The sequence below is a fragment of the Tenrec ecaudatus genome, chromosome 18 (genome assembly GCF_050624435.1).
Source record: "Tenrec ecaudatus isolate mTenEca1 chromosome 18, mTenEca1.hap1, whole genome shotgun sequence".
NCBI lineage: Eukaryota > Metazoa > Chordata > Mammalia > Afrosoricida > Tenrecidae > Tenrec > Tenrec ecaudatus.
Genome location: NC_134547.1, coordinates 7303266 through 7444129, shown reverse-complemented (window position 1 = coordinate 7444129; position 140864 = coordinate 7303266). Strand labels below are relative to the sequence as shown.

The 140864-nt window shown below is 55.0% G+C and overlaps 3 protein-coding genes and 1 pseudogene across 3 annotated transcripts; 1 reads left to right on the top strand and 3 right to left on the bottom strand.

Annotated features, from left to right (window-relative positions):
- Nucleotides 1-15627: 15627 nt before the first annotated feature.
- On the bottom strand, nt 15628-34432 carry SYT3 (synaptotagmin 3). The gene is made up of 8 exons (XM_075537055.1): nt 34285-34432; nt 31191-31731; nt 27118-27502; nt 26428-26646; nt 21012-21132; nt 20404-20575; nt 20178-20310; nt 15628-15690 (listed from the first exon to the last, which is right to left on the bottom strand). Exons 1-8 carry the CDS (start codon nt 34430-34432, stop codon nt 15628-15630), a joined length of 1782 nt encoding a protein of 593 aa, XP_075393170.1.
- Nucleotides 34433-49582: 15150 nt separating this feature from the next.
- On the top strand, nt 49583-62304 carry C18H19orf81 (chromosome 18 C19orf81 homolog). Its single transcript, XM_075537888.1, has 5 exons — nt 49583-49649; nt 58277-58349; nt 58468-58588; nt 60769-60908; nt 62109-62304. The coding sequence occupies exons 1-5, from the start codon at nt 49583-49585 to the stop codon at nt 62302-62304; spliced, it is 597 nt and encodes a 198-aa protein (XP_075394003.1).
- Nucleotides 62305-64992: 2688 nt separating this feature from the next.
- Nucleotides 64993-138715, bottom strand: SHANK1 (SH3 and multiple ankyrin repeat domains 1). The gene is made up of 23 exons (XM_075537233.1): nt 138643-138715; nt 135886-136180; nt 135522-135725; nt 135023-135094; nt 132749-132857; nt 132468-132619; nt 127871-128038; nt 127392-127508; nt 113726-113803; nt 113471-113537; nt 111193-111523; nt 110211-110404; nt 102765-102878; nt 102526-102601; nt 89024-89106; nt 88686-88810; nt 86613-86748; nt 86181-86261; nt 85239-85307; nt 84837-84955; nt 78760-78856; nt 70343-73397; nt 64993-66014 (listed from the first exon to the last, which is right to left on the bottom strand). The coding sequence occupies exons 2-23, from the start codon at nt 136135-136137 to the stop codon at nt 65303-65305; spliced, it is 6411 nt and encodes a 2136-aa protein (XP_075393348.1). The 5' UTR covers nt 136138-136180; nt 138643-138715; the 3' UTR covers nt 64993-65302.
- Nucleotides 105235-105349, bottom strand: LOC142432799 (U2 spliceosomal RNA; annotated as a pseudogene).
- Nucleotides 138716-140864: the final 2149 nt, after the last annotated feature.

Below are 140864 nucleotides of genomic sequence, written 5' to 3'. Positions count from 1 at the left end.
AGCAGTTGCCTACACTTGATCTTGGATGATAAGCTAGAGTACAAAAGTTTTCTATTGCCAGGGGGACGCTGAGCAATTTCTCTTCTGAAAAGGGTGAAGGTCAAGTAAGTGTGGGAGCTGGTAGACTCATTCTTGCCTCTCATGGGGTCTCAAGTGACTCTGACTCCCTCATGTCTGCTCGCCTTGCTCTTCTCTTTACACCTGTGTGACTCGGTATTTGTCTCTTTGTCACGACATTCTCTTATGCATGGTCTCCCTCTGTCTCTTGTCCTCTCCTATCAGATAAAATTCCAACTAGTTCTGACTGCCTGCACCTCCCTCGCTAGCTTTATTTTCAAGGTGTCTGCCAAGTCAACCTTTTTTCTTGACCACGCCCTCTCAATATGCAATGTGTGTCTCCTTTCTTGCATATCCAGGAGCCCTCGTGGTATAGTGGTTACAAGTTGGACTGCTTACCACAAGGTCAGGAGTTTGAAACCACATGGGAGAAAGTTGAGGCTTTCTACTCCTGTAAAGAGTTACAGTCTCAGAAACACAGAGGGACAATTCTACCCTGACCTGTTGGGTTGCCATGAGTCAGAATTGACTCAATGGCAGTGAGTTTGGTTTTAATTTACACACACACACAACACAGAGTTTTTTCTTTTATCAAATGCTTTTATTGGGGGCTCTTGCATTTCTTATCATAATCCATACATTGATCCATGTGTCGAGCTTCCATCATCATCTTCAAAACACATTCTTTCTATTTGAGCCCTTGATATCAGCTGCTCATTTTTTCCCTCTCCCTCCCAATCCTCCCTCCCTCATGAACCCTTGATAAGTTATAGATTATTATTTTTATATCTTACATCATCCTCTGTCACCCCTCACCCACTTTTCTATTGTTTGTCCCCTTGGGAGGGGGCTACATGCTAATCCCTGTGATCAGTTCCCCCCTTCTCCCTCCACCCTCTCACAATCCTCACACACACACAGTTTAATAGGAGTAGCTCTGGTTGGCATAGTGGTTACACATTGGGCTGCTAACCGAAAGGTCAATAGTTCACAACCCCTATTCCATGGGAAATGTTGCAGCTTTTTACTCCTGTAGCGTTAGTCTCAGAAACCCACAGGAACCGTTCCACCCTGTCCTACAGAGTCACTATGAGTTGGAAACAACTCAATGGCAGTGGGATATATTTCATGTTTCTACACTGTTTCTGTCTCATCTGCCTTTGCTACTGTCCCCTCTGTCTGCCACCATCATCCCTGCCCCTATCTTTTCATCTAGCTGTGTTCCTGAAAACGCTAGGTTACTCCCCCCTGTGGAATTCTCACCACTGTTTTGCTCCATTCTGAGTTTGCCCATCCCTTGCCGAGTCTGTCTCTTTAGTCTCTAAGTCTGCTGTCTTCATCTACTCTGAATCTACCAGCTCTCTCTCTCAATCGGCTTCTGTTTTCATTCTCTCATGGTCCGCTCTATAACTGTCCCTGTCCCCTCTACTTCCCTTCACCACTCTCTTCTTCTTCCCATCCTCTCTCTGTCCCCTCTGTATATCAGTCCACTCCTTAGCTAATATAGACTCAATGATATGAACTGGCACAGTGGTTCCAACAATGAGATGAAATGTATCCATTGGGAGGGTGGCCCAAGACTGAGCAGCGTTTCGTTGTCTCCCACACAGGGCCGCTGTGGAGCGGAACAGACTTGGTGACCCCTAGCCACAACAGACTAACATTGTCAACCTTTTCTCTGCCTGTCCCCTCTGAACGTGTCCGTTTTGCCTCTGTCACATGATCTATTTTGCTACTTTCTCCTCCATTAGCCCTGCTATCTCTGTCCTCTGTATTTTGCTGTCACTGCCCCCTCTAGCTCTGCCACTATTCTATTTGCCTCACCTCTATCTCTGTCTCTAGGACTTCTGTCTCCTCTACATTTGTCAGTGTCTGCTTTATCTCTCGCCTCTCGATTTATCACTGTCTTCTTGGTTTCTGTCCCTTCTTTTCGCACCTCTGGGTCTCAGCCCCAGGCCCCTTGGCTCCTCCCCCCAGTCCGCTCACTCTCTGACACAGTCCTCTCTGCTTCTATCTCTGAACCACTTCCAACCTTATTTTTTTCCCTCTCTCTCACTGAGCACCCTCAGTCTATTTTCTAGTCTCTCAGCCCCCTATCTCCTCAGGAACGTTCGTGCCCGATCTGACTCACCCGGTTCTATCACTTTCCTCTTTGCCACCCGTATTAGTCCCGGTTGACTAGAGAAACAAATTAATGGACACACACATGTGTATAAAAAAGAGCTTTACAAACAAGAGCAACTGAATATTGAGAAAACATCCCAGCCCAGGCCAGATCAAGTCCATAAATCCGATATTAGCCCATATGTCCGATACCAATCTACAAAGTCCTCTTCATATTCACAAAACACATTCAATGATGCTGAATGCAGGAAGATCACAGGCCGGTGAGTGGAAACTCTTGTGGATCCAGTGGCAATGGAAGCAACTTAGGGTTGGCATGGGTCTCCACGTGGCTCCTCCAGCTCTAGGGCTATGGCTGCCATCAGTGTAGCTCCATGTGTCTCGTCTGCAGAAATGTCTGGCAGGGAGTAACCCTTCGTCCTGCCTCCAGCGAGCTATTTATCTCCTTCGCGTCTCCAAATGAGGTCATCAAGCTGCCAGCTGATTGACAGGCCAAGCTCCACCCTTTCACTCTGAATCCTCTCAAGTTGACAGCAGATTGGATCACTACCACACCACCTGACTAGGTGGTCATTGTGGGCTCCCTCGTGAGACCCAGGCCTCTGGGTGGTCTCCCCAAACTCTGTCCTATCTCAGTGTCTGGGCCCTCCACTGAGGACTGTCCCCTTCATCTCTACGCCTCTTCCTTCGCCTCCCCTCATTAGCTGATCGGGAACTCCCATGTCTGCCCTCCACCTCAGAATCTTCGCGTTTGTGCCATGTGGGGGTCTCGGTCAGCCGGAGAGCTCTGTCTCTGGACATCTATCTCTTTGAGAGCGCTAGGGCCGTGTTTCCGCGACAAAATCCTCATGGGGTCACAGACTTCTGGGCGGGGGCTGCCCCTCATGCTTCACACCTCACCTCGCGCCCTTTCCCGCCTTTTATCCCTCCTTCAGCGCAAAAGGAAAACAGCGCATGCGCACCAACCGCCAACTCGGGAACAAATGGGAGGGGCGAGGTGGGCGGGGCGGGGGCCGCAGCTGTCAAGGGAACGAATGCTCTAACTCACGCGCCTCCACGTTCTTCCCGGCAACCAGTGACGTCATGGAGGCCTCTTTCCACCCTATTGGCTGTCTTCCAATCAGCGTGGTTAGCGTGAGCGGGGTGGCTGTTGGTTGCCGAGCGCCAGGTGGCGCTAGGCCCTTGAGCTCCTACACCTTGGAAACCCTGAGGAGGCTTGTGTCGCCATGGCAACCCGCCTCCAGTTAATTGAATACCGGCGTTGTTGGATTGGATGCACTCGTCGGGTTGAGTGGCTGGCGAATGAATGACTATCTGATTGGATGCCAGGGAATTTTAATCTTCCTCTTGCCGTACTTCTGTCCTAAGCAAGCGTGGACAATGTGGATCTGGAAAGTGACTTGTGTGCCCAGGGGGCGTGAAAGGTCTTGCGCTTGCCACTTGCTTGGCTTTCTTTCGCCCGCGCCAGAGGGCGCCCCAGAGTGACCTTCAGAAGCCTTGGTGACTGGTGATGTCACTGCTGTCCAGGCTCCTGATTGGCTATGTCTCTCCCGGCCCTAGCCAGTTGGGTCCTGTTCTCCTAAAGACTGCTCAAATCCACCCTGCGGTGCTGCGGAAGAAAGGCTTGGAGGTCAAGATTAAAGCACCATCACCACCACCAAAGAAATCAAACTCGCTTGCCACCAAGTTGGTTCTGACTCTTAGCGGGCCCATAGGACAGAGAAGAGCCGCTCCCCAGAGTTTTTGAGGGTGTGCATCTTTCCCCAAACGCTGCCTCATCTTTCTGGTGGGTTCAGACTATGAACAGCCGGATGTTAACCCACCGCACTTCCAGAACTCTTCCATTAAGGCCGCAGTGAGGATTACCCTACCTGGTGTCACCTGGAGCCTCCATGAGTTGGAGTCTGAAGGGAAGGCTTTGCGGGCCAGATTAGAGGGACAAAGAGGGGATCTGTGGGCTCAGGAAGAGTGACCTCATTCCAAATTACTTCAAACACGTGCTCAGTGTGAACCATTATCAGAGTGGGCAGCTCCTGCCACGGTGGACCCAAGTAAGAATGGACTGTGGAGTGACGTGTGTGTGTGTGTGTGTGTGTGTGTGTGTGAGAGAGAGAGAGAGAGAGAGAGAGAGAGAGAGAGAGAGAGAGAGAGAGAGAGAGAGAGAGAGAGAGAGAGAGAGAGATAGAGAAAACACCAAAATGACTCCAGAGTCCGAAGAGGTGGTAGCAGCTGCGGTCCTTCTGGGGGACCACTACCACGACCCAGTTCTACCTTCCAAATCTGGCTAGACCGGAGAACACACATTGCTACAGAGAAGAGCTCTCCACACATGGAATTCAGGACCGAGGAAAGCCCTCAGGAACAGTAGTGGGAGTAGCGATATCATGAGGGTAGGGGGATTGTCGGGGAGGGACAAGGGGGAGAAAGGGGCAGCCCATCATAAGGTTGGATATATAGCCGCCCCCCCCCCTAGGGAATAAATAACAGACATGTAGGTGAAAGGAGCCAATGGATAGTGTAAGATACAAAATAATGACAATGTATAATCCATCAAGGATTCGCAAAGTTGGGAGGGTGGGGGAGGGAGGGAAGGAGGGAGGGAAAAAGAGCTTTTACCAAGGGCTCAAGTAGAAAATGTTTTGGAAATGATGATGGCAACAAATGTGCAGATATGCTTGATACAACTGATGTATGGCATGTTATAAGAGCTGTAAGCGCCCCCAATAAAATGATTTTCTTTTTAAAAGAGTATCTCAGAAACCCACTGGGGCAGTTCTACCCTGTCCTCTAGGGTCACTAGGCATTGGCAGGGAATCTATGGCAGTGAGGGAAGTGTTCTGTTCGTGGGGAGGTTGGTGGTTTGAACCCATCCCACATCTGATGGTCTGCTTCAGGAAAGATTACAGTCCAGTGGGAGAAGGTCCAGCAGTGGGGTCCACAGGGGCCAGCAACCTCTGGCTCTCCAGCCAGGTGAGGCTCTTTTCACAGGTACCTGCGGCTCTGAAGTCAAACTGAAGGTAAACATGAGACAATCCTAACTTCATGTTATAGGAGCCCTTGTGGCCCAGTGATCCTGCGATCCACAAGGTCAGTAGGTCGGGACCACCAGCAGCCTCTCAGGAGAAAGACAGTGTTTTCTACTCCCGTTAACAGTCGCTGTCTTGAAACCCACCTGGACAGTCTACGTGAGAGGAAGAACTTTACTTATAGAAACCTTCAAGGAGAAGATTCAGACCATTGCGATCTCTTCGGTTGATAAAAATACATTCATGGTGAAAATAATTAACAATCTATAATCTATCAGGTGCCACAAAGGTTGGGAGTGGGGAGGAGGGAGGGAAAAAAGAGGAGCTGATCCCAAAGGCTCAATGGAAAGTAAATGTCTAGAAAAGGATGATGGAATAGATGTCTGAATATGTCAGATACAACTGATGTATGTTGTAAGAGCCCCCAATAAAATGATTAGAAAGAAAAACTTTTGTCAATCAAAAAATGAAAACATTAAAAAATACATGTATGAGAGCAAATGCTTTGAGAGTGATTGGAGCAGGGAATGTGCAGATGTGCTTTATACAACTGATGTATGTATAGGTATGGATTGTGGTAAGAGTTGTACGAGCCCCTAATAAAATGTTTAAAAAAATACATGTAAGTGATTTTCATTGAAAAAATACATTCATGTTCTCAAATAATTTTTCAAATTGTTGTGAGGGACAGGATTGGCTCTTCCAGCTCAAAAGTCTGCCGTCCTCTGGGCTGGAGGGTAACCTGGAAAACACTTCTATCGAGTTTATTCCGACCCAGATTGACCAGGGAAGATGCGTGGAACAGCGCCTGCAGTTTTCTGAGACTGGAAATCTTTCACAGGAGCAGAAAGCCTCCTCTTTTCTTCCTCAGAGAGGCGGGTGGTTTGAACTGCTGATCTGGTGGTAAGCAGCCTAACATGTAACCAGCAGCGCTCCTGAGGCTGGAGGGTAGATGTCCCGACGTTAACTTGGATGAAGGGGGAATGTAGTCTCCTACAAGAAAGAGACGAAAAATCAAAGGGGGAGGGCAGGGCAGACTCTTGGGAGGTTTGACAAATCCTGTGAGTTGTGGAATACAAAACGGTTGATTTGAAATGTAAACCCTCAGCTACTTCGCGATAAAAAGGTTTGGTTTTGTTTTGAAAAAATCACAGCCAAGAAAACGGTAATGAGGGTGGGGTGGGGACTCTCTGAGGAAAGTTCTACTCCGTCACATGGGGTCACAGTGGGATCCACGTGACGTCACCCAACACGAACAGGATTCCCTGTATGTTCACATGATAGGTTTGCCTTGAGGAGAAACAGAGCCACTGCTTTTCAAGGTGGTTGTATTGGGTCAACTGGTGCCTTCGAAAAGAGAGGCCCATGTCCTGGCCCCCGAGACTTGTGCCTACGGCCTTATTTGGAAAACGGGTCTTAGCAAAGGTAGGTATTGCTGCTTGTGTTTGCTGTTGACCTGAAACTTAAGGATCTGTTGTGGCAAGGAGCCCTGGTGCTGTAGGGGTTACCTGTTGGGCTGCTCTCCACAAGGTCAGAAGTTCAAACCCACCAGCCTCTCTGCAGGAAGAAGATGAAGCTTTCTCCTCCCGACCACCGTTCCAGTCTTGGACCCCCGGGAGCAGTTCTAGTTTGACCCTCAGGGTCATGGTGCGTTGGATAGACTTGATGCTAGTGAGTTTGAGTTTTGTGGTGCCGTGGTTAAGGGTATGGCGACGAACCAAAAGGTTTGTGGTTCAAACTCACCAGGCACTCAGCAGGTGAAAGAGGAATCCGTCTGCTCCAGTAAAAGTCACAGCTCTGATGCAGGAAATAAACCTCCGATGAACTCCCTCTCGCCGCGATTGAGGGAAACGAGGAAAGTGGTCGCCAAACGGAGTTCATTAGTGAGTTTAGAAGGTCAAAGACAGACATCTGACTCGAACCCTTACAAGTCGTCAGCAGATTCCCCGCCCCCTGCCCCTAGGATGCATGCTAGACCTGATCTGGTTTCCAAAATCTTATGTATTTGGGGGATTGTATTGCTTGATTTGGGTTTTGATTGTACATATTTTAGGGTTTTCTTAGAACTGTTATGTCATTGGGGGGGCAGTCACCCTATTGAAGGTGTGGCATATGTTTTTTCGTTTCTCGGGCTATGAGAACCAGGACTCATGAACCCATAGAGTCAGCAAGTGAAATAAGGTTTTTGGAGAAGGGGACACAGGGGGTGACGAGATGATGATGTCAAGGGCAGGGGTCCGTATAGAAAAGGCATGCTTGGAAACGGATAGTGCAAATGTTCAATTCTGCCTGTGACTGAATTATGGATTGATTTGATATAAGTATTCATCCCAATTAATCAAGAAATCAATCATCTTAAAACCACAGCTTTGGTAGTCCTACAGGGGAGTTCTATTCTGCCCTACAGGATTGTTTTGAGGAGGAATCGACTCGGTGGCAAGGGGTCAGTTGGGATTTAGGGGACTCTGTGTGCTGCAAGGCAGAGCTGCTGCTCCCTAAGGTCTTCTTGGCTTGTGATCTTTATGGAAGCAGGTCGTTGCTGGGCCTGTGTCTTTCCAGGTGCTGTTGAGTGGGTTTGAACCAACAACCTTTGGGTTTACAACCAAGGTGAAGCCACTTACACCACCTAGGACGTTACAGGGGCTCTGATGGAATAGTGGTTACACACTGCACTTTGACCCTCAAGGTCTGCAGTTCAAAACCACCAGCTACTCTGCGGAAGATGCCCTGGACTTTCTACTCCTGTCTACAGTTTCAGCCTTGGAAACTCGAATGAGGCAGTTTATCGACTCTGTCCTGGAGGGTTGCTATGAGTCGGCATGGACTCCGTGGCTGTTAGTTTTTCAATTTGAGGGACCTTTTACTACCTCTTGTGTGTCAGTTTATCATACTGCGGTGGTGTATGTGTTGTTGTCATGCTGGAAGGTAGGTCACAGGTGTTTTCGAGTACCAGCAGGGTCACCCAGAGTGAACAGGTTTCAGTGGAGCTTCCAGACTAGGAAAAGATGACGAGCCTTTGGGATCTTCATCCTTTGTTGATGGGGCAGGACTCCAGGTGAGAAGGAACAGCTGCAGAATTCTACTAATAATTGGAACTTGGAACGTACACAGTATGAATCTAGGAACATTGGAAGTTATCAATCTCGGAACATTGGACGTTATCAAAAATGAAATTGGAACTCATAAAAAACAATACCCTATTTTTTTTAATTTTTAAAAACTGAAAAACAAACCCAAAAATCTATGGAAAAAAATAAAATGAAAAGGCAATGAAAAAAAGAAGATGGATACCTGTGGCAGTTACATAATCTGGTGTCAACTTGAGACTATTAAGAGGGAAAGGGTGGAGTTTAGCCTGTCAATCAGGTTGCAGCTTGATGACCCCATTAAGAGGCACTAACGAGATAAATAGCTCGCTGGAGTTCAGACACAGATTCTCCAGAAAGACATTCCTGTTGACAAGACACATGGAGCTCTGCTCATGGCAGCCAGAGCCTTGCAGCCAGAAGAGCCACGCTGAGATGCTTCCACCACCACTGGATCCACAAGACTTTCCACCCCCTGCCCTGTGAGCTTCCTGCGCTTGGTGTCATTGTTGCATGAGTCTGAAGAAGAATTTCCAGATTGGTATCAGACATACGGGCTAATATTGGACTTATGGACTTGATCTGGAATGTTTTCTTAAGATATAATTACTCTTTTACATAAAGTTCTTTCTTTAACACAAATGAGTGTCTCGGGATTTGTTTCTCTAGTCAACCCGGACTACCACAATGACCCTGCACCAAGCTTCATGTCCTTGTCTAGAGACTGGTCCCTACTAATTGCATAATACTGCAACACCATTCCTCCTGATTGTGTCATCCATGGCACAGTAAACCATAGGATGTTCTGATTCAAAATGACCACTACCAGTCCATGCCGGCTCAATACGTCTAGGGTATTGTGTTAGTCTGGGTAGACTAGAGAAACAAATCCAGAGACATTCATATGTGTATAAGAAAGAGCTTTAAATACAGAAGCAATTGAATATTGAGAAAACATCCCAGCCCAGTCCAGATCAAGCCAATAAGTCCAATAGTAGCCCATATGTCTGATACCAGTCTATAAAGTCCTCCTCAGACTCACAAAACACATACAATGACGCCGAATGCAGGAAGATCACAGGCCAGTGGGTGGAAAGTCTTGTGGATCCAGTGGTGGTGGAAGCATCTCAGTGCTGGCAAGGGTCTCCACATGGCTCCTCCAGCTCAGGACATTAGCATAATTCCATGTGTCTTGTCAGCTGCAATGTCTCCCAGGGAGTCAGCAGAGAGAGTGTGTCTCCCACCTCCAAGGAGGAAGACAGGAGTTCCCAGAATCCTCAGGAGAAGGCAATGCCTACACAGGGGCCTCATTGGCTATGACCTGATTGACAGGCTAGACTCCACCCCTTCACTCTGAATCCTCTCAAATTGACCATAGATTATATCACTACCGCGGTCATTAAAAACGAGGAAGACCCCTACAATGGATTGACACAGTGGCAGCAGCCACGGGCTTAACCCAACCATCACAAGGGTGGTACAGGGCCAGGCATTGCTTCCTTCTGATGGCACTTAATGGCCATCTTTCTGCGAGCAGGTGATCATGTCTTCCTCCCACAGAGCCACTGGGGTGGGCTTGAGCCTGCCGACTTTTCAGTCCCAAGTCGAGCACTTCCCTGTTGCACCGCAGGGGGAGCCCAGGCTCAGAACAGGATAAAATGAGGTTCTAGGTTGGAGTCAATCATAGTTCTTTTGGATTTGGGTAACCAAGTCCCACCAGCTGGGTGGCTCCCAACAAGAGAAGTCTCACCACTGGGGGATCCAGGAGCTCAGATCAGGCTATTGATCACATCCATTCCATTTGAGGGCTCTGAGAAACTAAGCAGCTCTATTGCCCCTCGCCAAGCTTTTGGGGCATCCTGGCCATTTTGAGGGTCCCTGGGTGGTGCAGAGGGTTTAGTGCTCAACTACCGGGTGGAAGGTTGGTGGTTCAAACTCAGCCAGGGGTGCCTTGGAAGATGGACCTGGCCATCTATTTCCGAAAGGTCTCACTCCCTGCCATCCAGGCGATGGTGACCCTATAGGGCAGAGAAGAGCCGTTTCTGTGGGTTACTGAGACTGTAACTGTTTACAGGAGCAGAGCGCCTCATCTTTCTCCCAAGGAGCGGCTGGTGGTTTTGAACAGCTAACCTTGTGGTGACCTTGACAATAAATACAAAACCCACGACACCTCAAGGTTTTTTGGTGAAACCCGAATTTTCACATTTGGATGGTCAGGAGCTATAACCAGAACAGGATGAGTTGTGGGTCAAAGTCTTGGGATGGGAGACTCAGAAGCAGCATCGTGGGCCCTTCCAGGAGGCTGATTCCGGAGTTGGATTCATGGGAAACAGAGCTCAGGGGGCGGTGTCAGGTAAGCATTGGACTACAGACCACAAGATCAACCCCACCTGCAGCTTCAAGGGAGAAAGATGAGGCTACGTGCACACCTTGACAATCTTGGGAACCCCACATAGGGTCATCATGAGCTGGATAAAAACAACCAGCTTGTGGTTGATTTTTGGTTGGATGGAGACCGACACACACTCAAGGCAGCACAGCCGGCCGCCATCCTTGAGCCAGGCACCGTTGTCTCTCACTCAGCTGGCAAGAGATTTAGTTGCTAGGCAACTGATGCCCTGAAAAATTAAAAACACTCTAAGAACTTTAACTCACTGCCAAAGAGTTGATTCCGGCTCACAGAGACCTTCCAGGACAGAGCAGAGCAGCTCCCTAGGGTGTCTGAGACTGTAGATCTGGAGGGGAAGAGCCTGCCTCATCTTCCTAAGTGGGTTGAGCCGCTGACCTTACCCCACGGTGCCACCAGGATGCCTTTTGCTGCTCCAAGAGGAAGCTTGCGTTTCCAGCAGGGCTGCAACCCATCATTTTCCATGTCCGACTTATTTTTTCAGTTCATCTTTTTTTTTAAAACCACTTAGACCTATCCTGGCCTGGAGGAACCCCAGTGATTACTAATCGGGCCGATGACTGAGCAGCTGGGAGAAAAATGAGATTTTCTGTTCTCTTAACAGATGTACCGTCTCAACCCCCCCTTGGGGCAATTCCACTCTGTCCTACAGGGTCGCCGTGGCAGTGACATCATCTCCTGTCAACTTGAGCAAAGGGGTGGAGTCCTGCCTGTCCATCAGTGAGGCCTCTGAGTGGGCATGGCCTTCTCCTGAGGATTCTAGGAACTCCCGGCAGGCAGGACAAACACTTTCTTCGCCTTCCCTTTTCTGCTGTGGAGAAGCTCAGAGAGCTGGAGGAGCCACGTGGGGACCCGCGCCAGTGATGAGATGCTACCACTGCCACTGGATCCACAAGACCTCCTACCCACTGGCCTGTGATCTTCCTGCACTCGGCGTCATGGTATGCACTGTGTGAGTCTAAAGAGGAATGTATGGACTAGTATCATACATATGGGCTACTATCGGACTTATGGACTCGATCTGGACCGGCCTGGGATGTTTTCTCAATAGATGATTGTTCTTTGATATAAAACTCTGTCTTATACACATACGAGTGTCCTTGCTTTTGTTTCTCTAGTCAACCTGGACTAACACAGTCGCTATGCAACGGCATCTACTCTGTGACTGCGAGTTTGGATTTTCCCTTCTCAGCTGCTTCCTCGGCCAAGACTGAACCTGGCTGGACCGGCTCGGCTCAAAACCCTGGTTCCGACACAGCGTCTGGGTCTCATGAAGGACACGGGCTGCGGATGGAGTGTGCTTATGCTGGCATCAAGAGGAGCAGCGATGTGTACGCGCGTGCATGCATGCGCACGCGAGAAGAACGCACTCACTGTCAGCCAGACGAGGTCTGTGCTGGAGCAATTCCACTCTACAACACACGGGCATGCCACCAGTAGAAATCTTCAGCACCCCCGGGCACATGGATGGGGAGGCACAGAGGAACTTGACCTCGCTCCCTTGGAATGGACCCACTCTTGGAGAAAGCAGCTCCTGCTTTGGTGCAGTTCCATCAATTCCAGCCCAGCGACCCTGTCCTCAGCAGGACACATGGCCCCGTCCGGTGCCACCCTCACCACTGTCCCTATCTCAGAACCCATCAGGGGCAGCCACTTTGTCAGTCCAAGGGCCTTCCTCTGTATCTTTTGTGGGGCCTCTACCAAGCATGACGTCCTTCCCCAAGGACTGGGCCCGACTGAAAGAGCCCAGGTGGCGGAGTGGGTGGCTGTGTTGGGCTGCTAACCTCAAAGCCAACAGATCGAAACCCGTAGGCACTCTGCTGGAGAAAGATGAGGCTGTCTACTCCCATAAAGACTGCACAGTGACCTATAGATCCCTGCGATTCAGAACCGGCTAGATGGTGCTGAGCCTGCTCCCGGCGCTGCCCCACCCCCTCTCTCCTGATAACATGTCCAAAGTGTGTGGGGTGATTTCCAGCACTCCCCTCCCTGTTTGTTGGAGTTGTGGTTCACACCCCCATGATAAAGGCTAGGAATGGCAGGTGCTCCTGTTTCTGAGAGCCAGTTCTGGCAAATGAAGGGGGGGGGGGGGCGCGCTTCTGCTCCCTTTGGATGTGAGCAGACGGGGAAGACAGCCTGGCGTGAGAACATCATGTAGACAATTTGTACTCTCTGGAGGGAGGCAAAACACACCTCATAGGCACTCGAGCCAGTGCCCACCATGGCTGAGAAGCTGAGCCAAATGTCTGTCTTTGAAAGATCTGTCGTGGGAGGGGGAGTGGGGATCTCTAGCATGTAAGCTCTTTTGGCTACGGATGCTGTTATTTGTAGCGGAAGGCTACAGATGCTGCATGATAAGCCAGGGTCCCAAGGGCTCATCTTGTTACCATTGCAGACTTGCCTGAGAACAAAGTCGGAGGGAGGGAAGCAGGAAGGAGAGCATCTCTTGAACACCTTGATCCAGCCATGCCTGAGGTCCACCATGCTCACACAGACTCTCTACTGCTTGTGGCTGGCGGCCACCTGGGTTGAGTTTGGGTCTCCCATGGACTCAGAAATTGTATCAGTGCATCTAATTTATAGGAGCTGTGGGGGGCAAGGTGGTGGATGCATTCGGCTGCTACCTTGGAGGTTAGCAGTTAAAATCTACCAGCCGCTCCAAAGGAGAAGAATGAGGCTCCCTGCTCCCTGGAAGATGTACAGTCCTCACAAGCAAACGGCATACACACACATATGTGTATATATACATATATATGTTAAATTCTAGAGGGGGGGGTCCAGATTTCTTCCCCATCAGACCTAAAGGGAAGAAAAGTAAAAGTCAAAAAGACTTGGATTCTTTGACGGCACACAAGTTGCTTTAAAAAGGGGGTGGGCGTTGGGGGAGGGAGCTCTAGAATTAATTGTGCTTGCACAACTCGTTTTAAAGGCACTTTAACCATGGGGGAGGGGGATGTTCTAAAAGTGATGTATTGATGACCCTACAGTTCTCCTTGATATGACTGAGCGATTGAACGATTGAATTGTATGATACGTTCACTACGTGCCAACATAACTGTTGGGGAAAGGAAAGAACCTACAAGGTGCCCCCCGAGTGAGAATCCACTCCACCGCACCACCTCGATCCCACCTTCTCTGCAGTGTCCTTTCTAAGCACTGTGACGCCTACAGACCGAGGGTGCTGTCCAAGTTAACCCAGCCAGCAAAGACCAGAGTCCCTAGTCTGGGCGCTGAGCCCAAGGGTTCCCCAGCTTCTGGGCCCGTGGAGCAGACTGAGTGCTGGGCGGAGAGAGACCCACGGGTGTTTATTCTGGCATCGATAGCAGCAGCAGTGGAGAGGAACGGCCAGACGCGGGGGGTGTTGGACAGAAGGGTGGATGTGGGACACATGTGTGTGGGTGGGAGGGGACCACGGAGGAATGGCCTGTTGACATTCACAGCGAGAACGGGGTTCAGGACACTACGTCTTGGACACACAGCAAAGGGACAAATAGACAGACAGTAGGGGTTTTTGGGGGGGGGCAGGGGTCCCCCATACATGCATGGCTCCTCGCCTTGAGGGGGAGCCCCAGGGAAAGGAAGACAAAACACAGTGGAGACGGAATGCCCCCCACCCCCACTGCCCTGAAACAGGGCTCTGGACCCGCCTGCCTCCCGCTCCGGCATCTCTGGGGCTGGAGAGATGGGCAGGTCCGGGGCTGCCCTGCACCACGCAGCTCGGACGTTATGGCTTCGAGGAGATGGTTCCCGGTCCGGGCAGGAAGGGATGGGGTCCTGAGGGGGCCTGGTCCAATGCCTGGGCCGGGGTCAGACCTGTGGGATGGGGTGGGGAAGGGTTTGTGGAGAGGGCACCTGGGGCCCAGGGGCTGTGCACTTCCATCCCCACCCCATTCCCCTGATGCCTCCTCCCTCATACCAGGAGTCCTGACCCCCAGCCCTCCTCCCTCAGACCAGGAGTCCTGACCCCCAGCCCTCCTCCCTCAGACCAGGAGTCCTGACCCCCAGCCCTCCTCCCTCAGACCAGGAGTCCTGACCCCCAGCCCTCCTCCTCCCTCAGACCAGGAGTCCTGACTCCCAGCCCTCCTCCTCCCTCAGACCAGGAGTACTGACCCCCAACCCTCCTCCCTCAGATCAGGAGTCCTGACCCCCAGCCCCTCCCTCAGACCAGAAGTCCTGACCCCCAGCCCTCCTCCTCCCTCAGACCAGGAGTCCTGACCCCCAACCCTCCTCCCTCAGACCAGGAGTCCTGACCCCCAGCCCCTCCCTCAGACCAGAAGTCCTGACCCCCAGCCCTCCTCCTCCTTCAGACCAGGAGTCCTGACCCCCCAGCCCCTCCTTCTCCCTCAGACCAGGAGTCCTGACCCCCCAGCCCCTCCTCCTCCCTCAGACCAGGAGTCCTGACCCCCAACCCTCCTCCCTCAGACCAGGAGTCCTGACCCCCAGCCCTCCTCCTCCCTCAGACCAGGAGTCCTGAACCCCAGCCCTCCTCCTCCTTCAGACCAGGAGTCCTGACCCCCAGCCCTCCTCCTCTCTCAGACCAGGAGTCCTGACCCCCAGCCATCCTCCCTCAGACCAGGAGTCCTGACCCCCAGCCCTCCTCCTCCTTCAGACCAGGAGTCCTGACCCCAAGCCCTCCTCCTCCCTCAGACCAGGAGTCCTGACCCCCAGCCCTCCTCCTCCCTCAGACCAGGAGTCCTGACCCCCAGCCCTCCTCCCTCAGACCAGGTGACCAGACCCCCAGCCCTCCTCCCTCAGACCAGGAGTCCTGACCCCCAGCCCTCCTCCTCCCTCAGACCAGGAGTCCTGACCCCCAGCCCTCCTCCCTCAGACCAGGAGTCCTGACCCCCAGCCCTCCTCCTGCCTCAGATCAGGAGTCCTGACCCCCAGCCCTCCTCCCTGGCTTCCTCCGCACTCTGCCGCTCACCCCTCACTCTGAGCTCTCCTTCTCGGACAGTCCTTTGCCTTTTGTGAAGCTTGTTAGAGTCTTCTCCTGAAGAGGGAAAGGCAGAGGTTGGGGACAGGGGGCATGGGAAGCAGGGGCAGCAGGCCATGACTGCTACACAGCCCTCCCGTGTCCTGGCACACTGGTGCTCTCCCCTCAGTCCCATTCTACAGGCTGGGAGACCACGCCAGAGGCCCCCAAGGCCCTGGTGTGTGGACAGGACAAGCTGAACTTGCTGGGCCTGGGACTCTGACCAGGGGACACTGTAAGGGGGTGGGGGTGCCGAGGAGGCTGGTACAGGGCAAGGGAAGGCCGGCTCTGGGGCCCCTGAAATTCTGGATCAGTGCCAGGCCTGGGTTTGAAGGCTCTCAGTGTCCAGCAGGGGGCCTGAACCATGGTGGGTAGAAGAGAAAACTGGAATGAATGAATGAATGAATGAATGAATGAATGGGGTCAGGAAATGGAGTTGATTCAGATTCATAGTCACCCTAAGGAACCGGGTAGATGTGTCCTCGAGGGTCTCCAAGGCTGACAGAAGCAGAGTGCCTACCTGTGTGGTGGGTGCCTGGCGGTTTCGAACCACTGGCCTTACAGTTTAGCAGCCAAGTGCTTAACCCATGCATCACCTGAGTTCTTTAACCAGGGCACAGTAAAGCACTGATGAAACACACAATATTCCTCTGCTTCCTTCAGGCTTCCCCACCACCCCACCCCATCCCCACTATTATGAGCCCAGTCCTGCCTTTCAGTTCTGGCTAGAGTAGAGCCTGTAAACTGGTACAGGTAATTGCTCACGACACATGGAATCCAGATCAGATAACCCCCCCCCCCCCAGGAACCAAAATGGGAATATCGACACCGGGAGGGTAGGGTATGGGGGGAGAAAAAGGGGAACCGATGGCAATGATTGACACATAGCCCTCCCGCCCCTTGAGGGGGATGGACAACAGAAATGTGGATGAAGGGAGACAGTGGTCGATGTAAGCTATGAAAAAAATTATAAATTATAATTTATCAAGGGCTCATGGGGGAGGGAAGAGAGAGGAACTGATACCAAGGGTTCAAATACTAAGTGAATGTTTAGAAAATGGTGATGGCCACATACGTCCAAATAGGCTTGATACAACTGATGTGTGGATTGTTGTAAGAGCTGTACGAGACCCCAATAAAATGATCTTACAAAAAAGAAAATGACATCGCTCCCAAACACAAAAACCCAGCCCCTCCTTAGAGTTCATTCTGACTCGTGCTTTTGCAGTCGTGTTCTGACTCCTGTGCCGTACAATAAATTAAACAAAAACACCTCACAACCGCTGAGTGGATGCCGACTCATAGTGACTCTGTATGATAGGGTAGAACTGTCCCTGTGAGTTACCGAGACCGTAACTTTTTAACGGGACTCGGAAGCCTCGTCTTTCTGCCGAAAAGCACCTGGTGGTTTTGAGCTGCTGACCTTGTGGTTAGAAGCTCAACAGGGAGCCACTATACCTCCCGGGCTCCGGGTCTATGGGCAGTAGCCGGAAACACTGCCCAGTGCCTCGTCATCCTCACAATTGTTAAGTGTGAGCTCACTGTCTCCATCCATCTCCTTGAAGGGCTTCCTCTTTTCAGCGGCCCATTGACTTCACCAAACATGATGTCCTTCTCCAGGGACTGGTCTCTCCTGACAACACGTGCAAAGTACGCGAGATGAAGTCTTCTTGTCATACCTGCTTCTATGGAGCATTCTGGCTGTACTTCTCCCAAGACAGATGTGCTCGTTCAGGTCTTTCCCCCTGGGTAAGTAGTGCATGCCGCCCTGGTGTGCCGGCAGGGGCCCACCAGTCTTTTCCCAACCACTGTGCTGCTGCTGCTGCTGCTTCTGCTTCTTCTTCTTCTTCTTCTTCTTCTTCTGCTGCTGCTTCTGCTTCTTCTTCTTCTTCTTCTTCTTCTTCTTCTCCTCCTCCTCCTCCTCCTCCTCCTCTTCTTCCTCCTCCTCCTCTTCCTCCTCCTCCTCCTCCTCTTCCTCCTCCTCCTCCCCCCCTCCTCCTCCTCTTCCTCCTCCTCCTCCTCCCCCCTCCTCCTCCTCCTCCTCCCCCCCCCTCCTCCTCCTCCCCCCCCTCCTCCTCCTCCTTCTTCTTCTAAGAAATTGAATTTCATTCCATCTCTTCTCTCTGATTACAGGAGCTTCTAATGTGGTCCGTTTCAAAGGAGTTGACAGTTCTTCTGGTCTCTGGGTGGTGAAGCTCTGCCGTTTCCTGTGAGCCATGAATTAGTCCGTTGGACTAATTCTATCTCCACGTGCCTTTGATTTTCATGCAGATGGGAGAGACAATGGGTGCACCTTACATGGCTGCACTTGATTCTGTAAGGCCTCAGTCGATCCTCACCAAGATGGGATGTAGATCAGCTTATGGATTATCTTACGCCACTTAACCTTGGTGGCCTGCAGGTTCACAGACCTCAAGGCGGTCATTTCTCCTTCTGAGAGCAGATCACTAAAACTTTCTCCCAAGGAATTCTTGTATGGGTTCAAACCAGAAACCTTGCAGTGAACAATAGAGAATTTCACCTGTGCAACACTTGAGCGAGCACTTCACAGCCCAAACTAGGATGAGGCCAGTCTGGCATCTACCCTCAGTGTGTCCTAACGGGGCACCGTGATCTCAGTGGCCCAGAGAAATTGTAGTTCGGTGAAATCTCTATAGCATAGCAACTCCTTGGTCCAGGATGGACACCATTTTAAATCAAGGGTCAGCCCAGGTTGTTTATTGGAAACCTTGCGGGTTTGCGAGGCTGTCAATCATGAGGGGAGCAGACAGCCTCATCTTTCTTTCTGGGAGCAGCCAGTGGGTTGGAACTAGCCACCTTGTAGTTAACAAAGTGTCACCCACGACGCCACCAGGGTTTGATGGCATGAGGTTGATTAACTGGTAAGGGCATATCCTGGAGTGAAATACCATTACCTCACTGGTGTGCTGTAGTACCTCATCTGTATGTTATATCAGCTCACCTGTATGCTATATTACCTCACCTGTATGCTGCCTTACCTGTATGCTATATTACCTCACCTGTAGGCTGTATTTCCTTACCTGTATGCTATATTACCTCATCTGTATGCTGTATTACCTCTCCTTCATGCTCTATTACCTCATCTGTATATTGTATTACCTCACCTGTATGCTATATTGCCTCACCTGTATGCTGCATTACCTCACCTGCATGCTATATTATCTCATCTGTATTACCTCACTTACATGCTCTCTCACTCATATGCTACATTACCTCACCTATAAGATATATTATCTCATTTGCACATTGTATTATCTTACCTGTATGTTATATTACCTCACCTGTACACTATATTATCTCACCTGTATGCTATATCACCTAATTTGTATGCTATATTATCTCACCTGTATGCTATATGACCACATCTGTAAGCTCTATTATCTCACCTGTACACTGTATTGCCTCACCTTCATGCTATATTATCTCACCTGTACACTGTATTATCTTACCTGCACACTATATTACCTCACCTGCCCACTATATTATCTCACCTGTATATTACCTCACCTGTACACTACATATCTCATTTGTGCATTATATTATCTAACCTGTATGCTGTATTATTTCACCTATGCTGTAGTACCTTGCCTGTAATGCTATATTAGGCAGCCAGGTATATTAGGTATATTACCTCACCCTATGCTATATTACCTCACAGGTAGATGCTATTTTACCTCACTGGTAGATGTTCTATTACTTCACCTGTATAGACCTTGCAGGTACATACTCACTGCCTCACTGGTAGATGCTCTATTACCTCACCTGTATAGACCTCACAGGTACATACTCATCACCTCACTGGTAGATGCTCTATTACTTCACTTGTATAGACCTCGCAGGTAGATGCTCTATTACCTCACAGGTAGATGTTCTACTACCTCACCTGTAGGCTGTATAGACCTCGCAGGTAGATGCTCTATTACCTCACCTGTATAGACCTCCACAGTAGATGCTCTATTATCTCACAGGTAGATGTTCTACTACCTCACCTGTAGGTTGTATAAACCTCGCAGGTAGATGCAATATTACCTCACTGGTAGCTGCTCTATTACCTCACCTGTATAGACCTCGCAGGTAGATGCTATACCACCTCACTGGTATATTATTAACCAACTGTCAACCCTCCCATTGATCCTCACTAATGGCGGCCCCAGGTGTTGTGAGCTGAGCAAGGTTCTCCCAGCTGTCATCTTGTGGGAAAATGACTGCCAGGCCTTTCTCCCGTGGACTACTAAGCTTTACATAGTGACAACGCGAACGCATATGCACCACCCGGGGGGCTGTGGAGTCCATTAGCAGCCCCGCTTCCCATCTGCAGAGGACAGCGGGAGCATGGCGTGGTTGAGCGCGGATTCCCACTGCAGCTCTTAGCCCCTGGGCCCATAGAGACAGGTGGGCGTCGTGCATGGAGCATGGCGGACGAAGAAGTGGGCAGGTGAACGCAGGGGCGCGAGGTCCAGGGGAGGGCGGTGAGGGTCACTCACCTCCACCAACTGGTGCCAGTGTTCCACGGGCTTGCGGGGGTTGGCCAGCATCTCTGCCCAGTGCTCGCGCCCGTGAGGGTCCGCGGCCTCCGGCCCCACGCGGCACACGCCGATCACTTCGTTGTGGCCGATGCTGGGGGACCGAGGGTAGGGAGTTAGCGGCGGGTTGGGGCCAAGCACCCCTCCCGATGACCACCCTCTCCCCTCCCTGCTTGCAACCCCTTACCAATCATAGTCCACCACAGCGATGCTGAGCCCCACGTTCTCCACGCTCTCGGGGGCCACGTCGAACACCAGCGCCTCGTTGTACGTGGGGTTCAGCGTGTTCTTCTTGATGGAGGTTTTCCGCTTCTTCAGGCGCCGCCCCTCGCTGATCAGAGAGGCTTTCACGTAGGGGTCTGGGGGCGGGGACAGACCGCTGAGCCTGCCCAGCCCTCTGCCTGCCCTCAGACCAGGAGTCCTGACCCCCCCACTTCTCCTCCCTCAGACCAGGAGTCCTGACCCCCAGCCCTCCTCCTCCCTCAGACCAGGAGTCCTGACCACCAGCTCTCCTCTCTCAGACCAGGAGTCCTGACCCTCAGCCCTCCTCCTCCCTCAGACCAGGAGTCCTGACCCCCAGCCCTCCTCTCTCAGACCAGGAGTCCTGACCCCCAGCCCTCCTCCCTCAGACCAGGAGTCCTGACCCCCAGCCCTCCTCCCTCAGACCAGGAGTCCTGACCCCCAGCCCCTCCTCCCTGAGACCATAAGTTCAGGCCCCACACCTCCTCCCTTAGACTGAGTTGTCTGTGTGGGTATAGGGGGGTGGGAGGGGAAGGGGATAGTGCCCATGCCCACCTGAGAAGCCGGTGAGGTCCATTGCTTTGAGGTTAGAGGCTTTGATGATGGTCACGGTGAGGCGCCCGGCCGTGGGGAGGTAGCAGAGGGAGAAGTTGAGCTCTCCAAGGTCTGCCTTTTCCTGCAGTGGATGGAAGAGGAGGTGGCTCCATGCAGTGTCTCAGCCCTTCCACCCCCCCACCCCCCCACAGCACTCCAGAGCCCCAGGTTCCCCTTGAAGACCCTCAGTGCTTAGACTTCCAATCCACTTAGCAGTCTGACTCTGGGCCCCGGATGGGGGACACCCCCCACCTCACTAACACACAGACACAGCTGCCTACTTCCACTGGCCTGCCTGCCCTGGGGGACTGGCCATCAAAGCCTATTTGTTCTGTAGGGAGAGGGGAAGTCTGTGTGGGGGGAGGAAGGGGGAGCCAACACACACACAGTGAGAAACAGGCTGAGACAGAGACTAACACACCGAGACAGACCCCTTTAGGAAGATCCCTCCCTCCACCTCACCCCGCCCCAGATACAGTCCAGGAGGGCCAGAGGGAGACAGAGACCCTGAGAGAGGGATACAGAAGTGCAGAGGGAAGGGAAGAGAGGCCTAAAAGCGGGGGTGGGGGTGGGGGGAGTCAGAGAACCATAGAAAGACAGATAAAGAAACAGAGAGAACTGCACAAAGACACAGAAGGGGGGGGGGCAGACCCAAAGAGAGAAGGGGACAGAGAACCATAGGGGAACAGAGACCCAGAGAGATACAGAAACAGAGAGAGAATTGGACCAAGACCTAGAGGTGGGGGCGATCCAGAGGGGGCCAGAGATCTAGAGGGAGAGAGACAGATGAAGCCCAAAGAGAGAAGGGGACGGAGATCCAGAGGGGGCCTGGTCTGGGCCCCTGTGGGCCACTGCTCTGAGCCAGCCCCACACTCTACCCTCACAGTTGGTCCTTCTTTCTTGACTCCTCCCCATCCTGCAAAGCTCAGCTCCCCAAGCCCCTCTTCCCAGCAGTCCCCCTAAGGACCCTGCCCACCAGAGATGTCTCTGGCACGCTGCTCTCTGCCTGCGATCTACTGCTGGACGTCCTGGATCAAGGACTCAAGGGTCACACCAATTTTGAAAAAATAAAAACAAAAAACCCCAACAAGGTAGTTGAAGGAATGAGGGAAGACCGAGTGACAAGGATGCGATAAAAACAAATCCATGCCCTCGAGTCCAGCCTGCCTCGTGGTAACCCCATGGGTAAAGCGTGCATCACAGGGCTTTCTTAGAAAGGTGTCCTGGTAGAGCTGGGGGCTGAGTGCGGGGCTGGCGGGGTTGGGGGTGGGTTGCTAATCGTGAGGTTGGTGGTTCAAACCCACCACCTGCTTCTTGATGGAAACCCTCTCGAGGGGCAGTATGAGCTAGAATTGACTTGATGGTAGTGGGTTTGGGAAAAAAGAAAGAGAGAGAGAGAGAGAGAGAGAGAGAGAGAGAGAGAGAGAGAGAGAGAAAGAAAGAAAGAAAGAAACTTTCATAGAAGCGAGACTCTTCTACAGCCACACTGGGCAGGCTTGGATGGCCAATCTTTGGGTTGATCTAAGGTGACTGCAAACCAAGCCCCCCTCATGAAGATGAGGGGTAGAAAAGGAGAATCCAAGCGGCCACCTAGCTCAGAAACAACAAAACCCACATGGAAGAAGCACACCAGCCTGCATGATCATGAGGTGCCGAAGGGATCAGTTATCAGGCATCAAAGAACAAAAAAAACATACCATCGTGTGCTCACTTCCCTGAAGACAAATGGGTGCATAAGCAAATGTGGTGAAGAAAGCTGATGGTGCCTGGCTATCAAAAGAGATAGCATCTGGGGTCTTAAAGGCTTGAAGGTAAACAAGCGGCCATCTAGCTCAGAGGCAACAAAGCCCACATGGAAGAAGCACACCAGCCTGTGTGACCACGAGCTGCTGAAGGGATCAGGTATCATCAGAACAAAAAATCATATCATTTGTGAATGAGGGGGAGTGTGGAGTGGAGACCCAAAGCCCATTGGACAATTGGACATCTCCTTACAGAAGGGTCATGGGGAGGACACAAGCCAGACAGGGTGCAATGTAGCAATGATGAAACATAACTTTCCTCTACTTCCTAAATGCTCCTCCCCCATCATGATCCCAATTCTACCTTACAAATCCGGCTAGACCAGAGGATGTACACTGCTACAGATAGGAACGGGAAACACAGGGAATCCAGGGCAGATGATCGCTTCAGGACCAGTTGTGAGAGTGGCAATACCATGAGAGTGGAGGGAGGGCGGGGTGGAAAGAGGGAAGCGATTACAAGGATCTACATATAACCTCCTCCCTGGGGGACGGACAACAGGAAAGTGGGTGAAGGGAGATGTCAGACAGTGCAAGATATAACAAAATAATAATTTATAAATTATCAAGGGTTCATGAGTGAGGGGGGAGCAGGGAGAAAGGGGAAAACAAGGAGCTGATGCCAGGGGCTTAAGTGGAGAGCAAATGTTTTGAGAATGATGAGGGCAATGAATGTACAAATGTGCTTTACACAATTGATGTGTGTATGGATTGTGGTGGGAGTTGTATGAGCCCCTAATAAAATGATTTTTAAAACAAGAAAATGAGAATCCAGAGAGACACAGAGGAGTCAAAAGTGGAAGCCGAGAGGGCCCCACAGGGACGGGGTGCTTTGCTGGGACCATTCATTAACTCTGTTGAGGGAGTCTAGGAACTAGGCACTGGTTTCTCAGGGATGGGTTTTGGGGGGACTGAACAAGGGTGGGGCAAAACCCCTGTGAAGGTGGCCAATGGAAGGGGCTGAGGTCTCAGGTTCATAACACAAGTGGGGAAACTGAGGCTGGCCTTGGTGGTCCAGCGGGCAGCTGTAACCCTCTCCTGATAAATGGACAGGGCTCACTTACTCTCCTCTTCCTCCCCCACCCTCTCACATACATTGAGATCGATACCCAGCCTGAAAGAAAGTTGGAATGATGGGCGTTCTGCAGCTGGGTGCAGGGGGCAGGATACCCCATGAGAATCTGTGAGCTGGGCTGGGGGTGCACTTGGGTGTGCAGAATTGAGGTGCTGGAAGTCAGAGGACATACGAAATGGAAGGGGCTGGTGGCAATGCTGGAGCTTGGGGTCCGGTAGTCTGGGCGCCTGGGGAATTTTGGGGGCGTGTCAGAGCATTGGGCATCCCAGTATGTCTGAGGCCTGTGAGGTCAGGTTATTAGGATTTGGGTGGGGGCAGCAAAGATGCAATGAGTTTGGATGGATGTTGGAGGTCAGGAGCCTGACCGTTTAAGCTCAGAGGCTGGGGGTTCCAGAAAGAAGTCAGGTGTTGGAAAGTCTTGGATGGAAGGAGGAAGAACCACAACCCTAAGAAATCGAAGGGGCTGGGGGTGGGAGGGGGTCAGAAAGCAGAAGTCAGAGGTGGAGGCAGGGAGTTGAGATCGGAGGCAGTCAGCCGGTGGGCAGGCGGTTGCCAGTAAGCCCAACCACAATCGATGCACAGGGAAAGCAGCAGTCGAGAGGTCAAACGACTGCGTTGCATTTGGGTGAATTGGCCTCACGAGACCGCATTAAAGCGTGGGGAAAGCAAGCCTGTTCCTTTGAGGACTAAGGGGCGCCTGACCGAATCCTGGTTATTTCCAATCGCCGCCAACGCGTGTGCCAGTTGGACATTGCCTATGGAAACCCCAAAAAGAATCGGTGCGGTAGAATCGTGGCTCTGGAGAAGAACATGGCAAGTGCCAGGAACTGCCAAGCGAACAAACCGGGCTTGGAAGAAGTATGGCCAGAAGGTTCCTTCAAGGAAAGGATGCCGAGACTTGGTCTCACATACGTTACACAGGTTGTCAGGAGAGACCAGTCCCCGGAGAGGGACATCAGAGGAAGGCCCGCAAGGAGCTGGGCTGACGCCATGGCTGCATCCAGGGGCTCAAACCGAAGAACAATTGTGGGGTGGGTGCAGGAAGAGGCTGGGGTCTGTGGAGCTGCTGTGAGTCGGAACTGATTCAATGACACCTGACAACAAGGATGACAACAACAAACAACACTGTCTACTGGAGACTCTATACGACAGGGTAGAACTGGCCCCATGGGTTTCCGAGACTGTCAATCTGCCCGGAGCAGGCAGCCTCATCTTTCTCCCTCGGAGCAGCTGCTGGGTTTGAACTGCTAACCCCAAGGTGAGCAACCCGACACGGAACCCACGTTCCACCAGGAGTCCCCTGGTCGGCAGTGAAAAAACTCCCTGCCGTGCAGTTGACGGCAGCAACCCCGAAGGACGGAGCCAAACTGCCTTCATGGGTTGTCAAGCCTGTCGCTCTGGGTGGGGAGTACACAGCCTCATCTTTCTCCTGAGGAGCGGCTGGCGGTTTTGAACTGCCGACCCTGAGGTGTGCCACCCAACTCTTCCCAGGCACACCACGGGGAGTTCCTTTATCGGAAGTCCCCAAACCCCAAATCCCCTGCCATCGGGTCACTCTGACACATGACAACCTGACAGGGCAGGTAGAGCAGCCCCCTGTGGGTTTCCGACACTGCAGCTATTTACGGGAAGAACATCCTCTCCCTTCTCCCACGCAGCGGCTGATGATCTCAAACCGCGAACCTTGGGGTTGGCAGCCCAGCGTGTCACCACCTCTAAGCCACCTGGACTCCTTATCAGAAGTCGAAGGGAGTTAAAAAAAATTAATTAAATTTAAAAAATTTTTAAATACCAAACAGACCTGCTGCCCTCCAAGGTCGACTCACGGTGACGCCCCCCCCCCCCCATGGGCAACAGTGTGGCACTTGCTCCATAGGCTGTTCTTGGCTGTCAGCTTTACGCAGGCAGATAGATCATCAGGCCTCTCTTCTTGGGGTGCCGCTGGGTGGGTTTGAGCCATCAACCTTTAGGTGAGCGGCCAAACATCAAGCGTTTGTGTCCACCCAGGGACCTCAGAAGGGGGTGGCTAAGGCATTGTGCTGACATTTATCACGGGGGACATGGGCACGGCACCCTATGACCTCATTACCTATTCTGGTGTGGATGCCGACAATATGACTGTCTCAATAAACAACCTGCAATACCAAACTCACTGCCATCGAGTCGATTGTGACTCAGAGGGACCTATGGGACAGGGGAAAACTGCCCCTCCCCGTGGGTTTCTGGGACTGTCAGTCTTTGCTGGACCACACAGCCTCATTTTGCTTCCACGGAACAGCAGGGGTTTCGAACTGCTGAGCTCAGGGTTAGCAGCGCCGTGGTTCGTAACCCACTAGATCACCAGGGATCCCTGTTGTCTCCACGAGGTCAGTGTTTAAAAGGGAAAAGGACTCTGGGGGACCTGCAGTTAGAAGGTTATGAAATAGGGGGTGGGGGTGGGGGCTTCAAGCCAAGGAGTTCCGGCTCCCGCTCAAGGGCCGGTAGGACTGTGGGCACTGACCGAGCCGCCCTCCACGATGTCCCTCCACAGCGGGCGGTCGGGGGGCTGCTCGGCCAGCTCCAGGAGGTTGTCCAGCACCACCTGGCCGATGAGGTCGTGCCGCGAGAAGCGGTCAAAGTCATAGACGCTGAAGTGGAGCTTGCGCTGCGCCAGCTCGGCCAGGGGCACCGAGAACTGGAAGGTCTCGTTGAACACGGGGTTGAGGGTCTTCCTGTGCACCTGGCAGGGTGGAGAGGGGCGGACGCTATGCCCACCGGCCCTTCTCTGTCAGACCCAGGAGTCTCAGAACCCTCCTCCCTCTGACCCAGGAGTCCTGACCCCCAGCCCTCCTCCCTCAGACCAGGAGTCCTGACCCCCAGCCCTCCTCCTCCCTCAGACCAGGAGTCCTGACCTCCAGCCCTCCTCCCTCAGACCAGGAGTCCTGACCCCCAGCCCTCCTCCCTCAGACCAGGAGTCCTGACCCCCAGCCCTCCTCCCTCAGACCAGGAGTCCTGACCCCCAGCCCTCCTTCCTCAGACCTGGACTCCAGCCCCTCCTCCCTCAGCCCAGGGTTCCTAAGCCTAAGCCCCTTATTTCTTCTGACCCAGGGGTCCTGACCCTAAGCCCCCTCTTCCATCTGACCCTGGAGTCCTGCTCCCCTGCCCTCAGGGAAGCCCCCACCCACAGCTGCTCGCTCCCCACGGCCCAGACCTTGGTCTGAAACTTCTTCTTGCGGTCGGGCAGTAGGTAGATCTTGACGTAGGGGTCGGAGAAGCCGTTGGAGTCTTTGGCGGGGAGGTCAAGGGCCTGCAGGATGCGCACCACCAGCTGGTCCGAGCCATAGAGGTAGCGCAGTGCGAAGCTGATGCGGCCGCAAGGCGCGCCCGTCTCGCCGGAGCCGGGCGCCCCGGAGGCGCCCCTGCGGCCGCCCGGCCCAGCGCCCTGGTACAGCTCGGGCTTGATCTGCCCGATCAGCTTGGCTTTTTCCTCGCCGCCTGGCAGGGGCACAGGCAGGGCTGGCGGCCGCTCCTCGCTGCCCGGGTCCGGCTGCGGAGTCAGTGTCTGCTGGGTGAGAGGCCGAGGCAGGGCCGGGTACCTGCGGGGGGGGGGGGGGGGGGGGGAGGGGTGGTTCAGGGAGGTGTGTATTGGGAGACAGAAGTTGCGTTAGCGCCCCGCCTTCTTCCCCAACTTCCCCGCGCACTCACTGAGCGACTTCAAACCAACCATTTGCCCTTTCTGAGCCGTTTCCCCATCAGCAGGCAGGAAAGGATGCGCCCCTGCAGAGTCATCCTCCTGGACTCAAACTGTTGACCCCACACAGCACCAATTAAAAACCAAACCAAACCCACTGCCATGGAGTTGATTCTGACTCTTAGTGACTCCCTCTCTATACAGGGTTTCCAAGGCTGTAATTCTTTCACCAATGCAGACCCTCTCACCTTTCTCCCTCGCAGAGGCTGGTGGGCTAGAACCGTTGACCTTACGGTTAGCAGCCCGGATGTGTAACCCACTCCTTACACAGCATAGACCATGTACGCTTTCTGAAATCTCTTCAGCTCTCCTCCTCCTTTCTGTCTCTACAGCCCTGGGCCCAGCTCAGGCCTCAGCCTCACCCACGTGTGACCTTGCTTTCCCCCTGGCCTAGAATTTCCCTCTTCCATCCATCCTTTCTTTCTTCTTCACACATGAACCCTGGTGGCATAGTGGTGACCTGTTGGGCTGCTAGCTGCAAGGCCGGTAGTTCAAAACCACCAGCAGCTCTGTGGGAGATAGCTGAGGCTCTCTATGCCCAAAATGCAAGTGGGATTAGCCCCTGGTGAATCCCCTCTGGTCACGGCCCAGGGTTGTGAATCGCCTTGCTCACAAGCAGGATGCGTTAGAAGTGGATTGTTGCAGATGCAGGAAGGCTAAATTTAGTGCTCGGTCATTTGATCTCCCTTAGGATCCATTTAAATCTGTTCCGGTTTTTAATATTCTCTGCTTTCTTTTCGATTACGGTTTTGATCTGTTTGACCTTGTTATGCTTGTTAGTTTGGGTTTGTTTGTTCGCGTGTTGGTTGGGTTTTGAATGTTTTTCTGTATAGGAAATCCAGCATAGGTAAATCAACAGAGACAGTAACTGGATCCATGCTTCCTTGGGGGTGTGGCAGGGGAGGTGCCGGGCTGGGGAGCTAATCCCGATGAGTACAACAACCAAGAAACTGTTCTAAAACTGTGCTGGTGATTGGACAACTCTCTGGCTCTGACTGAACTACTGAATTGTAGATGGGCAGATGTCAGTAAAAGTGTTGAAAATAAAATAATAGAAAATAAAATAAATAAAAGAGACATCCATTGGGGCAGTTGGCAGTGAATCGGGCTTGGTCCTTCTTTCTCAAGGAGCCCTGGGGGCACAGGGAGGTAAAGTCATGGGTGGCCAACGAAAAAGAAGGCAGTTTGAACCCACTAGCTGCTCCAAGGGAGAAAGAGGAGGCCGGCTGCCCCGGTAACGGTGGACAGTCATGGAAATGCGAGTCCCAGTCTCCCAGAGTCAGAAAGAGCCTGATGGCAATGGTTTAAAAAATTTTTTTTGACTGTTTATGGAAGCAGGTAGGTTTGAACTGCTGACTTGTGGGCTAGCAGCAGAGCATTTTAGCCACTGTACCACCAGAGCTTTCCCCCAAATCCACCAAGAAAGAAAAAGAAAACCTAGACCCACTGCCATCGAGTCTATTCTGACTCCAAGTGACCGATGGCTTTATCCTAGTGACCTACCTAGGGTCCCCCTCTCCCTCTTCCTCCCGCCTCAAGAAGACACTTTCTAACACCCTGAAGATTTACAGGTGACCACCTGGCCAGACTCCCAGGCAGCATCTTCACCTCTTCCCTCCCTGGTCTGCCCACACACAGACCCCTGCCCCTCTCCTGACTGTCCCTCCCACCTCTCTCCCCACAGCCGCTGCACGGTCTCTCTCCCTCTGGGGGCCATCTCTCCTGGGGCCTCATACCCGGCACTGACTCCATCCTGCCCTGATCACAACCCTTCCATGGCTCCCCAGTACCCTCAGGATGAACCCCGGCTCTTGAGTCCAGCGCTCAGGGCTCTTCATGGTCTGTAAAACTCCCCCCCCCCCCCATCCCCATTCACAGTCTCATCTCCTAAAGTGCTCTTTTCAAACTTACTCTTGAGTCCTACTAACGACGGTTCCCAGAATGCACTGTGCTCTCCTTTGCACGATTGCACCCTCCTGTCTGGAACTCCCAGCTCTCCCCTCTGCCCAGGCTGAACATGGGCTTACACATGCACCACTGACATGGTGCACCTCTGGGCCTGGTTAACTTCCTTTCCCTATGGGTCTCAGCAGAGACACCGCCATGGGCAGGCAGCCCCAGCCCCTTCCCACCAGAGACGGTTGCCTCCTGGAGGATCCTCCCTCCGCTGGCATCTGCAGCTTTGACCTGGTCTGAGGAGATCGGCAGACCACCCACCTCCTTGGACAGTGAGCAACAACATCCAGGCGGTGACGGTCGTGGCGCTGTTTCCTAGGTCACACAGCTCGGGCTTCATGCCAGACCAGACCAACTCTAACTCTCAACTACCCTGAAGTTCATGCCCACTCATAGCAACCCTGCAGGGCAGGGTAGAACTGCCCCTGTAACTTTTTACATGAATAGAAAGCCTCTTCTTTCTCCCGTGGAGCAGCTGGGTTTTTTTCCAACGGCCCAGTGCATAACCAGGACTCCCAACCAAACCAAACCAGGGCCAAAATACCCAACCACTTTCTATGGAGTGGATGTCACAACCTCACAGTGACCCCTTTTGTGCAGGGCTGTGACATCTGGGAGGCCAAGTGCCAGGCCTTTCTTCTGAGGTACCTCTGGCTGGGTTTCCACCGCCAGCCTGCCACCTAACCATTTGTGGGGACCCAGGGATCCCCTCCTCCCCTTGTGCCTGTGTGTCATCAAATTCAACCCCAGACCAAATTCACTGCCACTGAGTTCATGCCCCTCGAGAGGACCCAGTAGGACAGGGTAGGACTGCCCCTGTGGGTTTACGAGGCTGTCAGTCTTTATGAGGGCCGACAGCCCCATCTTTCTCCCTTGGAGCGGTGGGTGGGTTCGAAGTGCTAAGCTTGCTGACTAGGGTTCCTTAGGGGAGCGTAGTGTTAGCAAAGCTTCCCTATGGGAAACCAAAAGGTGCACGTGATCCCCCAGGTAGCGGTCTCTGGCCACATCTGCTTTCTTGGGGGAGGTCTGGAACCCAGGACATGCACAGGGAGAATGGGAATCATGAACAGGGCCACGGCTCCTGGGAGGAATTGTCTCCATGCCCCAGGGACTCAGAGGTTCAAGCCTCATCCCACCTCCAAATCCTGGAGTCTGAACCCCCAGGCTCTTCCTTCTTGAGACTCTGAAGCCCTGAACCCCACTTCCCTCCTCCTTCAGACCCAGGAGTCTTGAGCCCAGCCTTCCTCCTCCCTTAGACCCTGAAGTTCAGGCCCCCAGCCTCCTTCAAACTCAGGTATCCAGACCCCTCACCTCTGGTTATTCTGAAACCCTAGGGCTGCCTCGGAGACACCAGCCACCCCTCTAGCGCTCTCCCTGGGGTGGCCAGATGGGGAAATGGGACATAGAGAAAGAGTAAGTGTTCGGAGTGGACCCCCAACCCCCCAACAGCCAAGTGCACACCCCAAGTCCCATCCTGTCCAAGACTCCGTTTGGAGAGTCGCAGATGGGGCAACGGGCGCAGAGGAAGAGCAAGCGTTCAGAGTAGACCCCCAACCACCGCCCATCTTCCCTCGCACCTGGTGGTGGTGGGTGCCAGGCTGGTGACCTGCTGATGAGACTGGGCGCTCGGCAAGCCCCCGCCGCTCGGGGGCAGCAGGAGCAACCCGGAGCCGGCGCCGCCCTCCGAGGGCAACTCCGGGGACGTCTGGCTCGGTTTGACTCCCGCAGCCACCGCGGCCGCCGCGGCCGCAGCCGCCTCCGGGTAGGTGTCCATGTCCAGGTAGGAGGGCTCCGGGGGGTCTGAGCCTCCCAGGCCGCCGGGCTCCAGCAGCTCAGCGAAGGGCGGGTGGTGGGCCGTGTGGGCGTGGTGATGGGGGCCGCCCAGCAGAGGATGGCCACCGAGGGCAGCCCCCAGGTGGTGCCCGCCGCCGCCTCCGACCAAGCCTGCCAGCCCGACCCCGGGCCCGAGGTCTTTGCGCAGGGGGCCGCCGCCCACAGCGGAGCCTCCCTTGTCCCGCCAGGGCACCCAGCATAACTTCCACGACACGAAGAGGGAGACTCCCAGGAGGACGATGCCACAGAAGGTCACGATGACGGACAGCAGGCTCACCGAGATGTCTGGAGAGGGCAGAGGTCAGGGGTTAGGAGTGGGGCAGAGGTCACTTCGGAGAGCCTCACCCTTAGGGTTTGTCCTAAGCAAGTTGTGCCTGCGTCTTCACTTAAACGCCATGACCCCAAGAACCGCAAACTCAAACTCTTCTCTGGGGTCAATGTCCACTCAATAGCGCCCCTATAGGGACAGGGTAGAACTGACCCTGTGGGTTTCTGAGATTTAACTATTTAGTAGAAAGCCCATCTTTCTTCTGAGGCGTGCCTGGTGGTTTAGAACTGCCGACCTTAAGGTCAGCAGTCCAATTTGTAACCTACGGCCCCAACGCTCCTGTGATCGTTACAAGACACCTGCCCAAAGTCACACTGCCAGTGAGCAGAGGAGCTGGGACTCGAACCTGGTCTGCGTGGCAAAATAGAGTACACCGTCTTAACCATTGAGCTATTTATAACACCTCAGTGCTTCCCCAAGAGATGCCCATTCCATTACGAATCTTCATTTGAAAGATAGAAAATAAATCCTTCAGTCGCTCCAGTGCCCCTGGGGATTCCTGAGGCTGTAACTATTCGCAGAAGCAAGGAGTCTCCCTCCTCCTTCTCCCTTGGACTGCCCGGTGGATTAAAACCCCCAATCTTGTAGTTAGCGGCCCAACACTTAATCCACCGTGCCACCAGATCTCCTGGAGGATCACATTAAATAAAACAAACATCCTGCTCCTAGTGACTCTGTAGGACAGGGTAGAGCCGCCTCTGTGCATTTCCGGGGCTGACATTCTTACTCTTTATGGGAGTGGAAAGCCTACTCTTTCTCCTTCAGAGCTGCTGGTGGGTTTGAACTACCAGCCCTGTGGATCACAGCCCAATGTGTAACCACTACACCACCAGGGCTCGAGGCTGACATTCTTGATGAGCGTAGAAAGGCCTGTCTTCCCCCCCTTCCCCCCGGAAAGAGCAGGTCTAAGTGTTAACCGTGTGTGATGTGTGGCAGTCTTTGGGTTACAGGCAGCAGTCTGACTATTGAAGAGGCTGGAGACTAAGCTCAGCCGGGTGGGTGGTCCGCCAAGCCTATGTGACTAACCCCAGTCCGGAGACTTGAGTGGCACTGCTCTCCTGGGCGGGGACAACTGGAACGTCGCACCTGGTCTCCCCTGGACCCTGCCCCATGCACCTCTTTGCTTTGCTGCTTTAATCTGTATCCTTTCTCTCTCATCAATCAGAACTGTGACGATCATTTTCAGTCAGCCCCCTTAAGGAGAGCCCTGGTGACACTGTGGACCAGGCGCCGTGCTGCTCAACCCACAAGGTCAGCCATTCAGACCCACCGACCACCTTTGTCCTTTTAATTCTTTAGCCCCATTTTCTATATGAGGAAACTGAGGTGCCAAAGAGGAATCGCTTGCTTAAGACCATCGAGTTAGCAAGCAGGGGAGGTGGGATTTGAACTCAAGTACTCCGTGCCCCCTGGGTCTGGACTTTTAGCCACTAGGCTGCAAAAATGGAGCTGAATAGGGATGTTTAATGGGGGGGAGGAAGCAGGGGGTACTCACTGCAGGGAGGCAAATCCCCCGAGTCTCAGAGAAGAAACTAGTCACAGGGCTGATAGTCAATATGAGCCATGACCTCATCTACCCTGAGACCAGAAGAACTAGATAGTGACTGGCCATCACTGCCTACTGCTCTGGCCAGGGCCACCCTAGAATGGGAGGGGGGCGAGTAAGCAGCAGAACAGACTCTCAAACTCTTTGAAAAGTCCAGGCTTCCCAGGCCAGTGGCGACTGAAGGGGTCCCGAGATGACCACCCTGAGATGTGTTTCCAATCTTGAACAATCTTGAAACCACCTCAAGGTCACCTTTTAGTGGAGGTCAAATAAGGACACACATTCGACACACACACGGTGCTCCCGAGAAAACTATATAGAGGAGACCCAGGAGCGCAGTGGGTTGCATACACATTGAGCTGTCAACCTTCAGGCCAGCAGTTCAAAACCACCGGCCACTCCTCGAGAGAAAGATGAGGCTGTCCACGCCCACAAAGAGTTACAGTCTCGGAAACCACCTTTTCCCAGAGGGTCTCTATGAGTTGGCATCGACTGATGGGAGTGAAGTTTGCTTTGAGATGAGGAGACCAGAGTTCAACCCTGCCTCTAAAGCCAAGAGGAGAAGATGGGGGGCAAAGGGGACACACAGGGAAACCAGAGCACCGGATGGGGAACAACTGGGACATGACAGTGAACTGCTGACATGCTGTGAAGAATCTAACACACACCAATGGACCACTGGTTCACTGACCGTCGAACAAGAATCTGGTGTGTGTGCCGTGTAAACGCTCACCAGAAGCTCACTAAAAATAAAACACCATCAGAAGAGAAGATCAAGGGCACAAGGAACCAGCAGCGGGCAGGATGGAGGCAAGCCTTTGAGAGGGACTACAGGCTCCCGTGGGGCCAGACAGCTGAGCTGGCCCTTCTCTGATTCCCTGGAGACTATGGGTTCCTGGAAACCGAAGAGAGCAGGGGGGCTGGCTGGGACGGCCGGGGGCGGCAGGTGGGGGAGTGTTCTGACCTGTATCTGGGCCTCGGGGGTAGCCTCGGATCCTCAGGTCCAACTCCTGGCACCTGTCACTGGTTTCCGCGTCTCGGACCCGTGCACAGAGCTCCGAGACCAGGATGAGTGCCCGGCGGCAGAGGTCATCCTCGTAGTCTCCCGACATGATGACCGGTGGGTCCTGTACTGGGAAGGGCCGGGGCAGGGGTGGGTGCCGACGGGGAGTTGGGTGGGGGTGGAGAGACCAGGGGTGGAATGAGAGAGGTAGGGGGAAAGAAAGGTAAGGGGACACAGATTAGGGACAGGTGGGGAAATCAGGGATGAATGGACGAGGTGACGGACGTTCAAGGAAGAAGGACAAAGACAGAGAAATTAAGGATGGGTAGACAAGGAGAGAGTAACTAACTCACGGGGGGGGGGGCAGAGGCTGACATGAAAGGAAGAAGAGATAGAGAATAGGGGTGAACAGGCCAAGGGGCAGACCCTGAGAGGTCCACCCAAAGGGTAGAGATGCACAAAAGGAGGGATAGGAAAAGGAGACCCCGAGGAGGGAGTGCACAGGCCGGGGGAAAAGACTTTGGGATGGGCAGTGCAACACCATTTCTTCATTCAGCAAATACCAACATCCAGCGTCAACCAACCACAGAGTCAGGTGCTTCCCACAGGGTAAGACACACACACACACACACACACACACACACACACACACACACGTGCTCTGACTTCCTGGTGTCACAATCCCATGAAAGGCGACAAAGAGTAAACAAGTCCACAGAAGACATAGACAAACAAAATACTCTCCAACAGTGCTGGGAAAGAGACGCTACCAAGAGCCTGGAGAGGAGGCGGTCCTGGGCAGTGGGGGTGGGGTAGGGCAGAGCATGGCAGGCCTTGGGAACAGCATGAGCAGGCAGCTAGTGTGGGGAAGAGCTCGGGATATCTGAGGAATGGGAGGGGGGCCATGTTGGGTGGGGTGGGGGAGAGACAGAGAGAGGAGATGGATGTGACTTGTCCATCCTGGGGATGGGCTCGTGAGATGGGAGCCACGCATAGGGAGGGGGAGATGCGAGCAGCCGGGACAGAGATGATGAGAAGGGCCCACTGGAGCCCGGGAGAGAGGAACAGATGAACACACAGATGGGAAGTTCAGGATGGAGCCTTGGGATGGACGGAAATCAAGAACCAGCTGGTGTCGTACTCACAGGGGTGAGAGGGAGGAGTGGACAGAGGGCAGCGAGGAGGGGCTGGACAGGTATTTTTGGAGAGGAACAGTGAGCAGGGGACACGGAGTGGGGGGTAGACAGTTAATAGCCAGAGACCACTGATGGACAAAGGGATAGAGACAGGAGGGCTGGGGGCAGGTGGCCGTGGGGCCAGACAGGAAAGGTAGATGGGAGGATGGAGAGTGGAGCAAGAGAGAGGGGTGTGGGGAGTGGCACAATAAGGGGCACATGGTTTGGGGCCAGCTATCAGAGAGAGGTTGGAAGTGGGGGTGGAGGAGGGGACATTAAGGACTAGGCTCATGGATGGCCAGGTGTCTCAGGGGTTCTGGAGAAGGCCAGGGCTCCCAGACGGGCAGGGTCAGACTCACCTGCGCTTATCCCTGCTGTGTCCTGAGTGGCAGCCAAGGTGGCGGCGGGCGGCAGCCCATGGGTGTTTCAGGGCAAGAGAGGGGGCTGCGGACCCGTCCCCACGCGCCCAGAGGTGAAGAGGGGATGATAGATCTAGGGACCGTGGCTGGAAGAAAGAGCTCAGTCTGAGCCTCACATCTTGCCCTATCCGGGTCATCAATCTGACCCCAGGCAACCCTCTCCCGGGGACCGGGGAGGGTGTCCAACCACCCCCTCCCACCTCCGGGCCCCCAGCTTCTGTAGAGATTAGAGACTACAACTCCCGGCAGGCATCGCGGCAGAGCTACTGCGGCTTCATAGGCCCAGAGCTGCAGGGCCTGCTGGGAGTTGAAGTCCTTCATGCCTCTCCAGGCTGCAGAGATGGGGATTTTTTTTTTTTGAGGGGCTGGAAGGGGGTGGGGGGGTAGGTTAAGAGGCCGGGGTCCCAAAGCGCTGCAGGGGAAGGAGTCGATGTCCCGGACCTCGAGAGGCTGCAGACTCGTAAGTCCACTGAGGCAGTGGAAGGGGTAAGCGGTCCTTGACGCCCGGTTATGGGTGGGCGAGGGGTGGGGGACACCCAGGTGTTTCGGGATCTCCCCCTTTCCAGGGCCACGTGCCCCTCCCCCGAGGCAGCAGGAGAGCGCTGCAGCACTCCCACAACCCGGCCCAAGGTCCGCGCGCCTCTGCACCTCCCCGCGCCCCCACGCGCCGGGGCCGCCCCCCCACGCCCCCCTCCCGGGACGGGACTGGGGCGGGGGCTGTGGCTGGGGGAGGGGAGGAGCGGACTCACCCGGAGCCGCCGCCGCCGCAGCCGCCCCGCGCGCCCGCCGCGGTGCCCGCTCGGCTCCTCCCCTCCCCCTGTCGCAGGTCCGCGGCTCCTCCCCCCGCACCCCCTCCTCCCTCCGCTCCGAACCTGCGGCCCCAAAGCCGGAATCGCGCGCGGCGGTGGCGAGGAAGGAGGGACTGCGGCGCCACAGTCTCCGCGCTCGCCCGCCCGCCCGCTCGCAGTGGCCAGGTGACTCGGCCATCTGGGATCGCGGCCCAACCCCCGGCCCCCGCTGCTCCCGGGACCCAGGATTCTAGGCTCCTACACACCTCAATTCTCAGATCCTGGAAAAAGCCTACCCCCAATCCCCTGGCTCCTGGGAGTCCCAGCCCCGGCCCCTGGCCCATGGCCTTCCTCCTTCAGACCCAGGAAACCAGCGCCCCCGCCCCAATCCCTCCTCCCTCAGACCCAGGCGTCCAGCCCCCCATCCCTTCTCCCTCAGACCCAGGCGTCCAGCCCCCCATCCCTCCTCCCTCAGACCCAGGCGTCCAACCCCCCCCCCCCAATTCCTCCTCCCTCAGACCCAGGACCAGCCCCTCATCCTTCCTCCTCAGACCCAGGAGTCCTGGGAGTACCTTCCTCCCTTAAATACAAGAGTCCAGCCCCTCCCAGCCCCATCCCTCCTCCCTCAGACCCAGGAGGCCTGGTCCCCAGTTCCCCCATCCCTCCCTCCTCAGATCCAGGGGTCCTGACCCCCACCCAACCTGTCCTCCCCCAGGCAGGCCCCTGGCCTGCAGGTCGCCCCAGCCCTCGCCCTCAGAAGCTGTGGCCACTTAGGGGGTGGAAGGAGCGCCTCAGAGGCTATCAGAGACCAGGGTTTCAGTGTTGCGGTGCGATCCCGCCCACCTTCTCACTCCACCTCTCCTACCCAGAGATCCAGCTCCCCCTCCTCCCCCTCCCCCTGCTGAGAGGACAGCTCTTTTTCCTAAGGGATCCAGAGGTTTGAAGATCCAAATCGATAAGGTGGAAAACACTGGCAAAGGAGTCGGTGCTGGTGACTTAAAAGCTGCGGACAGCAGCGGCTGGGCTATTAATAGTAGCTAACAAGAATGGATGCAGTGTTCCCGGCAGGAGCCCTGGTGGCGCAGCGGTTAGAGCGCTTGTCTGGGAACCAAACGATGGGCGTTTCCCCGGTGTCCTGAAAGACACCAGCCTTGGAACCTGCTGGGGCACCCCTACTTGGTCCCAGTGGGGGTGCTGTCAGTGGGATGAGCAGCAGGGATGGTCCCAGCACTGAGTGTTCGTGCTTTGAAAGCGTGTGTTCTCCTGGGGGAGGGAGGGGGGGAAAATGAGGAGCTGATACCAAGAACTCGAGTAGAAAGAAAATGTTTTGAGAATGATGATGGCAACAAATGTACCAATGTGCTTGACACCATGGATGGACGGATGGATTGTGATAAGAGTTGTACGAGCCCCCAATAAAATGATGAAAGAAAGTGTGTGTTTTCCTGTGCCCCATCTTGTGAGTGAAATGGGGTGCTTCGTTGTTGACCCCAAGATGCAGCAACTGCATATGACAGGACAGAGCTGCCCCCACAGAGCTGAGGGCTTTCCCTTGATGGTGTTTGTTTACTATGTATCGATGTGTGCCGATGTCACAGGAACTATACGCAGTGGGCGGTCCACCAAGAGGCCCTGGTGGTTACATGTTGGGGGGGCTAACTGCAAGGTCAGCCGTTCCCAAACAAAAAGGCGTTCCCCGGGAGAAAGACAAGGCTTTGTGCTCCCGGGAATCAGTTACAATCTCAGAAACTCACAGGGAGACAGTTCGACCCTGTCCTATAGGGTCACTACCAGTCTGCACGGACTCGATACCTGAGAGTTGAGGATGCCCACTGGGGCAAGTTGCCCAGGCATGGCCCATTCCCTGGCCTGGACTGCGCAATGGTCCACGCTCCCAAACTGTCCTCGCTCCTCTTCCCAATGGTCCCTTCCCATCTCACCTGATGAGCTCCCTGCCAGTGGAGGGGCTGTTGACCATTTAATCCCAGGCGACCGATCTGTGACGACTGACCGACCACCACTGTGTCCCAAACAGACGTTCTTAAGGAGCGACACTAAAGTATTGTTTGGCTTTCCGAAGACACCCGGGGACATGTTTTTGGCTAGAGGCTCAAAGAGGATCTCGGCGTCACAATGTCTGCGAGTTCATCCAGCCTCCGTGGTTCCAGAAACTCTAGATGCCGCTGGAATTCAAAACGATGTTCCATATTTGCTCCCTTTTGAGAAGTTCTTCTGGGAAAGCTGCTGTGATAGTTTGGGTACTTTGGAGAAACAAATCTACAGAAACTCATGTATAAGAGAGAGTTTTATATAAAGGGTAAGTGCACATCAAGAAAACACCCCAACCCAGTGCTGCCCAAGCCCACAGTCCAGCATTAACCCATATGTCCCACACCAATCCACAAAGTTCTCCTCCATCTCACAAATCACACCCAATGACACCAGCTGCAGGAGCAAAGCCCAATCAGTGAGCGTGTAAACATCTCAGCGCTGGTAGGGGTCTCCACACGGCTGCTCCAGCACCCAGGGCTGCATCGGGGTAGGTCCATGTTGCTTCTCCTCAGGGATGTCTTGTAGTGAGCCTTGCCAGCTGAAGCAGGGTACTGGCTAAGGCAGCTGCATTCTGGTCCGATCATCAGAGATCTAGAGACCCAAGAACTAGAAAGGTGAGGCTCACCGAGCCATTTATCTCTCCACCCTTCAATTAACCCCACATGTGTTTGTCAGCCAAGTTGGCACAATAAACTTTAACTATCTCAATTGTGATAAAATTGTTCAGTGCTCATAGGGTTTCCTAAGCTGTGATCTTTTGGGGAGCTGAGGGGCAGGCATGTCTCCCATGCATTGATCCAGTGAGCTCAAATCATCAGCCTTTCCATTAGCAGCATTTCCAGTAGAACCTTCCAGAAATGCCTACTGGGTTTACTCTGAGACCTTCTCTCAGTGTTTGAGATAGATGCACTTTTGTGTACAAATGCTCACAGTCGTATAAAACCAAACCAAACCAACTCAGTGGCATCAAGTCAATACTGACTCACGGCAACCCTATAGGACAGGGTAGAACTGCCCCAGTGAGTTTCCAAGACTGTATATGTCACCAGGAGTAGAAAATCCGGTCTTCCTCTGGCAGAGCAGCTGGTGGTTTTGAACTGCCAACATTGAGGATCCCAGCCAACAGGTCACCACTAAGCCACCAGGGCTCCCAATGGGAAGAAGAAAGTAAGTCCAAAATCATTGTTGTAACATCATAGATAATTGTATTAAATAAAGATATGAAGATCGGTGAGCAGCTAGGAGCTTTGATGGTATAGTAGGGACAAACTGGTCATTGCGCCAGTCCTGGTAGATGAGAGAAACAAATTTATGGAGACCCAGGTGTTTCTAAGAAAGAGCTTTATAGACAAGAGCAGTTGAATATTGAGAAAATGTGCCAGTCCAGTCCAGATCAAGTCCATAAGTCTGATATTAGCCCATATGTCCGATATCAATCTATGAAGTCCTCTTCAGACTCATGAAACACATGCAATGACACCAAAAGCAGGAAGATCACAGGCCAGTGGGTTGGAAGTCTTGTGGATCCAGTGGCGTTGTAAGCATCTCAGTGCTGGTAGGGATCTCTATGTGTTTTCTCCAGCCCCAGAGGTTTGGTTGCATCAGGGTAGGTCCATGTGGCTTCTCCAGTTCCCAGGGCATAGTGCCATGTTTCTTGTCAGTAGAACATCATCTCGGGGAATGAGCAGAGAATTTCCCACCTACAAGGAAGAAAAAAACAGATTTCCCAGAATAGGCAGGAGATGGCTATGCTTCACTGGCTATGATCCAATTGACAGACTAGACTTCACCCCTTCACTCTTAAACCTCTCACATTGACACCAGATTATGTAACTACCACAGGCTGCTCACTTCAAGGTCAGCAGTTTGAAACCACCAGCCACTCCTGGAGAGAAAGAGGAGGCTTTCGATTCTCATAAACCATTACAGTTTTGGAAACCCACCGGGGCAGTTCTACCCTGTTGCATGGGGTCGCTATCAGTGGGAATCGATTTGGTGGCATTGAGTTTGGTTTGGGACTTTTATCGAAACACGAAGGTCTGGTTTCTTGATGTCACCTCCATCTAGGTCTGCACGCTTGTGATGGCATTCTTTCCATCTCTCCAACCGTTCCGTGAAGAACTCTGTGCTCTTCTATGGGCACGGTTGTCAAAATGCCAGTCTGGGCCTCCGTGAGGGACTCCGCTAGGTTTCAGCTCAACGAGCATGCGGAACAAGAAGTCTGAAGGGTTAGGCTCGCGACTGTAGAACGGACAAGGTAAGGTTCCCAAGTGAACTCCACCTCCAGCTGTGTGGTAGTTACATCCTCTGTAACCTGTCAATCAGGTCACAGTTTGACGACCTCATTTGGAGGCGCTACGGAGAGAAATAGCTCACTGGCAGCCGGACACACTCTCTTGGTGGGACATTCCTGTTGGCAAGACACTTAGAGACACCGATGGAGCCAGAACTCTGGAGCTGGAGGAGCCACGTGGAGACCCACGTCAGTGCTGAGATGCTTCCAACGCCACTGGACCTGCAAGACTTTCCACCCACTGGTCTGTGATCTTCCTGCATTTGGTGTCATTGTATGTGTTTGGTGAGTCTCAAGAGGACTTTATAGATTGGTATCTGACATATGGGCTAATATCAGACTTATGGACTTGATCTGGACTGGGGTGCTTTCTTGATGTTCAACTGCTCTTGTGTGTAAAACTCTTTCTTATACACATACGAGTCTCACAGGATTTCTTTCTCTAGTCTACTCGGACTGACACAACCTGAATAAGGACAACGAATAAAGAAGATCTAAGAAGAATGGGTGCATTTGGATTGTGATCTCTGTGAGGAATACTGGCAGAAAAGGCAAGGTTCTGCCCGATGACGAAACCAACCACAGGAACATGAGAAACATCATGGAGGCCGCAGCCGTCAGAGACGTTTCTAAAGCAAGTCTTCCCGACAAAAGCGTATGTGCTTCCCAAAGCTGAACATGAAGCTGCAGGATTGTTAGTTCTGCCAGTCCCAGCCCAGTGGTCAGGAACTGGTCCCGTGAAGCCCGGAAAGGCCGAACCTCCTTGCACCCCGGCTTAGACCTGCAGGTGCTGCCCCACGACCTCCTCCAAAGCCTATGTAAAGATTAGAAGCTGAAGAAAATCAAACTTGACAGGAAATAAAACGACAGGAGTAGTTTCAATAGAGGCTGCAGGCCTGAAGATCCTATCACCTTCACGGTCTGTCTCATTCCAAACAAAGGTTGCTGATTCCTGGTGAGACTGCACATGAAACAAAACAAGACATGAGCTGAGCTGATAAGCCACTTTCATTAATTTTTGGCTTTGTTTATGTATTGAATAAGAATTTACTGAGCATGTGTGCTGAGCGTCTACTAGGGATTCCTAGCTGAGTGAGACGCAGTCCCCACCCTCAAATTGCTCAGAAGTTTATGTGTGTTCGTCCTGGAAGACTAGAGAAACAAATTCATAGACACTCATCTGTGTATAAGAAAGAGCTTTATATAAAAGAGCAACTGTATATTAAGAAAACATCCTAACCCAGTCCAGATCAAGTCCATAAGTCCGATATTAGCCCATATGTTCGATACCAGTCTGTAAATGCCTCTTCAGATTCACGCAACACATGCAATGATGCTGAATGCAAGAAGATCACAGGCCAGTGGGTGGAAAGTCTTGTGGATCCAGTGGCGGTGGAAGCATCTCAGCACTGGCGTGGGTCTCCACGTGACTCCTCCAGCTCTGGGGCTCTGGCTCCATCGGTGTCTCTATGGGTCTTGTCAACAGGAATGTCTCCCAGCGAGTGTCTGTGTGCATCTGGCCTCCAGCGAGCTATTTACTTCCTTAGTGCCTCCAAATGAGGTCATCAAGCTGCGACCTGATTGACAGGCTGGACTGCACCCCTTCGCAAGTTGACAGAAGATTATGTAACTGCCACAGAGATAGCAAGTCTATCAAGAAATGATAAACACTATGAGAAATAAAAACCAGAGTGATAAAAAAAGGTAGGGACGAATGTAATTGCTCGTGAAATGATTCAAGCACAAAAAGTTGACTCGATTTACAGCAGAGTACACGAGGAATCAGTTGAAAAGTTATTTAAAACTTTACGATTTCCATATGGTTCATTTTGGTTCCTGGGGTGTTGCGAGCTGAAGTAGATAGTAGTTTACAGCTGTGAGCCAAGAACTAGGAGTGTTTGTTGAAAAGAGAGTAAAGCTTATTCTGTTACACTGTCATGACTGGGGCTCAGTGACCACAAGGCATTGGGGCAGAGCAAGGTGCGGAGAAGAAAGCATGATGTTCCTCGGATGATGCTCCAGGAGGGAGATACAAGACTGTTGACATTCCTCTTCCAAAGCACCCCCACTCCTTTCCTCTCCTGTATAAAAATACCCCACCCCCACCCCCTTGTTTGGGGAAGTAGGGAAAAGCACTAGATCCCATCTCCTTTGCTTGAGCGAAATAAAACTGTCTTTGTGTTTTCCAAAAATATGTCTTGGAGTCATTTTTAGTTTCACTTCAGCGCCAGGCAGAGATCTGAATTTCTGCAATAACAGCTGAATGAACGAATGAGTGGGTGGGTGGACACACGGAGGGCTCTGTGAATGTCCATAGTAAGAGATGGGTGGAAAAATGGATGCTTGGCTGGGGAATGAATGGCTGGCTGGCTAGATGGATACATGGATGGATGGATGCATGCATGGATGGATGGATGGATGGATGGATGGATGGATGGATGGATGGATGGATGGATGGAAGAATAAACTCCACCATTGTGTTAGACTGGGTTGACCAGAGAGACAAATCCAGAGATTTGTGTATAACAGAGAGCTTTGTATCAAACAGAGAAAACATTCCAGCCCCATCCAGATAAAGTCCTTAAGTCTGATGTTAGTCCATAAGTCCGATACTAGTCCATAAAGTCCTCTTCAGACTCATGTAGCCACTCGCAATGACGCTGAATGCAGGAAGATCATAGGCTGGTGGGTGGTAAGTCTTGTGGATCCAGTGGTGGTTGAAGCATCTCAGCACTGGTGTGGGTCTCCATGTGGCTCCTCCAGCTCTCAGAGGGTGGCCCCTCAACCGGAAGGTGAAGCAGAGAGAGAGTGTAGCCCACCTCCAGGGAGGAAGTTACCAGACTCCTCAATGAGAAAGTCACACCCACAAGGAGGCATCATCAGGCTGTGACCTGGTTGACAGGCTAGACTCGACCCCAACACCTATTTATCAAGTTGGCATGAAACTATGTAACTACCACAACCGTCAAGTTGATTCTGACCCCTAGTTACCCCCTAGGACAGAGTGGATCTGCCCCTGAGAGTTTCTGAGACCTTTAAATCTGTAGAGGAGCAACCAGCCTCATCTTCCTCCCATGGAGCGACTGGCAGGTTTGAACTGCTGATGTTGCAGTTAGCAACTGAGTGCAACATAACCTGCTATGCCCACAGGTCTCCTTGAGTGGGAGCACTGGGTGGATGGGCGGGTAGATAGATGGACGAATGAATGGTTGAGTGAGTGGGTGGATAAGTGGATGAGGGACTGAATGTAGCTGGGTGGATGGATAGTTAATTGGATGGATACATGGCTGGAAGGGGAGGTGGTAAAAGAGAGGTCTCTTTGAGGGATGAGTGAGTAGTTTGGCACAAAGACCTACAAGCTCCCAGGCAGAGATGCCCGGGCATAGATGGTGGCCCACGCAGGAATGCACACGTTTGCCCACACATAACTTGCTCTTGGGGCTCTCCCTTGGGAGAGCAAGTGCTGAGGTGAGAGGTAGGCCCCCCAGGCCAGGGATGCAGGGTTTGAAAGACAAACCCTTTACCTAGGATACATCCAGCCCCGCCCCCACTGCAGAGCTGATAACATTTCTAAAGTGGAGGGAAATGCCGATTCTGGGATTTGTGGCCCCTGGGAAGGGGACAACAAGGAATACAGGAGAGGGAGGGGCAGTTACAAGGGAGGCAGGTGCAGCATGAGGCAGAGAGGTCAGGAAGGCGATGGAGAGACATGTGAAGAAACAGAGATGGGGACGACAGTGACAGAGACAGACAGACACACACACACACACACACACACACACACACAGAGGTGGAGCCACAGAGACACAGAGAAAGACAGAGGAGGAGAGAGACAGACACGCACAGTGACAGAGACACTGTGGTGTAGAAATTCCAATTCAAGTAGAGAGAGACACTGTGGCAGTGACATCATCTCCTGCCAACTTGAGTGAAGGGGTGGGGTCTAGCCTGTCAATCAGGTCATAGCCAATGAGGCCTCTGTGTGGGCGTGGCCTTTTCCTGAGGATTCTGGGAACTCCTGTCTTCTTCCCTGGAGGAAGAACACAGACTCCCTGCAAGACATTCTTGTTGACAAGCCACATGGAGCTAAAATGATGCAGCCAGAGCCTCGGAGCTGGAGGAGCCACGTGGAGACCCACAGCAGTGCTGAGATGCTTCCACTGCCACTGGATCCACAAGACTTTCCACACACTGGCCTGTGATTTTCCTGTGTTTGGGATCATTGCCTGTGCTACGTGAGTCTAAAGAGGAATTTATGACCTAGTTTTGGACATATGGGCTAATATTGGACTTAGGGACTTGATCTGAAATGGACTGGGATGTTTCTTAATATACAATTGCTCTTTGATACAAAACTTTCTCCTAGACACGAGTGTCTATGCATTTGTTTCTCTAGTCTACCCAGTCTAACATAGACACAGAAAGTATCAGAGACAGGAAGGGAGAGGGAGAGAAGTCAAAAGGAAAGACCAATGAAGATGCAGAGAGATGGTGACTGTGAAAGCCCAACTCCACCAGAAGGGAGGAGAGGGAGTTACAGAGATGCAGAGAAACAGATCAACTTCTCTAAAAGGAACGAGAGACACTGCCCCCCACCCCGCCAACTGCCAAAGCTAGGTACAGAGATGGAGGACTGGAAAGTCAGGGACAGCCTTCCATGAAGTCCCCCACCAGTGCTTGGCTCCAGGGTTTTGCTTATCTTGCTTCACTTAACACTCATGAGCTGTAGGCAATGCCCATTGGAAGTCGTATTATTGACCTAAAGAGTGGGGGACGCTTGCCCAAGGTTGCACAGCCTGGGCATGGTGGTGTTGGCACTGAGTGCTGCCTGGCTTGTCTCCGGAGTCCATGTTCTTGTCATATCCAGTGTTGCTTCCTGGGTACCAGAAAGGAGAGATGGATCAGATGGAAGCTGGGAGCTTCCCTGTACATATTACAGAAGGTTGGAAAAACCAAAACAAAACCCACTGCTGTCGAGTCAATCCCAACTCATGGCAACCCTGTAGGACTGGGTTGTCTAGAGAAACAAATCCGGGGACACTCAAATATGTGTAAGAGAGAGCTTTATATCAAAGAGCCATTGTATATTAAGAACACACCCCAGCCCAGCCCAGATCAAGTCTCTAAGTCCGATATTAGCCCACAAGACCGATACTAGTCCATGAATCTCTCTTCAGATTCATGCAGTCACATACAATGACGCAAAATGCAGGAAGATCTCGGGCTGGTGGGTGCAAAGTCTTGTGGATCCAATGGCGGTGGAAGCATCTCAGCTCCTCCAGATCTCCAAGTGTCTCAACAGCAGGAAGGAAAAGCAGAGAGAGCTTCTCGCAGGGCTCACCAAGTCTCTGCGTGACTTGTCAACAGGAAGACCAAGGCAGAGAGAGAGAGAGATGGGGGCGGGGGGGGGGAGAGAGAGAAAGAGAGAGAGAGAGAGAGAGAGAGAGAGAGAGAGAGAGAGAGAGAGAGAGAGAGAAAATTCCCAGAGTCCTTAAAAGGCCACGCCCACAAGGAGACAGGCTGTGGCCTGATTGACAGGCTAGACTCCATCCCCTTACTCTTGATGCCCTCAAATTGACATGAGATTAGGTAACTCCCTCAAGGACACAGCAGAACTACTCTGGAGGGTTTGTGAACCTCTCCATCTTTATTGGAGCAGACTGCCTCATTGTTCTCCCTTGGAGTAGTCAGCGGATTCAAACCAAAGACCTTCTGGTTAGCAGCCCAACGTTTAACCCACTGCCCCAACGTTTAACCCACTGCGGCACATGGGCTACCTTTAGAAGTAAGTGCTGCTGTTGTTCTTGACGACCCCATGCACAACAGAATGAAACACTGCCCGGTCCTGACTCCAAAAAGAGTCATCCCAGGCTCCCATATCAACTAGAATCTGGATAGCGACCTGTGTGTATTGAACTACATTTCCCATGAGTCTCTGCAGTCTACTGGACCTTGTTCAGAATGTAGAACTACACTTCCCAGGAGACTGCACCACTCTCACACTTCTCCTGTTTGAGCCCATGGTTCTAGCCATTAAGTCAATCCGTCTTGTTGAGGGACACAGAAACCCCAATTTGTAGGAGAAGGAGTAAGAGTGGACTTCCTGGGGTGGGGTGGGGGCAAGCATTGGAAGACATTCTTAAAGCTTTTTATGACGAATTGAGTGAAGGTGTTCAGGGCCGGTCAGCTTTCCATACAATTCATATGCACTCTGTTTCATGCCATTGGTTATAATCCCCACAACGCTGAATTGTTAGGTTTCTGGAGTGGGTTGTACCTCCATTCTTGGCTTTGCACGAGGAAAGGTTTGTGATACAAGTGGGTTTTTAGGAAGGACAGGACAAGTTTCAGGTTTTACCATTTCAAAGGGGTGCACAACTGAGCACCCACATGGAACTTGGGGAGGGGAGTCCCAGGGACTGAGGGGTCTAAGGAGCAAGGGGGAAGAGGCGAGAGGGTAAGAAAGCGTGCTCCCTACCTTTATTCTAGCCCACCCCTGGCTGGGGGGAAGGCGTGGTTGAAGGTATTTGTAGCCCCCATTGGCTGGGTTGAGCCCATCTGGGTGATGTCATGAGCCTGGGTCACCCAGCTGTACCTCCCACCTGGCTTGGGACTTGAGTCTGAGCATGCTCAGTTTGGGGTCTTGATTAGGTGTCTAATGTTTGCCTGATTTCTTTCCAATCTCCCCTATGGGGGCCTTTGCAGCCATGGGAGGGACAACCCCCTGTCCCTAAACTAGTGACCCTACAGCATCACTTCTCCCACCTGCTTCCTGTGTTTCTGTTGTCCATTTCTCCTTTGCTAAATCTTCTGAACTCTGTCCTTGGATAAATGTCCCAGCCCCCTCTTCCCTCAGACCCAAGAGTCCAAGTCCTTGCCTCCTCCTCCCTCAGTCGCAGTTGTCTAGACCAGCGGCTCTCCACCTGTGGGCTGCGACCTCTTTGGGGGTCGAATGCCCCTTTCTCAAGGGGTCGCCTAAGACCATTGGAAAACACATATTTCCTGTCGACGTTTTACCTATACTGTTGCAAAATGTAGCAATGTACTTTACTATTGTTATATTAAGATTGGAGGGTGGATGGAGGGTGGGGTGGAAAGGGGGAACCGATTACAGGGATCTACATGGGTGAAAGGAGATGTCAGGCAGTATAAGACATGACAAAATAATAATTTAGTATCAAGGTTCATGAGGGAGGGGAGAGCAGGGAGGGAGGCGGGGAAGTGAGGAGCTAATGCCAGGGGCTTAAGTGGAGAGCAAATGTTTTGAGAATGATGAGGGCAACGGATGCACAAGTGTACTTGACACAATTGATGTATGCATGGATTGTGATCAGAGTTGTATGAGCCCCAAATACAACAATTAAAAAAAAAAGACTGTTACCCATGCTACACCATGCTTCAAGACATTTAATTGATTTGTCATTAGAAACAAATATCTCACAATACAGAATCACCTGCTGTTTTTGTGATTCATCACTATGCTTTCCAATTTGTAACAACGGAAGATACATCCTGCCTATCAGATAGTGACGTGACGATTCATCACAGTAGCAACACGACAGTGATGAAGTCGCAACGGAAATAATTTTACGGTTTGGGGGTCACCACCACACGAGGCCCTGTCTTAAAGGGTCATGGCATGAGGAAAGTGGAGAACCACTGGTCTAGACCCTCAGCCCCCTCCTCCTTCAAACCCAGGAGGCCCCGCCCAGGCCCCGCCCCTCCCTCAGCCACGCCCCTCCCTGGGGCGATGCCATGGCAACCAGGGCGCCCGCCCCTCCCACACGGAACCCACTTCCGGCTAGAGTCCGGCCTGTGTCTAACCAGTTCCCGCGGGAGGCAGGGCTGAGCGGAGGGCAAGTGGGAGCAGGAAGGGGATGACAACAGGGGCGAGTGGGGGCTGAAAGAGGTGGAAGAGGCAGGCAGGAGAGGAGGGAGATGGAGGGAGCGAGGCGCAGGAGGCCGGGTGGCGCTGAGCACCGCCATGGGGGGACGGACACGGCGAGAGAGGGTGACCACGGTAGAGAGAGGCTGGGAAATATGAAGAGAGCAAGCGAGGACGGGCGGGGGCGACGTCGAGGAAACTGACGGGCGATGCCGCGAAGCACGGGGAGCGAGGCAGGGCGGAAGATGGCCGAGGATTCACCGGGGAGGGTGGAGGAGAGGTGGCGAGAGACTGAGAGCGAGAGGGGGACCCAGAGGCCGCTGGAGAGGCTGGCGGAGAGGTGGGGAGAGAACCACAACGAGAGACGAGGGAGAGAACGAGGTGGGAAGAAAGACTCCCCCAGCCGAGGGATGACAGGGGAAGAGGCCGGGAAATGCGGAAGAACGGACTGGCACTCACGCGGAGTCAGTGAGGTCAGGGGAACCAGGATCTCTTTGAGGTCGCGACCCTCCAGTTCGGCCACCTGGTGGCCCCGGGGCTCCCAGGAGAGTCAGGAGGCCTCATCCGGGAGAAGGAGCCGGGATGGGTGGCCCAGTCAGAAATCTGGTTCCCGCTCGCCTGAGACACCCCCCACCCACCTTCTCAGGATGCAGCCAGAGGTGGAGTCGCTGCGATCCTCCACCATGGGCAATCCCGGCATGCACAGGGAGGCAGGTACAGAGCTTATGTGTCTGTGTGTCGATATTCCCAACACCCGTGAACCACACGGTAGCTTGCCTGGCATGGTAGGCCTTGAACAAGCTACTGGTTCTCCAAATAGAGTCGTCCCAGAATCAACCAGATGCTGGACAGCGACCTGTGGGTGTCGAACTACATTTCCCATGAGCCTCTGCAATCTACAGGCTCCTGTTCGGGGAATGTAGAACTACACCTCCCATGAGCCTCTGGGGAGTAACAGATCATAGCCTCCAGTATCACTGTAGGAGTCCCCAGGGATGTAGTGGTTATGCTTTTGAGCTGCGATCTGAAAGGTCAGAAGTTCGGAACCACCAGCTTCTCTGCTGGAGAAAGATGAGGCTTTCTGCTCCCAGGGGGATAGATTTTCCTACAGGCATCATCAGGTGTTCCCGTGTCTCAAATTGAGCTCAGCATCTTCCCCCAAAGACAATCCACCATCCTGGTTCTGTTCTACCTTCCGATGGCCTCACCACCCACTCGGTCACCCACCAGATCCTCCTCATTGGATGTTCCCATACCTTCTTCCTCCATTCCCTCTCAGTCCGCCAGTCTCCGACTCCTCCCACACTCTGCTCCATCCCTTCCTTTCTGTTCCCACAACCCTGGTGCAAGTCTTGTCTTCCATCTGGACTCTCTCGTCATTCCCTCTGAGGCTTTCAGGCTCTGTCCTTCAGTTCATTCCGCCACACAGCTCCAAAGAGATCTTTGAGGCACTCAGAGCCCCATACTACTCCTATGAAGCCCCATCACCCTCATGACACAACCCAGCCCTTCAGCTTGGCATTGGAGGCCTTGAATGGCTGGGTTTGATCCATGCTGCCAGCTTCGGATTCAAATTCCAGTGTTCCCTACATGCAGTCTCTGCCCTAGTCCAGTTCACTCATCCATCTATCCATCCATTCACTCATTCAACACTTGTTGGGCAATGTCTTGGTGAGGATGAGTTTGTCTGCAGGTAATAGACTACACCGTTGACTGCCCAAAGAGCAAGCAAATCTGTCTGGAAAGAAGTACATCCAGAATGTTCCTGAGAAGCAATGATGGGGGCGTGGGCTGGGTCTCAAGGTCTTTGGACATGTGTTCTCATGAGGGATCAGTCCTTGGAGAAAGACATCAGGTTTGGTAAAGTCGAGGGTAAGGACAGAGGAAGATGCTCAATGAGATGGACTGGGACAACGGCTACACCAATGGGCACAAACGCAGCAAGGATTGTGAAGCTGGCACAAGACCAGGCAGGGCTTCGCCGTATGGTCTATGGGGTTACTATGAGTCAGAATGGGTTCACGGGTGCCCAACGTCACAACAATTATAGAAAACTAAGGGAGCGCTGGACAACGATTAAACTGGAGGCTGCTCGTTGAAGAGATGGTGGTACCAACCCAATTGGTTCTCTGTGGGACCTGGTGGAGAAAGGCCCCGGGCATCATTTTACTCTGTGACAGGGGTGACTATGAGTCAACAATTGACTCAGCACCAACCTTAACACCAACCGAACACTGGACTTCCTGTTGACCTGCAAGACAGGACAGTCTGTCTGTCGCCTGCTCAAAAGAAGCCCGGAGGTGTGGCAAGGTCTGGGTTGGATTGAGCCAGCAGCACATTTGGGCTTATTTGTTTTAATTCTTGTTTTTAATCCAGAATCCACCCATCACCTGAGGCACGTTGGCTTGCTTACCTCATAGTCACAAGATGGCTGTCACCCTTGCAGGCCCCGCCTCTAGAAGGCTCCACCTCATAATCTAGAGCACCCACAGGGACCCCATCTTACATCCCAGGGGGACAGCACTCCCACGCCTAAATCACTTTCCGGCGCAGGAATCCGTTACGATCGTCATCGTTCCTGTGTCTGGTGATCCGCAGCCCCCGTGGCTTTACTGTATTTTTTGACTTCTAAACTTGTGGGTGGTGAATTAGGTGAAGGCATGCATGGCGGATGATAGCTCTTACATTCGACACTCGATGCCTATGCAAGCCTGATGCCGCTCACCCTATGAGACCCCCCTTAACGTCCCATCATGCACCTCACTTCCAGTGTCTCTTATTTCCAAGCCCACTTCTCTCCTAATCCTCCGAGCTTTGTCCTGGGGTCAATGCTGCCCTTTTGATCTTCAATGGTTGATGATTCTAACAGGAAGAGTCCAGGCCCACACCTGAAGGGTTCGCTCAGGGCCATGTAGTCTTGTGTGAGTGTATGCGGGGGGGGGGGTCCCCACTAGGCTCTAGCTGACCAGTCAGCCTGCTCTTCTCTTTGAATTTGAATTCTGCTACACCGTTTTCTCCCACTCTGCATTGGACCTTCTAATGTAATCCTATTCGGAGCCCTTGGTAGTGGTAGCCGGGCACCATCTAGTTCTTCTGGTTTCCGCCTGGCGGGCCCTGATGCTGATGTGGTCTATTATTTCCTTGGTCTGATGATTGACCTGCGTCTTTGGGTTTTCATCACACTTCTTCCCTCCAGATGGGGAGAGACCGACAGCTGCACCTTCGACAGTCCCTCCCGAGCTTTGGAGACACCCCCCACCCCAGGTGCTACTCATCAAAGTAGGATGTACAACATTGTGAAGGATGCCATTGACCTTGATGACCCCGAGACTATGGTCCTATGGTTCTGATCCCCCAGGCCCAGCAACGCATTCCCTCGTGGAGTTCTGCTAGGCCGGAGAAGTTTGGATAACTTTGTCCCCTCTCTGACTCCACCACATTCGCTGAAACACTTGCAGCAAAAGTAAATATGCATGTATAATAATAGCTCCTGTCACATCTATATATATTCCTGGATGTGCCCTCCCACTCTTCTCCTCAAGGTGGAAGGATTTTAAAAGAATCAGAATCTCTGGGACCAAGCTGTCAGCTGTCATCTTTGTGTGCCCGGTGATTCTGCTGAGTGCTGAGGCTCGGGGACCGTTGGTTTAGACTTGATGGAGGACCCCCAAGGGAACTGGACACACATGAGCTTCCTCTGCCACAGGACCATCCCAAAATTGGGGTGTGGCAGGGTGGGAATGGCTATGGGGTCTCCATCTCCCAGCGAATACCATCAGTACCGACAGTATGCCAGACAGAGCCCTGGCATCATACCACATGAAGGGTGGGGCTGCTTAGCTCCAAGTCGGCGGTTCAACGCCCCTCTAGGAGAGCGTGATGAGGCCATTTGCTCCTGAGTGAATTTTATAGTCTTGGAAACCCAAAGGGGCAGTGCCACACTACCCCCATGTGAGTCGGGATGGACCAGATGGCAGGGGGTTGGTTTAGCTTGGGTGTGACAGACGTTCCTCTAAGCACAAGGAGCCCTGCTGGTGGAATGGTTAGACCTCAGGCTACTTACTGGGTGGTTGGAGATTGGGACCCACCCAGCTTCTCCATGGGAGAAAGACATGGCGACCCGTACCTTAGAAATCACCGCCTAGGGGGACAGTTCGAGTCTGTGCAGTGGGGTCACCAGGAGTCAGAATCTACTCAACCCCAACATCCTAGGTGCAGCAGACACCGCGTTTCTGCCCTTGGTTCTTCTTGGGCACTTCCCAAGTCCATTCAGGGTCGCAGTGACCTGGTAGGACCGAGTCGCCTGCCCCATACTGCTTCTGAGCATCTTGTTCCGTCAAGGGGCGCCTGGTGGGCTCGAACCACTGACCTGGGGTTGCTCAGCCAGACACTATCATTGGAGCTCCGCCAGTGGGTGGGCTCTAGTGCCGTCGGCGCCATCCTCAGCCTAGTCTGGAGGCCCATGTAATGCAGAATACTTTGTATGGGCCCCAGGAAAGTGGGGTGCCATTGCGTCGTCCTATTTCATTGGCCTCCCGAACTCTATCGGTCTGTTTGGGGCTGACTACTTTCTCTGGAGTCAACAACGCTGGGCTGTCCATCCGGCTGCCAGCTTCCGCATCGCCTGTTGGAGAGCTAATGGGTCCCAAGCACTTTGACAGCGGTGCGGCGAGGACAGGCATGAAACAGGCCGTCTCAGGAATAATTCATCAGCTAGCAGCGCAAGAAGCTATCTGCAGTCTCGGGCATCCCAGAAAGTTCCGTTCAGCCCACCAGGTAGTCTTCTGGAAATCATTTCTCCCTGATACCCACTTGGGCAAACTCCTCCTTGTCCTTCAAGCCTTTTCTACAGGTACCACCTCCTCTGGGAGTCTTCCAGGATTGCCCCCAGGCCTTGGCTTTCCCTCCACCTCCTATCACCTCCATTGTGTCATAGATGGTCCTTTAGGATGACTGCCTGTCACACTGGGAGCTCCCAGCATCCTTAAAGGCACATAGGGACACAGCCTGGGAGATGTGGGCGCAAGCTTGCAATGGGTGCATTTTCTCATGAAGTCAACACATACCCCCACCCGTCTTAAAATTTTTGTTGGTGAAAATAAGCACAGCAAAACCCACTCCCGGGTCACTTTCCAGTTGCGGTGGTCATTGGCATTGGTTGGCGATCTTCACATGGTGTCAACATCCAAGATGTTTCTGTTCTAGTTCCATTCCAACCGACATAAACTCCCCGCCCCTACTCCAACCTCGTCTGGGCGTGAAAATAGATGTTATCTGTTTGGTTATGTGTATATACAAATGTGTGTGTAAATACATTTATATGTATAACTCCACTCACTGCCATCATGCCAATTCTGACTCATTGTGACCTTATAAGACAAGGGAGACCTGCTGTCACTCTTTATGGGAAGGGGTGCCCGGTGGAGTCAAACTGCTAACCCTGTGGTTAGCCCAGTGCATCACCTCATGCCTACCTCATGTTGGTTTTCTGGCTCACAGCAACCCCTGTACACAGAAAAAAACACAGTCAGGTCCTGCTTACCAGTTTTTTAGAGACTGGTGGAAGCCCCATTCTCTCATTACCGTTTCTGGGGTGTTTATCTCTCCTGGATTCTGTGTGTCGAGAGCTCTTATCTCTACCAATGTACATGCTCCGGTCTATCCAGATTGGTAAGGTAGACATGGGGGTCATGATAGTGGGGGGGGGGGGAACAACAGAAATGTGGGTGAAGGGAGACGGTGGACGGTGTAAGACATGAAAATAAGAATCTGTAATTTATCAAGGGTTCACGAGGAGGGGAGGGTGGGGGAAGGAGGGAAAAAAGAGGAGCTGATACCAAGGGCTCAGTAGAAAGTAAAGGTTTTGAAAATGACGATGGCAACATAGATACCAATGTGCTTGATACAATGCATGTGTGGATTGTTATAAGAGCTGTATGTGCCCCCAATAAAATTATATATATCAGCACCTTAATGAATGTTCCCCTTAAAATTAAAATAAAAAGACCACCCTGTCTTATAGGGACACTATGAGTCAGAATAGGCCAGTTGACAATGATTTGGGGGTGCGGCGGGGTAGGTGATAGAAATCTAAAAGATGTGGCCCCTCGAGGGCGCTGCCTACAATTAGTTGCATTGGTGGTTAAGTGGATGTGTTGGTCAAGGCGATGACTCCACTCTGTCTCCACTCTGTGGGACAGAGGCCAAGAGAGCTGGGAGGAGTGACCCAAGAGGTCAGTGGGTCCCTGGTCTTGCCAGCTGCCACTTATCTAACATGCAAGCAGATGCAAACCACAAGGCAGGCGGGGGGTGTGTGTCATGAAATGAAATTGCAGATCCTGATCCAGTAGGTCTGCCTCTCAAGCAAGGTCCTGGTTGCTGGACCCTGGACCGCCTGCTGGGGAGGCTGTTGTCAACCACATTGAAGACTTAAATCCTGAGAGCAGAGGAAGGCTGTGTTGGCTTGTGAGTATGGAGTGCTGAGATGAGCCCCCTCCCGGACTCCCCAGACCCAAACCCACTGCCATCTGGTCAACTCACAATGACCGCAGGACAGGGGTAGAACTGCCCCCGCAGTGTTTCTGTCTTCCTTTGAAAACCCTCCGTAGTGTGAATTGGGCGAAGGTTTACACAGCAGATCATGCCGTTTACACTCAAGTCATATGTTTTGTTTCAATGCAACCATAGAAATCCTCTCGATGTAACATGAGTACCCCACTTCCTCCCCGTGTTTCTTATGCCCGTTCTTCCTTCTTTCCTAACCCTCTGAAATCTGTCCTTGGCTAAATGATGCCCCTTCATCCTACACACTGCCATGAAATCCATTCCGTCTCATAGAGACCCTGCGGGAATCATAGATCGAGAGGAAAATGTGGACCAAACTTCAAATCACCAAAGAGACCCTCAACACAATGGTCTTTAGTCACCTTTCAAGTCCAGTCTTTGTGGCAACAAGCCTGCGACAATCACGGGGTTTGTAGTTGAAATTGTATGGCTATAATGTACAAAGAGTATAGTAAAGTCCTAGAAGATGGGAGAGAGAAAATAAAATAAAGGACTCAGACACATCTTATAGTAGCATGCTTACTGTAAGGGCGAAACAGCAACAGGAAGGAAGACAGACAGGACAGGACAAGGGAGAGCAGAAACAGAAATAGCTTTATTAGGTGGCGGGGGGGGGGGGAGCTCCCGGACGAGGTTCCAGGACCTAGGCCAACAGGTCAGGGAAGTCATGCTCAGCAGCTTTCCCTCGTCTTTCTCCCATGAGGCAGCTGGTGTTTTAAAACGACTGGCCTTCCAGTTTGCAGCTCAACAGAGAACCACCATGCTGCCAGTTCCCCCTTTTAAATCTTAAGCAGTTGCTTATTCTAACACAGGGGTGAGTTGAATCCCTGAAGGGTGACTAAGGGCCATAATCTTTGGGAATGCTACCCTTCTCTATCTGCCCAGTCAGTCTGGCTTGTGTTATGATTTTGACTTATGTTCTACATTTTTCATCCACTCTTGTCCAGGACCTTCTAATGTGATTCGCTAGCAGAGCAGTTGGCTGTGGGCGCCGGGCACCATCTAGCTCTTCTGGTCTCAGGGTTGTGGACGCTGATGTTCACGTGGCCAATTAGTCCACTGGGTTCATGAATTGTTCCCATCTGACTTCTGATGTCCAGCACCCTTGTTTCCTTTGAACAGACAGAGACCGATAGGCGCGTCTTAGATGGTCCCACGTGAACTTGGAAGACCCCCGGCTGCTTCACTCCAAAGCAGGCTGTAGAGCATTATCTTCACGGGCTGTGTTAGGTCCATTGGCTGTGGTGTCCGCACCTACCCCAGAGGGTTTCCAAGGCTGTCGGTCTATATTGAAGCAGAGAGCTTCGTCTTTCTCCTGTAGCATGGCTAGTAGGTCTGAACGGCTGATGTCATGATTCGAGGCTAGTTGCTTAACCCTCTGCACCACTGCAGCCCTTTTGGGGGCTACAGCAGTGGAGAAAAGACAGTCAGGGGTGCCTCTTTTGATTTCACTCACCTTACTGCACTTCCATTTATTTTTAAATTCCTCCTTAGAAATGGAAGGTTGTGGCAATAGCCGGCGCATCAGCCCCATTTTCCCCAACAGCACGTGTTCACTCCACATCTCCCTGTCACCCCTTGGTGACCGTCTCACAATATCTCAAACTTATTCACTAGGCTTTGGCACGCTTCATAGATGACACACGAAACAATAAAAAACAACAACCGTAAAACACCGCCCTGGAGTCGATATTGACGCATATTGACCCTTCTTGATAACATGGAGTCTAACTGCGCCAGAGTGTTTCCAAGACTGTAACCTTGACGGAACCTGACTGCTACACAAGGCGGGAGAAGCTGCCTGACCTCCAGACTTGAACCAGACTGGACCTACCCGCTTTGGAAATTATTCCTTGATAGAAGTCTCTTTCTAAGACATAGACATATATGAGCATGTATAGACATACACGTGAGCCACTGTATATGTGTCAGTGGCTGTACATCCATGGAGAACCCAGCCAAAGACACTGCCAATGGACTCTGACTGCTGAACGGGAATTGCTAAGCTGCTATGTAAACCTTCACCGAACACACAAGGAAAATGTCATTAAAAGAAAAACCAGGAAGAAAACTGTCCCAGCAGCTGCCTTGGTGGGAGCAGATGGCAGGTGGGCACAAGCTAAGCTGTGTGGATGCTGTGTCGTTAGTGTCCTCTAGGGGCACACCTGTAGCAGGTGTGTGTAGAGCCCGTCTGTCCTGCCTCTCCACGAGCTGACTGTGGATGTTGGTCAGCTGGGGTGTTTGCACCACCCACTTTTGGGTCGGCAGCAGGGGGTTCAGCCCCAACCCACAGCCAGGTTATGTTGATTTGTTGCCTTGGCAACAGGAAGGACACACCACCGGTCCAGCGCCATCCTCACCACTGACTTGTTCGGGGCCGTGTCCCATCCGTCTCACCGAAGGTGTTCCTCTCTTTCTCTGGCCCTCTGCTTTGACCAAGCATGACGTCTCCTCCAGGGACAGGTCATGTCCAAAGTACATGAGACCAACTCTCTCCATCCTCCCTAAATCCTGTTTCCAAGACCGGAAGTCCTTACAGGAAGCCCACAGCCTCGTTTTTTGTCCCTTACCGCGGGTGGTGCTTTCGAACGGCTGACCGTGCCGCCGTCAGCAGCCCAACAGGGCACCGACAAGGTTCCTTAGAATGGGGCAGCGTTGGGTCATTTTTTAGGGGGGGAATTGGGCCATGTTAGTGTTACCTTGTGTTGACACCTGGTCAGCTTTGGCTTTGTCCCATCCAGTGCTCAGGACCCTGATCTTAGAAACTCTGTCCCCAGGAGCCCTCCTTGTGGACCCCGAGATTCCAGAGCAGATCCAGACCCGAAGCCTGATCAGGCCCACCAAATCCTCGTGAGTGCCCCCAGCCCCCACCCCCACCCCACCCTTGGCTCCCCGCCTCCGCTCCCGTCAATGCTGACCACATTGACCCCTGACCTTGAAGGCCCCTGTCCGTTTGGTCTCCCGCCAGGAAGCAGCATCTGCGACAGGTCATTGCCGAATATGAGGCCCTGGACCGTGAGCTCCCGTGTATCCGGAAGTTCCCTATGCCGCCTGCTGCCCAGCCCCTGAGCCTATGCATGGAGACCACGGTGAGGCACCCCATCCCCACCCCTGGGCCATGTGCCTGCAGCCCGTGGGGTGAGGTAAAGGGGCCTGGCAATAAGACGGCTGGCTAGAAATGGTCAGTCCGTCAAGAGTCCGTTGTCTTGTTCATCCCTGCAAATCCCAGAGAGAAGGTTGACTGACAGAGAGCGGGAGACGGGGACTGGGGCATGGAGAAACTGAGGATTGATGAATGGGGAAACTGAGGGGCGGGGCTGTTGAGGGACAGAAGGGTGGGACTGAGGGTCAGGGCTGGGACATGAGAGCTGAAATGGAGGACTAAGGAACAGAGAAGCGGGACTGAGGGACAGAGAGAGGGGGACTCATAATCCAATCGGCCTCCCAGAGGCCTAGGGTTTCCCAGGCTGTCAATCTTTACAAGACAGAGCCCACAGCCTCAACATTTTCCCTGGGAGCGGCTGGTGAGTTTGAACCCCCAGCCCCAGAAGTCCCCTACTTGCCAGACAGCGGCCACCTGCACTCCTGAAAGTATATAGGCGTATAGTCTAATTATATGAGCCGTAGAGCCCTGGTGGTGTAATGGTTTTGCATTGAGCTGCTAACCTCAAGGACAGCAGTTCAAAGACACCAGCTGCAGCTTTGCTGGAGAACCGAGCGTTCTAGTTCAGTAAAGAGATACAGCCTCAGAAACCCACAGGGACAGTTCTACCCTGTCCTGCAGTACCACTATGAGTCAGAATGGGCGCATTGGCAGTCATTTTGTAGGGTGTCCCCCCCCACAACACACCTGTATTGTAGGAGCCTTGGTGGCACAGTGTGTTAAGCATGGGACTACTTATCCAAAGGTTGGTGGTTCAAACCTATCCAAAGCTCTTAGGGAGAAAGATGAGGTTGGCTGCTCATGTAAAACTCTACAGGATCAGAAGTCTTACACAGTGTTACTGTGAGGCAGGAGTCCTGGTGGGCTAGTGGGTTAGGAGCTAAGCTGCCCACTGCAAGGTGAACCATTCAATTAAAGTCACCAGCCTCTTTGAGGGAGAAAAGTGAAGTAGCTTGCTCCCGTAAAGAATTATAGCCTCGGGAGGGGAAGGGAAGGTGGGGGGAGAAAGGGGGACCCGATCGACATAGAACCCTTTCCCAGGGGAATGGACAACAGAAAAATGTGTGAAGGGAGACAGCAGTCGGTGTAAAACATGAAAAAATAAGAATATAAATTATCAAGGGTTCACGAGGGAGGGAGGTTGGGGGGAAATGACCTGATACCAAGGGCTCGAGTAGAAAGAAAATGTTTGGAAAAGGACGATGGCAACATAGGTACAAATGTGTTTGATCCATTGGATGGATGGATGGATGGATGGATGGTGATAAGAGCTATACGATCCCCCAATAAAATGAGTTTTAAAAAAACTACAGCCTCGGGCTGAGACAAGTCAGAATGAACTCGATGGTGGTGCCCTTGGCTTGAGTAGACGTCGAGGCTGGGGTTACGGTTCTGACTCCGTATGCCTACCTTAAGGAGCCCGGTAGCAGTGTCACTGCAAAGTACGAGGTCAGCGCTTTGCAGCCACCAGCCTCTGAGAGCCAAAGCCTGGCTTTCCACTCCGGGACAGTTACTGTTCCCGAAACCCACAGGGAGAGTTTACCCTGTCCTGTTGGATGGTTAGGACTCAGCATCGACTCCCAAGGAAGTGAGTTTTGAGTCCGTTTTTCCACATCCCACTCTTGTGTTAAACTCTAACTACAGAGGATTTCCCCCCACCCTGAATGGTTCAAGTTGATTGAAAAGAAGTCAAATCTCGCACGACCCCTAGCGTTTGACGAACTGAACATTCCCCATTCCCGACACTCCTTAGAAAGAGAAGGGAAGGGAAAGAGAAGGGAAAGGGTGGTGGTGGGGTGGTGGGGAGAAGCAGCAGAGAACTGTCAACTACGTAGAAGCTTGCCCTGCAAGATGACCGCTGGAAACGTTTCCAGTCGATTGGGGAAGTTTGTCCCATGGGTCCCTGAGACTCGATTTCTTTGGAGAATGACCCCGAATGTCGACGATGCTGTCTCCCAGCGCGATCCCCTCTCGCACTCTCCGCAGAGCGAGGGTCACGTAAGGTTCCGTCCTGGGGTGCCCCGGGAAGGCTGGCGCGTTCTGCCGGCCGGGTCCTCGGAGGGGACCCGGCTGGTACGAGCTCCAGAGGACTCTCTCGGCTCCCAGCCCGAGGCCGACTTCACCCACCTGGAGGTGCTGCAGGCGCTGGAGGCCGAGCTGCCCGGAGCCATGGAGAGCGGGCGCGTGAGCAGTATCCGCTTTGAGAATATGAATGTCATCTGCGGCACAGCAGGGCGCCGCGACCGGTGAGTCTGTCGCGGGGGCGGGGCCGGATGATTAGGGGGTGGGGCCTGAAGGTAGGTCATCAGGGGACGGGGCTAAAGGGATGGGAGGGGCGGGAGGCAGTTGAAGGCCGTGAGGAGGACCTAGTAAGCTCGGTGAGGGGGCGGGGCCCGCAGTAAGAGCGGTGAGGGCGGGGCTTAGAGCTACTGGGAGGAGGGTCGCCTCCGTTTCTTTCCCCGCCCCCTCCTGCCCTGATCCGACCCGTCCTCCCTGGAGCTGAGCTGAAAGGCGGGCCAGGCACTTGGGGAAAGAGCGAGACCAGGATTAGACTGTGAGGGGGCGGATCGGGGAACTCTTGAAATCCACAGGGGGTTGGAACTAGGCGTAAACTCAGCGAGCGGGCGGGGCTGGCTGTCAGGGTGCTGGGAGGGCGGGGCTGAGAACTAAGAGGGGCGGCGGCATTAGCTTCGAGGGGGGCCGGGCCAGCTGTCAGGGCGGCAGGGGGCGGGGCCTGGGAGGAGCTCTGTGTGGGTAAGGCCAAGGCCGTGAGGGGGCGGAGCTAACTCCTAAGTGGGCGGGGCAACAGTGAGTTCCGTGGGAGGCGGGGCCGGCTAGCTTGTTGGCGAAGGGGAGGAGCCTGGAGCGAACTCGGGCCAAGTGTTGGAGCTGAGAATTCCTGCGAGGGGCAGCGAGGCAGTGAGCTCAGGGTGGGGAGGTAGGGCAATGAGGAGTGGGCTTTAATGTAACGATTGGGGAGCAGGACCGCAGAGTGAGATATCAGGGCAGTGAAGGGACCGGGCTAGGAGCAACTGGGTGGGGGTGTGGCAGGGGGTGTGCGCATGTAAGTGTGGAAGGGTGGGTGGGGCTAGGGAGGGAGAGCACGCGATGGGGCGGGGCCTAGAGTGCAAAAGAAAGCAGGAGGGGTCGTGAGATCTGTCGTAGACGGCTGAGGTGCATAGCAGAGACCAGGGATGGTAGGAGCCTGGAGTGACAGCTCCAAAGGGTGGGGCTTACACCGAGTTTGTGGTCGAGGGCTGGACTGAGATCTACGTTGAATGGACGCTAGGTGACCTGGGGGAGAAGACAGGGTGGCAGAAAAAGTCTAGGAGAGAGTCACGGGTAGACAGGCAACTGGGCTCAGGTAGGGAGGGACCAGGAGCGAGTTCGCCTTCGTCTCCGCTCCGCCCCTATCCTCTCGCCCCTCCCCCACCCCCTCCCCGCAGGTGGCTCATCACGGTCACGGACTTCCAGACTCGCTCGCGCCTGCTGCGCTCCGGCCTTAGTCCTCGTGGGCTCGCGCACCAGCTAGTGCGCCACGACGAGCTGTTGTTGAGCGACTACCGCCTGCACCTGCGCCGATCCCTGGCTCGACAGCGCATGCTCGAGGCCCTGGGGGCGGAGCCGACCGAGGAGGAGTGACGCGAGGGGCCGGGCCCTGGCTGCGCTTGCGCACCGCCCCTCTGGCGTAGGCGGCCCTCCGGAGCCTGGGCAGGGAGGGGCGTGGCCTCCCCAGGAAGGAGGCGGGGTCGGCTCGAGGGGGTGGATACTGTGAGTTTAATTATAAAGAATGACCTGGTACAAAAGCCATTTCTCTCTGCAAAATCTTGGTGGGGAGTCAAGGGGAGGGAGGTGATGGGAGGTAAGGATGAACCCCCATATTATAATCCTGCCTCCCTAATCTTCCCCCAGTCCCTGCAATTGTCCGGTGAGGGGTAAACTGAGGCCCAAGAGGGAAGACTCGGGTGCCGGGGATTTCCATGAGTGCTCACCCCGTCTCAGGGAGAACCGGATGCCCTGACCCGCCTCCCTTCTTCTCCCTCCCGCCCCGCTTGGAAGACAATTTTCGGGCTTTTATTTCAGGGCTTTCGTCTGGATTTTTTGTGTGATCTAGTTGTTGGTTTTTTTGTCTTTGTTTTTAATATTCTTCTTTTGCTATTGTTCCTCTTTTTGCTGCGTCTCTCCTCTCTGCCCTCCCAAGTCAACCCCTCCCTCCCCCCTCCCCCTCCTACCTCTCCTCCCCCCTCCCCCCTTGCCCCCTCCCCTAACCCTCGCGGCACCCATCCGGAATGAACAAGCCCTTGATAGATAGACGCCGCGTAGGCCCCCTGCGCATGGGGGCAGCCGACAAGGGGGAGGGGTCAGGGAGGGGTCCAGCGCAACCTCCGCCCCCCTGTTCGCCACCCTCCCCCCTCCCACGACCCTCCCACACAAGGTACCCCGCAGATCCCTGATGGGGTGAGGGGAAGGGGCTTGCAAGCCCCCCACACACACCCACGGACGGAGCGCGCCCCCCCACTCAGGGGTAGGGGGCAGCAGAGGGGGAATGGGCTTGGGGGAAAAGAGGGGGGAGCTCCCTTCTTTGGCAGCTGAACATGGGGGGACCTGAGGGCAAGGCCCTCCCCCTTATACCCACAACAGTGGAGGGGGCTTCCCAGGGGGAGGGGTGGCTTAAAATTCCCAAGCCCCAGGAATAAAGGGGGAGGGGCGTGCGGGAGAGGCGGAGCCATGCTGGAGGAGGGGGTGTGTCTCTGGGAGGGAAAGCAAGGTTAAGGAGGGGAAGTTGTTCTTGCTGAAGGAATGGATAGGCAACCCGTCTGGGAGGGGCCCCTTTGAGTGTGGTGGTGGTGGTGTGGATGGGCAGGAGGGGCGAGCGTGAGAGGAGGACCTGAGGGAGGGGGCGCCTGATTCACAGAGAGCAAGTGTGCATATACGGTTCTCCTTCCCCGAGCAGAGCAGAGTGCAAGTTGCTGAGAGATTAAGAGGGAGGTCAAAGTGGGCACGAGCCAAGGACTTGTCCGGTAAAGAAAAGGCAGGCCTCTTGGAAGGAAATGGGAGATTGGCCCAAGAGGGGGTGAGGTGAGATGCGACAAAAAAGAGTTGGTGCGGCGAGAGGGGTTGGGGGTGGGTGGAGGGGTGTCTCAGTAGGGAGCCAAAGAAGTAGAGAAGCAAGAATGTGTGTGAGACCAAGTCCCGGTAGCTGTGCAAGAAAGGTGTTCGTGGTGAAGGGGAACCAGCGGAAGTGTTGGGAGGAAGCGTGAGCCAGGGCAAGCGTTCAAGAGCGCAGGGTGGATAGAAATGTGAGAAAGAAGGGTGGGGAGCAGGGAGTGGAGGCCTGGCAGCGAGGAAGAGGAGGAGAAGGAGGCATCAAGAGAGAAATGTTTCCTGGGAGGCAGATGTGCAAGGGACATGATAAAAAAGTGACAGTGCAAGGAGGACCCGAGGAAGGAGAGGCACCGGGTGTGAGCGTGAGCGTATGGGAGGGGGGTGTGGCGTGGCGTGTGGCAAGGGTACAGGTTTGGGCGGCATCGAATAAGGGGGAAGCAAGTGTGTAAGTGCAAAGCGAGTGTGTAAGTGCAAGCGCGGCGGTGATAGTGAGTCAGGGCTGGCACACGTGTGCCAGGCTGGGCTGAGTGCAGGGTGCCACAGAGAAGAAAGGGGTGCCCTCACTACGGCCGAGAGGGAGGGAATCAACGCCCCAGGGCGTGTCTGCAGCCAGGGGCCAGAGAGTCTAAGAAGTGGAGCCAGCAGGGGACACTCCTGTAAGCCTGAACCAGAGACAGAGGGAGGGAAGGAGGGAAAGAGGGAGGGCGGGAAGGGGGAGGGAAGGGGGAGAGAGAGCTCGCTCGCAGAGGGCCGTGGGGCCTGTGAAGAATGCACGAGAAAAGCTGAGCGCCGCGGGTGAAGGCGGGCGTGTGCAAGAGATTGAGAGCGAGAGGGCAAATTTGTGTGCAAAATTGCAGCCCAGCGGGGGAGGGGCAAGCAGGCGTGCAAAGGAGCGTGCAAGAGGCCTGGGCTGGGAGGGGAGCGGGGTGGGGGCGGCGGGCAGCTGTGTGTGCTTGGGGAGAGAGGCAGGGGCAGGGGGGGGTGAGTGAGGGGCCAGAGAGGGCGGGGAGGGTGGTTAGAGGGGCGGCAGGCGGTGGAATCTGAGAGCACCCCTTCCCCTGAGGCTTGGGGAGACACCCCCATCCCATCAGGCTCAGGGTTGACCCTCTATGGCTCTGTCTGTCCCTCCCCCCTCAAATCGACCCTTCCCTCCTCAGTCTCCCCTTGGTAACTCCTTCCATCCCCCCTCCACTCCCCACTTCTCTCTCTCTCTTACACACACACACACACACACACACACACACACACACACTCACGCGTGCACGCGCACACGCACACAGTCTTGTGTCTTGTGTCAGCTGCCCCCTCCTTTGAGGTGCAAATGTCCAGCTGGACTGGCCACCTGGTGACTCCCCGCCCCTCCCCCCATCATGGGAAACTAGGTCTGGGTGCAGTTTCAGCTGAGTCCCTAGTCTCCCCCCAGGAAGGGGGTGGGGAAGGGAGTGGGGGGGATGGAGTCAGGGGTCAGAGGTGAAGAGGCCAGCCGGCTCCAGGGTCCTGTGGACGGGCTGGTCCGCCCAGCCCAGCTCAGCCATCACCTCTCCAGGAAAAACTTGAGCGCCCTGTCAATGTTCATCCGGTGGCCCACCCTGGTCACCCCCAGGTCCACGTAGTCCTCCTTGGTCAAGGCGGGCAGGTGGGAGCCATCAATTTCGTGGTCCAGGAACTGGGCTCGGTGCTCGGACAAACCCAGCCACTCCAGCCAGTCGGCCACGTCGAACTTGGTCCAGAAGCCCAGGGGCTTCCCGCCAAACGGCTTGTCCGGGGGCAGCGAAAGTAAGCGGGTGGGCGAGAGCGAGCGGGAGGCGCTGGACAAAGCCCCTCCGAGGGCCCCTGGCATCCCCGAGTGGGGCGGCACGAAGACCGGAGCGAAGGGGTCTGCCGAGCCTCCAGGCCCTCCGGTGGGGGAGCCACGGATGTCAAAGAGGCCCGGGTAGAGGGGTCCGGAGGGCAAGATGGGCAGGGACGAGGGCCGTGGAGCAGGGCTCACCTTGTGCTCCGAGGCGGGCAGCAGCGAGGGGCTGGGGGCCCGGCGGAGCAGGGGGGGCCGCATCTCGAACTCCACGCCCTGGAGGTGTCGGCTAGACGTGGAGGAGGACGCCGAGGGCGAAGTGGCCCCCGGGGCCACGGCCGAAGGGGGGACCCCTGTCGCTGTGGGGAGTGGCGGCAGGGGTGGCTTGGGCCAGTTTTGAAACAGGCTGCTGACCGGCTTGGAGAGAAGCGAGGATTGCGAGTCTTCGGAGAGCCTGCAAAGCGACCAGCAGGCAGGGGGCGGGATGGCGGAGGGTGGGTGGGGGGGTTGGGGGTGAGGAAAGGACAGAGGTCAAAGATATGGTGGCGGGGTGGGGGGGGAGGGGGGCGCGGGGAGAGGAAGAGCAACATGGGGGCCGGGGTTAGAGGGGAGAGGAGCGAAGGGTGGGGAGTGAGATGGGCGTCAGAACAGAAATGGAGAGAGAGAGAGAGAGAGAGAGGGGAGAGACCAGGGAGAGGGGGACAGCCAAGAGAGATGAAAGAAAAAGAGACATTAAGTGATAATAGTATTAACCGCCACCACTTTCCAAAGCTCGCTTCTGTGTGCCAGGCTTTGCTCCAAGCGCATTCACGTGTCCAATCGCCATAGAAGCCCCGCCCCCGCCCCCCCCCCTCTCGGACAGCCTAGCTGCCCATTCAGGAACTTGCCTAAGGACACACTGCCGGGAGGTGGCAGGGCCTCGTTAAAGGGCACCAAAGTCTGAGCTCTTAACCACTGCTCTCAACTGCCTGCTGGGTTAGGGCCAATCACAGCAGAGTAGAAGACGGGCAGACAGCAAGGGAGGGACGACGACAATAATAGAAAACAACCAAAAATAAAAGAGGGTGAGCGTCCAGGTTGGGGGTGTGGGGAGGCGGAGAGATGGAAGGGGACAGGGCGGGGGGTACACAGAGAGAGAGAGAGAGAGAGAGAGATGAGGAGAGGGGAAATGAAGAAGAGCAGAAGCAAGAAGAGAAAAAGGTTTCCCCTCATCCCTTTGGCTTCTTCAAGCCACCACCTGCCCCAGGGCCTTGGCACTGGCTGTTCCGTGGGCCTTGGTCAGTCTTCCCCTCCCCCCTCCCCACCATAACCATGTGGTTCCTTCCCTCATCCAGTTCCTTGCCAACTGGACCAGTCACAGGAGATATCTTCTGGAACCATCCCAGTGTTCCATACCCCTCACCACCCCTCAGAGACCTGGGTGCGCTGGTGGCTTATGGCACAGGTTATGTATCAGGCTGCCAAAGACTGACAGCCTTGGAAACCCAGAGGCAGGTCGGTTCTGTCCTATAGGGTTGCTATGTGTACGAATGGACTCGGTGGGTGGTCCATTGACCAAAGGAAGCATCCTCCTTCCCAACAGAATAATTGAAAATGATCAATGGGTTGCCTGGAATTCTCAGAGACCTGATTGAAATAAAAGCACATCTATTTGGCAGAGGATTTGAGTGAGCTTCACAGATGGGGAAAGGGATTGGCAAACCTCTCTCCCACTTTCCCCAAGACTAGGAGCCCTGGCACCCTGGAGGGTTACACACTGGGGTGCCAACTGCAATGCCGGCAGTTCAAACCCACCAGCCTGCTCCTTGGGAGAAAGAGGTGGCTTTCCGCTCCTGAAAGGAGTTACTGTCTGGGAAACTCACAGAAGCAGTTCTACTCTGTCTTCTAGGGTGGCTATGAGTTGGAATCGACTTCAGGGGCAGGGGAGGGAGGGTTGGTTTTGAGTTTGAGGGTGTGCGGCATGGCCTGGGGCTGTATTTGGGGTGGGCCCACTGAGCTGCAGTGGGGTGCAGCAGCCCAGTTATCCCCGCCACGCATGTTTCCAGGACAGGCTCCTTCCTGCTGCACCTGCACCTCACAGGGGCCACACCCCACCTTTACTCCTCTGCTACCACCCCATCAGGCTGATCTGCGCCCTGCAGGGGGAGGGGCTGGCTCCTCAACTTAAGGTCACCCATGAGCAAAAGTCCAGAGCTGACAATGGACCTCCAAAAGCTGGACTCTGGGGTGCACCCTCTGTAACCCCTGCGTGTGTCCTAAAGTGTCAGCTCTTGAACCCCAGGTTGGACTCCAGGAACTGTCCGATTTCAGGGCCTCTGAGGCACATGAAAGTTGGACACTGAGTAAGGAAGACTAAAAAATCCATGCAATTGAAATCGTGGTGCTGCAGAAGAACATTGAAAAGTACCGAGAAAAGCAAAGAAAGGTACCCTGGACTGCCAAAAGGACAAACAAATCGGTCTGGGAAGGAGGGCAGCCAGTGCGCTCCTTAGAGGCAAGAATGGAGAGGCTTGGGACACGTTGTCAGGAGAGACCAGTCCCTGGAGAAGGACATCAAGTGGGAGGGGCAGCCGCAAACGAGGAAGGCGCTCAAGGAGATGGAGTGGCACGCTGGCTGCAACAGTGAGCTCAAGCATTGGGACAGTGGTGAGGGTGGTGCAGGACCGGACAGTGTTTCCTTCTGTTGTCCATAAGGTGGCTGTGATAGGAAGGATTATTGTGCCAACCTGGCCAATAAATACATGTGGGGTTAAGAAGGTTGCAGTTTAATGGAAGGGCAAAGAGATAAATGGCTCAGCAAGCCTCACCTTTCTGTCTCTTGCTTTCTGATGATCGGGCCAGTGTGCGGCTACCTTAGCTAGTTCTCTGCCTCCACTTGCGAGCTACACTACCTGTGGGATACTCAACCCGTGGACTGTGTCACTATAGTTTGAGGTTCCTTCAAGACCTGCTTTGCCACAGTGCTGGTGTATATACATCACTTGAGCTGGGGACTGTTGGACCCTGTCATCTGGCTGACTGTTGGTGACCTGCCCTGCTGTTTGGTGCCCGTGGCTGGACTGGCTCTATTGCACTACAGAAGACTCAGCTGTCTGCTTCCTTAACTTGCAGCCAGCAGCCCTCCTGAGTTGAAGGACTGCCAGTGTATTAAGTGTCTCACGGAAGTGAGTTGAACTGAACCATTAGTACTGCTCTCTGGACTATTTCTTATGTTGTCTAGTTCTTATGCTGTAGCTATCTATATATCAATATAAAACCATAAGTGTCCCAGTTTTGTTTCTCTAGAGAAACCAGTCTAACACAGTGACTATCACTGTGGTACCATAACTACTCTGTGACAACATCAACATCAGCATCAACAAGGCAGAGCCCATAGCGACCCTGTATCCGCGGGTGTCCCAAGCTGGGAATCTTTATGGGAGCAGACAGCCTCGGCTTTCTCCTGCAGAGCAGCTGGTGGGTTTGAACCGCTAACACACCGCCAGGGCTCACCATGACTCTCTGATAACGAGCTTGGTTTGGCCAGACAGCACTGACAATCCCACCCACTAAGCTTCTCTCCAATCTCCTTGTTCATGAGCTCTTTTTTTATCCAATCCTGGCACATACACAGGCGCCCTGGTGGCCCAGAGGGTGGCACCATGGGCAGCTAACCACAAGGTCAGCAGTTCTGAAACCATCAGGTTCTCTGAAAGTGAAACATGAGGCTTTCTACTCCCGTAGAGAGTTACTGTTTCCGAAATCCACTGGGGTGGGGGTGGGGGGGGCAGTTCTGCCCTGTCCTGTGGTGTCATAATGAATTGGCATTGACTGAATGGTGGGGAGTTTGGGAGTGCCGATTGCCCTGCTAATGGGAGGTGGCCACAGAAAAGGCCTCGAAAACCAAGACCAAATACAAAGTAAACAAACAAACAAACAACCCCAAACTGACTTGTTTCCAAACTCATGGCTATGGAGTAGAACCAACCCATGGGGATTCAGAGGCTGAGGATTCTTGAGCCCTGCCTTTCTCTTGGAGACTGGCCTTAACAAACTCACTGCCTTCCGGTGGCTTATGAATCACAGCCACCCAACAGGGCAGAGTAGAACTGCCTCTGTGAGGGTCCCAGACGAGGCAGAAGCCTCCTCTTCCTGGAGAGGAGTAGCTGGTGGTTCCAAACTGCTGATCCTGTGCTTGGGAGCCTAGTGCATAGTGCGCTACACCACAGACATCTGGGATATGTGAGTCCCAGACACCAGCCCTTTTGATTGTCTGCACCGAGTGTTTTAACTGCTGTGCCACTGGGGCCAGGGAAACCCCCATCATCACCAGGAAGATACCTGGCTGGGACCAGCCCCTCTGTGGCTGAATCCATTCCTACTCAGAGCCCCTGGCCCGAGAGAGCCCAAACAAGCAAACTCAAAACACACCTCCCCTGGGGAGCGGATGCTGACCCTGGACGACCACTGTGGGTTTCCAACACTGGTCAAGCTCTAGGGAGTAGGGAGCCTCATCTTTCTCCCAAGGAGTGGCTGGTGGTTTTGAACTCCTGACCTTGAGGACTCAAGCAAAACAACATATAACCCACTCTGCCACCTGAGCTCCGGGGAGGTTTAAAGTATGGGCCGATTTCATGCTCTCCAGCGGCTTTGGTGGGTTCCCTGCCCGCTTTTATCTCCCCGCCACCTTGAGATGTTAAAGGCCCACAGCTGCGGAGAGGGTGGGGGCAAGCAGGGGAGCGCTGGCGCCCACCACACCCGAGCCGTGCGTGCCCCGCTGTCTGTCCGGCAGCTTCAGCTTACCTCTGCCGCTGTAGGGAGGATGTTCTCTCCGGGACATAGCTGGCTGCCCCGTGGTGGCCGTCCGTGCTGCCTGCGCTGGCTCCCCGGGCCCAGGGCAGAGCTCCGCCGGCCGCTGCGGAGCCTCCAAACTGCTGTAGCTTGGAGCTGAGCTCGCTGATGATGCTGGCCTTCACGGTGGCCAAGGCTGAGGCTGGGGGCGGGCCCAGGGGTCCCGGCAGCGGTGGCGGCGGGGGGCCTGGGCCCTCCTCCCAAGGCAATAACTTCCGCGGCAGCGAGGAGGCGGCTGGCAAAGCCACCGGCGGCCCTTCGGGTTCCACGGCCCCCGGAGACCCGGCCACTCCAGCCACCGACGGCCCGGAGCAGCCACTCAGGGTCAGCAGCCCGTCGGTCCCGGCCCCGGTCACCGAGACCGTGGGGCTGGTGGGGGTGACAGGGTCTCGGAGGCCGCCCCCGGGGCCCGGCCGCAGGCCTGTGTTGCCCCCGAGCGCGCGGCCCCGGAGCTTCGAGGGTGTCATCAGCTGCGGCGGGTAGGGTGGGCCGGCGGGGCCGCTGCCCCCGAAGGCCTGGCCGTCCAGGTAGGCCACGTAGGTGTCCACCAGCTCCGGCCCACTGGCCCCGCCCCCTGCACCGCCCCCCGCGCCGCCCTCGGCTGACAGGCTGCTCAGTGTGGAGGCGCTGCTGATGGTCTCCAGGGGGTGGTCGCTACTGCTGCGACTGTCCACCTCTTCAATGCCGGAGTCCGTGCAGGCGGGGACGTCCGGGCCGGCCGGGGGTGCTGCTGGGGCCGGAGCGGCGGCCGCGGTGGGCGGGCCGGGCGGCGGGGGCTCCCCCGGAGCGGTGGGGGGCCCCTGGGTCAACGTGGCCACCTCGCTGTCGTACGAGGTCAGGCTGGAGGCGGTGGAATCCAGAGCGGGGGCTGCGGCGGCGGCCGGGGGCGGCCCGGCGGGCGAGGCCGAGGCTGGGGCGGGCGGGTCCGGCAGCTGGCGGGGCGGCCCGGGAGTCAGCGGCGACTCCGGCTTCTCGAAGCTGTTGGAGAACTCGAGCGGCGGAGGCAGAGGCTCCACGAAGAGGAACTCGCCGTCCTCCACGTCCACGGAGGGCGCGGGCGGCGGTAGGACCAGCAGCGGGACACCGTTCTCGTCGCCGCCACCGCCGCGCGGGGACGTGGGCGATGGCGGCACGGAGCGGCGCGGGCTGGGTGGAGGAAGCCCGGGGGGGCCGTCTTCTGCTGGAGGCCCTCGGCTGCCCATCCCGCCGGGCCGCGGTTGACAGTTTTCCAGGAAGCGCACGTGCAGCGGCAGCCGCTCCGGCTCCTCGGCGGCGCTCGATCGCCAGGACTTGCCGACGACGCTCGGGTGCGGGGTAGCGGGCTCGGGCCCCAGCTGCAGCAGCAGGGGCCCGACCCCGGGGGCCGTAGGGGGAAGGCGGTGCAGCAGGGAGCGCCGCGCCGCCGGAGGGCTGCCCAGCCCCGCCCGGTACCCCAGCTCCCGGCGGGCGGGGTCCGGCGGGGCGGCCCCCCAGAGACGCAGCACTGGCTCGTGGTGGGCGTGAGGCGAGTGGTGGTGCGGGGTGGGCGGCGGGACGTCGTAGCGCGGCGAGGGGGGCCTGGGAGGCGGCTGGGGGCCGCCGCCCTCCGAAGACTCCTTCAGCGCGCGCTCCCGGGCGGCCAGCGCCAGCCCGAGCGGAGACGCGGGGTCCAGGGCCTTGCCAGTGAGCGGGTGGACTAGCGGCCGGGGCGGCAGGAAGCTGGTGAAGGCGCTGCTGCCCCCGCTGCCGCCATAGGCGCGGCTGCCCGCTCCGTAGCCCCCGGAGCCCCCCGACTCCAGCCGCAGGTAGGGCTCAGCCGAGAACATGGCTTCATCGATGGACTTGGAATGGCGCAGTCGGGGGCCCGGGGGCACCGCTGCGCCCAGCCCGGCGTCCCCATCCTCGTCTCCGGCGTCGGTGGACAGGAAGAGGGTGGACCTCCGGCGCGCCTCGTTCTGCCAGCCGCCTTCCCTCCGCGCAGCGCCCACCAGCGCGGCGCCGAACTGGCTGGTGAAGTCCAGGGTGGCCGGGCCGCTGGGCGAGGCGGGGGTGGGCACGGGCGACGGGGAAGGTGGCACTGGCGACATGGTGGGCGCGGGGCTGGGCGCCGACGACCCGCCGCCCGCGGAGCCCTCCGCCTGGGTTGGGGGCTCCGCCTCGGTGCTGCTGCCCTGGCTGCTGCGGCCGCTGCTGCTCGTGGACGGGGCCTTGATGATGATGGTGGGGATGGGGATGGAGTTCTTCTCCGAGGGCGCGGCCGGCGGGGGCGGCGGCTGCGGGGAGGCCGGCGACGTGGGTGACGCGGCGGCCGGAAGGCCGGCGGCCCCCTTCTGCGGCTCGCCTTCCACTTTGGTCTGCTTGACCAGCGGGCCCTTACGGCCGCGGCCCGAGCGCGCTGGCACGTACATGGCGGCGCTGGCCGCCCGCGGGGGCAGCTGGAAGTAGCGCAGGGCCGGACTCTGCGAGGAAGAGGAGCCGCCGCCGCCGCCGCTGCCGCCCGCGCCTCCGTGGTGAGAAGAGGCCGACGCCCCTGGGGTGGGGCTGGGCCCGCCGCCCCGCCAGCCTCGTAGGCTGGGCTGGGGCCCCAGGGCCAGTCGGGGCGGGGGGTCATCCGGTGAGCCGCCCGTCTCCATCTCCGGCGGGTGCGGGGGATGCGCGTGATGGTGGTGGGACTGCGGCGGCGGGGCGTGGTGGTGGTGGTGGTGCGGCGGGTGGTGGTGGGCGGGGGGCAGCGGCCCACTGTGGTACAGGCTCTTCTCGCGCGCGCCCACGCGGCTCTCGGGAAGGGAGGGGCCGTCGAAGGACGAGGGGGAGGAGGCGGGGTGGGTGGAGCCCGGGTTGAAGGGACCTCCACGAAGTGAGGGGGTGAGGCGACCAGAGGAGGAGGGAGCCGGGGGCGTGCTGTAAGGGGGTTCCGGTGGGGACGTGGTGGGCGGCGGAGGGATGTCCTCCGAGCCAGGCACAGACAAACTGCGGCTGAACTTCATGGCTGGGGGCGCTAGGTAGGGTCTATCATCTTCCGCAGCCCCTGGCGAGGGAACAGAGGATCAGAAGCAGCTGAGGATGGTGCCTCCCCGCTCCTCGAACCCGAAGAAGCACGCACAATACACGATGATAATGCTATGCATACAAGGCACTAGTACAAATGGCACAATATTAACAGGACTATTGATATCCATGGAGTCTCGGAGGCCCAGTGATCACGCGTTTGGATGTGATCGGGAAGGTGGGCAGTTCGAAACCCCCAGCAGCTGCGCAGGAGCTTTCTACTCTCGTTAAAACATTCCAGTCTCTGAGACTGGCGGCTGCCGGTCCTACCCTGTCCTGGAGGGTTGGTACGAGCCAGTCTTGACTCGCTGTGTGATGAGATGAGACTGACATCTCAGTCTGTGCTACCAACATCACACAGGCAGCCACACAGAGCACCCTGGGCCAGCCGCTACAGGCTCCTACAGCTGCCAGGGCTGTGCCCTCAACAACAGCAAAGAGCAGAGGGGACCAAACCTGCCACCACGCCGCCCCTCCAAATCCACTCTGACTCCTGGTGACCTCCCCATGTGTCAGCATGGAAGCCCCTGCCCAGCCCTCTGGGTCTTATCTCAATGTCTGATTTGTAGATTACCAGGTCTCTCTTCCTAGGCACCACCAGGTACGCCTACCTCCAACTGGCTGCTCAGGACCCCAACCAGTCAGGGATCCCAAAGTTGAGGAGGTGGGGAGCTGGCAGAGAGGTGGGGTGTCACTATCTCTCATTCTAGCGTCCAGAGCACCAAGGGGTATCATATAGCCAAGGTGGCTGGTGTGGGGAGATGTGGCCCCAGCTGGATGGGGCTAACAGGCTTTATGTACATGATTAAGTTTTGTTTGCACAAAGCCCTGCTGGCTCAGTGGGTTACACACTGGCTCACTAACAACAAAGATCAGCAGTTGGAACCCACCGTCCTCTGGAAGGGAGAAGAGAGCAGGCTAGCTCCCACCATCCTGTCAAGACTACAGCCCCAGAACCCCCCAGAGAGCAGTTTGGATCGACTGGATGATAGTGAGAGAGGTGAGTTAGATATTTCTAGTCACGCATGCTCGGCACAGGGGAGACACCCCAAGCTGGCTTTGGGGGAAACTGATGTTTGCAGGGGCGGATCATAGAGAAGAATGTTCTGTGAAAGCAGCCCTAGTGACACAACGGTGAAGCGCTCAACTGTGGCTCCCTGAGAGAAAGAGGCTGTGATTCTTGCGGAAATCCTCCACGGCAGTCCCACTGGGTCCTATGAAGACTCGAGGAGTCAAAGGCAAGTTCGTGGCAATGGAGCCCGGGGCTACGTGCAACAAAGCAAGCAAGCTAACAGTTGACATCTAGTCAATTCCAACTCATGGCCACCTCTTCTGTGCTCAATAGTTTCCTACATTTTTTTGGTGGGTGAGTGGGGGGGTGGGGTGCGTATCCCACCAGGCCTTTCTCCCATGGCACTTGCACTTCAAAGCAGACTCGAACCGACAACCTCTCCATTCTGCAGCCAACCGCGTGAACTCTTTGCATCATCCGGGGACGTGGAGATAACAGGCTGACCTAAATGCACAAATCCCGCTGGAGACAGACGTTCACCAAGAAACTCTCTCGATTTCTGGCAAGATGGCCCATGGAGGAGGTTTTGGAAAAGCTGACTGCGAGCGGCCAAACCATGCTCACTCTGGGAGACTCCGAGGAACATGAAGTCCCTCGCGGACTTAGCGACCCTGGACAGGCCGTCTGACTTCTGGTCTCCAGCGTCACAGCCTCGTGGCTTCCTCATTGCGCTCCATCTCTTCGGGTCAGTTCCCCACGCGCTCACCAGAGGGTGCCCACCAGAAACCTGCCTCTGCGGACAAGTGCCTGCTTTGACCTCTCGGGGATCAGGGACTCACAAACCCCACGTCCGACTCCATGCGATCCAAGGGGGTCTTCTTGACTGGAAATGTCAGGGAGGTAGATCGCCAGGGATTTCTTCCCCAGCACCTCTGGGTGGGTCCGGGCAGCAACCCTTTCTGCAACTCCCTTTCAGCCGAGGAGTGCATATTGCCTGAGTTGCTCAGGGACTCACTCCCTGGACGTCCCAGAAGTCCTTCAAACGCAGTAGTCCCCAAATGGAGCACCTGGTCTGTCCTCAGTCCCTTCGGTCGGTTCCCCCATGTGGCCACCGGGGGGCGGCCGTGCAAACCGCAGACAGCTCAACTCATTCTCCTGCCTCCCTGCCCCACTCTAGAATAAAATCTGCAGTCTTCCTTGTTCTGGACCCCAGTTTTGAGCTCCTGGCTCATCTTCTCCCCACTGCAAACTTGGTTCCAGCCACTCTGGTTTCCTTGGTGTCCCTCGAGATTTCAGACACACCTCCACCTGTCTCAGGACCTCTGAATGGGCTTTGCCTTCTGGAAGAAGGACCTCATCTAAAATCTACAAGCTGTCTGCTCCATCTTCCAGTTTTACTACAGACCTTGCCCCCAGCACTCCCCGTCTCTCCTTCCCTCCTACTTCCCTCGCCCCTTCTCTTCCATAGCACTTCGCTCTGCTAACAGGCTATCGGCAGACCTCCTTCCACGGCATTTTGCTGTATTGTGCTAGGCAGACACTTGTTTTCTTTCAAACAGACAGAAGCCTCTTGGTTCCATTGCGTGCTCAGGTTTGAGCCCACCGCTGTAGCCATTGTTTCATCTCATCCAGGGCCTGCTTCTTTTTTTTACTGACCCTCGATTTTATGAAGCAAATGGTCCTTCCTAGGGACTGGTCTCTCCTGATCCTGCGTCCAAAGTAGGTGAGGCAGAGTTTTCCCATCTTCGCTGGTAAGGTACGTTCTGGTTGTACGTCTTTCCAGGCAGGTCTGTTTGGGGGTTTGTGGTCTTGGCAGTCCACAGCACTTCCAGTATGCTCCACCGGCACCACCATTCCAGTGCCTGGACTCTTCTTGGGTCTTCCTTATGCAATGCCTAACTTTCACACGCATGCGGGGAAATGGACAAACACCACGGTTTCGGTCAAATAGTCTGGCCTCGTCCTCAAAGGGATGTCTTCGCATGTCAGCACTGTAGAGAGACCTCGTGCAGCAGATTCACCCAGTGCAATGCAGCCTTTGATCTCTTGACTGCTGCTCCCCTGAGCGTTGATGATGGATCCAAGTCAGACCACATCTACTTTACCGTGGGGACTGTGAGGTCGGCCTAGCTCTTGTTTCTTTGGTTCCCAACGTTCTCCTCCATTTTCGGTCTTCTTCTCCTAAAAAAGGTCAGTTCTACACCAGCATGGCAGGTCTGCGGTCTGTGTGGGCCACTGGAGCATCCCCAAGCCTTTCAGACCACGCTGGGCATTTGGTTGAAATGAATGAAACTCTGGGAACTTGGAGCTGAATCAGACTGGGTGTCTGGCAGTGGGGCCCTGGTGTCATAGGGGTTACATGCTGGGCTACGATCCATAATGTCAGCAGTTCAAAACCACTAGCTGCTCCTCGGGAGAGAGATGGGACTTTCCACTCCCAGAAAGAAGGTCCAGTCTTGGAAACCCGCTGGGGCGCTTCTACCCTGCCCTAGAAAATCCCTGTGAGTCGGCATTGACTCGAGGGCAATAAGGTTGAGTGTGTGTGTATGTGTGCGTGTGCCAGATAGATGTATGCTCCATGGGGGTTGCGGCAGCTGGATTTTCAGAAGTATATCACAAGGACCAGTGCCCATCTGTCTGCGTACGGGACTGTGGCCACTTGGGTGCTATTACAGTGATGGTGAACATTGTCCCACCGATATCTCAAATACCAGGAGGAGACAGGCTTCATTGGCTAGGGCAGACTAGGAAGGAAGGCCTGGTGATCCACTTCTGAAAATTAAGAAGGTCAACCCTAGGGGCCTCGACAGAACATCGTTCAGTGCAGCACCGGAAGGTGGATGATGTGGCAGTTACATCATCTCCTGTCAATTTGAGCAAAGGGCTGGAGTCTAGCCTGCCCATTAGATCATAGCCAATGAGGCCTCTGTGTGGGCATGGCCTTCTCCTGAGGAATCTGGGAACTCCTGCCTTCCCCCCTGGAGGTGGGACACACACTTTCTCTGTCTTCCCTTTCCTGCTGTGGGGACACTCAGAGAGCTGGAGAAGCCACGTGGAGACCCGTGCCAGCGTTGAGATGCTTCCACCACCACTGGAGCCACAAGACCTTCTACCCACTGGCCTGTGACCTTCCCACATTTCGGCATCATGGCATGCGCTGTGTGAGTCTAAAGAGGAATTTATGAACTAGTATCGGACCTGTGGGCTAATAGTGGGCTTATGGATTTGATCTGGACTGGCTGGGCCGTTTTCTCAACACACAATTGCTCTTTTCGAGAAAGCTCTTTCTTACCCACATATGCGTGCCTCTGGATTTGTGTCTCTAGTCAACCCTGACTAACAAGGATGATGAGCCCCTCAGGTTGGAAGGCACCCAACATACGGCTGGGGAAGAGCTGCCCCTCAGAACAGAGTGGACCTTCACAAGGTGGGGGGAGGAGAGCCTTCTGGACCTTCATTTGCAGCCAAGGCACAAGTCTAAACAGGCAGCCCCAGCGGTAAGCATCACTTAAGAATAGACACAAACACAGCGGGCGCAGTGAGGATGACACGGGACCAGGCGGCATTGTGTTCAGGGAGGTTCCTTTGAGTCGGAGTCTGCTTAACTGGCCGCAACCAACAGATCACCAGGCCTGTCTTCTGAGCCACCTCTAGGTAGACCTGAGCTGTCAGTCAACCTGTCAGTCGGCACCTGAACGCTGAACTCTTGGCATGACCTCACAGCAGGTGCTCCGTCAACAGTGGTGGGATGAGAGCATGAATGAGTGACTGAACGAGCGAATGAATAAATCGAGTGGATATTCATTCTAGTCTATCAGATATATAGAGTCAACATAGTATAATATACTTTGAATATGGTATCTATGTTAACTATATTTTGGTAGAGGATAGAAGAGAGCAGGAACCAGGTTCCAGGGCAGGGGCTTCCCTCCAATGTGCCCAGGTCGCAGGAATAAAACCCGCATCTCTCAAGCCAAGGCTGGCCCTATTGGGTGGTATAGACCTGCCCAGTAGAGTTTCCAAGAACTGTTTATACAAGAGAAGCCGGTCTCATCCCCACGGCGCACCAGTTCTTAACGGCTGTGCCACTGGGGCTCCTGTAGGGCCCACCATTGCCCCCATTTTCTAGATGGGAAGATGAAGCCCAGAGAAGGAAGACCTCCTGTCTGAATCACACAGCTGGGGAGGGGAGCGGGGCCAGTCAACCACTCTGCCCAGCTCCTGGCCTGGTCCAATCCCACCCCACGGCACCCTCCCAGGCTGCCACTGCCCCAGGTACCCCAACTGCCCTGCGCCCCCCGCACCCCTACTCCCTCTTCAGGTGACTTACCAATAGACTTTTGCCTGAGCATCAGCCCAGGTCCTGGGGGCAGGTAGGAAGGCCGTTCGTAGCTTGGCTGGGAGCGGTGATGGGGATCGAAGGTTGACTTTGGGGTGGCCGCCAGAGGAGAGAGAGAAGAGACAGCAGAGAAAAGGGTCAGGCGGGGGTGGAAAGAATCCCAGAGCAGTCTGGGGAACAGCCCCTCCTCCTGTTACTTTGCCAAGCTAGGACCCCACGGTCCTGCAGGAAGGGGAAGGAGTGTAAGGGAGTCAGTCGTGGGGCTCGGAGACGATTGACAACATCCTGAGGTTACAACAAACTCATGTGTCGGGGCGCACCTTAGCTCTAGTCCTACGTACCAATGGACCTCGGAGCTGTCCTGCGTCCGGCTCAGACCACAGAAATCAAGCGAATGGCTTGATTAAGGGAATCACATGCACTTGGGGGGAGGGGAATTTCCCCCCCAAGCAAGCCCCTAAAAGGTGTGTGCCTCACTTAATCGCGATTTTTAAAAAAATTGTGATATTCTAGTTCCCCTGTGCATATCAGCGTACCAAGCTACCCTTGAGCTGCTCATCACAAGGTCAGAGCTTTGAACCCACCAACCGATTTGTGGGAGGAAGAGGAGACTGTCAGTTTCCATTAAAACAGCAACAAAAAAATCCCATCTAGGAAATGAACCGGGGGCCGTTCACTAGCGCTATCCTATTGGGTGGCTATGAATGGAATTCATTCAATGGCATTGGTTTGGTTTTCCAGTGAATGTCTCAAAGTGAAGCTGACTAGACGCTAGGCTGGAAACGTGTGAACTCTGGGGAGAATGGCCAAGCACAGGGACAAAAACCGGACGGGAACAAAGTCATGGGAAAAACGGCGCCCCATTAGCTTTGCACCTGCAAAAAGTGCCTGCTAAGTGCGAGCGAACCAGGTGTGTACCTGCACCACACACAGCCCTGGCACTGCCGCCAGTGGCTGCCTGGACGTGTTGAAAGAGGACGAGGCACGCCCCCCCCAAACCCCCGCAACCACCTCTTCCCCATCATCTGCCTAAGAAACGCCATGCCCCTCCCCAGCGAGAATCCAGAACCTTCTGCAAAGTGGGGGTACCGACAGCAACGGACTTAAAAGGCCAACGTGATCGTTTGAACTCTTCTTCGTCGCGAGAGGGGACGTTTATGAGTCAGAGCAGACCCCGTGGCACCTGGCAGCGCCTCCAAGCAGCAGCAGCAGCAGCAGCACCAAGATTGCCTGCTCGTGCCTATCCACACTCATCCTCGCCCAGGCTACCTGGCATGTTGGCGCAATCGCGGGCACTCCAGCAGCCAGCTTGGCCTACGAGGCGACCTTGTGATGGGAGGGACAGCTAGAACAGTGGAGCAGGAGAGAAGGATCCTGGATCTTTATAACGTCCATGGAACGGCCTAAGGGCAGACTTCTCCCAAGAGGGAGAGAGGCAATGATCTTGGGTGATGTCGTGGATACGCTTCTCAGGGGAAAGAGGAGGCTTTACACTCCTGTCGAGTGTGCCAGTCTCAGAAACCCACAGAGGCAGTTCTACCCTGTCCTCCGGGGCAGTGATGCGTGAGAAGCGTCTCGATGAAAGTGGGGTTCATTAGGAGTTCCTGTGATATACCAGGGGCACCGTAGTGCAATGGTTTAAGCACTGAGCTGTGAACTCCAAGGTCAGTGGCTTGAACTCACCGGTAGCTCTATGGGGGAAAAGATGAGGCTATCTGCCTCTGAAAACACTGAGTCTTGGAAGCCCTGTGATGCGGTTCTGCTCTGTGTAAAGGGCTATGAGGAGCCCTGGTGATGCAGTGGTTGGGCTGTGATCCCAACGGTCAGCAGTTTGAAACCACAAGAAAGATGTGACTTTCGACTCCCATGAACAGTTCCCGTCTCGGAAACACATGGAGCAGTTCTACCTTGTCCTAGAGGGCCACTGTGGGCGGGCATCGACTCCATGGCAGTGAGTTTGGTTGGTTATTTTATAATCGATGCGATGGCAGTGGGTTTGGTTGGGGTTCATTACAGCCAATCAAATTCGGCTCCGTGGACTCACCCAAACGCGCATCCTCTAAGGGAAGTGGCCTTGTTGGGTTGGCTCTCTCTTTCTACGTCCACCCACCTCCAGAGGCCAGCAATAGATCCAACACTTAATACCAAACTCACGGTTCTGGAGTCCATTTCTGACTCACAGGGACCTACAGGACCGGCTGGAACTGCTCCCGTGGGTGTCTGAGACTGTCGCTCTTTTCCAAAACCTTTTCTTTTTACTTCAGCCCTGGGTATCAGCTCATTCCCCACTCCTCTCCCTCATGAACCCTTGATAATTTATATTAAAAATTTTTTCCTGTCTTGCACTGACAGTTGTATCCCCTCACCCACATTTCTGTTGTCTGAGATTGTAACTCTTTATTATTATTTTTGAGACTGTAACTCTTTATGGGAGTCCAAAGCCTGGTCTTCCTTGGAGCAGCCGGTGGTTTCGAACTGCCGACCTTGCAGTTAGCAGGTCAACTTGTTACCACTAGGTGACCAGGGCTTGAGAAATATTCACACCACGCTGAGACCAGATGGAACTAGATGGTGCCCGACTACCACTACCGAGGATTCTAATCAAGACCCTAATGGATGGATCTGGATAGAACGGGAGAAAAATATCCAAAACAGACCTTTGATTCAGAAAGTGTCCGGGACTTTTTTTATGGGGTCTGTTGAGACTAGAGGACTCCCCAAACTGCCCTGAGACACAATTCAGACCCCAAACTGGAGCCATCCCCTGAGGGATACATTTTAGCCCATTTAACAGGTCCGCTCACAAGATTAATAAGAGTATCCTCCCAAGTGTACCGTGCTCCTGAACCAGCTATCTGAAGCCAAACAGCCAACAGTGAATTTAAGGCAAAGAGACAAAGAGCACGGGGCCAGGGGAACGGGGGTGCCAGAATGGAAGTCTTGATACTGTTGGCACAGCGAATATCACTGGGACACCTGTGGAGAAACTGCTGGATGGGGGCTTCATGGGCTACCTGAAGTCCCTCTTGGAAAAAAGAGGAGCTGCTACCCAGGGCTCCATAGAAAGTAACTGTCTAGAAAAGAATGTTGGCAACATATGTATAAATATGCTTGATACAATGGATGAATGGGTTGTTATAAGAGTTGTAAGAGTCCCCAGTAAAATAATCTTTTAATAAAATAAAATGAAAAAGTCCCTCCTGGAACACAGTAAAAATTTTGGATTAATAGCTCCTTGGGGGTCTGGCAAGGGAGGTTGTGGGAAGTTAGGGAGCTAATATTGATGAGAAACGGGAAGGGAATGTTCTGTGACAGACCATGGCGCTGATGGTACAACTCTTCCTGATGTGATTGAACTATTGAATCGGATGCTAGGTGAGTGACATAATTATATGCCAATAAAACTGTTGGCGGAAAAAAAATATTATCTTAAAAAAAAGAAGTATTAATGGAATGAAGGAGGTGATACAACAGGCTGGCGGAAGACTCTACGCACAAAGCCCCCCAACTTTTCCAAGAAACAGTCCCCCACCCAAAGCCCCCATTTTAACCGAGTTCTATTTACTTACTTGCTTATTGATTGATTAATGAACTTGGTTGTCAAATTCGCTGAAGACTCCAAGCCCATTCAGTTTCTTACTTTCTTTTTTTTAACTGGGCCAAGATAGTGGGGTGTGGGGGTGAAAGCATTAAAGAACTAGGGGAATGTTGTGTGTTTCGTCCGTGCCACATAGACTGGCTGTTTCTGGCTGACTCCTTCCTTCCTTGTGACCCTCCTGTGATGGCTCAGTTTTCCTTCTATAGATTGGTTGTTCGATTGACCTTCTTCTTAAGCCTCGGCTGGACCCCTTGCTTGCTTTCCTGTTCTCCTGTCCCTGCAGCTAGTGATGCACGGGCTTCCTTGTGCTTCCATGTTAGTTCATCATTAATAATGCCCTACTTTTTTTATCTTAAACCATATCAGATCAGGTGAGACTGCACGACAGAGGAGTAAGCAAGCTTCCTTACCCACTTGTAGTGAGCGGTTTTGTGCATTTTCCCACCACATCGCAACATAGGCTGCTGCTCACTGCAGGACTCAGAAAGCACAAGGAAGCCTGTGCCTACCCGGCTTCTTGGGTCCTCAGCCCCTGCCAGGAGGAGCTCTGGTGGCATAGTGGAGAGTGTGTCCAGCTGCTAACCACAAGGTCAGCAGTCCAAGCCACCAGCTGCTCCCAGGGAGAAAGATGGGGCTTTCTATTCCCGTGAAGCTTTACAGCCTAGGAAACCCACAGGGCCAGGTTCTACCTTGCCCTATAGGGTCGGGATTGACTTGATGGCGGTGAGTTTGGTTTAGCCCCCTGTCAGGGACTGTGAATCTGAACAACGGCTGTGATTCTGTAGGCAGGGGCTGTGGGTTTGGGTGGGAGGGGGAGATGCGGGGAGAGATACCAGTCTAACAGAATCTCTAAGACATTTGGGGGTGGGGTGGAGAGTGTGAAATGGTTCCCTACAGGTTGGCAAGTAAACACAAGTCAGCCCATGCTTACCTGGTTTACTGAGCACTCTAAAACTTCCTGTGTTGTATCAGGAAGCGGCTCCCCCCTACTCCCCTAATAGAGAGAGGCAGTGAGTGGAGGGGCAGAGGAGGAGGTGGGATTTCTCAGCCAGGGTGCGCCCAGGATAGATGCCATAGTTGGCTACCCATTCTTGGGAGCCCTGGTGGCCCCGCTGCTTATGTAAGGTTGGTGGTTTGAACCCACACAGCAAGTATGCGGAAGAAAGAGCTGGCAACCTACTTCTGTAAGGCCAAAGGTCAAGAGAGCCCCACGGGGCAGTTCTACTCTGAGCTATGGTGATCCACAGGATCCCGGACCAGGGAAACCCGTGAGCAGAGAGGTGAGGCACGCTTAGAGAAGCCGCTGGCCGATGGGGGGCGGGGGGGGGGGAGGATGAACCGGTTGATCAGAGGATGAGAGTTGACTGAGGGCAGAATGGGGACCCCTTTGGGACCAGGCTGAGTAGGAGGGGAGGTGAACTCTGAAAAGGGAAAAAAATCAATGGAATGGAAGGATAGATGTGTGTGTTTCAGATTTGGAAGGGTGGAGAAGGGATCTCGGTGACAGACAGGGGTCACAGTGACAGGAGAGAGAAATGATAGAGGGGGGGTGCATCATGGTGAGAAGGGAGGGGTTCTGGCGACAGGGAAGGGGGACCCAGTGACAGGAGAGGGGTCAGAACAAGAGGAGGTATTGGGTTGGTCAAATGTCACAAGAAGCTCCCAAGTCCTGGAGGAGGAGGCCCCAGTGGGCCAGCAGGACATGAAAGGGAATGGACTGACCCCGGCAGTGTTGGTATTGGCGGGTGGGAGGGTGACTGCTCACAGGGGGGTCAGATTCATGGCCAGATGCACTGACCTCCAGCAACAAAAGGGGAGCCGCTGATCCCGCCCAGAGGAAACACCCAATGAGTGTGCACCAAAGCTCAGTGAGGGCACCTGCTGCCAGGCAGGCTCCTCTGCAGTGAGTTCCCAGTAGGGCATTGGGGTTCAGGGGCAAGGAACTTGCTCTCAGAGAAGTGGCCCGAGACTGTGTGTGTGTGTGTGTGTGTGTGTGTGTGTGTGTGTGTGTGTGTGTGTGTGTGTGTTGGGGGGTGTTGTGGAGAGGAGACTGAGATATTAGAGATACAGGCAGAGCAGCTGTCAAAGACAGAGACAGAGATGGGAGAGACAGAGAGACAGAGATAGCGATAGATGCAGACACAAGACAGAGATGGGAGAGAGACAGAGGAGACAGACAGAAGCAGGAATGGTGAGGCAAGGCCAGAAGGGGAGACGGAGCAAGATGGGGAGTGCGAGACAAATACTAGGCTGCTAAGTGAGAGGCCACCGGGCCCCCATAAGATAGGTGCTCCGGAAACCCCGTGGGCCGGCTCTCCCCTGTTATGTGGGTCACTACAAGCCGGAACAGAGCCCAGAGCACCCAGCCACAGCAATACCCCAGAAAGGGTTTAGGAAAGAGAAAAGGGCACAGCCCCCCACCCCCAAGCTCGCTCCCTACCCCACCCCTCCCCTAAGCCAGGCTGCCTACCTCAGTGGCAAAGAAGCCCTTGGGCCGGTGTTTGCCCAGGGACGCCAGGCCACCAGGCCCAGGGCTCTCGCTGGCACTGATGGTCTGTTGAGCCGCTGCCAATATTTCGTCCAGTTTGTCTGTGGTGGGGCGGGTGAGGGGGGCCGGGGGGAGACAGCAGAATGAGCTAGACAAAGGGACCCCTTAATTCTGTGGGTGGATAATCGCCTAATTATGTGTCAGTGGGAGGGGGTACCCAGGCAGGGCAAAAGGAGGGCCCTTAGCGTGTGAGCAGGGGTGGGGTGGGGGTGGGAAGCAGAGAACGGGCGTGGGGATGGACTGGGTTAGGGCCCCGTAACAACCCCCCTCACCCCCATCCCTCCCCCCCTCCCACAGCCCGAGCAGCAGGGCCAGGGGACGTACTGAGCGCCATCTGATACACGGTGCGTTTTTTCTCCATGCTGGGCATCGGCGCGGGCTGGTGCTCATACTCTGTGGGCAAAGGGTGTGCATGAAGGTCCAGGACGGCGCCCGTGGGCTGTAGGGCGGTGCAGGCTCGGCCAGTGGGCATGGCCAGCGAGCGTAGCCCCCTACCACGGGCGTGTGCAAGCGCGAGGGGCCCCGGGACGCGGATGGGGTGGGGTCCGGATGGGGGGGCCCTCCCGCCAGTCCTGTGCCCACTCACCACTCTTCTTCTTCCAGGGGGAGACTAGCTCGGGTTGGGGGCACGGGAAGTGGGGGGAGAGGTAGTAGAGGAGCCAAGAGTTAGGACGTCAAGGGAGAGCGAGGGGCCCCCTCTCTGGAAATCCCGCTTCCCACTTGGCTTGGGGTGGGGGCAGTCAGCTGTCCCACCCTCCTCCCTGTCAGGGTGGTTGGGGGGAATTCCGCTCCCCCCCCACTGGAAGGTCCAGTCGGCTCTCTGTCCGGAAGGACGGGCTTGCTTTGCTTTTCGCTGGTTGGAGGGTGGGGAGTGTGAGGTGGGGGTGAATCTAGAGGAGGAGGACGAGAGGGAGCATGGGGGTGTGGGCCAGGTGGGGGCAGAAGGAGATGGAAGGAAGGGGCCAGAGCGACTCCCAGAGAGGGACATACACAGACTCGGAGGGAAAGCCCCCTGGAGGACAGAGACACGAGTGGAGTGGACAGAGAAAGCTTCATTCTCAAATCTTCCTCCCCCAGCGACACACACATGCATGCACAGACCAGAGGGTCTGACCCATAGCTTGGGGGACAAGATGAAACCCCCCTGATGACTAACAACACTAACAAACTGGGGTCAAGGGAGGAAAGGAGGGGAGGGGAGGCCCACTGCCCCACCCACCCCCGGCCCTCTCCCCAGAACCTGGGTGCAGGCCACCAGTCACTCACCCATCTCCTCCAGCTCAGAGGTCATGGACTTAGAACGCAATGAGATGGCCGGGGGTGGGAGCCGCTTTGCCTGCTGGGGAGCTGAAAAAGTTGTGTGTGGGGCGGGGTGCAGCCGTCAGTACCCAGGTGTGTAGTCCCTGCCCCATGACCACCCTCCCCCTCCCCCTTAGGGGTGGCCCTAGAGCTCAGGGAACAGCAGCTATTGGCCGGAGCTGTAGGCTAAGTCCTCCCTGCCAACTGGCTTCTAACCAGAAGGATTGGGAATAAGCAGCCTTGGTGGGCAAGGTGGGGTAGGGTGGTGGGTGATGGGTGCTGGCAGTGGTGGTGCATGAACAGTATGCAGGAGGCAGGCATGGGTCCCAGGGGCTCTTGGAGGGTCTGCCCCACTCCCGCCCCCAGGGCTGGCCAGGCCAGTGGGTAGCAGAGGGGCACCTTTCTTGTGGACGGCTTCATCCATGTCCGGGTGCCGGGTGACCATCACCACCTTAACCATCAGAGTGTTGCCCCCCTGACGAATCATGTTCACCACCTGGCGGTGGCCGACCTTGACCACATTCTGTCCGTTCACCTGCAGGCACCAGAGAGCAGCTGGTTGCAGGCTCGGGTCAATTCGGACTCAAGGAGAACCCCCATGTGTTGTCAACTCAGAGGGGGCTGCCATTCCCAGGCCTTTCTTCTGAGGCATCCGAGAGTGGACTTGAACGGCCAATTTTCCCTGTCAGCAGCCCAATGCTTAACCGGTTGTACCACCCTTCAATCACGATTATCAAGTCCATTCTGACTCCCTGTGACCAGATAGGACAGGGTCAAACTGCCCCTGTGGTTTTCTGAGACTACAACTTGTTCTGGGAGAAGAAAGCCTCATCTTTCTCCTACAGAGGAGCTGGTGGTTTCAAACTGCTGACCTTGAAGTTAGCAGGCCGATGCCTAACTGCTACATCTCCAGGGCTCCTCACAGATGGCCCCAGACAACACCAGGCAGGTGAGAAGGAGGTGTGTTTCTGTCCAAAAAGTCTCCAAGGAGGTGCCCCTCCACCCTGCACTTTTACTTAGAAATCATAGCGACTGCTCTCTCCAGCCCTCCCCACCTCCAAGAACAGTCCCCCCTCTCCACTCCCAAACAGCCCCCGCCTACCTGGAACCCTGCTGGAGAAGCACCTTGCCCTACCCCAGCCGTAACTCTCTCCCTCCTGGTCACCTAGTCGTCTCCTGTAAAGCGACTGGTGGTTTTGAACTGCTGACCCGTGGCTAGCAACCCAACATATAGTCAGCCGGTTTTCTCATGGGTTCCCAAACCTATTTGCCCTACCACCTCCTTTTCAAAAAATAAAATGAAATGACTCAGCACACAAACACTTTTGTACCACAGCCCATGATCCAGGATCAGGTGTAGGGATCGGCCTTTGCAGCCACCCCACTCCCCCACACCCCTCGGGATCGTTCTGCAGAAGATGAGGTTTTCTAGTCCTGTGTAGGGTGACAGTCTCAGAAACCCACAGGGGCAGTTCTACCCTGTCCTATAGGCTCACTGGGAAGGGGAATCCACTCTGATAGTTGAGTGTGGCCTTTTGAAGTTTTTATTTTTAATCTTTCCAGCTTCCCCCAGTGCCCACTTTGGAAAATAGGGCTCTCTGAGATGATCCCCAAAGGCTGTTCAATGGAATCCTTTAAGATTAAGAGGGTGCCCAGGGGACTCAGGCCAGGGGGGCAGGGACAGGGTGCTGGGAAGCCCGGTGCCCAAGCAGAGAACGTCTGGGTGCCAGGCAGCCTGATCTTGGTTAGAATGTGGAGGAGTGGTCTTCTGGGTCTTAGGAGAGAGACATGGTGACAGAGATCCCAGGCCTGTGGAAGTTGAGCTGGAGGCTGGGGCGTGGAGGACCCTCCCCTGGGGACTGCTGCCTGCTGGTAAGATAATTCCAACACATGGCAAACCCTGCGCGACAAAGCAGGACTGTACCATAGGGTTTTGCAGCCTCATCTCAAGGTCCGCAGTTCAAAACCACCAGCAGATCCAATGGAGAAAGATGAAGCTTTCTAGAAAGAAGAAGCTTTCTACTCCCGGTGAAGAGTTACAATGTTGGGAACCCATGGGGGGGGGGGAACCGTTTCTACCCTGCCCCATAGGGTTGCGCTGTGAGTCAGAATGAACTTGATGGCAGTGAGGTTTTTGTTTTATAGCATCGTGGGAGCAGGTCGCCAGGGCCTTTGTCCTAGGGCGACACGGGGCACGTTCAAAACCCCTGCTTTTTGGTGAGCAACAAAGGCCATTCACTGCTGGGCCACCGTGGTGTTTCTTGGTACTGTGGAGTGACCCCAGTTCACATCCGCCCCGTGTGATGTGCTATGGGATCCAGAACTGTCCCTCGGGGTTCCCTAGACTGTGAGGTGTAGTGGGGTGGGGGCTGCCGTTTTCCACAGGCCTCCTGGGAAGTAGGCGGTCAGGGTCTTCCTTCCGAGGAGCCTCTGAGTGGTAGGGGGCCAGTCTTTCTGCCCCGTGGGCCTCACCTCGATGAGGAAGTCGCCCATGCGAAGTCCGGCTCTCCAGGCCACGCCCCCTTCGTCCACTGACTCCAGGTACTGCAGCGCCGGGAAGGCCGGGGTGGGGGTGAACTCCTCGATGGGGGTCTGCGCTGCAGATGGGGAGGAGCCGGCGGGGTCGGAGGGGAGGGGGTGGAGAGGCCGAGCAGGGGATGGGGTTCAGACCCAAGTCATGGAGGCCTCACCACGGCTGACAGACCAGCACGAACCCCCTTGGGGGCATCCTACCCAATGTCCCCATCCACGCCCCCTTGGGCCCTCTCCTCCTTCCTTGCCCTCCTGTCCCCTCCCCGGCCGGCACTCACCCTTGGCTCCCCGGAGCACGAACCCAAACCCCTCACTGTCCTTCTTCTGCAGCAAGACTGTCTTCTCCTTGATGATGTAATCACTGGCAACAGGAGGAGGCAGGGCGGGGGAGGGGAAGAGGTGCGGTGGGTGGGGTGGATGGGGTAAAAGGGATCATGAGACTTTGAGCCTGTGCCCCACCCCCAGCTCCCTAATGACACCCTGCCCACCCCCCCCCCATCCCACCCCCGAAGCCCCAGCATGACACATAGCATCTTTGAGAATCTCTGTCACTTACTCTGTCAGCGCTTGCAGCAGCCCTGACAGGCCTCCCCCTCAGAGCTTGGTGCGTGTCCGCCCCCACTCACCACTCACTCATTCATCCCTCCGTGTCTCCAACCACTCAGCCATTCAGCAGGCCGCACCCCAGCCCAGTGTGCATCAGGCACCGGCCTACGGGGGTGCAGGGGGCACCTGGATCAAGTCCCCACCCCTCTGCCCCCAGCCACTTCCTGCCTGTGACCCACTTCCTGCCTGTGACTGTGAGCCCAAGGCTTCTTGTACCTCAGCTTCCTCATCTAGGAAAACAAAGACCAAACTGGTTCCTGGGAGGGAGGCCCTCTTCTACACCGCCCCCCACCCTTCCTCTTTTCCTTTTTAACTTTCTCTTGTGAATTGGGGGTTTCCATTCAACAGTTCACATGCATGTTGTTCCGTCTGCATCTGCATCGCAATCCCCCTCCTTTAAGGAAGGAAATTAAAGTCCCCCATCCTGCCTGGGCTTCCAGTTTCCATTCTGCCTCCTCTGCTACTGCTCTCTGCCTGCTCGAGGTTGTCCTCAGGCAAATGCCCCTCTTCTGATGGTAAATGCCTGAGGATTCTAAGTGCATACCTTCCTAGTGTTATTGTAGCCCCTTATAGGCCTCTCTATCGCTTGGCTGAAAATGGAGCCAATGAGCCAGTTCAGTACCAGGCTTAGAAGGTGACTATGGACCATAGAGTCTCCAGGGTTCCACCGGTCTCCATCTGAGCAGTAAACCTGATATATATGTTTTAATTTTTATTAAAAGATCATTCTATTGGGGGCTCTTACAACTCTTATAACAATCCATACATCAATTTTGTACATATATTATCATCATTCTTTTCTAGACAGTTACTTTCTACGGAGCCCTTGGTATCAGCTCTTCTGTTTTGTCCCTCCCCGGCTACCCTCATGACCCCTTGATATAAATTATTTTAAAAATAATTTATTATAAATTATTATTATTTTCATATCTCACACCAACTGCTGTCTCTCTTCCCCCCTGGTTTCTGTTGTCCATCCCCCTGGAGGGGGTGTGTGTGGTTACGTGTCCATCATTGCCATTGGTTCCACCTGCCTCCCCTCCTCTTCCCTCTACCTTTCTGGTATCGCTATTCCCATTCCTGTTCCTGGATTCCTTGTGTCATGAGCTCTTATCTCTTATCTGTACCTGTGTACATGCTCTGGTCTAGTCCGAAGTGAGAGGCAGCACTGGGGTCATGATAGTAGGGGGCAAGGAAGCCTCAAGGAACCAGAGGAATATTGGGTGTTTCATCTGTGCTTTACAGTGCCCTGGTTGACTCATCCTTTCCCAGTGACCCCTGTTTCACATTCTCCCCCAGCTCTCCTCAGGACCTTCTAGGGTGATGTTTTCTGAGCAGTGTGGTAGCAGGACATCATCTAGTTCTTCTCATCTCTGGCCTGTGGAGATCTAGGGATTTCAATGGGGGAAGTTAGGCTGCCGGGCACTTAATCAGCCATGCGTGCCACTCAGGATACCTTTAGCGAGGCACCAGACCAGCCTCTATGTTGCTAGGGTGCCATGTATGGGATAGGTAACACAGTGCCTGGCACAGGTGTCTCACTTTAAGCCAGAAGGACAGGCCATGCTTCACTAATGTCTCTCCCCACTCCTTTTGTTGCCATCATGTTGACCCCCCCGCCCCCCGACTCCACAACCTGGCCACCCCACACACATTAGGAACGGACCGTCCTGTTCTCCAGAGTTTCATCAGTGGATTTTGGGAAATAGATGGCCAGGTCTTGGTCTGGAAGCACTGCTGAAACCTGCTCATCACTCCCCCTGTGCCAACCAGTCATGTCTGACTCATTTCGGACCCTACAGAACAGGGCAGAACTGCCCCCTGTGGATTTCCAGCACTCTAACTCTTTACGGGAGCAGACAGCCTCATCTTTCTCCTGAGGAGCTGCTGGTGGATTAGAACAGCTGACCTTGGCATTGGCAGCGCAACACCTAGACCACTGTGCTGCCAGGGCTCCTAGCAACACCCACTGACAGATGGGTGGATGGGGACTGAGCAGGAGGTGCCCTGGCCAAGAATTGGATCCAGGTCTTCAGCTTAGAATGCAAAGATTTTACAGCGGAACCACCACTGCTTCTTGACCCCCTCCCCCCATACGCCTTCGCTCTGTACAAAGGGAGGGGGTCTTCAGAAAATGTGTGGAGAAATTCCATTATATTTTGGTTTCATCTTTCCACTATGTCTTTGAGGCCCTTGCCTATCAGAATATACCCACCCATGGCCACGGCGTGAATTATGACGCTTGGTGACCCTCCAGGACAGAGGAGAATGACTCCTTAGGGTTGTCAAGACTGTGATTCTTGATTGGAGTGGACAGTCCCATCTTTCTCTCTCGGAGCCACTGATGGGCTTGAACTGCTGACCTTTGTGGGTACCAGGCCATGCCTAACCCACTCCGCCGCCAGGACTCCTTATGTACACATATGGTATCTATTGCAGTAGCATCTCCCAACATCCTCAAGCATGGCTAACCACGTGTAAGCTGTCCTGCCAACGTGGCCGCCACTAACTATTTACACCAGAATTAGCTCAACTTCGATGTGAACACTCGGTTCCTGGCCCTCACTAGGCGCATTCCAATAACAGCTACTGGTCATTAGTGGTGACCACCCCAGAACAGAGGAGCCCTGGGTGGCATAGTGGGTGACAAGCTGGGTTGCTAACCACAAGGTCAGCATTCGTACTCACTAGCCACTCTGAGGAAGAAAGATGGAGACTTTCCATACTCCTGTCAAGGTTTAAAGCCTCCAAATCCCACAGGGGGCAGTTCAATCCTGTCCTCCTGGGTCGCTATGAGTCAGAATAGACTCGATCGGTGTTTGTTTGTTTTTAATCACCACAGAGCATTCCGTTGGATTTTGATGACTTAAAGATCCCCTGCTTAGACACGAGCCAGGCAGGCTGTGGAATGGCATTGATGAAACATACACCTTTCCTCTAGTTCTTTAATGCTTCCTTCCCTACCCCACTATTATGACCCTAGTTCTACCTTACAAATCCAGCTAGACCAGAGAATGTACCCTGGTACAGATAAGAGCTCAGAACACAGGGAATCCAAGACAGATAAACCTCTCAGGACTAAGAATGAGAGTAGTGATACCAGCAGGGGAATGGGAAGGTGGGGGGAGCGGGGAGAATGGGGGAACCAATCACAATGATCCACATATAACCCCCTCCCAGGGAGACAGACAACAGAAAGGTGGGTGAGGGGAGACGTTGGTTGGTGTAAGATATGAGAAATAGTAATAATGTGTGAATTATCAAGGGTTGTTCATAAGGGGGTGTGGGGGAGAGAGAAATGAGCTGATACCAAGGGCTCGAGTAGAAAGAACACATTTTCAAAAGAATGATGGCAACAATGTACAAATGTGCTTGACACAATGTATGGATTTATGGATTGTGATAAGAGATGTAACAGGGCCCCTCCACTCCCACAAAAAAGGGATCCCCTGCTCTTAGAAATCCCTCCTTCCCACAGTCAGCACAGTCTAGCTGTGAAATATAAAAGGCTGCTGACAAAAATCCACTCGCCGCTGGGCAGATTCTGAACCTTGGCACCCCCCTTAGTGTCGGAGGATAACTGCGCTCAGAGGGGGTCTGCCTTGCCAAGTCTTCCCAAGCAGATTGCCAGGTCTTTCTTCTGTGGTGCCCCATGGTGGACTGGAACTGCCAGCCTCTGGTCATCCATGGAATGCTTTCCCATTTGCTCCAGTGTGTACAGATGCTGATCCAAACACCCAGAGTCTTGGAGCCCTTTCCAACTCACAGTGGCCCTCTGGGACAGGGTTCCGCTGCCCCTGCGAGTTTCTGAGGATGTCACTCTCTAGCAGTTGACTCTCCTATCATATTCCTGTGTAGCCGGTGGGGTCTAACCACTGACCTTTCCGTGACCAGAGTGATGCTTAACCCGATGTACCACCACGATTGCTTATGCTACGAACACCCACTGCTATGGTTCTATTAGTGACCCTGTGTAGGATTTCCAAGACTCCATCATCATGGGCGCACACAGTCACATCTTTTTCCCAAGAAGGTGCTGGTGGGTTGGAAACGCCAGCTTCACAGCTGGTAGCCCAAGGCCTAACCACAACACCAAGCCAAACACACTGCAATCCAATGGATCCTGACTCCTGGCAACCCTCTCGGGGGTTTTGGAGGCTTGAACCACCGACCTCCTGTTTAGCAGCCCAACGTTTGTTTATCTTTAGCACCCCTGGGGCTCCTGTCTACTTCCTAAAATAGACACACACACACACCTCAACAGCACCTTTAGGTAACCCTCACATCCCCAGGAAACTCCCATCAAACCCAAATGCTTCCCCTCTATCCTGACACCCATCCAAGTTCGCTTGTACAACAGCCCAGGCCCCTGATGCTGTTGCGGCACTGCAGGGATAGCCAGCACCCCAGTACAGGGGCCCAAGCCCTGTGTGCCATGAACAGTTCTGCTTCCCACCAGGCAGCTTCAACACCCCCAGAGGAACCTCGGAGGAAAGGCTTGGCGGTGGGCTTTTGAAAAACCCCCAAACTCCAGGCCAAAATTCCCTCTCCTCGGGTCTATTCCCACTCATGCTGCAGGACAGGGTAGAACTGCCCCTGTGGGTTTCCCAGACTGTAGCTCTTGACAGGAGCAGAAAGCCTCATCTTTCTCCCAAGAAGCGCCTAGTGGGTTTGAACTGCTGACCTTCTGGTTAGCAACCCAACGCACAACCAGTAAGCCACCAGGGAAAGGTCATGGACCAGGAAAAAGACCTGTGGGGAACATCTCTTCATCCCCACAACTACGAGGTCTCCATAGGTTAGAACCAAGCCTGTGACCACTGGTCACACACAAACATAGGGAAGGGATATCCAAAGACAACTCCAAACCCCAAATACCCCTCCCTTCCTCATCCCTAGGAAACCCTAGCAACTAAGCCCTGGCCCAGCCATATCTGAAACCCCACGCTACACACACACACACACACACACACACACACACACACACACTCACACACAGTATTCTGACAATCCCCAGAACCCCCCACCCTTAGCATATCCCAATCATATCCAGGCTACCCCCGACACATTCCAATAATAGCCCAGTAAGCGTGCTCCCCGAGCACCCCAATTACCTGCCCCCACAGATTGAGGAAAAACAGCCCTCCAGGAATACTCCAGTATCTTTCAGCAACACCCCCACACATCCCAGTACGCTCCAATAATAACTCCCCCTCACTCGGAGCCCTGCAGTGTATTCTCCGGGCACGCCCCCCCTCCCCCCAGTGCTCCCTGGCACGTGCCAATAAGACCTGCCAGACTCCAGCTCCCGCCCCGGCCCCGCCCCCGACAAGCCCCGCCCCGCGCGTGCGCGCCCCGCCCCCGCGTGAAACCTAGCTCTCTGTCTTCTGGCGCAACCGTATTGCAGAGCAAGTCCCCCTGGGCTCCGGTCTGGCAGCATGGCGGCACTGGCACCCACCCAACATGGCCCTCCCCTGGAGTTTAAACCCACTGTCTTGTCCATTCTGCCTCATGGTGCGACTCTAGAGAACAGGGTGAATGCGGCTCTGTACCCGCTCATCCGCCACTGGGGTTCCTAAACCTCATCTTTCTCCAGGTTCAGTTCTCTGTCCAAGTGCTTAAGGGATTCTTGACGCCCCCAACCAGCCCCCCCTCCCCCCGCTAAACCAAACAGAGCGCTGTGGAATCGGTTCTCACCCCTGGCGACCCTAAAGGACAGAGTCCAACCAGGGCTTCTGACAGAGTCCAACCAGGGCCACCCCTTGGAGGGGTGGGCTCCAACTGGGGTCTTTGCAATTCCTAGCCAAGTGCTTAACCTCTGAGTCACCAGGGAATCCTTAGGCAACCCCTCAGCCACACAGATCGCCAAGTGGGCCCGATTCCTGACTCCCAGCGTGAGCCCAAGGGACAGACTACAAACTGGTCCCTGTGGGTTTGCAAGGCTTTTAAGAAAGCACTCTCTTCTTTCCCTCCAGGAGAGGCTGGTGGGCTTGAACCAGTGACCTTTCTATTAGCAGCCAAGCATTTAACCACCGCATCACCAGGACTCCGGCCCAAAGTTTAAAATCAACATATGCCCACCACGTGAGCACGACCATGCCAACGACCACCTTATATTTAGTGCAGCCTTGTAGCTGGGGAGGGGTGCTCAGAGAGAGACAAGAAAGCCACTGAAAGAGGCGAATGGAAGGGGAACAATGGGGATGGAGGAAAGGTGGTGGAGAGGGGGCTCAAGAAGGTTGAGCAGAGAGCACTTAGGGGTCAACAGCATGGGGTCGCAGGTCAGAGCTGCCTCTCTGGTCCACGCCACCTGAGCCACTAGCTATCCTTGTCTCCGAGCGGCACTCCAACAACCGCCTCGGACTCATCCAGCTCTGGGCACGGTTGTTGGATACAATGGAGTGGATTTCAACTCTGAGTGACCCCAGGGCTCTGGGGGCTCAGTGGCTTCCCTGTTGGGCTTCCAACCTCAAGATCAGCAGTTCCCAACCACCAGTGAACTCCTCAAGAGAACGATGAGGCTGTCTGTTCCCGGACAGATGGACAGCCTTGGACACCCATAGGAGGTGGTTCTTCCCTGTCCTGGGAGGGTCGCTGTGACAGTCAGGATCGACTGGGTGGCAGTGAGCTTGACTTCCTGGTGACCCCACAAGACCCTGCAGAAGCCCTCTTTGGGGCTTTCTAGATGCCCGCCTTTGTTACAGGAGCAGGTTGCCGGGAGGGCTGTCTCCTGAGAAGCTGCTGAGCGGGCTCGAGCTGTGAACCTTGGGGCCCAGTGCTTAGAGTATCCGCCACCAGAGCTCATCCTCATGTCCTTGCTGTCCCAAGCGACTTCACCCTCTTCCCAATCCCCACTCCCCTTCATTTATGCTACAAACCTCAGCCACGCTCAGCGCCTGCTCTGTCTCTCACTCTACACTCTCTCGGCCACCAAGTCAATGCTGATTCACAGAGACCCTATCGGACCTATAGAACCCTAGAGAGCCTATAGGACTGGGTTATGGAGGCTGTTGCTCTTTACGGGAGTAGAAAACCTTTTCTTTCTCCCAAGGAGTGGCCGGCGCTTCCAAACTGGTGACCTTGTGGTTAGGGGCCCACTACCCCACCAGGGCTCCTGTATCTCAGAAAAATACAAGTGAAAACAAAGAGACCCAGAAGCCACTGTGGGTACCCATTGCCCCAAGTGGATTCCGACTCACAGAGCGGAACAGACGCATAAGTTCTGTGGACTGTGGTCCTTACAGAAAGAGCTTACACTGCTGGATGGGTCTGAACCCCCAACCTGTGGTTAACAGCTGACCGCAAGCCACCAAACAAACAAGCAAACAAAACACCCTTCCTTATCCCCTACTATGAATAGGGAAGACAAGAAAAGCACCCCAGCCTTCCAGAAAAACGAACACCTGTCTCTTGCAAGACGTACAGCCAGCGTGCTCCTCAGAAGCAAGGACGGCGAGGCGTGTTTGGGACCTGTTGTCAGGAGAGACCAGTCCCTGGAGAAGGACATCATGCTTGGAAAAGCTGAGGGTCAGCGGGGTGCTTGGGGGTGAAATAGAAAGACCCTTGACACCATGGCTGCCACAATAGTTTCAAGCACTGGGAAGACGGCGCAGGGCTGGGCAGGCTTTCGTTCCACGGTCCGTGGGAATCTCTGTGAGTCCGAACTGGTTCACCGTACCTGAACAACCACCGAGATATCCATCTAGCCAGGCCCCCTCTCCATTCTAGGTTGTGGGTGGGCACTTGGCATTCTCTGCATAATACCTGACCCCTTCACAGGGTTGTAGCTCCATCTGATAGACCTCTGAGCCAGGTGTTGCAAGGACTTCCGCTTCCCCCAGTGGATATGAGTCCACGCTGATGCCTGTCAGCCCAGATGTGATCCACAGGGCTTCCTGGCATCACTTCCAAGCTACTTTCATGTGGATTTGAACCTCTCTCCTTTCCCTTAGCAGCCGATCACTTAGCCACCTGGCCTCATGGACCACTGAGGGACAACCAAGGAAATGCCAGGCCTGGAAAGGTGATGCGACTTGCCCAAGGTCACATGGTGACTTCTGGGCAATTGCAGTGCCACCCTCCACTCCCAGTGCCCCAACATCTAGAGTTCCGACATGACCTGGCCAGACCCATTATGGGCCATTCCCAAGAGCAAGGATGGAGTTGGAGCCCAGGGCCAGCCACCACTCCCAATGTGGGTGCTTCTTCCTTCAACCCTGCACGCACAGCCCTGGGAGGGCCTGGCAGTGAGCACACCCATTTTAAAGACAAGGAAACAAAGCCCAGGAAAGAAACAGACTCTGGATCACACCAGCCAGTCAGTGGGAACTGTCCAGGCTGAGATCCAGACAGGTCACAGGCACTGCCACCGTGCTGCAGACACCCCCCGGGGGAGTCATAGAAAGGCTCCTTCCTTCCCTCTCCCCTTACTCACTCACCCATCACCAACAGTGGGGGGGATTCACCCTGTCACGTTTGAACTGCTGTGTGCCTCCCCCCCTTAGCTTCCTGCATCTTTAGTTCCTACTCCCAATACCTGTGGGTGCCCCCTCTTCTTTCTGCACCTCTGATTTTCCCTCCTCTTCAGCAAGCTCCAAGAGCTCTCCCTTCCACCCTGTAACCCCATAAGACAACCTCTCTGCCTCCTCCCCAACATCCCAGCCAACCTGGTCAAAGTCTAAGGACTTCTGAGCCCACCCCACCCTAGGCCTGCAAAGTCCTCCTTAGACTTTCCAGTCCTCCTGTCTCCCTCCACTGTGCTCCACCCTCCTTATGTCCTCCCTCCTCCCCCATAACCACATGAACCCCTTTAAAGACCCCCACCATAACTCATAGTCACACACACACACACACACACACACACGACATACACACACACCTCCATGGAAACGTCTTCCAAACGTGTCTCCACTCACTGCCTCCCTTTTACTCACCACTGCATTCATTTACATTCCCTTTACCCCCACCCCTCTCTCTTTCTCTCTCTCCACCGGCCCAAATCCCCACCCCCAAGTCCTTTCCAGTTCTCCAGCATTGTCTCCCTCCGCATCCTCCTCCCCCCAACCCCCTGTGCAAAGACTCCCTCCTCCCCAGCACGGCCCAGCTTGCTCTCTGGCCCCCCTTCCCTCCCACTCCAGGCCCCTCTGGTTCCACCTCCTTCCCCAGCAGCGCGGCTCACCAGTCTCCCCACCCCAAATACTATTCATGCCCGGGGACTGCTGACCTGTCCTGCTGGGGTTCACAAAATGTTCGCCCCCAGATCACCCCTGGGGCCCCTGCGCAGCCCCCGGAACCCAGCAGCCAGCTCTTGTCTCCCCCCACACAGCGACTGCAGCGGCATCCACTCCCCCCACCCCTACTGGGTCGGCCCCTCTGCACCCCCAGGGCCCATGGTCCCGGCTGGAACAGCGGCTGCTGCACCGGGAGCCCCTCTCTGGAGGCCGGCCCAGAAGCTCCCCGCGACGAGGCGCCAGCACCGCTCCGTGCTGAGAAGTGCCAGGGACAGAACATGCAGCTGCAGTTACCCATGCACAGCTCCGCCGCCACCGCCGCCGGGGCCTTGCACACGTGCCCCGCGTAGCAGCGGGCCAGCTGCTTCAGAGCCCATACAGGCACAGACCCTCCGAGGGCAGGGAGAGGGGGGCTCGCGGGGACAGGAGGGGCACACAAGGAGGGGCGGGAGCACTGGGGAGGGGGAGGGGGCAGGCCTGCCATGGGAGGGTGGGTGCTGGGAGGCACAGCCGCAGTCCCTGGGACAGATCCACTCCATGACACAGACACACACTCACACCGTCACACACACGCACACATGCACACGCACACGGGTCCCCAGACAGGCCCACCTTCGCACCCAGTCCCACACGGAGACTGACACCATCCCATCCTCCAACATGGATGCCCAGATGGACAGAGAGTGTGTGTGTGTGTGTATGGGGGGGGGGGCTGGGAGCCCAGCACATCTGTGTAAGTGCGCGTGTCACACACACTTTCTCGCGGGTCTGCAGGCAATCATACACGCACGTCGCCACAGCCACAGGAATACATGCACAGAGACACGCAGCACACTAAGAGGAGGGGAGGGGAGGCTGGGGGCGGGATGTATATGTGATGGGGGGGTGATGACTGTGAATGGAGACAGGGGTATGAATGGGGGGACTTGCCAACTCCGTCAAGGGCTGTGGGGAGATGGGGAGCGTCTGAGGGGGGAGTCAGTGTGGCTCGCATGGGAGGGATCCCTACCGAGGGGTGCTGAGGGGGGCAGGAAGGGTGAGGGTGGTCTGAGGCTCTGTAGAGGGGTCAATATGGAAGGCCCAACTGGGAGGAGGGCGGAGGGGGTCCCCGAAAGGCCGGTGAGGGGCCAAAGGAGAGATTCCCAGGGACACAGCGTGGGGTGCAAGGAGAGGGGGCTGTAAAGGCGGATGGAGAGGAGGGTTGTGCCCAGGGGTCCGGAAAAGGTTTGGCGCCCAGGAAAGGTTAGGGACGAGAGATGGCGGAGGATGTCTTGGGGGGAGGGGGAGGAGTCTCAGAGGTGGGGGATTGGCGGCGGGGGAGGGTCGCCGCGGCCCGCTGGGAGGCCGGGACGGCGGGCTTCTTTACCTGTAGATGTACCAGACGCTGCGCCGCCGGGGCCCCAGGGCCGGCCAGCTGGAGGAGAGCGCGGGGGGCGGCTGCGGCAGGGAGCCCCCCCCGGGGCCGCCCCCGAGACCCCCGCCGCCAACCGCAGACAAAGCCATCGCCGCCGCGGCCCCGGCCCGGGTCCCGGTGCGGGCCGCCCCCGCCGCCGCCGCGTCCCAGTCCCCGTCCCCGTCCCCGCTCGGCCGAACCCCCGTGTCCGGGCCCCCAGGCCCCGCCTCATGCTGACCCGCGCCGGGAGGGGGGAGGGGGAGGGGGCGCGCACCCCCCCACGGGAGGGAGGGCAGGGCCGGGGGCTCACATGCCGGGGGGGCGGGCGCGGGGGCGCGGGCCTCGGGGTCAGGCCGCGACGGGGGCGCGGGGACGCGGACAGCGCCGGCTTCAGCACCGCGGACAGCTCCGGAGGCGAGCGGCGGGCGCGAAGCTTAACCCTTTGGCGTCCAGAGCCCGGCGGCAGAGGGGGGGGACTGAAGGGGGCCAGGAGGGGAGCGCGGGGGCCCCCTTGGCGGGAGAAGGGGGAGGGGCGAGGCGCGGGAGGGGGGAGGAGGAGAAGGGGAGGCACTTCCGGTCTGGGCCCCCCCATCAGTCCCCCTCCCCCCTCCAAGGCCCTCCCGCGCAGGTGCAGATTGAGGGATCGCGGAGCAGAGGGACGCACAACCTCTCACAGATGGGCCTCGCGACCGCGTGGGGGACCGCGCGGACTGACCCAGGGGCTGAGAGGCGGAGCGCGCGCAGGCCCAGAAAGAGAGGTCCCAGGAGGGGATTCGCAGACCACCGACAGCACAGACCGCGATACACAACATCCACTACACAGTCCAGAAGGGCTGAGAAAGGAAGGCCAGGACCTTCAACTGGGCCAGAGGGCAGTGAGAGAAATCCCCTCCCTCCACTCCTGTCCAGGCAGAGGGGACGCACACACGCCCCCGCAGAGGTACCATGGCAGGGTCAATGGGGTGAGAGAAATGAGGATTGGGGTGCACAACATAGCCTCAAACAGAATCTCAGACGGGGGCACTTCAACACACACACCCCCTCCCATAGAACGACTCATAGCAGCAGGAGGGGAGGAGGATCCAGAGGTGGGGACGGACCACTACCACCAACTGGCCCAACAATGAATCCCAGGCCAGAAGCGGAAGTTGAAAGGCTGGGAGACTCCGGTTAAGGAGAGCCCCCACCCCACTCCACCCCAAAGGACACTCACCCGGTGCCCAGAACCAGAGACATACCCAGCCAACTCGCACAACAGTCAAGCGCCTAGACACTAGGGTGCAGGATGACACCGCCCCCTTCCCCTGTCCTCCGCGCCGCACCCCTCCCCCCCACGGCCAGAACACAGACACAGGGTTTGGACACATTTAATGGAAGGATGCTAAGGAGAAGGTGACCCTTCCCTGGATTGGGGTGGGGGCGCGTGTCACCTTTCTGACACCAGATTAGGATGACCAGCCCTCCCGCCCTCAGGCCTGCCTTTCTGGATGTACCAAGCCTGCTTCTTCCATCTCCGAGAGGGGACTCTAGCCCGCTGCCTTGCACCCCAGGCCCCCAGTTCCAGATCCATCAGACAGATATCAATGCATGCGCACGCTCTGAAGTGTGGGTGCTTGCGGTTAGACGGCGTACCAAGGTGCGCTCTGATGGAGTATTGCGCACGTACAGAGGCATGCTGGGGTGGGGTGAAGGTGAGGCAGGCGTGTGCAGAAACCCACCTGTCTTCAATAGGCAGCAGACACACCCACAAAGATGCCCACATTCTCCGACCCACAGACAGACTCCCAGAAACACAGGTGTGCAGGGCCACAGAAAGCACGCACGTACCCAGAGCAGGACAGACGCCCGAGGACAGTGCACCTTGGTCCACGCGGGGGAGGGGTCCCCTCCAGCAACGCATGCACACAGACACGGCTCATGCGCACCACCAGAGACACGCAGACACCAACACGCAAGGAGTCCGTGCCAGGAAGTTCATCTCTCGAGCCAGGGGCCTCGGGGAGTGTCAGCCCCCTCCGTGCGCGTGCACGCACGCACACACACACACGTGCATACCCCCCACCAAACACCCCTTCCCCTCTGCTCTCACCTCCCTGGGCCAATGCCATCCATCAAGCTTCCGAAACAAATCAGCCAGCAGCCAGGGGGTGAGGGGAAAGGTAAGAGTGGGCTTTCTCCACTCCCCACCCAGCCCTGCCTCCTCCCCACTCCCCTGTACACAGAGTGCCACCAGTGTGTGACCTTGCTGCCTCCCCTGCCCCCAGCCATAACCTCCGCCCCACCAGCTCTTGGGTCCCCATGTATGCCCCTCTAGGTCTCCCCTCATCTTAGCCCTCCCCTGTCTCTCCCCACCCCTCACCTGTGACTACCACCCAGGATGCCTAAATCAGGAGTGTGTTGTGTGACAGCTGCCAGCTGCCTTGGACTCCCCCCAGCCCTTCAGATCCAAAGAGCAGAGGCAGGAGCCCTCCAGCAGGTGGAAGTAAGGGTGGGAGTGTGAATGTGTGTGGAAGTTGGGGGAGGGGCACCCCGAGAATATAAGGAACTTTACCTTGGGGCATCAAAGCTGTCATAGGAGCCCACAGTGTAATGCCGGAAGAGCCTCTTTGCCTTGTCACTTCGGCTTTCTGCAGGATGGGAAGGCAAGGGTCAACATTGGAGTCTGAATCTTAAAATCCACAGATCTACCCACCTCCCAGCCCCTCCATCTGTAGCCAGGCAAGGAGAGAGGGGCATTCAGATCTTTGGGTATGCTCCAGACATGGGGAGGGGGTCACATCCCTTCCTTACCTTGCTTCCCTTCTTGAGAGCGGTTAGCAACCTCTTCCAGGCACTCTGAGGGAAACCAGCCAACTCGACCTTTGACCTGGCCTTCCCAGAAGCCGCCTTCCCCGATGCTAAGCACTGGGGGAGGAAAGAGGAGCAGGGACAAAGAGACATTTCTAAGGCTGGAGCTAGTCAATGATCCCATCCTAGGTGTGGATGATGGACACATCGGTCTAAGCGTTGGGCTGCTAACTGCAGGGACCACGGTTCAAACCCACCAGCTGCCCTGTGCAGGGAAGGCGAGGCTGTCTCCTCCTTGGAAATGCCAGATGAGATCACTACAAGTTGTCATGGACTCAGTGGCAATGGGCGTGACTCAGACTGGCAGGGAGAGTGGCTTTCTGGTTTGTATGCCCCGGTGGGCTGTGAGCAGCAAGGTTGGTGTTTCAAATCCACCAGTCGCTCTAAGGGAGAAAGATGAGGCTTTCTGCTCTCGGATAGACTTACAGCCTCAGAAACCCACAGGGGTGCTTCTATCAGGTCCTACAGGGTTTCTATGAGTCAGAATCCACATGACAGCAAGTTGGGGGAGGGGTGGTGGTGGTGGTTGTGGTTCACCATGCCCAGCCTGCCCACAAGTTCCATCATCGAACACAGCTGTCTCCTCAAATCAAGGTTTGGAGGACCAGATGAGGTCATTTCTGCATTCCAGCCCTCTAGATAGGGTTCTCAACCTTCCTAATGCCGTGACCCTTTAAGACAGTTCCTCTGTACACTGGTACAGACAGGAACTAGAAACATAGGGAATCCAGGACAGTTAATCCCTTCAGGACCAGTAGTGAGAGTGGTTATACCGGGAGGGTAGAAGGAGGTTGGGGTGGAAAGAGAAAACCGATTACAGGGATCTATATATAACCTCCTCCCTGTGGGACGGACAACAGAAAAGTGGGTGAAGGGAGATGTCGGACAGTGTAAGATATGACTGGAGGGAGGGGGGGAAAAAAAGAGGACCTGATGCAAGGGGCTTAAGTGGAGAGCAAATGCCTTGAGAATGATTGGGGCAGGGAATGTATGGATGTGCTTTATACAATTGATGTATGTATATGTATGGATTGTGGTAAGAGTTGTTTGAGTCCCTAATAAAATGTAAAAGAAGAAAAGAGAAAAAAAATGATTAGGGCAAAGACTGTACAGATGTGCTTTATACAATTGATGTATGTATATGTATGAACTGTGAAAAGAATTGTATCAGCCCCAATAAATTGTTAAAATAAAAAAAAAACTAAAATAAAATAAAATAAAAAGATAAAAAAAAATTATCAAGGGTTCATGAGGGAGGGGGGAAAATGAGGAGATGATGCCAGGGGCTTAAGTGGAGAGCAAATGTTTTGAGAATGATGAGGGCAACGAACGTACAAATGTGCTTTACACAACTGATGTATGAATGGATTGTGATAGGAGTTGTATGAGCCCCCAACAAAATGATTAAAAAACAAAAGACAGTTCCTCATGTTGTGGGGAGCCCCCCAACCATAAAATTATTTTCATTGCTACTTCATCACTGTCATTTTGCTACTGTGATGAATTGAACGACCCCTATGAAAGGGTTGTTTGATCTCCAAAGGGGTCGTGACCCACAAGCTGAGAACCGCTGCTCTAGATCCAAGATGGGGCAGGCAGAGGCAGTGGGAGAAGAGGCTGTCTTTCATCACAGGGAAGTCATACGTTAGGAGCATGCTCACCCTCTGTCCTCCTCACCTCAGGTCATTGGTCACCACTCAGGGCCTCTGTCATTGTCCCCCAAGCCCTCCCAGAAGGTGTGGACTAGGATTGCCATGGCAGGACAACTTTAACTCCCCCCACGCCCACTCCACTGCAATATCCCCTCACGGTTTAATCTTCCATGGTGGGGTCTCCCAGCTATTGTAACGACTCTTTGCCGATTCAGGACCGGTGCCAGGGCCGCAGCCCTAAGCTCAAGCCCAGCAACAATGGTGAGGAGGGCACAGGTCTGGGCAGTGTGGGGTCACTCTGGGCCAGAACAGACTCGATGGCCTGAACAACCACCACAGCAACAGAGGAGACAGAAACAAAATGAAAAATAAACCCCAACAGCTCGGTGTGGGGTGGGGCGGAGTGGAGGCCCAAAGCCCATCTGCACACAATTGGACAACCCCTCACAGAAGGGTCACCAGGAAGGGATGAGCCAGCCAGGGTGCAGCATAGCATGAGGAGACATAGAACATTCCTCTAGTAATTCTTTAATGTCCCCCCCCCCCACTATCATGACCCCAGTACTACCTTACAAATCTGGCTAGACCAGATCGTGTACAGGGGTACAGATAAGAGCTTTGGACACAGGGAATCCAGGACAGATAAACCCCTCAGGAGCAATAATGAGAGTAGAGATACCAGGAGGGTAGGGTAAGAAGGTAGGGTAAGAGTGGAGAAAGCAGGAACTGATCACAATGATTGACGTATAACTGCCCACCAAGGGGGATGAACAACAGAAACGTGGGTGAAGGGAGACAGTGGTTGGTATAAGATATGAAAATATTAAACTGATAAGAACAGATACTACACTTGATCTTAGCCAAAAGGCCGAATAACCTCCTCTCTGGGAGATGGGCAATGGGGAGGTGGGTGAGGGGAGACACCGGGGAGTGTAAGATAAGATATAATAATTATTTACAAACTATCAAGGGACCAGGGGTGGGATCGGGGAGGGAGGGGGATGGGGGGAAAAAAGAGAAACTGAGCTGATTCCAGGAACCCAAGTGGAAGGTGAATTATGAGAATGATGAGTGCAACGAATGTATAAGGGTGCTTTGCTCAATTGATGTATGTACAGACTGTGATAAGAGCCTTATGAGCCCCAATAAAAAGATTTAAAAAAATTAAATTAAACAATAAAAAATAAAATTAAAAAAATATATGAAAATAATAATTTATAAATTATCAAGGGTTCATGAGGGAAGAAGTGTGGGGGAGGGAGGAAAAAATGAGGAGCTAATACCAAAGGCTCAAGTAGAAAGGAAATGTTTTGAAAAGGATGATGGCAACATATGTACAAATGTGCTTGACACAATGGATGTATGGATTGCGATAAGAGCTGTAAGAGCCCCCACTAAAATGATAACTCTTTACAGGAGTAGAAACACACATCTTACTCCTGTGTAGCAGCTAGTGCTTTCGAACTCCTGACCTTGCAGATCGGATCGCGACTGGTAACCACTACGCCAGCAGGGCTCCTTTAAAGTCAGAGACAGGTGGGAGTGAAGGCCCCCAGCTTCCTCAAACCACACTGCTTAGCCATCAGACACACAGTGAACCCTAGGAATAGCCATGACCATTCTCCCCATTTTACTGATAGGGAAACTGGGGCCCCGAGAGTCAAGGTCACTTGCAGAAGCAAGTGACAGGGCCTGGATTTGAACTCTCTGCTTCCAGATCGAACCCCTTCACTCGCTTTTGGCTAAGCGTTGCCCTGCTAGGAGCAAACTTGGAGGTTCAAACCCACTGACTGCTCTGAGGGAGAAAGAGGAGGCTGTCTGCTCCCATACAGAACTGAAGAGCCCGTAAAGTCTGCACAGGGTCTCGCTGTGAGTCAGACTGGACCTGATGGCAATGAGTTCATGCTGTAATAAGGAGCCTCATGGCACAGTGGGTTATGTGCTGGGTCCCTAATCAAAAGGTCAGCGATTCAACTCCACCAGCCGCTCTGTGAGAGAAAGACGAGGCTGCCTGCTCCTGTAAAGACTGACAGCCTCGGAAACACACGGGAGCAGCTGTACTCTATCCTATAGGGTTGCTAGGAGTCAGAATGGATTCCCGTAAAGATTCACGATCTTGGAAACCCTATAGAGGGCCACTATGAGTCAGAATGGACTCAATTGCCCTGGGTTTGGAGGGAACGCCTTTAATAAGGAGCGGTGGTGGCACAGTGGTTAAGGGTCCATCTACTAACCCAGAGGTCGCTGGTTTGAATCCAGCAGAAGCTCCGAGGGAGAAAAGATCAGGCTGTTTCCTCCTCACCATGGGACAGCCTAGGAAACCCTATGGGGCAGTGCTACTTCGTCCAATGTCATGGTGAGTCAGGATCCACTTGCTGGCACACAACAAACAGCACGGTTTATCCACTAGCCATCCATCAGTGTGTCCTACACCCTGTGCGTTGTGTGTGGCCTGTGTGTTGCTGCGATGCTGGCCGCTTTGCCACCAGTATTTCAATTACTAGCAGGGTCACCCCTGATGGGTGGCACTTCTGGACTAAGATGAGGAAGAAAGGCCTGGTGATTGCTGAAAAATAGCCAGCGAAGACCCCAGGAGTCACAACAGACCACTGTTGGATAGAGTGCTGGGATTTGAGCCCCTTTGTTGAAGGGCATTTGAAATAGAGTGACCCCAGCCAACGGACTTGAGTGTATTAAACAGTGGGTGGGGAAAATGGGCTGGGACCAGGCAAGATTTTGTATGTTGAGCATGGGGTCACCATGAGGGGGTGCCTGCAATTTCTGGGAGGATTACAGGCAAGAATACACACACCCCACCCCCAGGAGCAGGTCCATTATGATTCATGTGCTGGTGACAGTTGGATATTGACCAAGGAAGACCGAAGAAGGATCATTGCATGGGAATGATGGTGCTGGGGGGAGGCTATGGAACGTTGGGGGAGGTTATGGAACGTAAGGCGACCAAAGAACAAACAAATCCGACTGGAAAGAAGGACACAGCCCGGGGGCCCCTTAGAAGCAAAGATGGCAGACAGCCTCGTGCCTCAGACTCTGCATAGGCTATCAGGAGACACCAAGCCCTGGAGATGGGCCTCATGCTTGCTAAACTAGCAGGGCAGCGAAGAGGAGGAAGACCCTGGATGACGTGAACTGACACGGCACAGCGGCTGCAACCACGGCAGGAGGATGGCACAGCACTGGACAGCCTTGGCTCTGTTATGCACGGAGGTCATTCACAGACCGGAAACCAAGCAAAAATAAACCAAAATGCACTCCCACGGAGTCCTTTCTGACTCACAAGATGGAGCTGAACTGCCCCTGTGGGTTTCTGAGACTCACTCTACGGAGTCCAAAGCCTCGTTTTTCTCCCATGGAGCGACCGCTGGTTTCAATCTGCTGACCTTGCGCTTAGCAGCCCAACGCATCACCCACTGTGTCACCAGGGCACCTTTTCCCAGGTTGGTGGGAAATAAAAATACACAGTGGCCTTAACAAAGGCCTGAAACATTCCACAGAAGGGGAAGACCAGGCAGTGCTCCGCTCCCCTGTGCACGACTGCACCGTGAGGCGCATGCAGCCCAACAACACGAAAATCTCTGAACAACGCATTGTCCTAAGCTCTTTTTCCAGGATTGGATTCCTTCCAACTTCACCAGGGCCCCATTTTACCGAGGGAGGAATAGGGGTCACAGAGCTAGAACCTGGTGAGGACTGAACTGGGAACTCCTGGCTCTACACCACTACACAACACCGCTGGCCTGTGGCCCCTCGCCTATCCTGTTTGCTAGCAAGTTCTTGGGGAGCTTCCCAGAGCCCTGTGTGGCCCGCAGGGTGGACTCATCTGGATGAAGACTGCAAAGCCAAAGAGAAAGGAGGGCACGCCCATTCTTTCCAGAGCACCTCATCCCTGTCCAAGAGGCAAGCTCCGCCCCAGCCCGCAGGCTCCGCCTCATTCTTCAGACTCCGCCCCAGCCTTGAGGCTCAGCGCCAGCCCGCAAGCACCTCTCCTCCCTGCTGAACTTGGCTCCACCTCTAAGTTCAGCACCAGCTAAGAGTAAACACCTTGACCTTGAGAGAAGCCACACCTCCTCTGGGAATCCCTGTGTCTTTCCCGGCTCCCGGCCACTGTTACTGGGAACAGACTGAGCAAGTGAATCTCTCAAACAGCGCCAGGGCTCCGAGTTAAAAAACAATCCCCTCACCCCACCCAACCCTATTGCCGCAGCTAATTCCAATCCCCTCCCCCACCCAACCCCATTGCCGTAGCCAATTCCAACTCACAGCGACCCCACGTGCCCTGGAGTAGAAGTAGGCGCTATCGGATGGTCCACGGCTGCAAGGTTTGCAGAAAGGAGCCCTGGACTGCTAACCGTGGGGTCACTGGTACAAACTCCCCCAGTCGCTCCCCAGGAGAAAGATGAGACAGTCTACTCTTGTCACAATTTACAGTTTAGGAGCCCCCTTCAAGCACTTCCATATTAGACTCCAATGGGGTGGGTCTGGGCTGAACAATCTTTACAGCTAGGAGAGCCCTGATGGCGCAGCAGTAAAGTGCTTGACTGCTCACCGAAAGGCCAGGGGTTCTAATCTGCCCAGTTGCCTCATGGAGGAAAGTCCTGGTGGCCAAAGGTGACCCAAACTCATTGACATCTAATCAAATTCGGATCTGGAGAGACCCTATGGGACAATGTAGAACTGCCCCACAGGGTTTCCAAGGAGCCACCGTGGTGTAGCAGGTACTCATTGGGCTGCTGACAGCTAACTGCAAGGTCAGCAGCTCAAAACCACCAGAGGCTCGGCCGGAGAAAGATGAGGCTTTCTGCGCCCAGAGAGAGCTCCAGGCTCAGGAACCCACAGGAAACTGTACAGGTTCGGAATCCACTGGATGGGTTTGGGAGACCAAATCATGCGAGCGACCTGCTCGATCACGCTCTTTGCTTGACTGTGGTAAGCTGGGGCCGAACCCTCAAAAGTCTTGGGGGTCCGTCTTTCTCAGCAGGAAGTGGGCAGTGACTTGGGACTGGAGGTGGGCTTTCTTCTGGTCATCGCGACCCTCTCTAGGGTTTCCAAGGTTTTGTGAATCTTTTTTTTCTTCAATCATTTTATTGGGGGTTCGTACAATTCCCACCACAATCCATTCATACATCCATTGTGTCAAGAACATATGTACATTTGTTGCCATCATCATTCTCAAAACATTTGCCTTCTACTTGAGCCCTTAATATCTGCTGCTCATTTCCTCCCTCCCACCCATTCCCTCCCACCCGGATTTGTGAATCTTTAGGGGAGCAGATAGCCACGTCTTTCTTCCGCGGATTGGCGGGTGAGTTTGAAACCCCTCCCCCCACTTTTGGTTCGTAGTCCAGTGGTTGCCGGACAGCGCCACCAAACTCTCCAACTCCAACCTCTCTGCCATCGCGTGGATTCTGATGCCGAACGACCCTAGGGGACAGGGTCGAACTGCCCCTGTGGGTTTCGGAGACTGTGATTGTTGATGGGAGGAGAAACGAGAGGCTGGTGATCTCGAACTGCTGACCTTGTGTTAACAGCCCAGCGCAGAACCTTATGTAGCGGAGCGCAAACTCTTGGCGCCACCTAGGGCTTCATTTCGCCTCAACACTTCCTCCTGCTGGACGGATTGCAGCTACATTTGTGCATCTCAAAGGAAGGGGCTATGGGAACCAGCACCTGGTTTGTTGAGTGACTGTTTGACTCGCAATTCCCCCACCCCAGTTACCTTTGATCTTCTCGCCCTTGCTCAGGGAGATCTCCCCCTCGCCTTGTGCCTGGTAGGACTTCACGGCCATGAAAGAGCGTCCCGGGACCGCAGAGTAAAGCTTTCTCCGCCGTCCGCGACTGCCCAGGGAGCCCCCAGGGCCCCCAGAGCCCCCTGTGCCTCCGGCAGGCCCTTCTCGGGGTGTCCCGCTGGAGCTGCGTACACAGAGGGTGTGAGAGGCAGGGGGGTAGTGGGGGGAAGGGGCACCGCTGGGGGAACAGGGATCCTTGGGGTGGGTGGGACATCAGGGTGGGGGAGGGAATTTGAGTGTGCTTCGCAGCTCTGACATTATTGGAGAAGGGGCGGCGTTTGGGGGTTCCCCCTATGTTCCTGATGGCCCCTCTTCCTGCCCTCCCAGCCTCCCTCTACCTACCGCCTTCTGGCTTTGGGCCCTGATTCCCCAATCCCCCAGCCCCAATCTCTAGCCCCTTACCCAGATTTGGCCTCAGGCCAGACCTCCAGGTTCCTCTGTGTCAGGGACAGCTCCTCCAGTCCCCTAATCAGCCTTTCCACCTCCAGCCCGCCCCCCTCTATCCACCAGCCTGGATCCCCAACTCCCTTTCCCTCTCCTCCAAACCTCGAACTGTCCCCCTCTCTACTCACTCATATTCCTATCTCCCCATTTCTCCCTTAACCTCTTCTGTGTTCTTTGTGTCCCCCAATGCCAGCCCCTCAACTAGGGCACAGACCCTGAGTGGGGGAGTCTGCCCCTTGCTATCCCGAGGGCCCACCTCTGTAATCTGGCCTTGGGTTGAGGGTCCAAGAGGGTCCAAGTGGGGCTCTCCTGTCCTGTTTTCTAAAGGGGTGGGGTGGCGGAGAGAGTGATGAAGGTTTTGGGGGGTGGGGAGCACCAGAGACTTGGATGGATGGACGTGATGGGGACAGGAAGTGGGGAGCTGGGCTGAATGGGGGACTCAGAGGCCGGGGTTCGCCCAACCCTTACCTGGGCCGTCCTCGGGCCTGCCTCTTGGTCTCCTCAGGGTGTCTTCCGCGGGAGGGGGAGCGTGCCCGGGCTCCCCGGGGGCTGCTGGCACTTCGGAGGGTCCCGCTGCTGAGCTTGGTGCTGGGGGCTGGGGGCTGGGACGAGCCCTGGGGCCCTGAGGTTGGGCCGGGGGTGCCTGAGGAGGCGCCCCCCTGCGCTGAGAACACCATCCAGTCGGGCAAGGCCATGCTGGTGTCACTGTTGGCACGGAGCAGCGCTGGGGGTACCGTTAGCCCTGCGCTCTGGGCTCCGCGACGCCGGGCTGCGTACTTGGGGGACTCTTGGAAGGGCACTGAGGGACACAAGGGGTGGGGGTGGGGGGCAGAGAGAAAGAGGCAAGCATTAAAAACATCAGTGGAGATCAGAAAGGACAGGGAAGCTTACAATCACTCCTCCTGACCCGCAGGACTCCCAGGGTGGTGCGATCAAAGAATGCGCTCAGCACAACCCAAAGGTTGGAGGTTTGAGACCACCCAGAGGCGCCTTGGAGGCCAGAGGCTGGCAAACTGTTTTTTTCAAAAGATCGACCACCGGGAAGACCTAGCGGTGCAGTTCCACTCTGGTCCGCAGGGGGCGCAGGAGTTAGAATCGTCCAGTTGGCCACCAGTTTGCATTAGAAAGAGCTCCGTTGACCCTGTTCTGTAAACGTGGGGCTGCTAACCTCAAGGTCGAAGGTTTAAACCCAACAGCTGCCGGGAGAGAGAAAGATGAGGGTGTCTGCTCCGGTGAAGTTACTCACTGTCTCGAAACTGCCGCTGCGGTTTTCCAAGACTTACTCTATACGGGAGTGGAACGTCTTGTCCTTCTCTGCAGAGCGCAGCCCAACCCATAATCCACTGCACAATTAAGACTCAATGACAATGAGGTTTCGGTTTTGTTTTGGATGAGTCACAACGGACTCTATGGCAGTGGGTTTCTATTCGTTTCCTCTCTCTCTCTTTTATATATCATGCTGCTAACGCCAAGATCAGCAGTTCGAACCCCCCAGCTGCACCTCGGGAGAAAACTGAGGCTGTCTGCCTATGGAAAGAGTCACAGCCTGGGACACGCAGAGCGGCAGTTCTACTGTGTCCTCTGGGGTCCCTGTGAGTCAGATTCTAAGGCAGTAGGTTTGGCCTTTTGGGTTAGTTTGTATTATGAGTATAATTTTGGCTTTTCTGCTTCGACAGCTACTCCCATCCCTGGGTGATGCAACTGTTTGTGTGTCCAGCTAGTAACCGGAAGGTGGGAGGTTCGACTCCACCTAGAGGTGCCTTGGAAGAGAGCTGGGTAAACTGCGTTTAAAAGATCGGCCATGGGGGTAAAACAAAACAAAACAAAACAAAAACCCTAGAACAGTGATTCTCAACCTTCCTAATGCCACGACACTTTAATACAATTCCTCATGCTGTGGTGACCCCCCAACCGTACAATTATTTTAGTTGCTACTTCATCACTGTCATTTTGCTACTGTGATGAATCGTCATGTCAATATCTGATAGGATGTATTTTCATGGGTACAAATTGAACAGAAACAATGAAAGCGGAGTGATTAATCACAATATATTGTGAAATATTGATGTGTTTTCCGACAGTCTTAGGCGACCCCTGTGAAAGGCTTGCTCGACTCCCAAGGGAGTCGTGTGGCCCACAGGTTGAGAAGCGCTGTCCTAGAAGGTGCAGTTCCACTCTGGAACGTAAGGGGGCGCCTCCACAGCAACTGGCCAACAGATTCTAGCTGCTCTACCACTGGGCCGGGAGAAGGGTTAACGAGCCTGGCTGCCAGAGGAAAACTGGCAGCTTGAACTCCTCCACGGTTGCTTCCAGAAAAATAAAAAGCCAAATTCCCAAAGCAAACTCATTACCCTCAAATCGATCCTGACTCATAGCGACTCTAGAGGATAGAGTAGAATTGCCCCTTTGGGTTTCTGACACAATAACTCCTGATGGGAGCAGAAAGCCTCATCTGTCTCTCGCAGAGCTGCTGGTGGGTTTGAACCGATGACCTCATGGTTAGCAGTAGTCACTGAATGCCCTCTGCAGCACAGTTCCATTCTGACACACAGCGGGGCGCAAAAAGCCAGTCAAGTTAGATGATGGCTCCTTGTCTGGTTTTACTCAGAGGTTCACGCCCCACCCAGGATTTCCTCCAACCCATCCTGCCTGCCTCCCTCACTATCAGGCCCTCCCACTCCCCAGTGCTGTACCCCAAGCCCCAACTGCTCTCCCTTTTCTCCTTAGACCCCCGGGGTTCACTCACCCACATCCTGTTCTCGATGACTTCTGATCAACTCCCCCAGCTCAAAATTCCCAGCAATCACTGCTACCTAGAGGGAGGGGGGTGAGGGTGGGGACAGGGGGACATCATGAGGGCCGGCCAGACCCTCTCTCCCCAAACATTCTCTCCAGCAAGCCCCTCCTTTCTCCCCTCCCAGCGCCCCTCAATGTCACCCCCCTCTTCCTTATCCCTCTCCCGTGTCCCCCACGCAACACACCAGCCCCTGCAGCCCCAGACCTGGAAGGGGGTTTGGCCGTTGTTGTTCTTGACGTCTTTGTTGGCCCCTCTGTACAGCAGGATCCTGGCGCAGGTCTCCTGCGAGGAGGGCAGCGCCCGGGTAGCACAGAGGGGAGGCACAGCAAAGACAAGGTCACCAGAGCGCCCAGGACTGGGCTCAGAGCTTCAGAGACCACCAGCCTGCACTGTGCAGCCCTGAGCTTGGGCCATGCAGTTTGGTCCACGCCGCCTTGGGCTTGGCATGTGAAGAGGAGCCCTGGTGGCACAGAAGTTCAGCACTGAACTACTCAAGGAAGGTCGGTGGTTCGAACCCACCCAGGGCCAGAGGTGCCTGGCGGCCTGCTCCAGAAGGGAGTTCTCCTCCGCTCCGTGGAAGGGGTGGAATCAGAATGGGTATGGAGGCCTGTGGAATGTAAAACCAGGTTCTGCTGGGTAGACCTTTTCTTTAGTCACTCACCCTCCACAGAGTGGGCTACGGAGTGGATTCTGACTCAAGGCGACCCTCTAGGGACAGGGTGAACTGCCCCTGTGGGTTTCTGAGGCTCTCCATCTTGACAGGAATAGAAAGTCTCATCTTTCTCTCTTGCAGGGACTGGTGGTTTTGAACAGCTGAACGCATGGTGAGTCGCCCCGTGCACAGTCCACGATGCCATCAGAATTCTTTTACATAGCACAGCTTATGTTCTCTTGGGCATGCTCATTTCCATCTCACCCAAGTTTAATTGACCTACTAACTCCTTTGCAGGAAAAAAAAATTATTGGGCACCTCTCTGCCAGTAAAACCTGTATTACTCTAGCCGTAAAGGGGTACCGAGGAACTCATAGGGGCAGTTTTAGTCTGCCCTATAGGGTCGCTCGGAGTTGAAATAGACTCTATAGCAGTGGTTTTATTTTGAGTTTTGTGCCTTAGCACAAGCAGTAGCTCTGCCCTCTAGCCACCAGAGATCAATGATACCGCCCCCTGCTCCATCTGAAAAGCTTATTGTCACCGAGCTGCTTCTAATTCACAGCGAGCGACCCAAAGGACAGGGCAGACTGGCCCTGTGGATTTCCATGACTGACAACTTTTACCAAAGTCGGAAGCCTCGTTTTTCTTGCGAGAAGCAGCCAGTGGATTTGAACTGCTGACCTTGTGGTTAGCAGCCCAACCCTGAAATTTACTTAGGTTAAGGGGGCACCTTCTCCAAAGGTGATGATAGCTCCAGACATTGCCAAATGTGCTCCAGGGGGCAGTAGCGCTCCAGTTGAGAATCGCCTTAATCACCGTAATCAAGGGCTGGACCAATAGGGAACTTCACGATGAATAGAGAAAAGATTGAAGTTGTCAAGGATTTCATCTGGCTTGGATCCGCAATCAATGCTCATGGGAGCAGCCGTCAAGAGCTCAAAGGACACATTCTCTTGGGTCAATCTGTGGCCCACGATTGTTTTCAAGGATCACCGAGCAAGGATATGGCTCTGAGGATTAAAGTGTGCCTGACCCAAGCCAGGCTTATTTTCATTGGCCTCATAAACAAGTGAAAGTCAAAAAAGAACAATCAAAGAAGGATGGATGCATTTGGATGATGGTGCCAGCGAAGCCTGTGGGAAGGAATACGGACTGTCGGAAGGACAGATAAATCTGTCCTGAAAACAGTACAGCCAGCAGGATCCTTAAGAGCAAGGATGACAAGACTTCATCTCACGGACTTGGAGCACGTCATCGAGAGGGACCCGTTCCCGGGGAAGGGCATCACGCTGGGTAAAGTCGAAGGTCATCGATAAAGAGGGAGGCTCTCCGTGAGATGGGTGGACACAGCCGCTCCCACCATGGGTTCAAGCTTAGGGACAATGGTGAGGATGATCCAGGAGCAGGCCGTGTCTTGTGCTGCTGCACGGCGCTGCGAGCCAGAGCAGAGCCCAGGGCAATCACAGACAAGGACAGGACGCCCAAGCCTTTGCTCAAAGAGGGCAGGAGGGGCCGAGAGGGCAGGTGCCATCTCATTTTGATGAGTCCCTCGCCCAGAGCCACCATAGCATGCCCCTCACTACCCTTGAGGGCCTTTGCCCTCGCCTAGGAAACCTCACCACGATGCCTTGCAGTGGGTAAGCCTGCTGCATAAGCTCTCTTTAAAGTGCTGATGGGCCACTGGGTCCCTATTAGGACTGACGGGCACCTGGTCCGAGACATGGTATCTCCCATCTCCTCCTGTGCGTGGGGAAGTTGGAGGTGGGATGAGGAAGACCTGTGGATGCCTTTGAATGGTGGCACTGCCAAAGAATGCTGAGAGGACCACAGGCTGACACACACACACACACACACACACACACACACACACACACACACACACACACACAAATCTGTCTTGGAGAAGGACAGCCTTAGAACCGAACATGGTCAGCCTTCATCTCGTGGCCTCTGCACATGTCACCGGGAGAGACGAGTGCTTGGAGAAGGACATCAGGCTTGGTCAAGCAGAGGGCCAGTGACTCAGAGGAAGACCCCTGACGAGCCGGGTGGACACCGATGGACTCCAAGAATGATGGTGAGATGGTGCAGAGCCGGGTGGGGTTTCTTGCTGTTGTCAAGGGCTCTGGGATTGTTGCTGTTAATTGCTTGGCGGCTAATGGGAGGGCTGATGATTGGAAAACATCACCACCACCACCACCATCCACTCCGCAGCGTCTTTGCGGAACAAAGACCTGGCTGTCTGCTCCCCTCAGAGGTGACAGCTGAGAAACCCCGACGGGGCCTCAGTTCTAATCCATCACCCAGCAGCCACTATAGGCAGAAAATCGCCATCTAACAGCCACCGTGGAGCCTAACTGGTGTTTGCTTTGTCTCCTCTTGTTGTTTGAGCACAGGCAGACAATTGCTGCCTGGTCTCCTGGTTCTTCCAACATTCCAGATCCACTCCCACCCCAGGACCTTGGCACTTCTTGTGCCCTCTACTTGGAATTTGACTTGCCCTCCGGTCATTCTCTGGATGAAGAGCCTCTGTGGTGCAGCAGTTAAGTGCTCGGTGGCCAAACAAAAGGTTGGCGGTTCGAACCCAGCCAGTGGCTCCCCGGGAGACAGCCCTCCCAGGCGAGCTGCTTCTGCAGAGCCAACCATTTAGAAAAGCTGATGGCGCACAAGTCAGCCCCGACACACGGGGGCGCCGTGAGTCAGCATCTCCACAGCGTTCCCAGGAGGCTCTCCACGGGGTGGCTCAACACTGGAGAGTCAGGACAACTTGGGCTGCGAATCGCCGGGTCAGCAGTTCAAAACCACCAGCCGCGCAGAGGGAGAAAGATGAAGCTTTCTACTCCCACGAAGTGTGGCAGTCTCTTGACACACTGGAGGAATGCATGGATTGTGATAGAGATGTAAGCGCCCCCCAAAAAAGTATTTAATAGTAAACAAACAAACAAACAAGAGTTACAGTCTCAGAAACCCACAGGGAGCAGTTTGACCCTGCCCTATAGGGTCGCTGTGAGTTGCAATCGACTCAGTAGCAGTGAGGGTTGTATTTTTTTTTTTTAGGAATGAGATATTGCTACTGATTTCATTCAATAAAATGGGCCTTGCAGCTACACGGGATGTGTTTCCTGTAAAATGCAAAATAAATAAATAAACCGAGTTAAAATTAAAGAGAGAGAGAGAGAGAGAGAGAGAGAGAGAGAGAGAGAGAGAGAGAGAGAGAGAGAGAGAGAAAGGCTGACAGCTTTTAAAACCCTCCAGAGTCCGGAATCCCACTCGGATGGAGACATTGGTCCGAGTGACCAGAGAAGGAGGAAAGGTAGAATGGGAGTGGGCTCGGCTTCTTCCATGACAGACGAGCTCCTTGCAAACATAGAGAGAGGGAAAGAGAACACCAAGAGCCTAGCGTGACTGGTCAGATAAGGAGCCCTTGTGGCACAGGGAGTGAGACTGCTGGGCGGCAGTTCAAACCCACCAGCCACTCCTAGGGAGAAAGGCGAGGCTACCCGCTCCTGTAGAGGTTTGCCCTCTCTAGCCGTGTTTCCCAAAGTGGGCAATGCCACCCCCGGGCCGGGTGCTGGAATGATCCAGGGGCAGGGGGGCTGCAGAAACACGTATCTACTCTGTATCCTGGGTGAGACCGGCTAAAGGACAAACATTGCTCATCATCAGTGGGTGCTGAGTCATTCTTTTTTTGTCCCCTAAAAAGGGGGTGGTTGGCATAATATGTTTGGGAACCCATGCTCTGCAGAGTTGCCATGAGTCAGCATCGATTCCATGGCAGTGGGTTTGGTTTGGGTTTTACTGGTCGGAGGGAGACCGGTGGAACCCTCAAGTCTGTGACTCTTCATCACCTTTCAGCTCTGGAGCCAAATCACTCACTTCCTGCCATCGAGTCGAGGCGGACCCACACTGGTCTCTCTGTCTCTCTCTCTCTTATCTTCCCAGTGACTCTACAGGACAGGGTAGAACTGCCCCTGTGAGTTCCCGAGGCTGTAACTGTTTACAGGAATGGAAAAGCCTCGTCTTTCTCCCATGAAGCAGTTGGTGGATTCGAACTGCTGACCTTGCGGTTAGCAACCCAACGTCACCACCAGGGAGGGCTCCTCAACAGGCCTATAAGGGGAGTAATAACAGTGAAGAGGTACGTGCTCCTTGGAACCGTCAACCGGCGGAGATCAGAGGGGCAGCATTCACCCAGACAGAACCCTCTGAAGAATCAGGAAAGAGGAGGCAGTGGGAGACGCAGGGGGGAAGCTGGCTGAGTGCTTGGCCAAGGATGAGTTGAAGCTGAATGTGTATGAACCATGGAATGGAAAACGGATTTGCTCTTAACTCCCAATAACAAATCCAAAAAAAGTAGCTGTCTTTATTCGACTCACAATAAAAAGTTTAAAAATCATAGCTCTATTTACTCAACTCACAATAAAAATAATATATATATATATGTGTGTAGCTCCCTTTAACTAACTATAAAAGTAATATATGTGTGTGCGCATGTAGTTGTCTTTACTCAATTCACAATAAAAAAGTAAAAAAAAAAATAGCTGTCTTAACTCACAATAAAAAGTCAAAACACAGACAACCACCCCAAAAGTATCTCTCTATGTTCCCTTCTAATTTCATTCGGGCATTTGCTTCATGGCCCTTCTTCATCTCCGACCAAAACCAAAAACCAAACTGACTGCCATGAACTCAACCTTGACAGTGACCCTACGGGACAGGGTAGACCTGCCCCTGGGAGTCTCTGAAGCCCCATCTTCCTCCCAGGAAGTTGCTGCTGGTTTCAAACTGCCCACCTTGCTAATGACAGCCTCCCTTGGCACCACAACACCAACTCGACTCTTCGGACCACCCTGTTCAAAATAACCCCCTTGTCCTGTTCTCTGTGAGCCTGGCCTGCAGGCTGGGGAGCGCTGAGGGGTGAACTGGAGAGCGAGCATTCTGACCCCACCCAGTTTTTTGACAAAGACACAATGGGGCACAACAGTGAGGCTCTGTCACATGGGGTCACCAGGAAATGGAAATCACCCCCTACCAATAACCATGTAGCCCCCCTGGTGGCTTACTGGTTATCTCTTGCATTGCTAATTGCAAGGTCAGGCTTTGGAAACCACCAGCTGCTCCTCAGGACAAAGACAGGGCTCTCTACTCCAGGAGGTACTACTGACAGTCTCAGAAACCTCACAGAGGCAGCTCGACACGGTTCTATAGGGTCACTGTGAGTCGGATGGGACTCAATAGCAGGGAGTGAGCTTTATTTTTACACACAGCCAATCAGTTATCCCAGTCAACAGAGTTGTTGATCTTGTGGCTTCCCAGGGCACCTGAAGGTTGTGATCAAATGCAAGACTCCCCCACTGCCGTCAATCCCAACGCATAGCGACCCGGATAGGACAAGGTAGAGCTACCCCCGTGAGTTTCTGAGTCCCTGACTCTTTACGCAGCAGAAAGTCTTGTCTTTCTCCCGTGGAGCGGCTGGTAGTTTCGAACTGCTGACCTTGTGGTTAGCAGCCCAACGTGCAACCATTATGTCACCAGGGCTCCTACAAATAGTTCTGGAAGGTGGGAAAGGCTTCTCCTGTTGTCTTAGCCTGGTCAACCCTAACCAGGCACCCCTTTGCTTCTCCATGACTCCTGCCAACAGTCACCAAGCCCCTTGATTCTCCACCTGATACCGCCCCACCCCACGTCCCCCTAAGGATGCTGACCAGGCTTGTTCTACAGGGAAGGTCCAGAGAAGTCTAGGCTCTGTCCAGGTTCACACAGCCAGTTAGTGGGCACCTGGTCTTCTTGTCCAAATGTTTACCTGCCTCCTAGGAGTGGACAGCTCTAGTGGCCACAACAGAGCTCGTCCGGCTAGCCTTCAGGGTCTGAGAGTGTGTGCTCACACCTGGGGGTGAGTGTGTCTGCGTGAACGCAGGTGTGTGCTTGTGGGCTGGTCTGTGCAAGGGCGCGGCATGTGCACGTGTGTGATTACTTATGTGTGTGTGTGTGCTAATGTCTGTTGTGTATTTGGGAATGTGGTGTGTGTGTGTGTTTTGGAGTGTGTACATGTGTGGGTGTGCACATGTGTGTTTGTGGAAGGCCTTGTGTGTACCTCTCTGGGAATGTGAGTAGGTAGGAGCTTTTCCAAGCGTGCATGTGCATGCAAATGTGTGTGTGCTCTGAGGGTGTGCACGTGTTTGTCTGAGTTATGAGGGTATGTGTGAATGCGCATGCTTTGTGTGAGTGTATCTGTTGTGGGTGCAGAGGTGTGCTTTTGTGAACGTGTAGGCACGTGGGCAGGAGCCCCGGCGGTGTTGTGGGTACATGTGGGGCTGCTCCAGGTGGGAAAGAGGAGGCTTTCTGCTCCTGTCAAGAGTTACAGTCTCAGCCAGGATCCAATAGAGCACTGAAGGACCACACAACATTCCTCTAGTTCTTTAATGCTCCCCCACCCCACTATCAGGACCCCAGTTCTACCTTACAAATCCGCTAGCCCGGAGCATGCACAGTGGTACAGATAAGAGCTCTCAACACTTGAGATGCAGGACAGATAAACCCCTGAGGTACAGTAATGGAAGTAGGGCGAAGGTGGGGGAAGGGGGGGAGAAATGGGGAACAACTACCCTCCCTCATCCCCAGGGGGATTAATAACAGTAACGTGGGTGAAGAGAGACTGTGGGCAGTGTACGATATTAAAACAATAATGTATAATTTATCAGGGGTCCATGCGAGTGGGAGGGTGAGGGAGGGAGGGAGGGGACAAAGAGGAGCTGATACCAAGGAAAGAAACTATTTTGGACTTGATGATGGCAACATGTGTCAATGTGCTTGATACAATGAATGTATGGAGGGTTATAAGAGCTGTAAGAGCCCCCAATAAAAGGATTTATTTAAAATAAAAAAAGAGTGACAGTCTCAGAAACCCACAGAGTCTACACGGTCCTATTGGGTCACTGTGAGTTGGCATCGCCTTGTACGACTTGATGGTGGTGAGTTTGGCTTGAGTGTAAGTGTGTGTGTTGAGAATGTGTAGTTGCGTGCAAATCTGTGCTGTGTGTGTTTGCCTATGCGTTTTACGCGGGTACGTGCGTGCAGCCAGTGTTTTGAGGGTGTCTTTGCGTGTGTTTCGTGTGCGTACATTTGTGTGTGCACATATGCGTTGTGTGACCGTGTGTGCCTGCGCGCGTGTCCCGCTGCCTCCCCAGCTCCGCTCTGCGGTGGGGAATTCCCGCCAGGTGGCTTAGGTTCCTTTTGTCATTTGCATATTTGCGCTTCCGCCCCGCCCCTCTCATCCCCAGGGCCAGAGCCACGCCTACCAGTGCGCCTGCTCTCCCCCTCCCTTCCCTGAAGCAGAGCCCGTTTCGGGGCCTAGTGAGTGATTCCCTCCCCGGGACTCGTATTTACTGGTAGTCTCGCACTTATCTCATGAAACTGCAATTATTTGTTTACACGTCTGCCTCTTCCCCAGACTGTGAACCCCACCCCCCCGCCCCCCATCACCAACCCCTTTCCGGGGACAGACACGGATTCTCATTCAGCTCCGCAGCCCCAGAGCCTGGAAGCCAGCACCCAGTAGGTGCTGAAGAAGTGTGCCTGCGCCCAAAGCAACGAGGACGGAGGGCGAGGAGTGGCGTCCCAGCCCATCCAGTCCAGGCCAATGACTGTGCAAACCGATGGCGAAGCAGACCCCCATGGAAGGTTCTGAGCCGGGGCCTGGGAGAAATCGGAGATGGGGCGCACATCATCTCCCTCACCTCACACAGAGTGACCGACTCATTCACTCTGTGTAGGGACTGGGGACAGGGCTCAACTCCTGTCCTGAACGAGGTCCTCACAGCTTAGTCTTGGCCCCAACCATCACCAAACCCAAACCAAGCACACTGCCTTCAGACGCACGCAGCGACCCTGACGCGAAGTTTCTGAGATTGACGCCTGACTGGAGCAAAGAGACGCATCTTGCTCCCGTGGAGGAAATGGTGGGTCTGACCCCACACCTTGGGGCTGGCAGAGCAATGTTTAATCCACTGCGCCACCAAGGCTCCGTCCACCATCTTCGCGAGATACTAGGCATGCCAACAGGTCGGGGGAAACACTTACAACCAAACCGAACTCACTGCGCTTGGGGCCAATTCCAGCCCCTGGGTTAGTCCGGAGCACAGAGAAGCCAAACCCCGAAGGTTTTCTAGACTGTAAACCGCCACGGGATCAGCCAGCCTCATCTCTCTGCGGAGGAGCTGCTGGTGCGATCGAACTGCCGACTTGCTGGTTAGCAGCCTAAGGTTAACCCACGTGCGCTCCTCGCCACAGGAGCGGAAAAAAGCGGAAAAGAAAGTATTTCAGTCCCGGGCCACGAGCGAGGCCAGGGTCGCTTGACCCTCTGCACCGCAGGTGCTACGAACCCATCTCAAGAATCAGGAGGAACTTTGTCCTGACCCCCCTAAAGACGGGTAAGCACACGGGGATCCAAACGCCAAACTCAGACAGCAACTCTTCCCGGGAGGATCATGTCTCTTGCTGCCGTGGGGGCACTGTTGTGACTCCTTAATGACCCCCCTGTGGGGCTCTGAGACTGACTGTTTATGGGAGTAGAAAACCCAGTCTTTCTCCTGAGGGGAGGCTAGTGGTTTGAACTGCTGACCATGCAGATCGCAGCCTCACGCATAACCACGACGCCATCACACAGAGATACTATCCTCTAACTAAACAATCTCTAGAACAAGCAACCGAGTCGCCCAGTGGCCAGGACTGCCCAGGCGCAATGGACTCTGGCGCGGCAGTAGGAACACACGACGCAAGCATCACCACGCCCTCAGACCTTGGAGAGAGGGGCTGAGCGAAACTATGCCAGGGGTCAGACTCAAGTCCATTGCGACTCACAGCAGCCTTGCCGGACAGAGTAGAACTTCCCCTGTGGGGTTTCCAAGACGGAATCTTTACAGGAGCAGAAAGCCTCATCTTCCTCCCACAGAGCGGCTTGTGGATTCGAACTGCTGAGGTTAGCAACCCAGTGTGTAACTCCCAGGCCGTCAGGGCTGAAGGATAACACTTAGGAACAAATACTGAGCTAAGCAAATATGCAGAGACCAAAGATTGAACTTTGTCACCCTGGGGACAAGAAGGAAGGAGAAGACTGTCAGGGGTCGTAGGGTTGATGTGAATGGGGGGGTTGGAAAAAGATTAGTGACCCCGGTCACACAACTAGAAGGGTGTAACAAATGTGAACCAAACTGAACGCGTAGAAGTTGCTGAGATGGCGCGTGTCCTGGTAGGTCACAAGACAAGGTATGCTTTTCCCAGTTCAAATGAAGGCATCTTGGTAGTGCTGTGGATCAGACAGAGGGTTGCCGACCACAGGTAGGCGGTTCAAACCCACTAGTCGATCCATACGAGAAGGATGAGGCTGTCTGCCCCTGTGGAATGGACTTAGGCCATTGTCTAAGGTCGCTAAGGGGTGGGAACAGACTCCTTGGCCGTGGATGGGTTTGGGTTTAGGTTTGGACTTGGTTCTAATGACTAGTGTCATTTCTGCCTGGTGATGGGACCCTAGTTGATACAGTCATGAGGATGGCGGTTAAAAATTAATGACGATTTTTCTTATCACATCACCTAGTTAATATTAACAAATGGTTTCTATTGTACTGTGGCGTCAGGAGGTCAGGTGGTGTCCTGGTTCTGCCCTGGGCTGTGGAGCACCAGATCAGCAGTTTGAAACCACTAGCCACACTGAGGGAGGAAGACAGGGCTTGATGTCCCTGGAAAGAGTCATAGTCTGGAAGCAGCACATCAGCCCGTGTGATCGCAAGGCGTCGAAGGGATCAGGTATCAGGCATCAAAGATCAAAAAAAAAAATCATATCACTGAGAATGAGGGGCAGTGTGGAGTGGGAACCCAAAGCCCATCTGTAGGCGACTGGGCATCCCCTTACAGAAGGGTCATGGGGAGGAGACAAGCCAGTCAGGGTGCAGTGTAGCAATGATGAAACATACAACTTTCCTCTAGTTCTTAAATGCTTCCTCCCCACTCCAATATCATGATCCCAATTCTACCTTACAAATCTGGCTAGACCAGAGGATGCACACTGGTACAGATAGGAACTGGAAGCATAGGGAATCCAGGAGAGATAAACCCTTCAGGATCAGTGGTGAGAGTAGCAATACCGGGAGGGTGGAGGGAAGGTGGGGTAGAAAGCGGGTAACCGATTACAAGGATCTACATATAACCTCCTCCCTGGGGGGACGGACAACAGAAAAGTAGGTGAAGGGAGATGTCGGGACAGTGTAAGATATGACAAAATAATAGTAATTTATAAATTATCAAGGGTTCATGAGGGAGGGAGTCAGGGAGGGAGGGAAAAATGAGGAGCTGATACCAAGGGCTCAAGTAGAAAGCAAATATTTTGCGAATGATGATGGCAACAAATGTACAAATATGCTTGACACAATGGATGGATGGATTGTGATAAGAGTTGTACAAGCCCCCAGTAAAATGATCTAAAAAAAAAAAAAGAGTCACAGTCTCGGAACCCCACAGGGGCGGTTCTGCCCTGTGCTCGAGGGTCGCTGTGAGTCGGGATCAGTGCCATGGCAGTGAGTTAGATAGCGTTCAGTTCAATGATGGGATATTCCTGTTTTACAGTGTTACAAAAACCATAGCCAATGACACTGTCGGACAGAGCAGAGTGGTCCCCCTTGGGTTTCAGAGGATGTCAATCCTTAAGGGAGCAGACAGCCTCGGATTCCTCTGGTGGAACAGTTGGTGGGCTCGAACAGCCGACTTTGAAGGGAGCAGCCCAGTGCTTGACACACGACACTGCCAGGACTCCTTGCTACCCCAGGTTCACTCCAAAACCAAACCTACCTACTGCCATCGAGTCGATTCTAACTCATAGCAAGCCTGCAGGACAGGATAGACATGCTCCTGTGGGTTTCTGAGACTAGCTCTTCACAGGAGTGGAGAGCCTCATTTTTCTCCCGCAGAGTGGCCGGTGGGTTCAAACTGCTGACCTTGGTGTGGACGGCCCACTCCGCCGCCGAGGCTGCACGCACACACTCACTGGCTGCCATTGTGTCAAGTCTGACTCCTAGTGACCCTACAGGACAGCACAGAACTGCCCTAAGGGGTTGCTCTTTATGGGGATGGAAAGTGGTTTTGAACTGCTGATGTTGAGCTCAGCAGCCCAAGGCATAGGCACTACACCACCACTAGGGTTCCTTTTCTAGAGACAGAATGCTTACTATATAGGGCTGCTCATTGCTGGGTATTATTCCCCCCTCAGGGAGGGGCAGGAGAAGCATCGAAGCAAGTAGGGGCTATTGAGGGGTGTAGAAGCAGGGGCTGATCTCTCTCAGTTGGGTTTGGGTCGTGGGTCTGAGGCGCTGGGCAGGAGGCCTGTCTCAGTGAGCAGGAGAGGCAGTCACACACGGGGGTGGGGGTGACAGTCCCACGCTGGTTTGGTTTGACAAATACCAAGTCCTCCCTCGGTGCCAACCACACTGCTTGCTGCCACCAGGCAGTGGTGGCTGCTTGCCAGAGCCCCAGGATGGTGAGTTCTGATGAGGCAGCAGGGGCCGGGGGCTGTTCTGGAAGACTTCCTGGAGATGGGAAGCATATCCAAGCCCTGTCTCCCTAAATCCTCACAGCAGCCCCTTAAGGATGGGGGTGGCTGGGGGCATTCAGGAAATGGGTGGGGAGACTGAGGCTCTGATGGGGACTGGCGTGGCCTGGGTGCACACTAAGGCACCAGATGGAGAGCCCCAACCCTTGCCGACCCCTGTCATAGCACAGGGAGGCTCTGTCAGCCTTCCATGCCCTCCTCTCCTGGGCGCTTCTCAACTGGGAACTGTTCACCCCACCCTGAATAGTCAAAACTCGAAAAACTCTCTTGTCTTGCCCTCCTGCATGCGCACCCAGTAGGTGCCATATGGCCAGGTGAATGGAGATGTGTGGGAAATGAGCCCACCGGATGCCTTTTAGGAGCCCTGGTGGTGCAGTGTGCTATGCACAAGTGGGACGGTGAACCGAAAAGTAGGCAGTTCAAACCCACTAGCTGTACTGCAGGAGAAAGATGAGGCTGTCTGCTTCCATAAAGAGTTACAGCCTGGGAAGTCCCCAGGGGGCAGTTCTGCTCTGTCCTGTAGGTCAGGATGGGTGGCAGTGAGTTGTTTAAGTGCTGGGTGGCTTTCACTTCCTGTCGTGGGGCCCAAGACCCAGAGACCAAACCCATCGCTGTTGAGTCAACTCTCACTCAGAGTGAGGGACTCCCCGGGGTCCCCAAGGGTGTTGTCTTTACGGAAGCATCTTTTCCCCCGAGTGGCTGCTGTTGGGTTTGATGAGCAGCTGAGTGCTTTAACCACTGAACCACCAGGGCTCTCTGTCACCCGCATCTCTCAGCTTCGGGTGTTTTGCAGTCTGCTCCCTGTCCTAGAACACCCTTCTGCCCCTCTCCAACATGTCTGCCTCCTGTTCATCCTATGCACCCTACAGGAGTCCTCAAGCCCAAACCCGAGTCCAGGAGTGGGCTCTCACATGACCCTGGGTCCCCCTAAGACTTGGCTCTGAGCATTCAGGCTTGTAGTAACACTGTGTGTGGTCGGAACCCCACTACGCCACAAGCACCCCAAGGAGAGAGGGCTGCTCATCTTGCTCCCCACCTTATGCCTAGCTCAGGGCCTGACACAGAGAAGGAGCCCAGTAAATATCTGCCCAGTGAATGAATGAATGAGACCAGTGAATCAGGCTCAGAAAACATCTGTCCAATGAATGAATGAATGAGACCAGTGAATCAGGCTCAGAAAAGATCTATCCAATGAGTGAATGGGTGATACCAGTGAATCAGGCTCAGAAAACATCTGTCCAATGAAAAAATGAGTAAGACTAGTGAATTGGGCTCAGTTAATATCTATGAAATGCACGAATGGATGTATACGATCAGTGGAGGGACTGAGTAAATATCTGTCAAATACAAGAATGAATGGAGAAGACCAGTGAAGGGCTCAGCATCTGTCAGCTGAAGGATGCATGATTGAATGGAGAACAAGGAAGGGTACATACCTATTGAATGAATGAACAAAAACAGTGAAGGGACTCAGTATCTGTCTATGGAATGAATGAATGGACGAGACCAGCGGAGGGGTTCAGGAGGTATCTGTCAGATGAATGGATGCCCGGGTGAGTGAATGATAGTAGGGAAGGAGCAGAAGGTGGGGAGGTGGCTGGGGTGGGCGCTGCCAGGCAGACCTTGTTATAGAGAGCGCAGATGTGCAGGGCCGTGTTCCCGGAGGCGTTCTGGGCTCCAGGTTCAGCCCCGTAGAAGAGCAGGTGTTCCAAGTGCTGAGAGTGACCCCGCTGGCAGGCCTGGGGAGTGAGGGTGGGGACAGTGAGCAGAGAAGGCTGGACTTCTCCTTGGCCTTCCAAGGCCAGGACTCAGACTATACCCTTTGCGTTGAGTTCAGGATGTCCCCCCTCCTCTCCCAGAGGGTCCCTTTCTCAAGTTCAATCATCTAAGGCCGGGTGTCTACCCACCTTGAGGATCAGGGCGCCCAGTGCATGCTCCCTTAGGGTCCTGGTCTCTACACTGCCAGCCTTTTCCTTTTTGAAGATCATGGTACCGGCACCGTGTGAGTCCAGCCCCGCAGGCTTCCATAACACACCTCTGCCCCAACCCACTCCTGTCTCCTCCAGGGCCCAGGTCCAACCTGCTCCCCGACCTCCAGCACCTGGTGGATCTCCTGCCAGCCGTTCTCATCGGCGATGCCCAACTGGGCTCTGTTGTACAGCAGCAGCTCACAGCAGCGGGGGTCTCCCCCCACCATAGCGGTGTGGAAGAGAGGGGTCAGGCCCCGGCGGTCCTTGTAGTTGGGGGAGCCCCCAAGGTCCAGGAGCGCCTAGGAGAGGGAGACAGAGTCCAGGAGAAAGAGACCAAATGACATTTATGGGGGAAAGATAGTGGGGTGGGCATCAATGGCCTTGGGTGGCCCACAATGGCCAGTGATGGTCTCAGTTCTGCCACTAGGCCCTTGTGAAACCCTGAGAAGTGTCCACCCCACCCCCACGCTGCACCCCAAGTCTGAGGTCTGTGCTCAACCAGAGGTAAGGGGGTGGGTGGGTGGAAGGAGACACACAGAGCCTCAGAGTCAGGAGTCTAGAAGGAAAATGGTCTCTCCTCTTCCCTGTGAATAATTAGGGGGCTGTCATACCCTTCTGTGTCACACTCTTCTCTGGCCTCTCCCCTCCGGCGGGGCGTGGGGGGGGGGGCTTGGATGAGCCATTGAAGGGTCTGGAGCTTCAGATGGACCCCTGCTCCCTGGGGAGGTGAATGAGTGGAACTTGGAAACAAGAGTCTCTGGCCAAGCAAGGGCTGTTCGTAGGACCAGGACTCTCAAGATTGGGCATGGGTGTTTGTACACGTGTGTTGACTTTTGCTGCAACTACATCTGTGAGGGTGGTGGAGCATGCAGGGGGCAAAGCAATGGAAACTCCATCGACATAACCAAATACCTTGAGGGAATGGGTCACTGGGCCTGGGGGACCGTGGCCACAGTCCTGGGGCCACCAAGGTCAATTGGCATAATGTAATTCACAAATACATTGTTATTTCCCCTGTAGGGTGAGTAGTGCCTAGGATCTTAAAAGCGTGCCAGCAGCCATCTAAGGCGGATCGATTAGTCTCTTTCTGCCTGGAGAAAAGAAGGTCGGTGCTAATGGAAAGATGTATGGAAACAATCCGTGCAATGGACTCACAGACCCTAAAAGCTGCAGTCTCCAGAACCCTGAGACCGGAGGGACTAGATGGTGCCCAGCCACCTAGCTACCAACTGCTTGGAAAAGAACCATATGAGAAGACCCTGGATACTGTGGGAGAAAAATGTGGAGCCGAACTCAAACCATAAGAGAAAACCAAGCTCACTGGTCGGATAGAGACAGGTGAGGCGTTCAAGAGCACAGCCCACAGACACCCTTCAGTTCTGCAACTGCACTCACCTCCGTATTAGAATAATCAGCCACTTAAGATCAAAGGGAGTGATGTTTGTTTACCCAAGGACAGAGTCCAGGGGTTTGGGATTAAGAATCAATGGAGACCAGAAGCACAGAGACGAAGTGGGAGGATGGCGATGGATGAGACGGAGAACGTGTGTGACCAGTTCAAGGTAAAACTAGAAACTGCTCTATAAACCGTCTAAAATTGAAGAAGAAGAAGAAGAAGAAGGTAGAGGAGGAGGAGGGGAGGAGGAGGAGGGGAGGAGGAGAGGGGAGGGGTGGGGAAGGGGAGGAGGAAGAGGAGGAGAAGGGGAAGGGGAAGTGAAAGAGGGGAGAAGGAGGAGGAAGAGAAGGGGGAGAAACAAAGATTGGACACAGAGAAGGGATGTCTGGTAAAAAGCAAACTTGGGTTGAGGTGAGCCCAGCAGAGGCTGGGGACTTGGGTACAGGGAGTGGTCCTCCATAAGAGACCACTTCTTGGCGGGCAGTTGGGGAGGCTGGCAGCATGGAGCGTTATTAGGAGGGTGTTGGTGGTGGCACTGTCCCTGGGATAGTGGACAGTCTACATCTGTGTTATTCAATATGGCGGCCATGTGTGGCTGCTGAACACGCTTGGCGTCGTGGTGAGCGAGGCCTGAGGAACTGAGCCTGTCACTTTTGTCCATTCTCATAGCTTGAATTCCCACCAGGCGCTTAGGGGAAAATGTGGAACAGAACCGCAAATTCTTAAAACAACAACACACACACACACCAGGTCTACTGGGATGGTTGAGACTGGAGGACAGCTAGTTGCCTTAAGATAATCTTGAAGAAGAAGAAATAAAAAGTCAATCTTGAGACCTTGAACTGAATCTAAACCCTGCATTTACCTTGCAACTAAAGAACCACTGAGCTCACAGAACTAAGACTATCACCAGCGAATAAGTGCACCTGTAAACCAGCGCCCGTGGGAGCAAGGGTGCAACAAGGTCTTTAAAACACAGATGAGGAGGTAAGGGCTTGTCAGGGACGCTAGATTGCTGGAAGTAGAACATCCAGAATGGATTTCATGAGACTGTCCGTGAATTGTGAGGAATGTGACCAGCATTTTGAAAAAAAATGTTGTGGAGAGATTGTTGTATGGGAAACTTATCTGCTGTGTAAACTTTCACCAAAAGTACAGTAAAATAACATTTAAAAACTCCCCCACCCCAAGCCATACATGGCCAGTATAGCGAGTCTAGATCAAGGTGCGGGGCTGGGGTGAGTTGTAAGCTGGGTCTGGGCTTGGGGGGTGCTCAATGGGGGTCTGTACAGTCTGTTGATTCCATGGGTGTCAGGTAGACCTTCGTGTTTGACGACATGGGAGGCTCTTCAACAGGGATTTGGCCCATCTACACTGAGACCAGAAGAACTAGCGGGTGCCCAGCCACCCTCAACAATCACTCTGACCAACGACACAAGGCATGGTTCCAGGTAGAAGGGGAGGGACATAGAGAACAAACATGAAATTCCCAAGTAAATAAATAAACGACTAGACCTACTGGATCCAGAGGACTCCCCAAGACTGTCACCCTACACACTTGGAACTGCATTACGAAGAAGGTACCTAGGCAGCGACTGTGTCTGCCTTTGAGAGAAGAGGGGGAGGGCTAGAGGGGTGAGCTGGGGCTGGGTTTGGGTTAGGATGTAGAGGAGCCAGTGTTGGAGGGATACAAGTGGAAAGGTATTGACTAGGGACACAGAAGGGAGCTCACTCCCTCTGGGGATGCAGGAAACATCTGAGTTGGGAGTGACAGTTAAGTGCTCAGCTGCCAACCTAAGATCAGTGGTTCGAACCCATCCAGTGACTCCATAGGAGAAAAGCCTAGTGATCTGTTCCTATAAAGATCACCGAACCCTCTGCCATCAAGCCTCAGAGACCCCGTAGGACAGCATAGAACTGCCCCTGTGGATTTCCATGACTGTAACTCTTTGCGGGAATAGAATGCCTCACCTTGCTCTCTAGGAGCGACTGGTGGTTTTGAACGGCTAACCTTAGGGTTAGCCTCCCAACGCGTAACCCCCTATGCTGCCATGTCTCCTGCCTTCTGACTCATAGCGACCCTAATATCGGATTTCCAAGGCTGTACATCTTCACGGGAGCAGGCGCCCCATCTTTCTCCTGGTGGGTTTGAACCGCCAGCCTTGCCCTGAGCAGTCCCACTGCCTGATCTGCAGCGCCACCGGAGTTCATAAGGGTCACAGCCTGGAAAACCCAAGGTGGGGGTGGGTTTACACCCAGGGCGAGGGAGGAAGAATCTGCACTGAGTTAGTTAGGGCAGAGGGAATGGCCACAGTCTGCGTGTAGGCGCAAGAGCATGTACTGTCCCTTGGGGGCTGGATCGTCTGTGGGGGTCAGCTGCAGCCAAGAGGGAGACCCGCAGGGCCTGGGAGACGGTCTCTGATTCCACCGGACATGATTCCACCGGAGATGGTGGATCTCTGGCAGATCTCGGCTGGTGCAGATGGTTCCAACCTAGGCAGCTCTACTCTGATCACACAGGGGGGCCGCCTAGGCTCCAAATTGCCTCTGTAGCAACCGGTCAGCTTGTTGAATCTAGACCATGGCCTTGCCTGGGGTGGGGATGGTTGCAGACCATTCACACAGCTGGGTCGCTAACCAAAAGGCATCACCAAGAGGAGCCTCGCAAGAGAGGCCTGGCGGTCAGCTTCCGAAGAAGATGCAGCCCCTGGAAACCCTAAGGACCATGGTGCACTCCCGTCCGACACACCCGGGGTGTCCCCCCCCCCCCCCCCCCCCCCGTCGGACACACCCAGGGTGCCACGGAAGGCTTGTGGCTACAAGACAATCTAGGGAAAGGAAGGGGCTTCGTACAGGGCCGGAGAGAAGGGTGTTTTCCAGCCAAGAGAAAGAGCTGAGGTTTGAGAAATGACAGCGGCCGAAGGAGGAAAGGGAGAGAGAGAAGGAAACAGGTCATGGAAGGACACGAATGGCGCTGGCACGGAATGGGGGGCGGGGGGGGAGCTTTAGGGTCCGGAGGCACTGGAAGGTCAGAGGAAGTCACTGTGAGCAAGTCACTCTCAGAGATTAGGGGAGACGGGTAGGGGGTGCTGGAAGAGAAGGGTTGGGGCGGGGCAAGGAACAGCGCGGATAGATATGACTGACTGAGGGCAGCCGAGGGGGACACATGGATGTCCATTTGGTTGGGATTGGGAGGACGGCCGCGTGTGCCTGAAAGGACCCCTTAGCAGGTTGAAACTGGGTGTCCGGGTCGTCAGCCAGGGGAAGAGGTAAGGAGGAATTCATGGTCAGTTGGGGGGGGGTGTCTGGGGGGGTATGTCCTGCAACCTCACCGTGAGCGCAAGGCAGTGGCGCGCGCACGCGGCTTTGTGTAGGGCGGTCATGCCGTCCCGCGCCCGGAAGTCGATGTGGGCCCCGCCCAGGCACAGGGTTCGAATCACCTCCACGGATCCTTCAGTTTGGGCAGCCAGTGTCAAGGGGGTCTCTGGGGACAGGGGAGAGAGAGAAGCCCAGTCATTCGCAGTCCTCACTGCTCGACAGCCTTGACCCTGACCCCCATCCAGCTGTTTCCCCGCTCCCAACCCCCCAGCCCCGACTTCCAGCCCCCACACACCTCCCGAATCCGAATCATGATAATTGGGGTCCAGCCCTTTGTCCAGGAGTCTCGCCACTTTGTCAGACGTCCCAAGTTGCACGTACTCTAGGAATTTCTTCAACCCCGTCTGCCGTGGGGACCAAGAGAGACAGGGCGGGGCTCGGTCAGTTGAGTGCAACCTGAAACACCTCGGAAGAAAGGCCTGGCTACTTCCCATTCCCACCCTCGCCCCTAGCCCTGTGGGGTACAGTCCTCCTCTGAGACACGTGCTGACTGGACCGCAGCTCGTGACAAGCACAGGCGTCCGTCTCAGAGGAAGATACACAGGGGGAACCGGCGGGCATTTGAAATGTGGTTCTTTGGCAGTCGGTGGAAAAGGCTTCCCCAGTGGCATGGTGGTGGTGGGGGTGGGGTGGGGGGGGGAGTTAGGCCCGTGAGGTCAGCAGTTGGACTCTACCAGTCTGCTCCTCCTGGGAAAGGGAAATCAGGCAGCCTGCTCTAGGAGAGATTTGCGGCCTCGGCTGCCCAAAGTTGGCACTTCTACCGTGTCCTCTACAGTCAAGATGCTTCAGAATGAACTCGATTGTGGTGGGCGTGGGTTCCGGAAGAGGGGCTTTGCCCTGGGGACATGAATGGTGCCTGAAGACAGACTATCTGCAACCAAAATGAACGAACTAGGGCTTGGAAAGAGATCTCATCTTCGGAAATGAATCCCAGTGGTTTATGGTGGCGGCATAGGGAGCCCCTGGGAGGAGACCCGGTGGTGTGGTGGTTGGGCTGTGAGCCTCAAGGTCTGCAGTTTGAAACCAACTGCCAATCTGAGGGCGAGGGGGAGGCTTTCTACTCCTGTAAAGAGCTCCCTTCTCGGAACCCCCCAGGGGCGGTTCCATCCTGTTCTGTAGGGTGTCCAGGAGTCTGACTTGACATAGTGACATTGAGGGAGCGAGTGAGGAGTGAGTATGTGAATGCAGACTTAGCTTTGCACTGCGCATGTTCCAGACCTGGTGGTGTAGTGAGCTGCCGACGCCAAGGTCAGCAGTTTGAACCTACCAGCTGCTCTGTGGGAGAAAGATGAGGCTGTTTGTGCCTGTAAACATTTAAAGTCTGGGAAACCCACAGGGGCAGGCCTACCCTGCCCTATGGGGCAGCTATGAGCTCCACAATGGTGCTGTGAGTGTGTGCGCCAGCTTGCCTGGGAACACACGATCAGGTGTGTTTCGGTTTGGTGTGAAGACTGAGAACACGCTCGTGTTGGGCACTCAGTTTGGGGCCTGCCACAGTGGGAGAGGCCTCAGAGATCTAGGGAGAACCAGGAGTTGGAATGGGGGGGGTGAGAGGTATGGGGGGCAGAGCTTTGAATGAGCAGGGATTGACAATCCAGGTTGTTTATCCTTTAATATCAAGACTCCTTCAATGGAGGCCCCCACCCCACATGTCCTCCTAGCTCTTGAAGGTCAAGGGCATCTCGGGGAACCTATGTGGAGGGTTGAGGGGCAAGGTACAGATGTGACAGGGATGTGACAAGTGAGCCAGCCTTGGCTTTGACGGGATTTGGAGGAGTGGGATTGGGGGAGCTGCAGAGGGTGGCCCCTAAAGATGGAGAAACTGCGTGGTGAATTCACAGGCCAATGACAGGGGAAGGGGCCTTGGGCGACCTATGGAGAGGGGCCTTGGCGAAGACCAGGAGAGGGCACTAAAGGGCAAAGGACATGGGACCAAGTAGTGTGGGATTGGGGAAAGTCAGAAGGAGTTATGCTGGGGAGAGGTGCCGCTAACCCAAAGGTCAGCTGTTCGAACCCGCCAGCTGCCCTGTGGGAGAAAGATGAGCAGTCTGCTTGCAGAAAGATCCACAGCCTGGAACATCCCACGGGGCAGCTCTATTGCTACGAGCCATAATCGACTAGACAGTGATGGGGATGATGGGGACAAGGGAGTGGAGGTGACTCTGGCTGTCTCAGATGGCATGGGGGCATCCCACAGGAAGAGGTGGGGTGGGGCATGGGGATGCTTGCTGGAGAGGCGAGGAGAGCAAAGGAAGGACTAAGGGTGATCTGTCCTTCTCTCAAGAACCCTGGTAGTGTCAAGGTTATGCGTTGGGCCGCGATCCCCAAGGTCAGCAGTTGGCAAGCACCATCCTCCCTGAGGGAGAAAGATGGGGCTTTCTACTCCCCGCCAAGAGTTGCATTCTCTGAAACCCACAGGGGCTGTTCTACCCTGTCCCAGAGGGTCTCTGTGCGTCGGCATCGACTGGACGGCAGGGAGTTTGGTCGGGGGTTCGGTTCCCTCTCTCACCTTCGTGTGCAACTTGGCCAGTTGCTTCTCATCCAGGTTGGTCTGCTTGTAAACTCGAGTCTTGTATCGAAACTGAGGGCCGGGTGGGAAGACAGACAGAGAGAGGGCAGAGACTCAGCATTAGGAGGAGGCTGGGGCAGGCAGAAGTGGGTGTGTCCTCTACCTCTGGGGCAGGTCCCTTCTGAACCAGGGACCTCTCAGGATTGAGAGGGAGGTTTGGAAACAGATTGTACCAGGCTGTGGTGGGGTATCCAGGCTTCAGATCGAACCAGGGGGAGGGAGGTGGGAATCCAGTGAATCAGGAGGTAGGAGTCCCAGTGATTGTTCTAGAATGCAAAAGGTGCACTCCCCCATTCCATTGACTGAGTTAGGAGAAGCCTGGGAGATATGGGGGCTGGCTTGACTGGTCCCAAGGCGGGGCAGTGGAGGACAATGTGTTAGGGGACAACCCTTGTGTTATCAGCGGCTCGGCTCGGGTGGGAAGGCCAATGGGCCTCACCTCCAGGTAGGGCACCCCCTTCTCAAAGGACTGGGGATACTCGCGCAGCAATCTCTCCTCCTCCAGGAAGTTGGCATCCCGGCCAGAGGTGGCCGGCTGGAACAGGCCATAGTTTAGGACGTCCTGTAGACTCTCGCTCAAGGCGCACAGCACCTGCTGCTTGGCGGTCCAGATGGTAGCGTCGGGGTTGAAACGCAGGCATTTCTGGGGGAGGAGGGGGGTGGGGAGGGGAAGGGGACAGGTCAGGGCAATGGAGGGCTTGGAGGGGGCTGTCCTGGGTGACTCGGTCCCCTACTCCACTCCCACCCCAAGGCCACCAGCTCAACCCCTCACTTCGACTCCCCAGGTCCGCGTGCCCACTCACTGTCTGGTGCAGATCCGGGATACCAATCCTGAAGACCATCATGCTGAAGTGGGCGTCGTCGGGGACAGACATGGAACGGCCTTGGAGGCCTCGGACCGAGGCTAGCTTACCAGGTGCCCCACTGCCCCGGCCCCGGGTCCCCCGGGGGCCTCTCCCGGGTCCGTCTGGGGAGCTGTCGGACTCTGAGCCCCCCTCGGGACACTCGCTGGCACTGTGGTGTTCGTCCTCGCTGGACGCGGGGCTGTGGGGCATTGTGGGGCCACGGGACGACGGGGGGCGGCAGCATCACAGGCAGCTACAGGGGCAGGGGGGGGGCGGAGGAAAGCGAGGGAAGCTGTCAGACGAGGAGCCCTAGGGTCCCCTCCGACGCCAAGGGACCGGTGGCCGAGGCCGCCCCCACCCACCCACTGTCCATGGCAGCGACAGCCAGGCGGAAGTAAGCAGGCACCCACCCCACCCCCCAAACACTCCGCCCCTTCGCCGCCTCCGCGTGCGCACGCACACGTGCGCGCACACACACCCCCAGCTGGGCCACGCTCACAGCACGTGTCTCCTTCCCTGCCCTTGACCCTCCTCGCAGCCCCCGCCCCCCCTGCGCCCCACTTTGCTGCTGACCCAGCCTCGTTGTGTCCCAGAAACCGCAGAATCACCGCGGGAACTAGTGGCCCACTTTGTCAGGCCAGAGAAAAGACAGCTAAAATTAGCAAAGGACAGACAGGTGGACCGTGAGGTCCGGCATCCTGCCCTCCTGGCCCCGGCCTGGGCCCTTGCCTGGGGCCCTTCTTCCTACCCCCTTCCTCCTGGAAAGCTGCGGGTGGGGTACGGGGAAGCTGAGGCTTCCAGGGAATGAGGGCGAGAGGGAGGTGAGCAGGTGGGGCCAGGGACTGCACCTGTGTGTGGCTGCCAGCGGGTGTCGGTCCAGCGCAGGCGTGCTAGGGGCCTGGGCTGTCCCAGGGGAGCAGGAGGGTGCCGAGATGGGGTGTCCCTGAGGGAACCACCAGAGGTAGTCTGGCTGGGGAGTGGGGTGGGGGGGGGGTGGTTGTTGAGATCTTCGAGAAAAGGGCCAGAGGGTGGGCGGGAGGCAACCCCTCGAAAGGCGTCCTGGGTATGGACATGATCCCGGGTTCAGAGCTCGGGCTGGGTGGGTTGCCAGAGCCTGGTATTGGAGGCGCCACTAGACGGGGTGAGGTGGGTAGGTGGGCGGGCTGGCTGACTGGCAGAGAGGCTAAGAAGCAGGGTGAGGCTCTGGAAACTGGACTGGGAGGTCACCAGAAGGCCTTTCTGCAGTGTTTTCTCCTCAGAGGTGGCCTTATAAGGGTGGGTCCCAAATGGGGTTCGCCCCCCCATACTCTCCCCCGACTCCCACCCCAGCACCAGAAACCAGCATGTCTGGTCTGGTCTCTCCCCGCCCCCCTCCCCCCCATGCCAGTCCCGGCTCCAGCACCGTTGCCATGGAGATGGGAAGCAGTGGAGGGTACTGCTGACTTTGGGGGAGTGGGGATGGGCTGGGGTGGGGGGTGGGGGGGGAAGGAAGACAAAATGTGTGTAGGGGGCGCGCAGGAGAGTTCCAAGAGGGGGGCCGGAAGAGAGGCGAGAAAGCATCTTTAAGAGCCGGCGGGTCGACCCTAACCCAACAAGGGACAGGGCTGCACAGCCGCCTCCCCGCCCAGGTACCCAGCAGCGCGCTGACCCCTGGTCTCCTTCCTCCGCGCGGCGCTCACCCCACATTGTACCTCCAGTCTAGGGGCCCCGCAGCCACTCCCCCTCGGTTGACCCAGGCTGACCCCCAGCTCCAGCTTGCCCAGAGCTGGGTGGTGGGGAGATGAAAGGAGGACCGGTTGGGGGGTTGGGGGCGCCCTAGCGCGTGGTGGTACGAGAGCCCCTGGACCAGCGCCGGCCCCTCCCCCTCAGGCCCCGAGGGAGGGAGCGGGCACGCTCCGCCGGGGCGGCATGAATCAAACGCGCGGCGGCTAAGAATAGCTGGCGCGCAGCTGGTACCGAGACGGGCTGAGGAATAGGCAGGGGGGTGGAGAAGGGGAGAGAGGGGGTGCCCTGAGAGGCTGCTTTGGGGGGGGGCGGCTGGCAGGGTCGAGAGCGGGCCCGCGAGAATGAATGGAGGCGGGGAGACGGCTCTGGGGCTCCTCCAGCCGGAGACCCCGGCCGGTGGGGAGCTTTGGCCGGAGAGATGGGGCGGGGGCACCCGGCGCGGGATTGGGGGTGGGAGGCGAGGGGGTGCACCGGCCGGAGGAGAGAGGAGCGGAGAGGCGGTGGGGGTGGGGAGCCAGGGGAAGGGATCCGAGAGACTGGAAAGAGCAGCGGGAGCGTGAGGGGGTCTAAGGGGGCAAGAGATCACGGCTAGACCTCTCGCTGCGGGTGGCCTGGGGAGGAGTCCCTAGCGGTAGTGTCAGAAGAGTGGGGGGACAGGGGTCCAGGTAGGCAGGCGGGGGAGTGGCCGTCAGGGCCGGGAGGGCGGGCACGGCAGCCGAGCCCTTGGCGGCAGAGCGCGGGGAGGCGGGTTCCGGCTGGGACGCTGCTGGCTGGGGATGGCGGGGCACCCTTCTAGTCCGGCTGCGATCTGGGACGGGGCACCGGGGACCCGAGTGTAACCCAATTTGTCGTCGCCCGGGCAACGCGCCCCTCCGCACGGCCATCCCACACCCGGGCCCGGGAGCCCGGCGCGCAGCCAAGGACATCCGGGGCGCCCCTGCCCCCTCCCTCCGCCCCAGCCCTGCCGCTCCCCCGAACCCCGATTCTTACCTGCCTGGCGGGGCTGTAGAGTCCCGGTCGGCGGCGCCCGCGGCCCCTCCCCCCTCCCCCCACCCCCCACCCCCCCGGAGACGGGGGACCCTCAGGCCATGCCCCACCGCCCCGAAGGGCGAGCGGGCCCGGGGAGGGGGCGGGCGAGGGCCGGGGGGGAGGGCGGGGGGGCCGAGAGCCTCACCCCCCCCGCGGGCCGGGCCTGGCCATCCGCAGAGCGCCCCCCTTCCGCCACCGCGGCCGCCGCGCCCCTCCTCGCCCGCCCCCGGCTCGGTCCGGCCGTTTCGGGCGCCGCGTCTCCGGCTGCTCTTCCTCCTCCTCTTCCTCGGGCCGCCGCCGCCGCCGCCGCCGCCGCCGCCTGCTCCGCGCCTCCTCTGCCTCTCTTCTCGCTCTCTCGCTCTCGCTGTCTCTCCCTCACCCAGTCTCTCTCTCTTCTTCCCTCTCTCCCTCCCTCCGCCCTCTCCCCTCCCTCCGGGAGCCGGCGGAGGAGACATCGCCCCTCCCCGCGCCCCCAAACCTCGCCCATCCCCCGCTGGCTCCGCCCCTTCTCCTTACCCTCCCCCACCCCTCCCCCCGTCCCGGCCGGCGGGCCCCCCAAGCCTCGACTCCACCCCCACCGGTCCCTATACTGCATGATGGGGGCCCCGCCCCCTTGAGGTGCGCCCCATTCACCCCAGGGCCACTCCCTTACCAGGGTATCCCCCAACCTCTCTGCACACAGTAGGACGCAATGAATATTTGTTGGGGGGTCTGGACACCCCAAATAGAACTGCGAGGGTTATAAATCCCTGTTCCCTTCTTCCTAAACACACACTTCCTTTCCACTAGAGCACAGGACACCCTTGGATACACCTGGCCCAGCCGCACTTAACCATGGGCACAGGTGCACCCTCAGGAGGGGGTGGGGCACTCAGATATCCTGCTTAGACAAGCCCTCCAGGACCTGCACAGCCAGACTCCACGCATCTGGGTACACTTTACCCAAACCCACCCAGTGCCAATGTGGACATACAGACTCCAGGACCACTGTATGCAGGTGGGGTGCACAGCTGTGCACACAAGTAACCCTCCCCCCCAACCTCCCTTCCGCACCCCTGCAAGCTCAGATGTCCAGCCGGGAACCGGAGGCACCCAGCTGCAGAGGATGGGTGCCCGCATTACCAGCGTGCCCACTCCCTACTGTCTATCCAGGTACTCACCCGCAGGGCCTAGCCCCACCCCCCCTTAATAACAGCCAGAACATTCCCCATATCACAGGGCTCTGGGTCCCCTCATCCAGCCCAACTCTATATGCAAAGAACTCTGCTCACCCCATTTTACAGAGGGGGAAAAGAGAGCCCAGAGAGGCCAAGCAGTTTGCCCAAGGTCCCACCTTGAGGGAGGGAGTGGTGGTGTCAAAGGTGGATGGCTGGCCTGCTCTGGGGTCCTGCTGGCCACCTATATAGCCGCAGATTCCATATAGCTACAGACACGCCCAGCTCACGGGTGCACATGGGCACACCCAAACAGGTGTGTGCGGATAGCTCACTCCAGCCTGGGAGACACCCGCAGACACAGGGGCAGGTGGGGGCTGGCATGAGGGGTGGGGCGGGGGCGGGGAGGGGTGTGTCTTAGGGGCCCATGAAGGGTTTCCAAGATTGTGCAGTTCCAGGCAGCCTCCAGCCCACTCCTCCCTCCCCTCCTTCCCACCATGAGTGGAGCAGGTGCCTCCAACCTTTCCCAGGAAGACCCCGATTTTGACGCCCACCCTGCCCAGGTGGTCAGCAGCTGGGCTTGGAGAGAGAACATCTGTTTGTGTTGGTGCCAGCTGAGAGAGGAGGCTGCCCAGCCCTCCACAGCCAGCAAGACCTTTCTGGGTCTGTGCAGGAGGGGTTCCTGCTCCCCCTCCTCTCAGTGCGTCCCCCCCCCTCGCTCCTACCCCGCCTTCAACAGGGCACCTGAGAGGCCGGGGCTCAGAGGGAATGAGTACCTGCCAAGGTCAAGCCGCCCTTTGTTTGCGGCAGGCTTTCTTGGAAAACCAAAGGCTGGAAGTGTTCATTTCCAAGGCCCCTCCATGCCCTGCTCCTGGTTGCTCAGAGCCAGAAGCCTTGGCTAGCTGCCACCACACCACGCGCTGCTGACCTCCAGCAGGCCACACGCATGCGCCCCTCCCTGAGCCTCGGTTTCCTCCTCGGATCCCTTGGCTAGTATGCCCCATGCTTGCTGGCAGAACCAACTCAGCC

Excerpts from the sequence above, each read along its gene's own strand:
- C18H19orf81 (XM_075537888.1), top strand. The coding sequence starts at position 49,583 with ATGCAGCCAGAGGTGGAGTCGCTGCGATCCTCCACCATGGGCAATCCC. Across the intron at positions 58,350-58,467 it reads ATCAGGCCCACCAAATCCTC|GAAGCAGCATCTGCGACAGG; the intron begins GTGAGTGCCCCC and ends GTCTCCCGCCAG. Across the intron at positions 58,589-60,768 it reads GCCTATGCATGGAGACCACG|CCCGAGGCCGACTTCACCCA; the intron begins GTGAGGCACCCC and ends CTCGGCTCCCAG.
- SYT3 (XM_075537055.1), bottom strand. The coding sequence starts at position 34,432 with ATGTCGGGAGACTACGAGGATGACCTCTGCCGCCGGGCACTCATCCTG. Across the intron at positions 27,503-31,190 it reads CTGGCACCCACCACCACCAG|GTACCCGGCCCTGCCTCGGC; the intron begins GTGCGAGGGAAG and ends CCCCCCCCGCAG. Across the intron at positions 15,691-20,177 it reads ACTGGCACCAGTTGGTGGAG|GAGAAGACTCTAACAAGCTT; the intron begins GTGAGTGACCCT and ends TTCCCTCTTCAG.
- SHANK1 (XM_075537233.1), bottom strand. The coding sequence starts at position 136,137 with ATGCCCCACAGCCCCGCGTCCAGCGAGGACGAACACCACAGTGCCAGC. Across the intron at positions 135,726-135,885 it reads TCCCGGATCTGCACCAGACA|AAATGCCTGCGTTTCAACCC; the intron begins GTGAGTGGGCAC and ends CTCCTCCCCCAG. Across the intron at positions 132,858-135,022 it reads TGGCCAAGTTGCACACGAAG|ACGGGGTTGAAGAAATTCCT; the intron begins GTGAGAGAGGGA and ends TCCCCACGGCAG.